Genomic DNA, 121,896 nt, shown 5'->3' with positions numbered 1-121,896 from the left:
TGAATTGACCCCTTTATCATTATGTGATGATCTCTGTCTCTTCTTACAATTTTTGTCTTGAAATATATTTTGTCTAATGTAAGGATAGCTACTCCTGCTCTTTTTTGGGTTTCCTTTGGCAGGGAATATATTTTTCTATCCCTTTATTTTCAGTCTATATGTGTCTTTAGAGGTAAAGTGTGTTTTTCATAGATAGCAGATAGTCGGGTCTTGTTTTTTGTTTCATCCATTCAGCCATTGTCTATCTCTTGATGGGAAAGTTCAGTTCATTTATATTCAGTCTTATTATTGATAATTAAGGGCTTACTCTTGACACTTAGTTATTTGTTTTCTGGTTGTTTTGTGGTCTTCTCTTCCTTCTTTCCTTCATTGCTGTGTTCCCTTTAGTAAAGGTGATTTTCTCTGGTGTTATGATTTCTTGATTTTTATTTTTTGTGTACTTGTTGTAGGTTTTTTAATTTGAGGTTGCCACGAGGCTTGCAAATGATATTTTATAACTGATTATTTTAAACTGATAACTACTTAACACTGATTGCATAAATAAACAAACAAGCAAAGAGAAAACTGATAAAACTCTATAACTTCATCCTCCCATGTTTTAACTTTTTGTTTTTTCTATTTATATTTTATTATACTATCTATTTCTTGAAAAGTTGTTGTAGTTTTTATTTTTGGTAGGTTCATCTCTTAGTCTTTCTACTCAAGATATATGTGGTTTAGATACCACAAATACAGTGTTATAATATTTTGTGTTTTTCTGTGTACTTACTATTACCAGTGAGTTTTGTCTCTTCAGATGATTTCTTATGACTCATTAACATCCTTTTCTTTTGGATTGAAGAACTCCCTGTAGCATTTTTCATAGGACAGGTCTGGTGTCAATGAAGTCCCTCAGCTTCTGTTTGTTTGGGAAAGTCTTTATTTCTCCTTCATGTTTTAAGAATATTTTATCTGGATAGTCTATTCTAGGATGAAAGTTTCTTTCCTTCAATACTTTAAATGTCATGCTACTCTCTCCTGGCCTGTAAGGTTTCCACTGAAAAGTTTGCTGCCAGGCATATTGGAGCTCCTTGGTATGTTAGTTGTTTATTTTCTCTTACTGCTTGTAGGATCCTTTCTTTATCCTTGACCTTTGGAAATGTATTACTTAATGCGTTGAGGTAATCTTCTTTGGGTTAAATCTGGTTGGTGTTCTAAAACTTTCTTGTACTTATATATTCCTATCTTTCTCTAGGTTTGGGAAGTTCTCTATTATTATTTCTTTGAATAAACTTTCTACCCTGATCTCTCTACTTCCTTTTTAAGACCTATAACTCTTAGATTTGCCCTTCTGAGGCTATTTTCTAGATTTTGCAGGTGTGTTTCACTCTTTTTTATTCTTTTTTTCTTTTATCTTCTCTTTGTATTTTCATATAGGCTGTCTTCAAGCTCACTAATTCTTTCTTCTGCTTGATCTTTTTGTTGTTGTTGAGAGACTCTGATGCATCCTTCAGTATGTCATTTGCATTTTTCAGCTCCAGAATTTCAGCTTCTTTTAAAATTATTTCGATCTCTTTGTTAAATTTATCTGATAGGATTCTGAAATCCTTCTCCATGTTACTTTGAATTTCTTTGAGCTTCCTCAAAACAGCTCATTTGACTTCTTTGCCTGAAATATCACATATCTCTGTCTCTTCAGGATTGGTCACTGGTGCCTTGTTTAGTTCATTTGGTGAGGTAATGTTTGCTTGGATGGTGTTGATGCTTGTGGACTTTGGAAATTGAAGGGATAGGTACTTATTGCAGTCTTTACTGTCTGGGCTTGTTTGTATGCATCCTGCTTAAGGAAGCTTGCCAAGTCTTTAAAGGGACTTAGGTATTGTGGTGTAAGTCTTTGGTCCCTGCAGCCATATCTTCATTAGGGGGCACTCCAAACCCAGTAATTCTGTGTCTCTTGTAGACACACAGAGTTACCGACTTGGTGGTCTTGGGTAAGATCTAAAAGAATTCCCTGGATTACTAGGCAGAGACTCTTGTTGTCTTCCCTTAATTTCCCCCAAACAAACAGAATCTCTCTCTCTGTGCTGAAATTCCTAGAGCTGAGTGAGGGTTGATACAAGTACCCCTGTTCCCACCACCATTGGAAATGTGCTGGGTCAGATCTGAAGCAAACAGCTCTGGGTTTTGCCCAAGACCCATGGTGACCATTCCTGGCGGCCACCTATGTTTACTCAAGGCCCTACGGCTTTACAATTAATAAGTGGCAAATGCAACCAGACTTATGTCCTTCCCTTCAGGGTGGCAAGTTCCTCACCCAATCCTGGGAGGGTCCAGAGATGCTATCCAGGAGCCAAGGGCTGGGATTGGGACCTTAGGAATCTACCTGGTACTCTATTCTACTGAAGCTGATGTGGTACCCAAGTTGCAAGACCAAATCTTTTTTACCCTTTCCTCCACTTTTCTCAAGTGGAGGAATTTTTTCCTGTGGCCTTCACCACCCCAGGCTGTGGCAAGTACTGCCTGGCTACCGCTGATGTTTAATTGCCAAGGGTTCTTCTGTCTGTCAGCCTGTGGTGAATGCTTCCAGGTCTGGGTCTCTCCCTTAAGGGCACTGGCTCCCCTCTGACCCAGGGAAGGTCCAGAAATACCATCCAGGAGCAAAGGCCTGGTATTAGGAACTCTAGAAGCCTGCTTGGTGCTCTACCCCAATGTGGCTGAGCTGGTGCCCAAGCTGCAAGACAAAGTCCCTTTACTCTTCCCTCTCCTTTCCTCAAGCAGAAAGAGTCTCTCCCTGTAGCCACCACAGCTGGGAATGTGCTGGGTCACACCTGAAGCCAGCATGTCTCTGAGTCTCACCCATGGCCCACAGTGAGTACTGCCTGGCTACCACTGCTGATTATTCAGGACCCAAGGCCTCTTTAGTCAGCAGGTGATAAATCCTGCTAGCACAGTGTCTTTCCCTTCTAGGCAGCAGGTTATCGTCTGGCCCAGGGTGTGTCTAGAAATGTCATCTGGTAGCTGAGACCTGGAATGGAAGCCTCAGCACTCTGCCCAGTGCCTTATCCTACTTTGACTGAACTAGTATCCAAGTTGCAAGACAAAGTCCTCTTTAGTCTCCCCTCTCCTCTCCTTAAGCAGAAGGAAGGAGTCTCTCCTGGAGCTGTAAGCTGCACTGCCTAAGGTTGGGGGAGGGGTGATGCAAGCACTCCCTTGGCTGCCTTAGCCAGTGTCTCACTGCCTGTGAGCCCTGCACAGCACTGTTGCTTGCCCAGGAATTGCAGTCCTTGTGGTGTAGACCGCCTTTCATATATTTAGGACCCCAGAGAACTTCAGCCTGTGGTGGTGGGGCTTGCTGGAACTCAGGTTCCTACCACTGGGATGGAGGATTCCCCCTGGGTAGGGCTGTTCTAAATGCTCCTTCTGTGAGCACTGGCTGAATTCTGCCCTGTGTTGCTTTCTTCTGTGACAGGGCAGCACTGAGTTCCGATGCAAAGTCCCACAATCACTGCACTCTCCCTCCCCCATGCACACAGATTGTCCACACCACGTGGTTGCTGCTGGTGGATGGGTGGTGTAGGCAATTCAAGACTGTCTTTTCTACCCTCTTCAGTGCCTCCTTCCTTAATATGTTAAAACCAGGTACTGTGATCACTTGCCTGATTTTTTGTTCCTATAAAGGTGTTTTTGTGTGGATAGTTGTTCAATTTTGTGTTACTGTTGTGCGTATAATTGGTGGAATCTTCTTTTTGACCATCTTGCTCTGCTTCCGCCTGAAGTACATGACGTTATGGTAACCATCGTCATATATAATGCACATAAGTGCTTTTACATTTTCCTTTTATGGTTTTCAGAGAGTCATAACTTGCAAACACAATTTTAAATTGTTTTTAAAAATTTGCAGTTGAGTAGAATTAGTCCTAAAATAATAAATACCCATCAATACAATTTTCTTTCTTTTTTTTTAACTCAAGATAATTTGCTGGAAGGTGAATGGTCTAAGTGCTTATTCAGTGTTTTTAGTTTGTCTGTGGAACACCTACATTAGGATCCCTTGGAAGCTTACTAAAATGAAGGTTCTTGGGTCCCACCCTCCATCATCTTGAATCAAAATCTGAGGGGAAACCTAGGAACTTGCTTTTTAAATAAGCTCTCCAGGTAATTTCTATGCACTTTCAAGTTTAAGAACTTTAGATCATACAACTTCTACATGATGTATAGTAACTGGATCTAGTTCTGGTTTTGACAAATAAGTTGCTGCCATTTCATTTTAAACTCATTGTGCCTCAACTTCCAATCTATAAATGTTTGATGTTTACATTTACTTTAAGTGGTACTCTGAACATTTATGGAGCATCTCACAACCCAAAACTTTCCACAAGTGCCAACTCTGCAATAACTAGTATCATATCCTCGGGAAAATAAAAATCTCTCTGGGCCCTTTACTTCATTTGCACAATAAACAAGGTTAGACTAGGATTTATCTATAAGGCCTTTTCCAAATGAAACGCACTAGAGCTCTGTGAAAAAGTTGTTTACAAATTACCAATTTCCAATGTTTTCCTTCCCAGCAGCACAATTCATAATAAAGCTGCATTAATAGTACATGAAATTACAGAGCCTAAATAGGAGGTGAGTTTAAAGCATTGTGTGACGCTTGAGCTCTAATAAAACTAACAAATGCTTGAAACAGTACTATATACCAATGATTTGCAGTTATTTGCACATTAAAATCACCTGGGGACCTTTTAGCTACTCCAGTGCCCAGGCCACACCCCAATTAGAGGTGCATCTCAGGCACAGTAATTATGAAGCTTTCTAGGTGATACCAATATGAAGCTAAGTTTTAGAACCACTACTATATATTGCTGCCAAAATTTAACATTACTAGACCTTTTCAACTACTTGTACTTAATATTAAGTACCTGAATGAAAGTACTTATTACATTTAAAAATCTATATTTTAACTGTAACAAAATCTGCATTTTAATGTTACCTTTAAAATTTATATTGAATATATCTACCTCTCTCAATATTATTTGTTACCTAGCTGGTCTCCTTGCTTTCACCTTTGCCTCCTACATTTGTAGAATACAGGTTTAACTTCTGTTCAGATACTCAAAATAATAGTGACTTAAAGAAAATAGAATTTTATTTTTTGTCTCATGTAACAGCCAAAACTGTGGTAAGCAGTGTGCAAAGCTGGTATGGCAGCTCCACAATGACAGGACCTCGGCTCCTAATAGCTGGTTGCTCTGCCATCCCTAGGGTGTTGCTCTTCTCTGCGTGATCCACAATGTCTCATGACTATGCTCACTTTATAGCTAGCAGGAAGTGGAGGGTGGACAGAAATAAAACATTCCCTCTTAACCTTTGAGGGAATGGCTCCAAAATTGTACATATCACATATGCTACATATCACATATGCTCACTCCCTTGGTCAGGACTTGGTCATAGGGCCTACTTAGCTACAAAGGAAGCAGAGCAAGGTATTCTTTATTTTAGGTAGCTTTGTTCCCAGATAAATATTGGGAGATCTATTACTATAGAAGAAGAGAACAGGTATTAGGGTACATCTATTATAGCAGTCTCTGCCAATCTCCTTATAATCCGTTCTCCTTCCAGCAGACAGTGACCATTCTAAAACAGGAATTGAATCATGGCATATACTAGCCACAAATCTTTCAGTGGCTTCCCAGTGCTTTAAAGATACAAACTTCTAAAGTCTTTGCCATAGCCTATAAGACGGCATAGTCTGTAAGAGCTCTTGTCTATTTGCCTGTCTCATCTTGTATCTCACTTTCTGCACTCCAGCCATATCAGTCCTTATTCAATTCTCAAACACACCTTTTGCTGCATGTCCTTTATACCTCAAGTTCACTTCATCAGGAAAAGCTTTCCTAGTGCCCCCCACTTTGTTAAAAAGCTCTAATATAAATCACATGTTTCCATTGACACATTTGTCTCACTTATTTGTGCAATTATTTGGATGTGTTTCTCCTCCATGAGACTTTTAAGTTCCATGAGAATAGGGGCCTTGTTTATTTTTGTTTGTATTGTATTGTGTTCCTAGTGCTAGCCCAGTGCTAGGCATGGAGTGGACACTCGAAGATTTGAATATAAGCTGCAATAATTTAGCTCATTATTTCATGAGCCCCAAGGCATAGAATTTATTGTGTAGTGATCTAATGTACTAATAGAAATTGTATTATTATTTAAACATTTTACTTTTTCTATTTTTTTAGATGCAGGTGTCTTACCATGTTGCCCAGGCTGGTCTCGAGCTCTTAAGCTCAAGCAATCCACTCGTCTTGGCCTCCCAAAGTGCTGGGATTACAGGCGTGAACCACCACACCCAGACTCAAACATTTTACTTTTTGCTCTAATTAGAGTTTAAAGAAATAGACTTTGGAATATAAGCTTGACCTTACCATTAAATTGTCTTTACTAATTTACATTAAGTCATTTAGTCTTTTTCTCTTTCAGTTCTCCATCTACAAAATAGATATTAAAACCTTGTTAGGGGCAACTTCTAGGTCTCAAGCTACTAGAAGTCAGGTACAATAACCTTAGAATAACATCAGAGTTACTTGAGTTCTTTTAGGGATATTGCTTGATTTTCACTGAAAATGTGCATATAATTTTTCAAAAAGCTAATATAGTTCAGATTTGTTTTGACAACAGTCTTTAAACCCATATGGAAGAATCATCTTGGCTCATTTAGTAAGTATATATTTAGGCCAGAAATATGAAGGAAACACATCAAATTCATTCAAAATGAGACAGGAGACCAAAAAGTTATTGCATTTTAACTTCTTTAATAATTCACTCAAAACTGTAACACAAGAGGAATCCACTGTTTAGTTAACATTTACACACAATTATAAAGAATAAAAGACTGAACACATTATGAACAAACTGCAGTATGTCTTTAGGTTCATAGGCTGCTCAACACATTTAAAGCGTATAGCAAATGAAGTCACAGAACTATAGGGCTACAAGGAAATCCCACAAGTTTATAGCTTAACTGGAATCAGATTTATCTTGATACAGAATAATCTATAAACTCATTTAATGGTCATTTTGTCTCATCTAACAAACCACACAGATGTCAACCACCGGGCCTTGCAAATGCAGAGTGGCCATTCACATTTAAAATGAAGTATTATAGACAACCAGAATAAAATCAATTCCCGTATTTACTATTTTCCATTTTCAATATGAGCATTTGAAATGTTAATATGAGATACAATTTCACTATTTAAACTCACATTACATATACTGAAACTACCAATGAGTACAGCAAGAATATAGACATACTGCGGCCTTTGACTTTAACATCAACACACTGGTTAAAATACTGAGAAATTCGAACCACACAAAGTCACAAAATGAAGTGGAAAAACCTTAAGACAATTTAATTTAGCACGCTTATTTTGCAGCTGAGCAAGCTAAGGACCAGGGGCAACTAGACCCTAATAATGTGTACTTTTGAAAATGATACAAACTACCTTGGTTGTAAGAAGTGCAGGTTGAACACTTTAGGAGAACAGTCTTCAAACTGGCAATTCAAAATTTCCCATTATATGTGAATAAAATTGGAAGGATGTTAAATGTCCATGGAAAGTTACTCTTGTAAGTTAGGATGCCTTATACTGAGGCTTTAGAATGAAAGTACACTTCACAAATGGAATAGTGAACATAAATTACTACAAGTCAAGATAATAGTCATACTAGTAAGGTAAGCAAGGTAAATTTCCTTATACACAAAAATTATTTTGATGACCTTTTTCAATAATGAATCTAAAATGAAGTGTTTTAAAAAGCTCCCTAAACACAAAACGAACATAGAACTGCTTAATAACTTTAGAGCTCATGTAATATTCTTGCTGAAAACAGTTACTGAAATTACCAGCAAAATGATGGAATATCTTTAAAGCAGTACACTCGTATAATCTGTAATAATTTCATTTGCTAACTTTTAAGAAGTATTCTCTGGACTATAAATCTTGTGCAAATAGACTTCCACTTTATTATTACCCAAATTACAGATATCCAAGATACCGACGATATGCACTCTATCCAGTTCAGTTGCTGCTTTTATAATATCACCTAAAAGTAAAAAGCAGATGGTAAGTACTGTAAAATAGTTAAATATTTACTTGACTTTAGTATCACATAAGCTGTTAATTTTTTCTTATAATATTAACACTGTGCCCCATCCTCTCCCTCTTCCCTCCAATTTATTACATGCATTTACCAAAATTATATGGCAACTTCTGCAGATAAAGGTGAACATATCAAACAGATACACCAAAACTGCCAAGGCATGAACTGGTATTCAAAAGCCACATTTAGTTTTTGCGTTTTTGTTTTGTTCTTGGTGGAGCAAAATAAATCCAGATATCTTCAAGGTCATTTATAAGGTTCCAAATAAATAGCTTATTGGTATACTTCAAAGGAATGCAAAGATAAAGTTTTCTATTTTGAAATTCAATTATCAATATTTTTGTAAAACTATAAGCCATAAAGCAAAACTGTATTTGCCTTATATATTTTACCGCATAAATATATGTATACATATGTGTATATGTGTAACTGATGCATCTTTTAAAGTGTATTTCCTTTAAAGTGGCTTTATTAATTAAAACTTATCTTTGGATACTCTTGAGAAACTCTGTGAAAAATGTATCAGGTCTCCAGTAAGACAATTCGCTTCTCAGAAAAAAAAAAAAAAAAATGGATCGGTGAGTGACATGGCAGAGTAACGAGTTCCAGGGCCCTGTCCTTCTATAAAGCATCTTATAAGCTGACAAAAACTCTTAGAATCAACTTTTGCAGAACTCCAGAATCTAGCCAAAAACTTAGAGCAACTAGGGAAAAATTAATAAAGAAATAAACTGCTACACGGTGGATAGAGTGTGCTGTGGTATTTTAAATTGCCTGCCTACCACTCCTCACTCCGCAGATAAGGGGCAGTCATGAAGATGGCTGCTTGCACTTCTGGTGCAGGTTGCTAGTACCAAAGGGAGCAATGCAGACCTCATTCTCAAAGATGCGGTCGTGTGTTCTCATCTTTACAGTAGCTCCCTCAAGGAAGATGCAAGGGTTTACTTTTGTTTTACCCAGTTTGGAGCATTCCCACAGCTGGGATGGCTTTTCTGGTGGTGGCATTGCTGAACGCATTTAAAGACAAAAATAGTAGCCAGTGCAGCTGGGCGGGTTATAAAGTTGGGACAAGCAAGAAGCAAACCAAAAAATCCTGGTCAGGGAGAAGCTGAGAAAAGATATATATGGTGGAAAGTGGGCTTTAAAAACTCCTTTGTACAACGGGTAATCAAGAAGGCCACATGCATACCCAGGGCAGACATATGGTCAGAAAAAGGCTGAGAAGACTCTAATCACTCATCTGTGGCTGACCTTCATGCTCTGAGCAAGCAGGAAGTGAAGGCTAAGGCAGAATTGTAAATGGCCTGGCTAAGTGTCGAAGGAGTGCCACCACTCCGGGTCAATTTACAAAAACTGGGAGAATATATTTTTTCTTTTTCATTTCTGGGCTCCAGGTGTTTAAGGAAACTGTCAAAACACTAGCTGACTACTGCTAAGATAATGCATCACAGACTTTAGTGGCTACGCATAAAAATACTTTATTTTCAATATAAGAAAATGAAAACAATTAGAGGTTAAGTAACAAGCAAAGTCACATGGTGATTCTTATCCAGACAAGCTGGCATGAAGGCATATGCTTTTAATCTTTTATGCTAGAGCTACATCTCTACAAAACTGTGCTAAAATATAGTAGTAGATCCAGGTTTTGTGGGACCCCAAGGGTATACTATTTGGGGGCACTTTTTAATGAAAAAATACAAAATACGTAAGAATGCCAAATGGGTTTTAGAAGGGATTTGTGCAAATTTAGGCTACATTAGCGTCACAGTAAATCCATCTCTGCTAGACTTATCAAAAGATCTAATTAATTATTTAAAATTGTGTAAGTTCACTAAATCATAATGATTACAACTGGTAGTACTATATAATTTTCTTTTGCCTTGAGTGGGGTGGACTTTAATCCAGATGCTTTGGAAAGATTTCAAGATCTTGAGATCTGATGCTAACAGATAATTCTAATTGTTATCATATTTTGACTTTTATGAACAATGACTTACTTCTATCCACAACATAAAATATAAATAAGTCTTCTGTTCAGCTGTTCAGGTAATTCTGCCTAGTTGTGTAATGCTTTGAACAAATGACAACTTCTCTATGCCTCGATTTGCTTATCTAGTACCTACATCATAGGGTATTTTGAGGATTAAATACACATAAAGCATTTAGAATGGTAGTTGACACATAGCAAACATTCAATTAAATATTAGCAGTGATAATCTTTACTTAAGGAAACCTATTATGAAATTAGGATAGTATTTATATCATAAAAATTCTTTAAAAAGGACTATAGATTTTACCTAATAAAACGAGCTACTCTTCGGTTCATTTTAAATTGCTAGAATTACAAAAATTATACATTTTTAGGAATCTTACAAATGCATAAGGTAAGTGTGACAAAGGCAACCCTATGTGTTCTCCACTCCATTTCCTCTCTTTGGTCACAGGAAAAAACAGTGTCCTGGCTTCCCTTGTAGCTAGGCTGGGATAATGTAACTTAGTTCTTGCAAATGAGAATGCAAGTAGAAGTAATGTGTCAATTCTGGTCCAGCATAATTAAAAGCCAGCATCTCCTTCATCTTTTTCTTCCTCTGCCTTGACGACCCTAGAAGCCATTTTTTCCTGCTTGGGCAGCAACAAGATGGAAGCAGACTGGATTCGTGAATTGCTGTTGGGAAGAGAGCTGATGACTGATTGCATCAGACTTGAGCAAGAAATAAACTTCTTGAGTTAAAGTGTCTGTGACTTTAGAGTTGCTTTGTAATTGAGCATAGTCCAATAGATATTGTAATACAGTGTGGTATTCCTGTCTCTGAAACTAATAAGGGAAACCTTGATTACCTAGAGAATAAAAAAATTGTTTTCTTAGATGTGTTAAAACATTTCCATATCATGCTGTACTTCCAAAATGATATCCTTGGACTTCAAAGTTAAAGATGACACCAAGTAGGATATCATATCAGTAATCAGTATTCAATAAATGACTTGGGATAAATGGCTATTTGGAAAAAAATATGAAGCTGGATCTCTATCTCACTCTTTTTTTTTTTTTTGAGATGGAGTCTCGTTCTGTTGCCAGGCTGGAGTGCAGTGGTGAGATCTCGGCTCACTGCAACCTCCACCTCCCGGGTTCAAGCGATTCTCCTCCCTCAGCCTCCTGACTAGCTGGGACTACAGGCGTGCACCACCACATCTGGCTAATTTTTGTATTTTTAGTAGAGATGGGGTTTCACCATGTTGGCCAGGATGGTCTCGATCTCTTGACCTCGTGATCCGCCCGCCTCGGCCTCCCAAAGTGCTGGGAGTACAGGCGTGAGCCACCGCGCCTAGCCAAAGATCCCTATCTCATTCTTTACACAAAAATAAATTCCAAATGGATTAAAATTTTAAGTTGTAAAGATGAAGCCATATCAACATCACCCAAATCAAATTCAGAAATGGGCAAAGCATTTGAGTAGATATTTCTCCAAAGAAGACATACGAATGGGCAGCAAGCACATGAAAAGATGCTTAACACATCATTAGTAATCAGGGAAAAACAAATCAAAACCACAATGAGATACCACTTCACATCCATTAGGATCGCTGTTGTTAAAACAACAACAACAACAAAACAAAACAGAAAACAAGTGCTGGTGAAGAAGTGGAGAAACTGGAATCCTCATGCATTGCTGGTGGGAATGTAAAATAGTGCAGCTGCTATGAAAAAGCTTGGCAGTTCCTCAAAAAGTGAAACATAGAATAACCATTTAATCCATAGAATAAGTGGAAATGGATACATACCCAATTCCACTACTGGGTATGTATCCAAAGGAAATGAAATCAAGTTGAGGGATTGGAGGCAGAGCAGGAGGGCGGAATAGAAGGCTCCACCAATTGTCTCCCACCCCTCCCCTGGCAAGGACATTAATTTAACAACTATCTACACACACACACACACACACACACACACACAAAACACCTTCATGTGAATCAAAAGTCGGGTGAGCACTCACAGTACCTGGTTTTAACTTCATATCACTGAAAGAGACACTGAAGAGGTAGAAAAAACACTCCTGAATCACCAATACCACCCCCCACCCCCCTGCAGCCATGGCAGGGTACAGAGAGCATTTCTGTGCCCTGGGGAGAGGGAGATCCAGCAATTGTGAGGCATTGAACTCAGTGCTGCCCTTGTTACAGCAGAAAGCAAAAGTGGACCAAATTCAGCTGATGCCTGCTCATGGATGGAGCATTGAAACCAGCACTAGCTAGAAAGGAATCACTAATCCCAGCAGTCCACAAGCCTCACCACCACGAGCTAAAGTGCTCTGAGGTCCTAAATAAACTGGAAAGGCAGTCTAGGCTACAAGGACTGCAGCTCCTAGGAGAGTCCTAGTGCTGAACTGAACTCAGAGAGAGTGTACCAGGGGCAGTGTGTGTGTTGGGGGTGGGGGGGGAGACACAACCTACTGAAACATCAGCCAGGGTGTCTAAGGAAGTGCTGGCATCACACCTCCCTTAATCCCAGGCTGCACAGCCCATGGCTCCCAAAGAGGCCCCTTCCTTCTGCTTGAGGAGAGGAGAGGGAAGAAATGGGCAAAGCATTTGAATAGATATTTCTCCAAAGAAGACACAGCAAGATAGGGCATAGCAGGATAGGGCACCAGTCAGAGTCGTGAAGACATCGTTTCGGGCCTTAGCTCCCAGATGTTATTTCTAGACACACTCTAGGCCAGGAGGGAACCCAGTGCCTTGAAGGAAAGGATCCAATCCTGGCAGTATTCATCACCTGCTAACTGAAGAGCCCTTGGGCCCTGAATAACCCGCAGTGATACCTCATGTACTATGTCAAGGATCTTGGGTGAGACTCTGAGACTGGCTGGCTTCAGGTAAGACTCAGCACATTCTCAGCTGTGGTGGCTTTGGGGTGAGACTCCATTTACTTGCGAAAAGCAGAGGGAAAAGTAAAGGGGACTTTGTCTTGCATGTTAGATACCAGCGCAGCCACAGGGAGGTAGAGCAACAAGTGGGCACTTGGGGTTCCCGATTCCAGGACTTGGCTCTTAGATGGTATTTCTGGACCTGCCCTGGGCCAGAGGGGAGCCCACTGCCCTGAAGGGTGAGTGCCAGGCCAGGCAGCATTCACCGCAAGCTGACTGAAGAGCCCATAGGTCTTAAGCAAACATTGGTGGAGGTCTGGCAGTGCTCCCCATAGGCCTGTGGTGCTGATAGCCATGGATGAGGTCCCTCCTGCCTTTGGAAAGGGAAGCAAAGAGGGGGAAGGACTGTGTATTGTTTGAAAGCCAGCTCACCTACAGTACAATACAATACCAGGTAGACGTCTAAGATTTTTGACTCTAGTCACTGGCTCCTGGATGGCACGTCTGGACCTGCTTGTGGACTGGAGGAACTAGCTGCACTGAAGGGAAGGTCACAGGCCTGTCTGGCTTTGCCACCGCCTGACTATAGAGCCCTAGGGCATAAGGCGAACATAGGTGGTAGCCAGAGAGTGTGGTTACAGCAGGCCTTGGGCCAGACTCAGAGTGGTGCTGGCTTCAGGTCTGACCCAGTGCAGTCATAGTGGTGGCTACAGGGCAGCTTGTGTCACTCTAGCCTCAGCCTCAAGTGGCTCAGAATAGAGAGAGAGAGAGAGAGAAAGTATCTTTGGGAGAAAGTAAGGGAAGAAAACAAGAGTTTCTTCCTGGTAGTTCAGAGAATTCTCCTGGATCTTGTCCAAGACCATCACTCAGCCATAGCCACAAAAAGGAATGAAAAACAGGCAAATTTCTAGAGACAGAAAGTGGAATAGCTGTTACCCAGGGATTGGGAGAGGGGAGAATGGGGAGTTACTGTTCAATGGGTGCAGAGTTTCTGTTTGGGATGATGAAAACGTTTTGGAAATGAATAGTGGTGATGGTTGCACAACATTGTAAATGTACTTAGTGTCATTGAATAGTACATATAAAATGGTTAAAATAGTAAATTTTGACCTGTATGTTTTATCGCAATAAAAATATATCAGTATATATGGGTGAAGCTCTAAAAGTGCTGGAAAAAGACAGTGAATTCAAAAAAATGTAGTCTTGACCTGAGTGATGCCTGAGTATGACATAAAACCAGCAGCTACAAGATAAAAAGTCTAGTGTATTTGAGTACATATGAGTAAAATTACTTAAACAACCAAAACAAACATCCCATTGAAACAATGTCAAACTGGGTAAAAGTCTTTGTAACACATGATAAAAGGTTAATTTCTTTAATATGCAAAGAGAACTTACAAATTATTAAGAAAAAATAGAGAAAAATGAAAGGTAAAACCAGCATAGAAAGTATATAGAAAGAAAAAGCATATAAATGGCCAGGAAATGTATTAAGATTTTAAAGCTCAGAAATTGATAAATGCAAATCAAAATAATAATATACATTTTTGCTTATCTATCCACCATAGATTAGTAAGACCAATAATATCTAGTTTTTACAAGGGCATGAGTAAAGTGGCACTCTTGCTTTTGGTTCTAGTGTAAATTAGCATAACCATTTTAGAGAACCATTTGACAGTATCTACCAAAGTTACATATCTCTTGTATAAATATGCCTTATGGAATACTATTTAGCCATAAAAAGAATGAAATTATGTCTTTTCCAGGAACATGGGTGGAACTGGAGGTCATTATCTTAAGTGAAACAAGTGTAAAGATTTTATTGACACACACACAACACATAATGGATATTCATGCAGTACTGTTTGTTAATAGCAAAAACATTTAGAAACAATCTAAATGTCTACCAGTAGGAGACTGGTCAAATAAATTTTGGCACATCCACACAGTGGAATACTTTGTAGTTATTAAAAAGAATGAGGTAGCTTTCTATATACTAATATGAAATATGTCAAAGACATACTGTCAAAGGGAAAAAGCTGGATATAGAACCATATGTTTACTAATTCCATTTTTGTGTATTTATTCGAGAAAGAGAGAGAGCAATAGAATACATACTTTCATAAGCAAAAATCATTTCTTAAAGAGTTCAAATAATACTGGTTATCTCCTGAGAATAGGTGAGTGAGTTGGTGGAAAGGGCTGGACCTGGGAAGGCAAGGAGGGGAGCTTTCATTTTTACCTGGTACCTTTGTGTACTATTTGAATTTTTAAATTATTAATGTGTATAGCTTTTGTAATAAAAAAGAAACTACTTTATAAAGAATGTTTGAAAGATGACACTAGTATTATACCATAAGACACTGCATTATATCATTTTGTAACTATTTTTATCTTTCAGTTGAGAATCATGAAAGGAAAGAAAAAGTTTGGAATCGGATCAGGTTTCAAAATCTAGCTTACTCATGCTAGTGAATCTCTCTGATTTTCAGTCTAGTTATCTACAAACAGGGGATAATAAGGTTCACTTTGTGAGATTCTTATTAGGATTAGTTGTACCATATAAAATGCCCAGGCACAGTGCTTGGTACAGAGTTAAATGAACACTATTATTAATATTATTATATTATACATATTATTATTAATGCTATGTCATGAAAAACATGGTATTCCTCTCAAAATGAACCACTTTGTTTGTGATTACCAATTAATTTGTCTTCCCTAGTGATTCTTGTCCTTCACATCTCAAATACTACCTGCGTTGTCAGAAGGGTACCAGGTATATTTCATATGACCATGTTAGTGACTACTGGAAGAATACTGGCACTAGCACCAAGCAGTTAGCTGAGAACACTGAACTGGTATTTTATATAAATAGTAGTGTAGACATACAGCAGAAGACATGTAACATAAGTGGATATTATATGAAACATGAGCATACATGAGTGCACAAATATTTAAGCTGCATGTTAGGGCACTAATTAAGAAATGTGAAATTACTGAAAGTCTAAGGAGCTCCAATGTAGAAAGTAATACGGCAAGTGTACATCATCTCTAAAATGGACTGTGGGAAAAATAAAAAAAAAAAATCATCTCTTATAAAATTAGGTACCCAAGTTCAATTTGCAGCAACTGTTACTGCCCCAAATTACTTTGTCATCAGGCACAGCTCATAAGACTTGTTCAAAAACAACATACACTCAAGAGTTTCATCAGCTTAGAAAGACCCACCACAAAATCCCAAGATAATAAGGCCTTTCTTAAAAGCCATTTTAAATGTAATATCCTGATAAGCTCAATGAAAACTGCTAGAAACTTTACCACATGATTAGGAATTAGAAATAACAGAAAAACGTGAATGGGGTAATTATAATTGGACAGATAATTTTATAGGTACATAGAAACAATTTAGAGTTCAGTATATTATGCAGCAACCTAAACAATTAGCTGGTTGAAGAGTTTCACTATTGGGAATACATATGCTCCTAGCAGTTCTCAAGAAATTTATTGCATAGCACTGGAATAACTAAACATTTATAAGAGAGAATAATTTTACTGTATTATACTATAGAGGTATTGTAATTTCAGGCAATTACAAGGTGAAAGGACAAATTGTGTCGCCTGAGAAAAAGGAAGAAAAGAGTAGAATTTGTACTGTTCCATGTGCATACCACTTATGTCTGATGAAATAATTATACTTGGAATTGTATTATAAGATAATATTCTTAATGCTTGCCTAGAGTAGAAACAGCTATTCAATTTATTTAAAACACATATTCTCATTTATAAGTCTTGGGGAACATTTACCAAATAACCCTTTAATTAAAACTACACTAAATTTTAAGGCTAAAACTGTTTACATAATAAAATCTTAAGGCTAGGGCTGTTTATAATTACTTTTTTTTTTTCTGAGTGAAAAGAACACTGAGATTGTTTTACCTGCAACCGCTCTTGGACCTGGCAATCGGTCATTTCCAGTTGTGTCCTGTGGATATGCACAGCTGTAATTCATGGAGGTCAACAGTGTGTCTATTTGAGATGTTCGAATATCTTCTGGACAATACATGGGTAGGAATGCAACATCAATTGCTATCTCATGGTTCAGACCTGTTAAAGAAAATTCATACATTATTAAAAGTTCAGTGGGTTAGCATGTGGTGCTGATGCCGAGTTTGCTGGTTTGATCCCAACATGTTCCAGATAGCTTTAGATCTGAAAAAACCTGTGTTTGAAAACTGGAGACTAAACTCCTAGTATTGCAATTTATGAATACATGGTATTTGTTGAAAGAGTAGACACTCCAGTGCAACTTTTCACCACTGCTGGAAATAACAGTTCAAAAGGTTTCCCCTACTGATGGAAGATTGGAATCTTACTATCCAAAGGACAGCATGGTCACATAAATGACATGTAGAGTGTTTCCTTGGTCATTTAGGACAGGTGCTATTCTGGAGCAGGGGAGTTTGGAGATGACTATTCGTTCCCTTATTGCCATCTGGACTCAAGGATATCTGACTAATGCAAGGTCAGGGATGATGTAGTAGCTAGATCTCATCTGTCCTCAAATATACAAGACAAGGTTCGCACACTCACCATCAGGGCCATAAAAGGTTGTGCTAGAAAAAGGGCTAAGAGGGAAGAACTAAAGTGAATCCTGACCTTTGGCTGTCATCTTTTTATGTGGGTCAATGTCAGTTGGGGTAGATAAAAAAGACTTCCTACAGGAAGAAAAGAATTCTAGCTATGTACTAAAGGATGAATAGCATTTAAATAAACAGAGAAGAGGGCATTTTAGGCATGGCAGGGAATAGCACAAGCCAAAGGTGTAGATCAGAGTAAAAAACCATCTTGGCTAGAGTAAGCGTAAACAAACACACAGAGCACAGCTTCAAAACTATGAATTCTATTTAGTGACCCAAATCAGAAACCTGAGAGTTATCCTTAACTCCTCCTTTTCGGCCTTTCCCAGATATTTAGTCAGCTAGATTCTACGACCTTAATATTTCTCTGATTCATCCCTTATAGTGATTCGTAAGTACTGAGTACGGGCCAATGATGGGTAACCAAATCCTTCTCGTTAAGCTGCAAATCAATCCAGAAATGCAAGTTCTTTGCTTTTTATGGGGAAATGACATTAAATCTCATATATTTAACTTAACATACAGCTAAAGGCCACTTAGCGCTTTCTAAGGATTACTAAAATTTGGTAGCCATAAATTGAAATAATCATGTTATCTAGAATTTTCCAAGAATTCTAATTCAGTATTATAAGAAGCATAGCCACGTCACAACTCCTAGCAATGCTGCAAGACTCATATGAATGTGCACATGCTGGTATCTTACATCCTTGATTCTAAGACTAAATTTAACTTAGATATATATCATTAATTTTATTTTTTAATAAAAAGAAAACACTGCATTAAATTTACCATTGACCGTTCCAACTTGCAAACAAAAAAGGAAGGATGCCTTAAAACTGAGAAACTATCAGAATTTGGAAATCCTGATATTTTCAAGAAAGTAGACATATTAGTGTGTTATTGATATTATTTTGAGTTGCTTTCTACATTATAAAATATTGGGAGTAGAGCTTCAGCATTATCAGTGAATTTTTTACTGAGCTGTTTGATTCAAACTAGAGTTCTGGTCGGGCGTGGTGGCTCATGCCTGTAATTCCAGCACTTTGGGAGGCCGAGGTGGGTGGATTGCTTGAGTCCAGGAGTTCGAGACCAGCCTGGGCAACATGGTGAAACCCTGTCTCTACCAAAAATACAATAATAAAAATAATAACTGAGTGTGGTGGTGTGTGCCTGTGGTCCCAGCTACTTGGGAGGCAGAGGTGGGAGGATTGCTTGAGCCCGGGAGGTGGAGGTTGCAGTGAGCCAAGATTGTACCACTGTACTCCAGCCTGGGCAACAGAGCGGTAACCTGTCTCAAAAACAAACAAACAAACAAACAAACAAACAAACAAACAAACAAACCACTAGAGTTCAAAGTACAAACGTTTAAGTCAATAGGCCTCAGGGCTTTTGTGCTTGCTGCCTCTGCGCCTAGAATGGTTTTTCCCCAGATAACTACATCTCCACCAAGTTTCTGAAATGTTCCTTTCTCCAGGAGACCTCTGCTATTTAAAATTTAACCCTTTCCTACTACAACACTTTCCAGCACCTGTTTTTCTTAGCACTTATCACCATCTCACTCTACAACAAGCTCTCATAGGGCAGGGTTTTTATCTGTTGTGTTCACTAATGTGACTTTAGCATTTAGAAGAGTGCTAGGCACACAGTAGCTGCCCAGTAAATATTTCTTAAATTGAGTAAATAAATACACATGTGTGCATTTTACCTATAATTTTTCAATAATAGAATTTAAGACATTTGTGCAAGAGCATTCAAATATAAGTTCATTCATATTCCCATTACCAAGAAATGAACACAAATATCCTGTACAAACCCCAAGAAAAATGGCTATGATGTAAGGAGAGCTGTTAAAATAATCTTTTCTAGATTTTTTTTGTCAAAGTATTTTTTGGAAAAATTTGTCATATGGTTTGTTCTTTTCCTTTACTGTAAAATGCATTTAAAAGATAATTTCAAATTTTAATAACATTAATTGTGACATCAAGGTAATTTAATATACTATAGATACGCTGAAATAATAAGGCTTTACTCATCTTTATATTTTCTTTTATTAAAGCAGCCAAGTAGACCAATATAATTCTTTCCCTCCTTGGTATTAGCCTGTGGGCTCAGGATCAATTATTTCTACCTCTGGGGTATGCTACCTTCCTTGCTGAAAGCCTATTTGAAACATTAGCTGAGTAGCACTGGGTTCCCTCAATGTTGATTCCCTTACCAATTAATGCTATTATTGGGGTTTATATCTTTTGACTTTTAAAAGACAAATAGGCAGCCTTCAGAGACTTGGAAAGGCTGGCTGGATTATGTTCCTAATTATCTAAGTCAAATGAAAATTGAGGAGATGACTTTTAAACTTTTTGATTGACTCATCAGATTTCATGGGTAACCAAATTAGTGTTAGTAGAGCCAATGATACACTATAACATCTGTAAGTTCAATTAAAACTTTTGAAAGGTGTGTTCTTATATTTAAGGTGAAAAATAATTCTTAAAATTGGGAAAGACTGACCAACAGATTTTACATTTTGTACTTGGGCTAAGGGTACTGAAAATCTAGTTCGTTACTTCATCTCAATATATTCTATTTCAAGTGTGTGATCTTACATGGTAGGCAATGAGCTGAGGTTTTAATGGTTATAATCTATTGATTTGAGGCAAGTGAGATGGCCCAGCAAGAATTTAAAGGCAAGAACCAGTGCTTCTAGGATAGGTTTCTGACATTGCCATGGTACCAAGCTGGTGGTTGCTGAGAGCCATTAGGACTGTGGGAAAGAAGGAAGACTAATAATTCTATTCAATGTTTTCAATAACAATTCACCCTTCCAGTCAGAGGTAATGACCAAGTAACAGGGTTGTGGTCCAAATAACATTTTTGGCTCCAAGAATAAGGCACTTCAAAATTACGAGGTCTTCTAGAGACTTGCAAGATATTGCAGAGGTATAATAAACCACTAGAAGATAGTATCACTAAATTAGACAATCTTCATGCTTGGAGAACCTTAAACATCATACAGATTTATCTGCCTGAATTGGTTTAGGCAGTCTCAACTAAGAACAGGGGTCTAGAACAGGGTAAACTATGACCGGGGAGTTGGGGGAGGGGGTGGAAATTCAGCCTGCCCCTGGTTTTGTACATTCCATGAGCTAAGAATAGCTTTCACATTTTTAAATAGTTAAAAAAATCAAAAGAACAATATTTTATGGTACATGAAAATATGAAATTCAAATTTTAGTGTACATAAAGTTTTTTTCAAACAGCCATGTGCATTCATTTGCATATTGTCAATGGTTGCTTTCACATTAATACAGCAGAGCTGAGTAGTTGCAAAAGAAATTGTATGGCCTATAAAACCTCAAACATTTACTACTTGGCCCTTTACTGACCAAGTGTGCCACCTTGTATAAGATACACTTAAAGTCATCTTTGAGTTTTGGGATTCTACCTTTCAACAAATAGCACAGTAATAAGAGATTTATTCCTCTTTTCTGAGTTTATTGCTCATGTCCATGCTTAAAATATATATGAACCATTTGTGTGGTCTTATAATACAACTTGGGTTCATACTTTTCTAAAAGATACGACAAATTTAGCACTGTCACATCCGATATTCAGCTCTCATTCTAAGTAGTACTTGAAGTATAGATGTAGATAGTACTTGAATGAATGAAGATATGAATATAGATAGTACTTGAAGTATAGACAATGTATACTTCAACTACTACTTAAAGCATAGTAGTTTTCAACCTTTAATCTACTCCTTTACACCTGATGGACAGGATGTGTTCTTGGCAGTGGCATTATCTCTGTGGCAATAAGTCGGTCTTATGAATGGAGTAGACTGAATGGGCTGCTTCTCTAGTGTGTATCAGAATTCTAAGAAGTATGAATAGGCCTCTTGTAGATGACTTTGATAAGCTACCCCCTCCCACCAAGACTGTTTGAGAATCACTGGATCCAGTACCATTTATCCCAGCCCTCTAGGTTTTATCCCTCCATTAAGTCAAACTATTAGAGCGTGAAGTACTTGGATTATATAATAATAAAGTGAAAATATATTCCTTTATAGAAATGCTTTATTAAGGTATGACTAATGATTATACTGATTAGGTATATTAAAATGTTGATGCACGAAGCAACTATCTGAAGATCATTTACATAACTTTTTTAAAAAACTACAGTTGAAGTTTCATACAGTTAATTCGGACTTGAATTTTGTTTGAGAGAAAAAATAGCAGGGTTCCTCTATGTAATTGTTTTCTCTGTAACAGATGATACGTTTAGAGAATCAGGAGATCTGATTTATAATCATGGCCCGGCTTTTACCTAGCCAAGGGTAAGACTAGAAGATATCCAAGGTTTTGTTTGGTTTTAAAATTAAATATCTCATCAGAAAAAAAAACAATAACAACTAAAAAAAAAAACCCTTCTCCCTTCCTGCCAGAAAGCACAGAAAATTATTGCCAATGGTAGAAATTTGGTTATTTGCAAGTACCTAGTAATACCTACTTTTGTGCTTCCTTTAAAATGTTCTGGTTTGTTTCATTCATAAATGGCTTATTTTCCACTGTATTTTAACTATGTAAACCATACTTGCAAAAATGTAGGATATAAAATTTATATAGAAACAGCATACTTCTAACATGGATTAAAGCTAGTGGGAGGAATGATGAAATTTCCTTCTTCACATTTGATTCCTGCTCTTAGCTGACTCATAGCCAAAGCTACACAAATTTATAATTACATGTAATACAGCTGAGAAGTCTTAGTCAAGCTGTTTTAATAGAGCACTAACATGTTAAAAGTAAGAAAAAAGTTCAAGTTCTATGTTTCTAGATGAACTCATCATTTCCATGGTTACCTTTTTAATTTTTAATTTTGTGGGTATATAAGTGTATATATTTATGGGGTACATGAGATATTTTGATATAGGCATGCAATATGTAAAAATCACATCAGGGTAAATGGGGTATCCATCTCCTCAAGCATTTATCCTTTGAGTTACAAATGATGCAATTATACTCTTTTAGTTATTTTAAAATGTACAATTAAATTATTATTGACCATAGTCACCTTATTCTGCTACAAAATTGTAGGTCTTACGCATTATTTCTAAATTTTTGTATCCATTATCCATGATTATTATTTTTTTGATGGATGGGAAATTTTGCTATAATTTTTGTTCCCTAGATACAAAACTAAAGTTGATGAACTACTTGAAGAGACCAAGTAATACATTCTAGTGAAAAAGCATTTGAAACTTAGGTCTGTGATTGTCTAATGGAGTCAGTGAGAATTCAGACTTTTCATAGATTACATACATACTCACATGTCTGTACATATTTATATGTGAGGAGGTAGGGAAGAGGGATTGGGAGAGAATAAAAGGGAAAAGAGAATCTTGATAAAGGTCAAGGCAATTCATCCAAGGACTGCAAATGTTAGCACCACGCTCTCACCAACTGAGCTAACCGGCCAAGATGTCCAGTACTACAAATGTAAAAATCCATGAACTACATTATTCGGTCATTAAGTTAATTTGCTAATAATTTTTTCCTCATTCCTTCATTTTAAGGTAATAAGACCTGGTACTAAGATCTTCCTGTGAAACACAAATGCATTGTTTTGCTTGACTCTGAGAGTCATTTTAACTAAGATTTTGTTTTAGAATTTTTTTGTGTGTAAATTTTTCATCTTTCCGAAACAAAAAAAAAATCTAAGTTTTAAAATGTTTTGACTTCTTTAAATTTCTGTAAGTTCCATAGCTACCTCTCAATTTTGAAAAACCTGGGTAAATCAGCTTATTTTCTCTTATCAGACAAGGGAAGTTTTTTCAATAACTTATTTCTAGTCAACCTCAGTTACTTGATTATTTTATTATCTTGAGGGTCTAAACAGACCTTTTTTTTTTTGTAGGGGCTTCTTTTGATTAGTATTCTTTCTTCTCTTTAACTTACACTTTACCCTTCAGTGGTTCCGATGAATGAAGAAGCAGAGAATATAGGCAAGAAAGTGGTGGCTAAGGGAGAACAGAAGCTGCCTTAGAAGCTGACTGATAGTCAGAAATGAGGAAAATTCCCTTAGTTCTCCCATTCTTCTCTCGCCAGATACCTTCCAAGGACTTGCCAATGTTTAGAAGCACACAATTAGAGCTTCATTTATTCCATAATTGGTGCTCCATTCCTTTTGTTGGAGCCAAACAAAAACTTCCCTTGGGCTTAATGTTTTTGTGGGAAGGGCTTAAATTTTTAAAGCGAAATAGTAGGTATATTTAAAATATGTTAAATTAATGATACGCAAAAAGAACAGTGAACTTACCTAGTATGGTTACTTCAAAATGTCCAAGGCTTCGGGCGCTCTTAAAATCATCAAGTTTTGGGGGCCTTCCTTCTGGTGGTACATATTTCGCAGGCTGAGAATTATACTGGTCACTAAGAAACTTTCTGTGTTCAAACATAAATTTCCGTGGAATACTTTCAGGATAAACACGGCTGTAGTGTAGGTGATCTATTAAGCCAAACTTTTTCTCTCTCCACAGCTGACTCTCCCACCTATCACTTATAGTTTTTCTGGCTTTCCCTTGCAGATTAGCATTTATATTTGCTCGACCTGTTAAAGACACAAGGAGATAGACACAATTGATCTATAAACTAATCAAATCAAGTCATTCACTGCAAAAAAAACCCCACACATTAATGAGGAAGAGTTTAAGTAACATTAAAAATCAAACCACTACCTACAAAATATAAAATGAATATACAAAAGAAAATTCTTATTAAAGTGAGGAACTAAATTCACTTTCAAAATAAACTTTTACCGTAAAATACTAAAGTGACATTGTTTTCTCTGTTGTTGGAATTATGTAGATTTGTAATTACCTTCTTTCTACTTTTTCTAAATGTTCTAAATGCTCTTAAACATATGTTCTTTTTATATTCAGTGACAAATTCAAATTAAATCAAATTCGTGATTAGAGATCACTCACTCTTGGTGGAAATTTGAGCCTAGAATAAACTTTTGTTAATCTCTGCTAAAAGTAAACTGAACAAATACAGTCTCCTTCTTCATTACTTCTCTCCTTCAGAGGGGCCATTTAGGGGTTGGGCATGGTGGCTCATCCCTGTAATCTCAGCATTTTTGGAGGCTGAGGCAGGAGGATAACTTGAAGCCAGGAGTTCAAGACCAGCCTAGTTAACATAGAGAGACCTGTCACTAAAAAACAAAACAAACAAACAAAAAAACACCAAAAAAAAAACCAAAACCAAAACGAAAAACAAAGGGGCCATTTATTTATTATATATGACACTCCTTTATGGAAAACAAAAAGGGAATGAAATTGAGATGAAAGACCCCCTCAATTTTTGTTGTTCTCTATCGTCAAATCAAATTATCATTTATGTATGATTAAAATCTAACACATTAAGTTTCTAATGCAGAATATAATTTATCCCTTATTGATATGGTTAGGCTTTGTATTCTTACCCAAAACTCATCTTGAGTTGTAATCCCCAGGTGTTGAGGGAGAGACCTAGTGAGAGGTGATTGGAACATGGGGGTGGTTCTCCCATGCTGTTCTCATAAAAATGAGATAGTTCCCATGAGATCTGATGGTTTTATAAGTGTTTGACATTTCTTCCTGCACACATTGTCTCTCTCGCCTGCCACCATATAAGACGTGCCTGGCATGATTGTAGGTTTCCTGAGGCCTCCCCAGCCGTGTGGAACTGTGAGCCAATTAAACCTCTTTTCTTCGTAAATTACCCAGTCTCAGGCAGTCATTTATAGCAGTGTGAGAACAGACTAATACAAGTATACATTATGACATTCGTTCATCCATTCAACAAACAATTACAGAACACCTATTATGTGCCAGACATTGTGTTAAGGAATTTGGTACAAGTAATATTTTGATTAAATAACGTACCATGGTAGAATCGGAAACACTGTAAAACCAGAAAAAAAATTGATTTTGGAACAACAGTTCTGCTAGCTGAGATAGGCTGACAGCTTAAGAGTTTTTACCAAAGTTGCTGACTTTCTTTCTTGCCTATGTCCTGGTATTCTTATCCTAGCATAAAAAACCTTGCTGAGGCAGAAGGTGGCTGCAATAGCAAGGTTTCAGTATGGTTAAAATACTACTTCTGATTATCAGACTTTATTACATATTCCCAGAGTACTTGCTTGGTTTCTTAAGCCTAGCTGGAGACTTATTAAAAATGTATTACAAGGTAAAGTATTAGTTTGAGTTGTAAGGGAAGATGAAGAAGTTGAACACATACTTCTTACCAGGAATTTAAAATATTGCAATACTACAAAAGAGTTTTTTAAACTAAAAATTCAGTTGATGAACACACAAATTCCTATAATAATGATTGATAACAAAAGGGATAAAAAACTTAGTCACACATGAAAAGATCAAAAGGAATAAATCAAAGCTGAGAAAAACAGTTAGTAGGACTAAATTGATGATTGGGAAATGACTTCATCTTTCGAATCTTCTAGAAATAAATCTCTTCTCAAACTAATAAAAGTACATAATCAGAACAACAATTAGTAGCTATTGCAATGATCTAACCCATATTAAACATTCCTGCTTGACTTATTTTAGAATACAGCATGCAAAAGAAAAAGTGATATGCTATTCTAATTTTTAAAAATTAAGTATTTACATCTACCTTATAGAAAACAATTATATGATTGACCTGTTTGGAAAAAGCCAGAATATTTTCTATGCATATTTTCTTATTTGAGTGTTAATATTAAGGACTGCCAAGGTACAAATGTTTATATGAAAAATTCCTCTAAAGAAACATGCTTTATTTTTTTATTTTAGTAACTGGGGACTACAATTACCTACCTCAATTATATCTTCATAATTAAGTAATACAAATCAGTATGAAATCAATACAGGAGACATTGGCAGTTATTGGTTGTGAATAGTAACAAATCAAAGACAATAAATAGAAAAGAGACAAAATATATCTAGAGCTCAGGTTTTTCTAAAAATAAGATGGAAAATCATGAACTAGTTTTTTTGAATATTAATAAAATTACTATATGAAACATGTTATATTTTAAGCTTAATGCATAGCTAAAATATAGGTTAATTACTTAGCAAAATTATATTTTTATATTTTACAATTATAATTTTCATTCTATTATTTCAATTATCTATTTTACTCTTATTTCTGGTGAGATTGGTTCAATGTTTTAATGAGGAACATTTACATTTAGGTCATAAGGTTAAAAAAAGAATGCAGTTCAAACGTATGTATGTAGGCATCGTGAATTTTTTTTTTTAAATCTACTCCAAGCATTTCATTACGTGGATAAGAGTGGTAGGTTGATAGAGGCAGGCTCACGCCTGTAATCCCAGCACTTTAGGAGCCTGAGGCAGGAGGACTGCTTGAGGCCAGGAGTTCAAGACCAGCTTAGGCAACATAGGTAGACCCTGTCTCTACAAAGTAATAATAATAATAATAGTAATAGTAATAAAATAAGCAGGCATTATGGCACACACCTATGGTTCCATCTACTTGGTAGCTGAGGTGGGAGGATTGCTTGAGCCTGGGAGGTCGAGGCTGCAGTGAGCCATGATCGTGCCAGTGCACTCCTGCCTGGGTGACAGAGCAAGACTCTGTCTCAAAAAAAAAAAATGTAATGGGGTGTATGGAGGCATGGGGGAGGGAAAGGAGCTATTTTCTTTGCCTCTCCTTCTTGCTAGCAAGTATATAACGGACTTTTTAAAGACTAGTGAAAGTCAGAGGCTACCTGTAATGCCTTGTGTTACTGTTAACTTTTCAAGTGTATGTCTGAGTTACTAGATATAAGCACAAACAAACCACACAAACATATTAATTGTGTATTCACAAAATGAATGACTTTTGAATTTACAAGCATCTAAAAAGCCAAAGTTATCATGAAACTACCTGGGAATACATTAGTGACCATGTTGACACATATAGATCTAATTCATTCATTAAAACTGCAATATAATATTACAGTATATTAATATGCCATATTTATAATCATCTGTTAATTAACATTTAGCTTTTAATTTTCTCTACTATAAATAATTTTCCAGTGAACATCTTGGAATGTGTCCTCCTATGTGGCCAAAGACATAAATGGAATTTCTAGGTCACAGAGTGTAACGCATTCCCAACAAATTAGGTATTGTCAAATTATTCTCAAATGGTGGTTGCAGCATATTTATTCTAAAAAAGGGGGGGAGGTGCATGAGTCTCTCCTTAATACAAATGCCTACTCCAGCTGGAATACTGAGTTTGTTAAAAAGAGACAAGGAGTAGGTAATTGAGGGATCCTTGACTCTTCTCATTTCTCTACTTTAAATTTTTATCAATATCCAGTTATAGTTGATTGTATCAGAAATCTACTTTTCTGATATAAGTGTAGACACTCAAGTTTTCTTTCGTATGGTATGTACTTTTCCATCTTTTTATATCATATATTTACATTTAAATTGGTTTTCTTTTAGATGGTATATGGTTGGGTCTTACTTTTGTATCCAATATGATAATCTCCACTTTTTACTTGGGGTATTTATGCTATTTATTTTAATATAAAGCCATACCTTGTTTTAATGCACTTTATTGTGCTTCACAGATATTGCATTTTTTTTGCAAATTGAAGGTCTGTGGGAACCCTGTGTTGAGCAAGTCTATTGGTGACATTTTTTAAACAGCATATGTTCATTTTGTGTCTCTGCGTCACGTTTTGGTAATTATCACAATATTTCAAACTTTTAAATTATTATATATATTATGGTGACCTGTGATTACTGATCTTTGATGCTACTATTGTAATTGTTTTGAGGCGCCACAAACCACACCCATATGAGATAGCAAACTTAATTGAAAAATACTGTGTGTGTTCTAACTGCCCCAATTACTGGCCATTTCCCTGTCTATCCTCTTTTCCTCAAGTCTTCCTACTCCCTAAGACAAAATAATATTGAAATTAGGCCAATGAATAACCTTATAATGTTTTCTAAGTGTTCAAGTGAAAGGAGAGTCACACATCTCTCATTTTAAATCAAAAGCTAGAAACAATTTAGTTTAGTGAGGAAGGCATGTCAAAAAACAAGATAGGCTGAAAACTAAGGCCTTCTGAGCCAAACAATTAGCCAAGTTGAGAGTGCAAAGTAAAAGTTCTTGAAGGAAAATAAAAGTGCTATTTTAGTGAACACATGAATGATAACAAACTGAAACAGTCTTATTGCTGATCTAGAGAAAGTTTTGGTGGTCTGAATAGAATATCATGCTAGCCACAACAATATTCCCTAAGGCCAAAGCCTAATTCCTAGCAAGGCCCTAACCTAACTCTCTTCAATTCTATGAGGGCTAAGATAAGTGAGGAAGCTGGAGAAGAAAAGTTGGAAGCTAGCAGAGATTGGTTCATGAGGTTTAAGAAAGAAGCTATCTCCATAACATAAAAGTGCAAGGTAAGGCAGCAAGTTCTGATGTAGAAGCTGCAAGTTATTCAGAAAATCCAGCTAAGATAACTGATGAAGGTGGCTACACTGAACAACAGATTTTCAATGGAGATAAAATAGCTTTGTATTGGAAGAAGATGCCATCTAAGACTTTCATAGTTAGAGAGGAAAAGTCAATGCCTGGCTTTAAATCTTCAACGGGCAGGCTGACTCTTTTCTTAGGGGCTAATGCAGCTGATGACTTTAAGTTGAAACCAATGCTCATTTACCATTCCAAAAATCTGGGGCCCTTAAGAATTATGCTAAATCTACTCTGCCTGCACTCTAGAAATGGAACAAAGCCTCAATGACAGCACATCTGTTTATAGTATGGTTTACTGAATATTTTAAGCCCACTATTGAGAACTACTGCTCAGATAAAAAGATTCCCCTCAAAATATTACTGCTTACTGACAATGCACCTGGTCACTCAGGAGCTCTGATGACCAGGAGCTCTGATGGAGTTGCATCAAGGAGTTCAATGTTGTTTTCGTGCCTGCAAACACAAAACCATTCAGAAGCCCATGGATCAAGGAGTAATTCTGACTTTCAAGTCTTAATTCTTAAGAAATGCATTCATAAGGCTATAGCTACCATAGCGATTCCTCTGATGGATCTGGGCAAAAGTGAAAACTGAAAACCTCCTGGAAATTTGAAAACCTTCTGGAAAGGATTCACCATTCTAGATGCCATTTAAAGTATTTGTGATTTATGGAAGGAGGCCAAAATATCAACATTAACAGGAGTTTAGAAGAAATTGATTCCAAACCCCATAGATGACTTTGAGGTGTTCAACACTTTAGGGTAGGAAGTAACTGCAGAAGTGGTGGAAATGGCAGGAGAACTAGAATTAGAAGTGGAGTCTGAAGATGTTACTAAATTGCTGCAATCTCATCATAAAACTTGAATGGACGAAGAGTTGCTTCTTACAAATGAACAAAGGTGGTTTTTTTGAGATTGAATCTATTCCTGGTGAAGATGTCGTGAACACTGTTAAAATGAAAATAAAGAATTTAGAATATTACATAAGCTTAGCATAATAGATAAAGTAGTGTCAATTTTTGAAAGGAGTGACTCCAATTTTGAAAGAAGTTCTACTGTGGGTAAAATGCTGTCAAACAGCATCACATGCTACAGAGAAATCTTTCCTGAAAGGAAAAGTCAACTGATGTGGCAAAATTTATTGCTGTCTTATTTTAAGAAACTGCCAAAGCCGATTCCTCAGAGATCTAGGACTAGAAATATCATTTGACCCAGCCATCCCATTTCTAGGTATATACCCAAAGGATTATAAATCATGCTGCTATAAAGACACATGCACATGTATGTTTATTGCGGCAGTATTCACAATAGCAAAGACTTGGAACCAACCCAAATGTCCATCAATGATAGACTGGATTAAGAAAATGTGGCACATATACACCATGGAATACTATGTAGCCATAAAAAAGGATGAGTTCATGTCCTTTGTAAGGACATGGATGAAGCTGGAAACCATCATTCTGAGCAAACTATCCCAAGGGCAGAAAACCAAACACCGCATGTTCTCACTCATAGGTGGGAATTGAACAATGAGAACACTTGGACACAGGGTGGGGAACATCAAGCACTGGGGCCTGTCATGGGGTGGGCGGTGGGGGAGGGATAGCATTAGGAGATATACCTAATGTAAGTGACAAGTTAATGGGTGCAGCACACCAACATGGCACATGAATACATATGTAACAAACCTGCACGTTGTGCACATGTACCCTAGAACTTAAAGTATAATAAAAAAAAGAAAACCTGAAAAAAAATAAAGCTAATAACAACTTAAAAAAAAAAGAAAAAGAAACTTCCACAGCCATCAGCATAAGGCAAGACCCTCCGCCAGCAAAAAGACTATGACTCACTGAAGGCTCAGATGATGGTTAGCATTTATTAGCAATACAGTATTTTTAATTAAGGTATGTACATTTTTGGATATAATGATATTGCATACTTAGAATGTAAACATAACTTTTATATGTACTGAAAAACCTAAAAATTTGTGTGATTTGCTCTACTGCAATTTTCACTTTATTCTAATGGTTTGGCACCAAACCCACAATATCTCTGAGGTATGCCTGCAATTAACCATGGAAGGACTTAAATTTGCTACTTTTCTATTGTTTCTCTTTGACTCATCTATTCCTTAGATCAGTTTTCTATTTTCCTGCCTTCTCTTGGATTGAATGTTTTAAAAAATAATCCCTTTGTAGATTCTGGATATTAGCCTTTTGTCAGATGGATACATTGCAAAAATTTTCTCCCATTCTGTAGGTTGCCTGTTCACTCTGATGATAGTTTCTTTTGCTGTGCAGAAGCTCTTTAGTTTAATTAGATCCCATTTGTCAATTTTGGCTTTTGTTGCCATTGCTTTTGGTGTTTTATTCCTAAGTCTTTGCCCATGCCTATGTCCTGAGTGATATTGCCTAGGTTTTTTTCTAGGGTTTTTATGGATTTAGGTCTTACGTTTAAGTCTAATCCATCTTGAGTTAATTTTTGTATAAGGTGTAAGGAAGGGGTCAGTTTATGTTTTCTGCACATGGCTAGCCAGTTTTCCCAACACCATTTATTAAATAGGGAATCCTTTCCCCATTGCTTGTTTTTGTCAGGTTTGTCAAAGATCAGATGGTTATAGATGTGTGGTGTTATTTCTGAGGCCTCTGTTCTGTTCCACTGGTCACTTAAACAAATTTACAAGAAAAAAAAATAAGGCCGGGCACGGTGGCTCACGCCTGTAATCCCAGCACTTTGGGAGGCCGAGGTGGGCGGATCACGAGGTCAGGAGATCGAGACCACGGTGAAACCCCATCTCTACTAAAAATACAAAAAATTAGCCGGGCGCAGTGGCGGGTGCCTGTAGTCCCAGCTACTCGGGAGGCTGAGGCAGGAGAATGGCGTGAACCCGGGAGGCGGAGCTTGCAGTGAGCCGAGATTGCACCACTGCACTCCAGCCTGGGCGACAGAGCGAGACTCCGTCTCAAAAAAAAAAAAAAAAAATAATAATAATAATAAACAACCCCATCAAGAAGGGGGTGAAGGATATGAACAGACACTTCTCAAAACAAGATATTTATGCAGCCAACAAACATATGAAAAAAAATCTCATCTTCACTGGTCATTAGAGAAATGCAAATCAAAACCACAATGAGATACCATCTCATGCCAGTTAGAATGGTGATCATTATAAAGTCAGGAAACAACAGATGCTGGAGAGGATGTGGAGAAATAGGAATGCTTTTACACTGTTGGTGGGAGTGTAAACTAGTTCAACCATTGTGGAAGACAGTTTGGTGATTCCTCAAGGATCTAGAACCAGAAATACCATTTGACCCAGCAATCCCATTACTGGGTATATACTCAAAGGATTATAAATTATTCTACTATAAAGACACATGCACACTTATGTTTATTGAGGCACTGTTCACAATAGCAAAGACTTGGAACCATTCCAAATGCCCATCAATGATAGACTGGATAAAGAAAATGTGGCACACATACACCATGGAATACTATGCAGCCATAAAAAAGGATGAGTTCATGTCCTTTTCAGGGACATGGATGAAGCTGGAAACCATCATTCTCAGCAAACTAACACAAGAACAGAAAACCAAACACTGCATGTTCTCACTAACAAGTGGGAGTTGAACAATGAGAACACATGGACACAGGGAGGAGAACATCACACACTGGGGCCTGTCGGCATGTTGGGGGCTAGGGGAGGGATAGTATTAGGAGAAATACCTAATGTAGACGATGGGTTGATGGGTGCAGCAAACCATCATGGCACATATATACCTATGTAACAAACCTGCACGTTCTGCAAATGTATCCCAGAACTTAAAAGTATAATAAAATAAAATAAATAAAATAAAATAAAAAATAATCCCATTAAGCCCTGCTATTGATTAGCTACACTTTTTTTTAGTGTTTCCTCCAAGGTCTACAATATACAACATTAACTTACTACAATCTACCTTCAAATGATGCTATGCATCTTCATGCATGTAGTGTTAAGAATTTTAGAACAGTGTATTTCCATATCCCCTCCAGTCATCATGCTATTTTTTCACAACACTTTACTTCTATATAAACTATAAACTCCACAATATATTTTTATTATTTCCAATCTAAAAGAAAAATGAGAAAATATATTTTATTTTACCCACCTATTTACTATTTCTAGTGCTTTATCTTCCTTTACTTAGATAAAAATTTCTATCAGGTGCTATACGTTTTCTGCCCGAAGAACTTCCTTTAATATTTTTCATTGTGTAGGTCTCGTGGTGATGAATTCTCTCAGCTTTTGCAGCTTTTGCAGCTTTTGTCTTTATTTTGCCTTTATTTTTAAAAGTTATAGTCACTGTGTACAGAATTCTAAGTTTACAGTTTTTTTTTTTTTTTTTTTTTTTGACTGAATCTCACTCTGTCACCCAGGCTAGAGTGCAGTGGTGCAATTTTGGCTCACTGCAACCTCTGCCTCCTGAATTCAAGCGATTCTCCTGCCTCAGCCTCCCAAGTCACTGGTAATACAGGCATGCTCCGTGATTACATGATTTCTTAAGAGACATCTGCTGTCATGCTTGTCTTTGCTCCTTGTGACTTATGTGTATTTTTTTCTTTTCTCTTTTGCTTCTTTTAAGATATCGTTTATCCTGGTTTTCAGTGGCGTGTGTGTGTGTGTGTGTGTGTGTGCATTTAATGATGTTTTTGTCTCCTTGTTCTATTATTTTAAGAGGAGTGCACCATGACTGTTATGTGCACCAACTGCTCTTAAAATCCACCAGGTTATTTACCTTTTTAAGATTATATTATATGTTATACACATTCATGATTGTTACTGTATTCTTAGTGGAATGTCCATTTATCATCCTATATATTCTATATCGTCCCTATTTATCTTTACTTATAGTTTTTACCTTAAATTCTATTTACTTCATATGAATATTGCTATACCACTTTTCTCTTGGTTAGTATATACCAGGTAAATATTTTGCCATTCCTTTATTTTCAACTTTTTATATAATTTTGCTTAAGTATGTCTCTCTCTTAAAAAAAAATTTCTTTTGAGATTGGTTCTCACTATGTTGCCCAGGCTGAAGTGCAGTGGCTATTCACAGACACAATCATAGCACACTACAGTCTCAAACTCCTGGGCTCAAGTGATCCTCCTGCCTCAGCTTCCTGAGTAGCTAGGACTATAGGTTCATGCCACTGCACCAGGCTTAAGTGTGTCTCTTATATGTAGGATGTAACTCGATTAATTTTTAAGATTGAAATACGAAAGTTTAATATGTTTACATTTATTGAAATTGTTGATAATTCAGAATTATCTCAGCTATATTATTTTGTGTTTTATCTTAAAAAAAAAAAAGAGAGAGACGGAGTCCCATTATGTTGCCCAGACTAGTCTTGAACTCCTGGCCTCAAGTAATCTTCCTGTCTCAGACTCCCCAAGTGCAGGAATCACAGACACAAGCCACCATGCCCAGCCCATGTTTTATCTTAATCATGCTTTTTCTTTGCTTTTTCCCCCTTTTTTCTACCTTTACTGCCCTGAAAAATTTTTCATAATTCCTCCCCTTTTTTTCTGTGCTGCTTCAGAAGTTACACATTCTATCCTATTCTTTCAGCTTGATCTTAAATTTTTTACTCACATGTTTAAATTTACAAAGCCTGCAGTATATAGATCTCTATTTTCCATAAAGATACAATGATCTTAGAATGCTTTAATTCTCGTCTTTCCATCCATTTCACCTTAAATAGTATTTTCATTCTACTTTGTTTCAAATCCCATGAAATAATTCGTTACCATAGTTATTAATTTCTACTGCATATATTTATTTATATTTACCAATATTTTACTAACTTCTTTGCTTACCATTGCTTCTTACATTCTGATATTTCCTTTTGGTTTGATTTTCCATCTCAGAATTCTTTAGTAATTCTTTCATTGAGACTCTACAAGTAATAACTCTTTTAGTCTCTGACTATCTGAAAATATCTTTATTTCACCGTCACTCTTGCTTGATTGTTTAGGTAGACATAAAATTCCAGGTTAGGAATTATCTCAACACTTTCAAGATATTTCACTGTCTAAAGCATTACTGTTTTTGGGAAATTTTTCCATCTAATTTTGTTTTCTTTGTTGATAAATCTGTCTTTTTTTTTATCTCTGGTAGTTTTAAGGATGTTTATCTTTGATGCTCTGCAGGTTCACTATCATGGTCTGTATGATTTATCACATATCATATGTCTAGATACAGATTATTTTTATTCTACTCAATTCACTGTGATCCTTCAATTTAATAATTCATTTTTATATATACACAATTTTGAAAAAATACCCTCTTCAAATACTGCTTCTTCCTAACTATCTCTGTTCTGTCCTCCTGAACCTTTATTAGATATAAATTGGACTTTCTCATCCTATTCACTATGTCTCTCAACTTGTATTTTACCTTTCTAAACTCTTTACCACTCTCTGGTGTGATTTCATCAGTATCTCCAAATACACTTAATTATTTCTTCATCTGCATTTATCTATTATTCTACTCATCCTCTACCGATAAGTGTGTGTGTGGATACCTTTTTCACATGTCAGTTCTTCATATTGATCTGTTTCCAACTTACTGACTTTTATTTATTCCTTTAACTTTTTAAACGTGTTTATTTTAGAGCTGGATGTGGTGGCTCACACCTGTAATCCCAGCACTTTGGGAGGCTGAGGCTGGAGGATCACTTGAGGCCAGGAGTTTGAGTTCAACCTGGGAAGCATAGTGAGACACTATCTCTATAAAAAATTATAAAAATAATAAACATATGTTTCAAAACCTCTTTCTGATTGGCCTAGTATTTCTAGTTCCTGGGGTATAAATTCTTCCATGTGTTACATCTGATCACATTGCCTTTCAGTAGTAGCTCATTTCCTTTGGAAGTTTGTAATTTTTAACCATGAATCCATTTTCTGTAGACATTGCTTTCCAAGGGAATCCCAAGCACCCTAGGTTACAAGAAACCTCCCTTTTAGGAAGTTTCACAACTGCCTTTGTCTAGACCTTAGGGTCTTGATTTCACTGATTTTGGATCAGATATTAGTGTTAACTCCTTAGTTCAGTAGCCTCACCATTTTAATCATGTGAACTGCAACCATACTTCCATGCTGCACAGGTCTGGGATTCCACTTTCTCTCAGATGACTTTTTCTTACCCATTGCCCAGGAGATACAGGAAGCTCTTTGATATCTCTCCACATTCATGGTCACAATTTTTCTGCCCTTCTGCAAACTTCCAACTTTATATTAGTTTTACTTCTTCACAAGTAGGAGGCCTGTGGTCTGGACTCTCCTTCTCATGTGGTTATTATACCTCAGCCCATGAAAATTAAGGTCTCTATCTAGTTCTGAGATGTCCATGAACACTTTCAGTTTTGGTTCCCACTCACTAGTAAATTTAAATTCCTTTTTTGTTTCTGGCACCTGGTGATTTTTCATTCTTGTTTAGAGCTTGATTAGATACTTATATTATAATGTTTTTCTTTTGTGGGTTTTCAATCGGCCAGATCTACCATAAGGCAATCCCTCCTTTTGCTACTGGTCTGTCAGGCTATTCTTGGATTTACTTCTTTCTGCAGCCTAAGACTCAATCCATTCTATCTTTCAATTTTAGTTAGCAAGTGAATGATTAACTTACATCTGAACAAGAGCTTTCTCCAAAACAGCATGGAATAGGGAGGAAAAGTTGAAATTAATTTCAAATAACCACTCCCTGTGAGATAAACAAAATGTGTCCATAAAGCTCGCACAGTGCCTGACACATAAATGCTCAATAAATGGCTGGTACTACTATTATATAATTGTGAGAAGTACCATATTATCTTCTGTAGGTAAAAGAGACGGGATAATCTTAGCAGATGCTAATATAGAAATCTGTATGAAGTTTAATCACCAAGCTGACAAGCTGAAGAATAGAATTTAATTGCTTTCCTGGATATTAAACAGAGAATCACAAAACCTGGGAACAATTATGGTTTTCTCCTTCATTTTTAGAATTTAGAGTCCAGGCAAGATCCATTGCCTGAGGAACATTTTTTTAATTCAAATTATGCTTAGCTGGGAAAAATAATCTTTTTCTCCATAAGTCCGCAAATTACATTTTTTACTGAAATCATCTAAAGTGCTCATTGAAACTTTTAGACAAAGTATTCAGCCTTATAGAGAATAATCAATCTAGAATATGACAGAAGAAATGAATAAAAATCTATTATTAACTAACCCACATAAATCTAATAGGTAAGGACAGATGTTTCTAAAAAGATTTAAAATGTTTAGAATGGACTTGTTCACAATGCCCCAATTTTATATCATGTAACAATCAACAAAAGTCATATTTAAATACTTTGGAAAGGTTCGTTGAGACATCAAATTTAACAAGGTAGTATTCAATAAAATGACAGTATCACTTTTGTCTAGGTGGAGGATGAAAACAAAATAACACCAAAAGCAAAGCAAGGAAATAAAGTGCTAAAAAGTCTAATCCAGAGAGATGATACCTGATAAGATCTGACTTAAACCAAACCACTCTATGGACACCCCACCAGAAAAAATTGTATTATGAAATCACTTCAGAAATGAGGCCAAAGTTCAAATCAGCCAACCCAATAGCAAAGAAAGAAGATATAATTTACTTTTAAGAGATATCCATATTTGTTGTCAATTAAAAATTAAACTTCCTACTTATTCTTCTATTAAAAATAGTACATTTGAAGAGATATACCATTACTAATGAAACAAACTGGTAAGTATAAGTTTGTTTAAAATTACTTTCACTTTTGGGATGATACCAAATTGATCAGTACACTTTTGACAGTGACCTAAGCTAATATTACTATATGGAAAGTATACATTCTAAGCATGTATTACTTGTGTTTAGTAATTAAATAGTAATCTTCATAGAATAATGTTTCATAAAGTTTTCATAAATAATAATAACAAATAGTAACATACGGTTGAAGATGCTTGGCATGCCTGGTTTAATTCCCTTTGTTTGTACAGAAGCTCCTGGTTGAGGTACAGCAACTCTATAAAGGATAAGAGTATAACCAATCATTATAAAAAGAGTCTCAAATGAAAAACAAATCAACTGGTTCTATTCAGAATTTATTTTAATTCAATAAATTTATAAAATATACAGGTTAAGTTTGTTGAATAATACATTAACATACACTAATAATTATGAAAAATATCCACATATAAAACAACTCAAATACTGCAATAGATTTAAATTTTAAGGATTATACTATAAAAGGGAGCATTAATTTTATTAAATATTAACTGAAGATAATATTTTTATTCTTTACGACAGAAATTTAAAATTTAGTGCATGCAGAGCAAACGAAATAATCAAAGTGAAGAGACAACCCACAGAATGGGAGAAAATATTTGCAAACTACTCATCTGACAAGGGATTAATAACCAGAATACACAAGGAGCTCAAACAAAACTGTAAAGGAAAAAAGCTAATAATTTGATGAAAAATGGGGAAAAGATTTGACATTTTTATGAGAAATGACATTTCTGTAACAGACATTTCTCAAAAAAAGACATATAAATGGCAAACAGGTATATGAAAAGGTGCTCAACATCACTGATCATCAGAGAAACCCAAATCAAAACTACAATGAGATATCATCTCACCCCAGTAAAAGTGGCTTAAATCCAAAAGACAGTCAAATAACAAAGGCTGACAAGAATGTGGAGAATGGGAAAACTCTGTATAATGTTGGTAGGAATGTAAATTAGTATATCCACTATGAAGACAGTTTGGAGGTTTCTACAAAAATTAAAAATTGAGCTACCATATAATCGAGCATCCCCCCTGCTTGGTATATACCCAAAAGAAAGAAAATCAGTATATCAAAGAGATAGCTGCACTTCCATGTTTGTTGCAGCAGCTTTTACAATAGCTAAGGTTTGGAAGCAACCTAAGAGTCCATCAACAGATGAATGGATAAAGAAAATGTGGTACATATACACAATGGAGTACTATTCAGGCATAAAATGAATAAGATCCTGTCATTTGCAATGACATGGATAGAACTGGAGATCATTGTGTTAAGTGGAAATAAGATAGGCAATAAAAGATAAACATTGCATGTTCTCACTTATTTGTGGGAGCTAAAAATTAAAACAACTGAACACATGGAGATAGAGAGTAGAAGAAGAATGGTTACCAGAGGCTGGGAAGGGGAGTGGGGGAGTTTGGGAGAGGTATGGATGGTTAATGGGTACAAAAATATAGAAAGAATGAATAAGACCTACTATTTGATAGCACAACAGGGTGACTATGGTCCATAATAACTTCACTGTACATTTTAAAATAACTAAAAGACTGTGTAATTTAATTGTAACACAAAGGATAAATGTTTGAGGGGATGGATACCCCATTCTCCATGATGTGATTATTATGCATTGTATGCCTGCATCAAAACATTTCATGAATGCACCTAACATATACTTACAAAAGTTAAAAATAAATAAGTAAAAATAAAATAAGTGCAATGGCCTAGTTTTTACGTTTTCTTTGTTCAAAAATTATGGGAAACAATCTGGCCTGCCTTTCCAATTTCATTTCATAGTTTTTTTATTAGTCCCATGGTGCTTTAAACCTTCATGCTTTTCTTTCTGCCTGGAACAATCCTACGTCCCCTTTCATTTGCCTGGTTAACTCTTACTCATCCTTCAGGATTTAGCCCCAGCATAATTTCCTACAAGAAGCTTCCCTTGATCTCTTGCCAAGGCTAACTGCCCCTTGTATATGCTATTACAGTACTGTGAATAAACTTCTATCATGGCATTCACCATATCATATTGAAATTACAGGTTTAAAAGTCTGTCTCTTCCACAAGACTTAGCTCTCTATGAAAGTATTAACTCATCTTTATCAGTTACATCTGCTATGACCCTATTTCCAAATAAGGTCATATTCAGAAGTCCTGAGGGTTAGGACTTCATCGTATGAATTTCGTGGGGACACAATTCAACCCATAAGTCTGCCCTCTGGTCCCACAAAATTCCTGTCCTTCTCATATGCAAAATAGGTTCACCCCATCACAACAGCTCCAAAAGTCTTATCCCATAGCAGCAAAATCCATTGATCTGTTGCTTATAAGAAACATACTTTACCTATAAAGATACATGTAAACTGAAAATAAAAGGATGGTAAAAGATATTCCATGTCAATGGAAACCAAAAAACCGTAGGAGTAGCTATCTTTATATCAGACAAAATCGATTTCGAGACAAAAACAAGAAGGAGTAGCTATCTTTATATCAGACAAAATCGATTTTGAGACAAAAACAATAAGAAGAGACAAAGAAGATCACTATATAATGATAAAGGAGTCAATCCAGCAAGACAATATAACAATTTAAAATATGTATGCACCCAACACTGGAGCACCCAGATACATAAACCAAATATTATTAGAGCTAAAGAGACAGATAGGCTGCAATACAATAATAGCTAGAGACTTCAACACCCCACTTTCAGCACTGGACAAATCTTCTAGACAGAAAATCAACAAAGAAATATTGGACTTAATCTGCACTGTAGATCAAATGGATCTAATAGATATTTACAGAACATGTAATCCAACAGCTGCAGAATACACATTCTTTTCCTCAGCACATGGATCATTCTCAAGGATAGATCATATGTTAGGTCACAAAACAAGTCTTAAAACATTCAAATAAACAAATAATATCTAGCACCTTTTCTATCCACAATGGAGTAAAACTAGAAATTAGTAACAAGAATGATTTTGGAAACTATACAAATACATAGAAATTAAACAGCATGTTCTTCAATTACCAATGTGTCAATGAAGAAATTAAGAAGAAAATTGAAAAATTTCTCGAAACAAATGAAAATAGAAACAAAACATAACAAAACCTAAGGGATACAGCAAAAGCAGTAGTAAGAGGGACGTTTACAGCGATAAGTGCCTCCAACAAAAAAGAAGAAAAACTTCAAATAAGCAACCTAATGATGCATCTTAAAGAATTAGAAAGGCAAGAGCAAAAGAAACCCAAATTAGTGGAAGAAAACAAGATCAGAGCATAAATAAATAAAATTGAAATGAGAAAATCAATACAAAAGATCAATGAAGCAAAAAGCTGCTTTCTTGAAAAGTAAAACAAAACTTGCATTTAGCCAGACCATGAAAAAAAGAGAGAAGATCCAAATAAATAAAATTAGAAATGAAAAAGGAGCTTTTACAACTGATACTGCAGAAATTCAAAGGTTCATTAGTGGCTACTATGTACAACCATATGACAATAAAATGGCAAATTTAGAAGAAATGAACAAATTCCTAGATACATACAACCTACCAAGATTGAACCAGGAAGAAATCCAAAACCTGAACAGACCAATAACAAGTAATGAGATGGAAGTTGTAACAAAAAGTCTCCCAGTAAAGAAAAGCCTGGGATCCAATGGCTACACTGATGAATTCTACCAAACATTTCAAGAAGAGCTAAGATCAATCCTACTCAAACTATTCAAAAAAATGGAGGAGGAAGGAATACTTCCAAACCCATTCTGCAAGGCCAGTATTACCCTTATAACAAAACCAGACAAAGACACATCCATAAAAGAAAACTACAGTTCAATATCTCTGAAGAATTTTGATACAAAAATCCTCAACAAAATACTAGCAAACCAAATTCAACAATATATTAGAATGATCTGTCATCATGACCAAGTGAGATTTATCCCTGGGATGCCAAGATGGTTCAACATATGCAAATCAATGTGATATACCATATCAACAGAATAAAGGATCAAAACCATACAATCATTTCAATTGATGTTGAAAAAACATTTGATAAAATTCAATATCCCTTCATGATAAAAACCCTCAAAAAGCTGTGGATAGAAGGAATGTACTTCAGCATAATAAAAAACATATATGAAGGACCCACAACTAGTATCATACTTAATGGGGAAAAACTGAAAGCCTTTCCTCAGATCTGGAAGACAACAAGGATGCACACTTTCACCCCTGTTATTCAGCATAGTACTGGAAGTCCTAGCTAAAGCAATCAGACAAGAGAAAGAAATAAAGGGCATCCAACTTGGAAAGGAAGAAGTCAAATAATCCTTGTTTGCAGAGGATATGATTTTATATTTGGAAAAACTTAAAGACTCCACAAGAAAACTATTAGAACTCGTAAACTCACTAAAGTTGCAGGATACAAAATCAACATACAAAAATCAGTAGCATTTCTCTATGCCAAAAGTGAAAAATGTGAAAAAGAAATAAAAAAGTAATCCCATTTACGACAGCCACACATAAAATTAAATACCTAGGAATGAACATAACCAAACAAGTGAAAGATGTCTATAATGAAAGCTATAAAACACTGATGAAAGAAATTGAAGAGGACATTCAAAAATGGAAAAATACTGTATGATCATGTATTGGAAGAATCAATTTATTACAATGTCTATACTGCCCAAAGCAATCTACATATTCAATGCAATCCCTGCCAAAATACCAATGACATTCTTCACAGAAATAGAAAAAACAATCCTAAAATTTAGATGGAACCACAAAAGAACCAGAATAGCCAAAGCTATCCTAATCAACATATGCAAATCAATGTGATATATCATATCAACAGATTAAAGGATCAAAACCATACGATCATTTCAATTGATCAACACACAAATCCACACACCTAAAGTGAACTCATTTTTAACAAAGGTGCCAAGAACATACACTGGGGTAAAGACAGTCTTTCCAATAAATGGTGCTGGGAAAACCGGATATCCATATTCAGAAAAATGAAACTATACCCCTATCTCTTGCCATATACAAAAATCAACTCAAAATGGATTAAAGACCTAAATCTAACACATCAAGATATGAAACTACTACAAGAAAACATTGGGCAAAATCTACAGGACATTCGTCTGGGCAAAAATTTCTTGAGTAATACCCCACAAGAACAGGCAACCAAAGCAAAAATGGACAAATAGAATGACATCAAGGTGAAAAGCTTCTGCACAGCAAAGGAAACAATCAACAAAGTGAAGAGACAACCCACAGAATGGGAGGAAATACTTGCAAACTACCCATCTGACAAGCGATTAATAACCAGAATATATAAGGAGCTCAAACAACTTATAGGAATAAATCTAATAATGCAATCAAAAATGGGCAAAAGATTTGAATAGACGTTTCTCAAAAGAAGATATATAAATGGCAAACAGGCACATGAAAAGGTGCTCAACATCACTGATTATCAGAGAAATGCAAATAAAAACCATACAATCGTTTCATTTGATGCTGAAAAAAAATTTGATAAAATTCAACATCCCTTCATGATAAAAACCCTCAAAAAGCCGTGGATAGATACCATTTTACCTCAGTTAAAACGGCTTAAATCCAAAATACAGGCAATAACAAATGCTGGTGATGATGTGGAGAAAAGGAACTCTGTACGTTGTTGGTGGGAATGTAAATTAGTACAACCACTATGGAGAACAGTTTGGAGGTTCCTCAAAGAAACTGAAAATTGAAATACAATGTGATCCAGCAATTCCACTGCTGGGTATACACCCAGGAGAAAGGAAATCAGTATACCAAAGAGATATCTGCACTCCTATGTTGCTGCAGCACTGTTTATAATAGCTAAGATTTGGAAGCAACCTACATGTCCATCAACAGATGAGTGGATAAAGAAAATGTGATACATATACCCAATGGAGTACTATTTAGCCATAAAAATGAGATCCAGTGATTTGCAACAACATGGATGGAACTGGAGATCATTATGTTAAGTGAAATAAGCCAAGCATAGAAAGATAAACATTCCATGTTCTCACCCATTTGTGGGATCTAAAAATCAAACAAGTGAACTCATAAAGGTAGAGTTTAGAAGGACGGTTACCAGAAGCTGGGAAGGGTAGCAGGGGGCTGCGGGGAAGTGAAGACGTTTAATGCGTACAAATAAATAGCTAGAAAGAATGAATAAGATCTACTACTTGATAGCACATCAGAGTGACTATAGTCCATAATAACTTAATTGTACATTTAAATGTAACTAAAAGAGTGTAATTTGATTGTAATACAAAGGATAAATGCTTGATGGGATGGATACCCCATTCTCCATGACATTCTTATTTCACATTGTATGCTTGTATCAAAACATATCATGTAACCCCATAAATATATATATATACCTACTAAATGTACCCACAAAAATTAAAAGTTAAACAATTTTAAAAAATAAATTAAAAATTTTACCTATTACTTATTCACAACCAAAAACTGCTGTGCACCTGGGCACACTCTAAAAGATTGGAATTTTTAAAATCTTAAAATCCAAAGTGATTCTGCACTCTGCTTTATGAGTGTTTGGGCTTTCCTGACACTTTAAAGAAACCAAAACTTCCAATCATGTACAATTCATAATGTATGAATGTTTTGTAGTAAAGACCCATGCTTAAACAACTGGTAAGCAAATGTAAGCTATAATGTTCTTGTTGTTCAAGAAAATGGAAGAATGACCTTGGGAGTGAGACTACCTCCTTGGTTTCAGAGGACAAGGGCTCCCTTTTCAACTCCAGAGGGTGGGTTCATTTCCTTGGTTCCAGAGTGTGGGGCCATCACCCAGGGTTGTAGAAGTGGGGATGCTACCCCAGTGAGCCCAGAGGACATAAGACTGTGGCGAAGAGAATAATTCTGAAGCCTTAAAATCTAATGCAATTTATTTGCCTTGCTAGGTTTTGGAGTTGCTTGTGACCCATGATCCCCCTTTTCTTTCCAATTTCTCTCTTGCAGAATGGGAGTGTCTATCCTATAGCTATTTCATCACTGTATTCTGGACAGACAACTTGTTTGATTTTATAGGTATACAGATGCAGAAGAATTTTGCCCCATGATAAATCACCCTGATCATGGATGGACGAATTACATCCATATGAGATTTAGATGAGATTTTGGATTAGAATTGATGCTGCTATGGGATAAGACTTTTGGGGATGTTGTGATGAGGTGAACCTATTTTGCATACGAGAAGGACAGGAATTTTGTGGGACCAGAGGGCAGACTTATGGGGTGAATTGTGTCCCCACAAAATTCATATGATGAAGTCCGAACCCTCAGGACTTCTGAATATGACCTTATTTGGAAATAGGGTCATAGCAGATGTTACTGATAAAGATGACGTCATACTGGATTAGGGTAGTCCCCTAATCCAGTATGACTGGTATCCTTATGAAAAAGGTGAAATTTGGACACAGACGTTACACAGAGAGAACTCCATGTGAATATGAAGGCAGAGATTGGGGTGATGCTTCTACAAGTTAAGGAATGCCAAAGAGTGCCAGCACACTAAGAGGCTAGGAGAGAGGCATTGAACAGATTCTCTCTCGCAGCCCTGAGGGAACCAATGCTGTTGACACCTTGATCTTGAACTCTATCCTCCAGAACTTTGAGACAACAAATTTCGGTGTTTAAGTCACTCAGTTGTGGTATTTTGTTATGGGGGCCCTAACAAATTAACACAGCTTCTACGATAATTGCTTATTTTACAGGTAGAGATAAAACAAAAGAAAAAATATACTTCACATATACTTAATACAAATGACTTACGGATTAGCGTGTGGGCCTTGAAGAATTCTTATTTTATTGCTCAGACTTAAATTTGTAGATGTAGTTTGGAAATACTGAGAATTCACAGGCTCATCATCTTGATGCCGTTTACCATTTCTTTCTTGAATTTCTACTCTAGCTGCTTGAGAGGTCGAGGGTCTGTTAGCATTCTAAAACCAATAATTTAGAGAAAACACTTTACGCTAATTCACAATTATTAATCTCATAAAAGACTACAATTTTAGCGTATTCATTTTTCATAATCAACAGTTCTGGCAAAACTTTTCAATCATAACAGTGCTTTTATGAAAATGATTGAATCTAATCCACCTGCTATTAAAATATTTTTTAAAAGGAAGACAAACAAAAGTCCTTCTTATACTACTATCTGAAAAGCTGGATTAAACACTTATTTCCATATAAATAGTAGTAGTCCTAGACACAGTGTTTAAAAAGATAAACTCGTGGGAAAAATTAACTTGTTTGTCTTGATTGCGCCAAGATTCCAGAACTGGCGTCTTCTATAATACTAAACTATTTATTCTAGAAGAGTTATAGAACCTGGGTAAGACTACTATGCCAGATACAGAGAAAACTTCCCATGAAAGCTTTCCTGTAGTACCGGCCTGGACAAAAGGTAGGAAATTAATATAGTCATAGATACCACCTAGAAATTTAAAACACCCACAATAGCCTCAAATTACACAGAATGCAAAAACAGGATACCAAGTTTTGAGGGCCTTGGGAAATGTCAAGAGGCTATAATCATTATTGGCCTAGTCTGCCCCCAAATAAATGACACAAAAAGGAAACAAACAAAAAAGTAAAAATATTAGGTTGGTGCAAAAGGAATTGCGGTTTTTGCCATTACTTTTATAGGCAAAACCCACAATGCCTTTTGCACCAACCTAATGTTTTCTCTTAGGCTTACATTATTAAGAGTCAATACACGTGAGTTCTGAATAAAATGTAAAAGGTACCAATTGCAATCATAATCACAGTGCTTTCAGAGAAATACTATTAATTCTCTGGCACCATACCCGAAGTGTTTCTGATGCTGAGGCACTTTCAGTCGCACTGCTATGGGGGATATACTTTATAGCAGTAATTATCCCCTGAATTGCAATGCGCTTTTGTTCCCTATACTGCAAGTCTTCAATCTCCTTCCTGACTTCACTTATAGCTGTCAAGAGCGACTCAACTGCAAAAAAGTCCAAGAAAATTGTAAGTTTTAAAGAACTGAAATGATAAAAATAAGAATTAGATTTGCAATGTAATTTCACAACACAAAATTATAAACTTACTACATTAACTGTGAGACACTGTGTTTATATCTGGCATCCTTTTATATAATTTTGTGAAATAGGCAAAATACTTTTATCAGTTAAATTTGAATACAGGCTTCCACTCTGTACCCCTCATTTGCAAAATAAATTTTGCATATTAAATGCAATTTACATATTATATTTCAAACTATAAAGTGTTGCCTAGCCACTGCATAGAAAAACACATTTTAATTATTTCAAACACTATTACATATTGCTAGCATTATGATGTATAAGAGGATGCCAATATTTAGATGATGATAGGTCCGCGTTTTAAAGTTTCTCTTTTTTCCCAAAACCATGCAATTATCTCATAGCTTTTTAAAAAAGAACATGCTTGTGCTAAACTTTTCAACTGTCATATATTAATTCTACTAAAAAGTATATTAATAGTAGGCTTCTCATCAGTACTTCAATTCCAAATTCAGCATCTCATTTATTTTGGCATCATTTCATATTTAAAGATAGCACTCAATTGTGTTAAACACAATATATATCATTCCACAAGAGTCGCATAATACGGTTGTCAGTCTCTGAGTATCAAGTTACCCAGTGTCTCCTTTAGATATCTTTAGTCTTTCTGTATAACATCATAGCAATTGAGATCTACACCAAGGTCAGATGTGATCTCAATGACATTAAATAAAGATATTTATAGGCTGAACATCCCTTCTCTGAAATACATTGGACCAGAATATTTCAGATTTCTGATTTTTTTTTATTTTGGAATATTTGTATTATACTTATCAGTTCAGCTTCCCTAATGCAAAATTCCAAAATCTGAACTGCTCCAATGAGTAGTTCTTTGAGTGTCACTTCAGTACTCAAGAAGTTTCAGGTTTTGGAACATTTCAGATTTCGGATTTTTGGATTAGGAATACTCAACCTATATCTCCAGTTGGTTATCATCTGTGTTTTCTCTTTTCTTCCAGTCTGATAAAAATCAAAGTATTAATCTTTAGACCACCATGCGAGATATAGGGAAAACTATATAGAAAATACGTGACATATATTTTTAGATCTGCATTAAGACAAAGCTATTATCGGTGAATGTTGCTAAACTTTAGTTCACTCCCATAAAAGAAAAGAATAAAGATGACTAATTGAAATAGCATAAGCCATACATATAAAATATAAACATATTTAGAAGGACTGGCAATTACATTAGTACCTTTAATAGAACTACTATACTTGGAAAATGTCTCTGGCACTGGTGGATAGGGGTAATATCCACCAATAACCATATTCTTCTGTTCCCCGGAATCAGACTTTGTTCTAATCCATTGAATAAAGTTTTTTACCTTGGCATCATACGTATACGGCTGGCCTCTATGACCTCCTCGCGGGAAGGGTAAATCATAAAAAATGAGAAATAAAAATGTCACTGTAACAATCTGTATGCATATTTTTGTGTAAAAATAGTTTACTATTAAAACAATCCCTCTTTTATCACCAAGAAAAAAACAGTCAAGTTTACTTATTCACTATGTATAATTATCCAAAGACAGTAAATAAATCCTAAGAAGGAAATCAGACACACTGTGTATTAGAGTTTAAGTGGACTAAACTGTAGCTAGCTATAGGATGCTAGAAATCACAGGAAGAAGAAAAACTAATAATTTGAATTTTTCTAACCATCCAAATGGTTGACATCTTCTGAAATAACCGATTTTTAAACTACGAATTAACCTGAAATTATGGCATCATGTATGAATGAAACTTCCTATGAATATGGCTCAGCATTTAAATTTATGTTCTTAAAGCATACTTAAAAGTGCCATATTCACATCTGATAGTATTTATAAAATAAGATATGCATTGACAAAGATGTATGTTACACCTTTCCTAGGACTCTTCTTTTAACAAATTTCTTAATTACCAACATGGTAACAATCTGGTAAACACCCCATTCCACACTATTTCCTCACTCTCTCATTTGGAAACGTTTTTCTTTAATGTTTTGATCCTATTATTGGAGGGAATAGGGAAAAACAATATACTTGCAGACAAGTAATGAGACCTCTCTTGTTATATAAATAAAACATAAGATCTTGGGGCTGAAATTCGACACTCATTTTTGTTTTCATTTAAAATTTTAAAATATTGTTAACAGAATCCATATTATGATACCAGGCCTAACCAGGTCTTCAATCTATCAAGCAATTTATGATTATCTACATTCTATGCCAAGCAGGAATTAAAGTTGACTGAAGGATATAAATGCAATTTTCCACTGAGTCACAAAATCATTGCCTCATTCGTAAGTAATCCATAAGCAACGTATTTCACAGGCCAAAAATTCTTTGCTAAAACACTCTTATAGTAATAAAGGAAGTCAAAATAAAGCTATCTTGTAGTTGAATGTTATTATGTAAAAGTTAATATGTACTGAAGGATTCTAGGGAAGATAAAATATATTTCTAATAATATACACAAAGAAATTACTCACCAGTAATAAACACTCCACTCTCATTTGTAGTGGTGAGGTAAAGCAGCTTAGGTACTTGATTGTCATTTCTGACAACTTTCAACTGTGTACACACAAAATATGCCACTAGAAAACAAAAACACTTATGAAATTACTTCTCCATTTCAAATAGGACATAACAAGATCAGCATCTAACACAGTGCTTCTCAAACTTTAATGCACAAAGAAATCACATGGTACCGATGTTAAAATGCGAATTCAGATTCAGTAGGTCTAGGGTGGGGCCTGAGATTCTGCATTTCTAATAATCTCCTAGGCAATTATTAGTGCTGCCAGTCCTGGGACCACACTAGGAACAACAAGGGTTTAACACTACTCTGCTTTTTGCGAGAGGCCCCTTTTTTTTAAGAAAGTACAACAGCCGCAACTAACTAAAGTCATTTGTTTGTTGCACAGATAAAGAGTGCAAGTCATTTTAACTGGGCACACAACTGAGTGTGAACAGTGATTTCCAACAGAGAAAAAAAAGCTTAGTTTCTCCATGATACTTTCACTGACCAACCCTAACTAACACTAAACTCTGAATTACTCTAACTCCTTCCACCAGATAGGGCTTATACATTATTGATTGGTATTTGCTTATGCAACTGTTTTTTATCTTTTATGTATTTATCTTAATTAGATTTTAAGGCCAATGGCAGGGCTTATATCATATGTTTATTTTCTTTTCACCTTGCTAACTTTATAGACTAAAAAGAATATCTAAAAATGAGAGTATAATGTCTTCAGATTTCAACTACTTTCAACAACTATCAATTGTTTTTACCTAACAGGCTATCTAATTATTATAGTTTCATTAATCCAACATTATTTTTTATTTTAACTCATTATATGTCAAAACACTTACGGTTTTACAAACTAGGAAATGAAGAAATAAATGTAAATTCTTATAATCACACAAAAGTAATTTCTCATTTGAGAATAAAAATTTCTCCAGAGCACAAGTGTACATTCATTTGCTACATCTCATATTTACTAAGTTCTTTATTCTGTAGCAATGAAAATGAAGAAAATCTGTTCAAATGCTAAGAATTATCTTAATTTATATTAAGAATTGTCTTAATTTTTCCGTTATTTCAAAAACTACAAACATATGAATACTAATGGCTAAAGGTGTTGATACAGGAATATTAAAGAAACCTCTAAAATATGTTAAGCCAGTAGATCTCATGTTACGTGTTCTTACAACAATAAAATAAATTTAGAAAAAAATAAAGAAACCTTTAATTCTAAATTCATGGCCACTAAAAATCTGAGAGTCAGATCTAACACTTCCTAGCTATACGAAATCCAGGAAATTACTTAACCCCTCTGGAAGTTTGCTTTCTCACCTGAAAATTTATAACAACATCAACTCTTCAAAAGGTAATTGAGAGTACAAAATGAGATAATATCTATAAGCATCTGGTACATGGTAAACACACAACATTACTTCCCCTTAGTTCTTCACTTTTCTTATGAAAAAAAAAAAGTCATACTACCAAAGAATTTTGGTATTATTCCTGAAGACTTTTGGCCATGCTCCCCTTCTTGGGCCTGAAGCCCCCTTAATACTCACCATTAATTTAATGATTTTTTCCTTCACTTTTGGTCAAAAGATAAAAACAAATTGTGACTGTTGTCAACTATTATACTAGAATAAATCTCACCAAGATCCGAATATACGTTTCTTAAAAGGATACATTTCACATTATCACAAGAAATACAATATGCGTGCTTGGCAAAGTTCCTGCGAGAAATCTTTACCCAAAATTCTTGTTAGCTTGTTGTTTAAAGTGGTTACAAACAAACAAAAAGGAAGCTGGCAATAAAACCCACCTAAATTGAGGCAATAGGATTATCACCAGAAGTCATCACTGCCAATTACTTATGCCCTAAAAGAAGTTATATCAGAGTTAATAGCCCACTCACCTTGGAAGTCCATGCCTTGGTTTGGCCAAAACTCTCTTTCTGTTCCATCCCCCATAAATTGGGGTGAGGTTTGGTTCTATTCAGATATATTTTTAAAATTTAATCTCACAAGCCTAGGGTGGAATCTAACAAAGCAGAGGTGTACAATACTGTTTTGTATAGAGAATAAAGGGGCAGCAGAACAGCCCTATATATAGTGTCTAGGTCTCTTGGTGTTCTACAATGTCTATCTTATTGCTGGTTAAAAAAGTAATAATAATAGATACAGGCCAGGTGCAGTGGCTCACGCCTGTAATCCCAGCACTTTGGGAGGCTGAGGTGGGCAGATCACCTGAGGTCGAGTTCGAGACTAGCCTGCCCAACATGGTGAAACCCCGTCTCTACTGAAAATATAAAAATTAGCCAGGCATGGTGGTGTGCTCCTGTAGTCCCAGCTACTCAGGAGGCTGAGGCAAGAGAATCATTTGAACCTGGGAGGTAGTGGTTGCAGTGAGTCAAGATCATGCACTGCACTCTAGCCTGGGCGACAGAGTGAGACCATCTCAAATATATATATATATATGTATATGTATACAGATAGATAGATAGATATATACACACACACACACACACACATATATGTAGTAAATATTGGGAGTTTCTTCAATGTTGGCCAAGCATTTAACACAGGTAGCAATTAGTGTTTATTCATGTAATTATTTGGAAAAAAATAAAATGTAATCCCCTAACTACAATAGCTTTATATTCTAAATTTAAATAAGGAAATATTCATTGAAACTGCTGAAAAGTATTATACTTCTTTCCTTATCATAATAGATCTGAAGACTAGCCTGTTACATGTAATATGTAATAGGAAAAACCTAAAATAATTTCAAATAAATAAAACTAGTGGAAAAAATACTTTTATATCTGAATGAATCCAGGGGAGAAAGTCAATGCCAAAGTAAGCCAAAGTAAAATATTGACCAGCCGGTATAAATAACACTACCAACTTACTTGAATAATTTAATATTCGACCGGAACCATACTTACCATTGTTATTATGTAATTACATAGTCCACCAATCTTCTACCAATTAATGCTATATAAGTCTTCGATGTCTTTAATGCGGTCTACTTAATCAATTTCCAAATGTATAAAAAGGGAATTGACTGCCTATGTTTTAGTCTTACTGAAATTTAAGGATTTTTTAATGTGTGGAATTTTTACAATGAGAATTGATAAGAGGATCTGTTTTCTGAAAAACTGGTTTCAATCCCAAGTTAATTCTGAACAGACAACCAACGGGTTGTTAATGTCTATAAAAAACGATATTAATATAGAAAAGATTTAAACATGCTGTCAGACTGCTTGAATTTGCCAACTCAATGTCACCCTACTTCTGTAAGTCAGTTTACTCTAATTTTTAAAGTTAATTCTCCTACTTCCAAACATAAAATAAAAATATTAAAAATCACTTACTTGGGTAAATATTTTCAAAGATTTCTGGCTGCGATGTTGAAAACAGTTCCACTATAAATGGTTGTTCTGAAGTACCGTCAGCAATGTGAATCCAGCGATATGACCAAAAATCTTCACGGTTTTCTATATGGATAGAATATTAAAATAAATGAAGGTAACTGTTATATACATATGAACACAAAATTATTCACTGAAATACCTTTTATGATTTTCAATTTTAAAAGCTTACCTTTCTTTTTTGACCGCTGGACCCTTCCTACAAAAACTAAAAGGCCAATAACATCACAGATGCAATTTTCTGGCATATCATCCAGTTCTGACCTAAAAAGGTAAAATCACTAAATTAATATTTTATTTTTAAACAGTGAAAAAGCATTCTACAATTATTATTTTGAAAATGTATATCTACATAATTGCTATAGCTTAATTCTGGGTAGATTTTGAGAAAATTATAATGCATTGTTTTTCAGTAACCAAGACTGAAGGTTAATATTTAAGACATTTTACAAGAAACTATTTTACCTTGTGGTAAATCGGTGATTTAGCTTTGGCAGTCTCCATTCTGGTTTCACCTGCTTTTCTGGAATGATAATTATATTTGTTGGGGGATCTCGAAGATTCAGGCAGATTTCTGAAAAATAAATATATTACTTTAATATGCTATTTAATACACACCAAAGAATATACATGAATATATATTAAAAAGCAAAATAGTAGACTGAACATTTTGAACCCACCACTAAACTCAAGAACTAGACTATTACCAGTGTTCTTCTACCTCCATTATCACATCCACTTATCTCTCCACCACAGTTTAAAAAGTTTAACCACACTTTGAGAACTTTGTGTTCTATCATTTCTTTAACTTAAAAAGGGTTTTATCACTTTGCCCAGACAAAATCCTATTTGGCTTTGTTTTTGAACTTCATATGAGTGAAATTATATTCTGCATTTTATGACTACTTTTTTCACTCAACATTATATTAATAAAATTCATCCATGTAGCTGCATGAAGCAGTTTTCTTGTCATTTCCACAGCTGAATAATGTTCCAGTGTGTTAATATACTACAATTTATTAACTAAAATTTTTTTATCCATTATTGTGTTAATGGACATCTGGATTATTTCCAGGTTTTCACTATTATACATAGGGTTGTTTAAAAAATTTTGTATATGTCTCCCTGTGCACACAGGCAACTGTTTTTCTAAGGTATTATATGTAGGTGCAAAAATGCTGGATTATGTGATATGTAAATGTTCAGCTCTATAGCATAATCCCTAATCATTTTAAGTAATGAGCCTATTTGTGTTTCTACCAGCAATGTGTAAAAATTCCCATTGATACACATCCTCTCCAAACCTTTGTATTGTCAACTTTCTTTCTTTTTCTTTTTCTTTCTTTTCTCTTTTTCTTTCTTTTCTTTTTTTCTTTCTTTCTCTTTCCTTCTTTCTTTCTTTCTTTCTTCTTTCTTTCTCTCTCTTTCTCTCTCTCTCTCTCTCCCTCCCTCCCTTCCTTCCTTTCTTCCTTCTTTCTTTTTTTTTTTTGACAGGGTCTTACTCTGTTGCCCAGGCTGGAGTGTAGTGGCACAATCATACAATCATGGCTCACTGCAGCCTTGAACTCCTGGGCTCAAGCAATCCTCCTGCCTTAGCCTCCTGAGTAGCTAGAATCATCATGTCCAGCTAATTTTTGTAATTTTTGGTAGAGATGGGGGGGTCTTACGTTGCCCAGGCTGATCTTGAACTCCTGGCCTCAAGGCTTCCTCCAGAATCAGCCTCCCAGAGCACTTAGGTCTCAGGCGTGAGCCACTGCACATGGTCAAATTTAGTACTTTTGGCCAATCTAGTGATATGACAATTTGTTGTGATCCTATTTTGTATTTCCCTTAGTACTAATCATATTGAACAACATTTCATATACTTATGGTTCATATATGCATTCTCTTCTGTGAAATGCCTTGGTCTTTTGCCCATTGTTCTATTGAATTGTTGAATTGTCTTTTAAAAATTTGCAAGAGTTGTTTATATGTTGGATATTAATTCTTCATTGATTATGTAGTGGCAAATACAATCTTTACCCAGTTTATTTATCTCTACTTATTTATTTAAGGCTTTCTTAATGTCTTCCAATAATGTGTCATAATCATCTCCACACAGGTCTTACACATCTTCTCTTACATTTATTTCTAGACATCTTATAGTTATTGTTGACAATGTCAATAATGTTTTCAAGTTATAATTTCTAACTCTTAATTATTGGAGTATACATAATCAGTTGACTTCTTTTGTAGCTTTGCTAATATCTTATTACTTTTAATTTTTATTTTTAAAAACTTTTATTTTAGGTTCAGGGGCATATGTGCAGGTTTGTTATATAGGTAAACTCATGTCACGGGGGTTTGTTGTACAGATTATTTTGTCACCCAGGTACTAAGCCTAGTACTCGATAGTTATTTTTTCTGATCCTCTCCCTCTTTCCACCCTCCACTTTCAAGTAGGCCACAGTGTGTGCTGTTCCCCTCTTTGTGTTCTCATCATTTAGCTCCTGCTTGTAAGTGAGAACATGTGGTATTTGGTTTTTTGTTCCTGCATTAGTTTGGTAAGGATAATAAATCCTATTTTTTTTAATACTTTGTGTTATTTTTTCTCTGTATAAAATTTAATTTGCGAGTAGTAACAGTCTTGCACTTTTCTTTAAAACCTTTATACCTTTAATTCATTTTGTCTTCTCACAATGGCTAGGACAGCCAGTACAACATTAAATAGAAATAGTAATAATAGGAGACATCCATTTTCCCCATTTTATAAAGGAATGTATCTAACTTTTACCCATTAAGAATTGTGTTTGCCGTTTGGTTTTGAATTTGTAAATACCCATTATTAGGTGTTTTTTTTTTTTTTTTTGTAGTTGTTGTTGGTATTGCTCTGTCGCTCAGGCTGGAATGCAGTGGTGCAATCACGGCTCATTGAAGCCTCAACCTCCTGGGCTCAAGCAATCCTTTCTCCTCAGCCTCCTGAGTAGCTAGGACTACAGGTGCATGCCACCAGAACTGGATAATTTTTTCTTTTTATTTGTAGAGACAGGGTCTTACTATGTTGCACAGGCTGGTCTCAAACTCCTGGCTTCAGGTGATCTTCCTGCCTTGGCCTCCCAAAGTGCTGGAATTACAGGCATGAGCCACCATGCTCAGCCCCCTTACTTAGTTTAAGGAAGGTTCCTTCTCTTGCTATTTTCTTTTTTAAATTAATGAATAGTTATAAAATTTTAATAAAAGCTTTTTGTGTATCTATTACAATGCTCATTATCTAATTTGTAAAAATGGTGGGTGACACAGATTTTTATATGTAAAACCAATTTTGCATCGCTGAGGAAAAATGCAACCTAGTCACAGTATGTGAACTTATTTTTTTTTTTTTACACATGATGCAGTTTGCCAATATTCCATTCAGAATATCCATATATATGTTTATATGTTAGTGGCTGAAGCTGACCTATAATTTTTCTCCTTCATATTATTCTTGTTTGGTTTTGATTATCACGGTTATATTGGCAGCAAAAAATGAGTTTGAGAATATACTTTCTAGTCTAGTCTCTGGAATAGGTTTAGAATGATATATTCCCTACATGTTTGGTAGAATTTCTCTATAATATGATGCTTGCCTGATATTTTCTTTGTGGGAAAAATTTAAACCTCTGATTCAATTCCTTTAATAGTTATAAAGCTATTTGGGCTTTTTTCTTCTTGGTTAGTTACATTTTTCTAAGAACTTTCTGTGTAGCAAACAAGGCTTAAACCAAGATGAAGATATTTTATTTCTATTTCTGCCTATTACTAGTCATGTGAAAGGAAATATTCACTTTACCTTTATGAGTTTCAGCCTATTCATATATAAGCAAGCAAAGTTTGTATTACATAATATTACCTTGCATCATAGTTTGCATATTCCGAAGTACTTTCATTGTCATAGTATCACTTAATTATATTCAAGGTCCCTTCCAGCTCTAAAATGCTAGGGTTCCGAATTAAAGAAATAGCCCCTGCCCGCCAAAATCAAAAATTCTTGTTGCTATCATCCAATCAATATGCATTATGTAATACAGTCTGAAACTCTCAAGATTTTAAAGGGTGTATTATTTGTGTATACCAGCTATGTACTATTTTGTAAAAGGTATACAGAATAATGTACAAAATTCAATATACAAAGCCATACTCATCCAGCAAATAATATATCCTTTGTTTTGCAATAGAATTTCCATCTTTATAGATTTCCATTTATTCAGTCTTTTAAAAAAATTACATTGGCTAGGCGCGGTGGCTCACGCCTGTATTACCAGCACTTTGGGAGACCGAGGCGGGTGGATCACTTGAGGTCAGGAGTTCAAGACCAGTCCGGCCAATATGGCAAAACCCTGTGTCTACTAAAAATACAAAAAGTAGCCTGGCATGGTGGTGGGCGCCTGTAATCCCAGCTACTCGGGCAGGAGAATCATTTGAACCCAGGAGGTGAAGGTTGCAGTGAGCCAAGTTTGCACCACGCCACTCCAGCCTGGGTGACATAGCAAGACTCCGTCTCAAAAAAAAAAAAAAATTCACACCTTAGTTCTAACTTGGAACTATGTGTGGAAATATGAAAAATAAACCAAGATAAATGACCCCAGTAGTTTTTCTTCCAATATGAACACCTAGAAGGCAGTGATGGTACCACAAATCCTTATTCCTTTACTGACCAACTCTCCTCCCACTATATACTGTTTCTCATTTATAATGCTCAGAACATTTAAACTCCACTGATATTTTTCCTAATCTCTGCTTAACACTTTCTCCCACGCAACACATTCTCCTACTTTACTGTCCATTCTTTCTTCAATTACATTTTTATTCATTTCCTTATCCTTTTTGTCTATTACATTTTTAATATGGTTTACTGTCATTAGTCTTTCATTTTACTCTAATTTGTTTATCTTACATAGCTGTCACCCCATTAGACTAATTTTTAAGAGTAGGACTGTATATTACTTACTTTTGCATCTCCTGTGCCTAACATGATTTACATAACTGCCTTTTTTTTTCTCTTTAAAAAATTACTAATCACCTTCCGGCCAGGTGCGGTGGCTCACACGTGTAATCCTAGCATTTTGAGAGGCCGAGGCAGGTAGATCATTTGAGGTCAGGAGTTCGAGTACAGCCTGGCCAACATGGTGAAACCCCGTCTCTACTAAAAAAACAAAAATTAGCTGGGCTTGATGGCGTGTGCCTGTAATCCCAGCTACTTGAGAGGCTGAGGCAGGAGAATCGCTGGAACCCAGGAGGTGGAGGTTGCAGTGAGCCGAGATTGCACAACTGCACTCCAGCCTGGGTGACAAAGTGAGACTCTGTCTCAAAAAATAAATAAATAAAAACAATAAAAAAGATAGTCACCTTTCTACTCTGTTTCTATGGGATCAGCTTTGTAGATTCCACTTATGAGTTAGATCTTACAGTATTTGTCTTTCTGTGCCTGGCTTATTTCAATTAGCATAATGTTCTCCAAGAATCTAAAAAAGTCAATCTCATAGAAAAAGAGAGTAGAAAGATGGTTACCAGAAGCTGGGGAGTGAGTGGGGAGGGATAGGGAAAAACGAGATGTTGATCAAAGGGTACAAAATTTCAGTCAGATTGCAGAAATGTCTTAGGGATCTATCGCATTGGATGGTGACTACAGTTAATAATAATGTATTATATATTTCAAAATTGCTAATAGATTCTTAATGTTCTTACCACAAAAAAGTGACAATTTGGTAAGGTGATGGATATGTTGATTGAATCTTTCTACAATGTATATACACAGATCAAAACATCACACTAGACCCCATAAATATATTTTATTATTATTTGTCAATTAAAAATAAAGAAAATGCTAGGATAAAAAGATCATTAGTCAGTTTCATGCAGGTAATGTTTAAAGATCATAAAACCATAGTTCCCAACCTTGACTGTACCTTTGGGATCAGCTGAGGAGATTTAAACCCGTAGCAATGCCTTGGTCCCATTCTCAGAGTAATTAAATCAGAATCTCTGAGGGTGGGGCACCAGTGGCTCTTTAAAGCTCCCCAAGTGATTTCAATATACAGCCAAAGTTGTAATCCACTTACACATGTAGGCTAGGCAAACTACAGGCTGCAGATGGCTGCAAGTTTTTGTAAATAAATATTTATTGGAATATTGCCATATCCATTCCTTTACATACATATGGCTGCCTTCAGTCTACAAAGGCAGAGCTGAGAAGCTGAAACAGAGACCATATGGCCTGCAAAGCCTAAAATATTTACTACTTGGCGCTTTACAGAAATAGTCTATTGCTTCCTAAAAAAAGAGGGCAAAAGTCCTGTTACTTATCAAAAATATAAGGAAGAAAGTAGAGACTGCTGCTAACATTAATAAGAAGTAATACTGTTTTAAAGACCAAAAGGTACATTTTAAATATATTATCACCAACGCTAACATTACTAAGAAGTAAAACTGTTTTAAAGACCAAAAGGTACATTTTAAATATATTATCACCAAGGCTATCATTTATAAAAATAATTTCTGTATCTGCAATTACTTACTTGAAAGCATAAATAATTTCTCATACCTTAGAGAGTTTCCATTATGAAAATCTGGTCCTATAATTCTATATAGCAGACGTAGCATGCTGTAAATCAGCGTCCTCTTGCCAACTTTTACTGTGTTTTCTTAGTCACAATAACTCTATCAGTTTAGTTCCTCACCTTTCTATAGCAAAAACTAATGAGGTAATAGACTGTGTGTACCAGACTACCTAGGTAATAACTTCTTCATCTAGCAAGATCTGACCAATGTCTGCAAAATGCTTAAGATTTTAATAAATAATCATATAAGGTTTTTGCAAATAAACACAAGTTTAAGAAAACAATGAACAACTGCTACCTTTATCTGAATATTCTCTAAGTAATTAAGCTTAATGGATTAGCTGGGGAATTTAGAATACACAGAAATTCAGGTTCAGAATAAAGGTATTATAAACCAAAAACAATATTTAAACTTAAGCAATGTAATCTACCATTATTACAAATGAAAGTGAAAAAATCACGATCATATCTAAAAACAATTATTTAATATATTAATCTTAATGGTCCAAAAATATTTGTGATGTCAATATACCAATACCAACTAGGAAAAGCCCTTTCAAGATTGCAGCAATTGGCAAAATTTGAATATTGACTATAGGTTAGGTATTAGTATTGTATCAATTTTAAATTTCCTGATTTTGGTAATTGTACTCAGATTACGTAATAGAATGCTCTTGTTATTAGAAAATATACGCTGAAATACTAATGAAGTGTTTAGGCTTAAAGGGGTATGTATGATGGCTGCCACTTTCTCTTACTGGATCACAAGGAATATATATACATACATATGTGTGTATGTGCGTGTGTGTGTAAAGATATGTATATGTATGAAGAGAGATATATAATGATAAAGCAAAGGTAAATGCTAGTAATTGTTGAATATGCGTAAAGGGTATATGGGAGTTCTCTATACCATTCTTTCAACTTTTATGTAAGTCTGAAATTATTTCAAAAAGTTAACAGAAGTTCTTTTTAGATAGCACCTACTAGTAAGTGCAAAATATATTCGTTATTAACTTAATATTATATGACCAAAAATAAAATAAAACAAAATAAGTACAACCCAAGTGGAGCTCATTCTTCAATCAACAATAAATGTCTCAGATAATTTTTCTTAATAAATAAAATAATAAATAGGTATATTTATTAGGTTATGTGATTGCTTGAAAATTTTATGGACAAATAAATTTAACGGTTTCATAGGTTCTAACAGCTTCAGTAATTTTTATGGTCTTTTTTCCTAATATGGTACGTTGCAAATTTATATAAACAAAACAGCGATAAGACAACAAATTCATTGAATACTTAACCCATTGTAGAAATTAGTTTGATCTGTGGATCCACGGGGACAGGCTGTATTCTGAATGGATAACTCTTTTTAACAGAATAGTCTTGAAGCAGAAGAACTAAACCAACCCGCAAACTTTTATACCACTCAGGACACAGGGCATTCCACATAATCACTGACACTGTGCCTGAACTGTCAGCAACTTCCAAAAAGGTCTAGAAAGAAAATGAGTAAAAGCACATACATATTTGTCACTTTTATCTATACAGATAATATATAGCATATTATTTGTGATCATTTAGAGTGATGGAAAATAACATCTAAATTTTAATTATTTATTAATAAAGATTCAGTTGTCAATTCTGCTAATATTGATCATCTAAAGATTAGAGATAGAGAAATGTATTGAGGTGGAAAGTATTTGGAGGTTTTCTCAGTATTAAAATACAGTGACAGACAACTTCAGTTCTGCCTAAAAGGCAGTCCGTAAAGTGTTTTCTAATTCTTAATTTCTTCTTAAATAATGATGTTATATTCTCAGACCCTTTCTCTAAATGATGAATATACATTTTGGGTAATTCATTCCTTTATTCATTAAACATTTACTGAATCCATATTCCAGACATTATGTTAGGCCCTGGAATGCAGAGATGAATCAAACATTGTACCTAATAATAATAGCTAAAATATATATAGGACTTGCTATGTGCCTGGAACATAGGTAAATCCTTTACTAATTCAATCCTCACATCAATCCTGTAAGGTAAGTACAATTAGTATCCATATTTTACAGATGAGTAAACTGAGGCTTTAAAAGGATAAATAATTTTCCCTACATCATAAAGGTAAGAAATGGTAAACAGAGCTGAAACTTGAATTCAGTTCATATGACCACAGGGCATGCACTCTTAAGCACTATTAGATACTTCTTCCCTACAGTCAGGGAGCGCACAGTAGAGTAAGATTAGCAAATCTATTAACAGGTATGTGTAACTGGGTTATGCATGCTCTGATAGACCTATGTAAGGGCATATAGTGGAGTCCTGAGTAGCATGTAGTTGATTCTCCCAGTGACTAGGCATATGGGTATACATGGAAAGACTTAAATCAGAGGTAAGCACTGAACTGAATCTTAAAGATGGCTTTGCCAATCTGATGAGAAGTGAGAGGAAGAGGATTCTAGGCAGAAGAAACAACGTGAGCAGAGGTATGAAAGGTAGAAAGCAATTGGTTACTGTTAGAAAATTCCAGGTAGGGCAATTTGGTTAGTATGAAGCATAGAGAGCTCAGGAAGAGATGAGACTGGAGAGGCAAGCAAGGGCGAAATGATGGAGGCACAAAGAGGTAGGAAGGCAACAAATAAGTGGAGTTAAAAAATCAGGGAGGAAAGTATTGCAACAATGAGAAGGCAAAAAACTATCGGGGAATGACTGAATAATTTATGATAGAATGTGCTAAAAATATTTAACTGTAAAGTATTATGGATGAAGAATTTTTAGTGATATGAGAAAATATTTAAGAAAATGTTAAATGACACAAAATTGTATGCACAATATGGTTCCCATTTTGTAAAATAATTTAATGTGATATATGACATACACACTCACATGAAATATATAATACATCTACATATGCACATATATGTGATATATATGATTAAATATCATAGATATGTGTATGTGTATATATATATGATATGCTTGTATATGTGTATATATGTGATTTACACACACACAAGAAAGGGAATAAAACACACCATGTTAACAGTGGCTCTCTCTGAGTGGTAAGATCTTCAAACAGCTTTCTACATTTTCCAAATTCCCTACAATAAGCATGTATAACTTTTATAATAAAAGTTTAATGAAACATCTAAAATAGTTCTTGATATCATGGGAAAGTACAATATAATATTAAGTAAGAAAAAAATAGAACACAAACATATCAAGAAAGTAGAGCTCATGAGCATTATATGGCACAGAGAGTCAAGACAATAGAGAAGTATCACACAGATTTGACAATTAGAGTTACTAGTGAATGATAATCTAAGGAAAAAAGCCAAGCTAATTGTGTTGAGAAATGGGAGGCAAGAAAGTAAAAACATCTCTTAGACTACTTCTTCAAGAAGCTTACCTGAAGAGAAAGATAGGGAATAGAAGAGTCATAGGCCAAAGGAGATTATTTTCTTTTCTTTTTTTAAATGGGAGACTAGAGTATGTTTATATATTGACGCAGAAAGCATAGGTGAGAAGAAAAGGTTGAAGGAAAATAAAAAGGTGGGAAGGAGACCACCTGGATCAGGGAAATAAAGGGCACGAATACAGAAATAATTTCTTTTTGTACAATAAATTATGCAGAAAAATACTTTATAATATACATTTATGTACATTTAAAAATTATTACATTGAACTTATGAGATGTTATTTAAACGAACAAGTTATCATACTATGGAGTCAGGTGTGTAAATTATAATTTATAACTTTTAAATTAACATATGGTATCTTATTACTTGTACCTGATATGGTTCAATCATCTTTTTATCAGGTTTTCCATAGTATCGCAGTTTCGATTTATGTAAGATCCTCACAAGCAATGCAGGAAAATTTCTTCTGTTAGTCCAGGTCATTTCAAGATGAGAAAGGGAAATTATTTTTGTATCTAGAATATAAAAAAGAGGAAAGAAATCCTGTTTAACATGTAATGGTAACTTCAAAGATCTATTTTTTTTAATTTATTTTTTTTATTATACTTTTAGGGTACATGTGCACATTGTGCAGGTTAGTTACATATGTATACATGTGCCATGCTGGTGCGCTGCACCCACTAACTCGTCATCTAGCATTAGGTATATCTCCCAATGCTATCCCTCCCCCCTCCCCCCACCCCACAACAGTCCCCAGAGTGTGATATTCCCCTTCCTGTGTCCATGTGCAAAGATCTATTTTAATGGTTAAAAATAGTAGCTTGATCATACCTAAAGTGACTCCTTCTTGCCAGCTAAACCTTGCCAGCTAAGTCTATATACCTCTCATAAACGACATTTGATCCCTAATATTAACAGCTGAAATATATATAGGGCTTACTATGTGCCTGGAACATAGGTAAACACCTATATTAACCAACACGTTGTCCCACCTAGAATGCCCTCCATCTTACCAAACCATTTAATAATGATCATACCTAAAGTGACTCCTTCTTGCCAGCTAAACCTTGCCAGCTAAGTCTATATACCTCTCATAAACGACATTTGATCCCTAATATTAACAGCTGAAATATATATAGGGCTTACTATGTGCCTGGAACATAGGTAAACACCTATATTAACCAACACGTTGTCCCACCTAGAATGCCCTCCATCTTACCAAACCATTTAATAACTTCCTGGAAAACCTGGATTTAAACTCACCTCCCTTAAGATATTTTGTGAAAAAAAAAAACTTCAATGTCATGGAATATTTTTCCCATTACTAAGCACTTATATATTTAATTTATAGAAATAGGCCAGGTGCAGTGGCTAATGCCTATAATCTCAGCACTTCAGGAGTGCGAGACCAGCAGCTTGCTTGTGCCGAGGAGTTTGAGACCAGCCTGGGCAACATGGCAAAACCCCCCATGTCTTTCCAAAAAGACAAAAATTAGCTGGGCATGGTGGCATGTGCCTATAGCTCCAGCTACTCAAGAGGCTGAAGTGGGAGGATCACCTGAGCCCAGGCAGCTGAGCTCACTGCAGCCAGGCTGCAGTGAACCATGATCACACCACTGCATTCTAGCCTGAGCAATTGAGAGCCTGTCTCAAAAAAAAAAAAAACATAGAATTGTTTTATTACACATTTTTGTATTGCTTTCACCTCAGTTTCATATGTATAAATTCTATCTCCCGCAAACATGACAGACATGGCCCTGTATCAGGACCTTTGCAATTGCTGTCTTCCCTTTAGACATCCAAGTGACTTTCTCCCTCCTCTCTTCAAGTTTTGCTCAAATATCACCTTCTCAGTGATATTATCCCTAACCATCCTATTAAAAACTGACTCCTTTACTTATCCTCCATTCCACTTTACTTTTCTACATTGCACTTACTATCTTCTCATATGCCATATAATTTACTTAGAAACGTTTTTATCTACAAGCTTGCTGGCAAGTTCAAAAACTGCTAAAAAGCTATTCATCAACTTAAAGAATTAATTTGTAATACTGATGTATTCTTTCTTGGATTAAGAGAGGTTCCACCTGCAATTGTCTCCACATTTTTCTCTCTCACAGCCCAGAGTTTCAACTGTTAAGACTTGAATTTGCATTAGTACCAGTATTTCTTTTGCTAAGGCTCCCTTCATTTCTAGCTTTGTTCAAATAATGTTTTACCTAGTCAACATTTTTGACACAAAAATCACACTTGTAATTTCTTTTTAATAAGGGATTAAGTGGTATTATATAATTATGTCTATACTATAAAACACACACACAATTTTTAGTATTAGGATACTCTGTAATTTTCCTTCCAGATTCTCCCAATAGATTACTATCCCAGGATCACAGGTCCTAACATTTGATCTGATATAATTAAGTGATTTCATTTTAACGTCAGATGAATCTCAGATCAGCTTTGAGTTGTCTGGGATGTACATGGAACATTCTTGATCAATAAAGGCACATAGAGCTCCTTTATTGTCTGGAATAAATTCAAGAGCTACATAGTTTTGTAAAACCAGAGTTCTAAGAGCCTCTGTTTCTGTTATAATTAGGTCCAGAGAGTTAGCTGTAATCAGACATCTTTCTGGTTAACATTTTTCCCAGTTAGGGTTTTTAACTCACAAACTTCATGGAATACACATTTTATCTCTCAAATCTAAAAAAGAATTAGAGGCTGTTTACAGACAATGAAGAATTTGTGTAAATTCATAGTAATAAATGTGTTCATTATCAAAAAAGAAATAATGAAAATAAACTGGTTATTCAATATGCAATAGAACAGTGATTCTCAAAATGTTTTGGTCTCAGGATCCCTATACATTCTTAAAAATTATTGAAGATCTTGAAGAGCTATTTTTTTTTCTTTTGTTGAGATGGAGTCTCACTCTGTTGCTCAGGCTGGAGTGCTGTGGTGTGATCTCAGCTCACTGCAACCTCCACCTCCCGGGTTCAAGTGATTCTCCTGCCTCTGCCTCCTGAGTAGCTGGGACTATAAGCATGTACCACAATGCCCGGCTAACTTTTGTATTTTTTAGTAGAGACGGGGTTTCACCATGTTGGCCAGGCTGGTCTCGAACTCCTGACCTCAAGTGATCTGCCTGCCTCAGCCTCCCAAAGTGCTGAGATTACAAGCGTGAGCCACCGTGCCCATCCTGAGCTTTTTACTGTACTATAAAGTAGACTAAGAATTTTTTAAATGATCAATTCATTAAAAATAGCAATAATAAACTAATATGTATAATTATAAATAACATATTTTTTTGAAAAATGACTATATTTTCCAAAACCAAAAAATAATGTAGTGAGAAGTGTGGCATTGTTTTGCATTTCTGCAAATCTTGTTAGTATCTAGCTTAATAAATGACAGGTGGATATTCATATCTTCTTTGATACTCAGTTTGCTTTCATGTCACACGTCATTTAGCCCCTGGAAAACTACACTGTACACTTGCGAGAGCATAAGAGTGAAAAAAGGTAAGTAAAGCCTTAGTATTGTGAAAATAGCTTTGACCTCATGAATCCTCTGAAAATGTCTTGGGGCACCACTAGAGGTCCCTGGACCATACCGTAAAAATCATAGCAGAAGAATAAATCTAAGGAATGCAGAAGGAATAAAAATTAAAGCTAAAAATAATGAATCAGAAAACACTATACCACAATAAAAAAAAGAATTGATAAATTCAATTCTCTGGAAAAATTAATAAAAAGGCAAATCTTTGGCAAGTCTAATCATGAAAAAGAAAACAAAAATGTAATACTCAGAATGTAAACAACTATACACACAAATAAAAATTGTTAAAAGATTATTATGTATGATTTTATATCAATAAATTTGAAAAGATCAGTGAAATAGATAATTTCTTAGAAAAATATGAATTACCACTATTGCCATAAGAAGCAAAAGAAAACCAAACTAGGTCCTTAACCGTGGAAGAAAATGAAAAAAGTTTATGAATGATGGCTTCCAAAACTGACAGCAGGTTCACATGGTTTTATAAGAAAATTCTAACAAATTTCAAAGAACAGCTCTTTCCCTGAGCTATAAATTGTCCCAGAGCCTAATAAAGTATAGAAATTGTACCACTTTGCTTTATAAACTTAGAACAATTCTGAAAAATTCCAACAGAAATAGTACAAGAAAGAAAACTACAAACCAAAAATCAGTTATGATGGCAAAAATCCTAAATACAATACTTATTTAGAAGCATGCACAAAGACAACTGTGCCATGATCAAGTGGAGTCCTAAATATCTTCTCTTATTCAGTAGGGGTATATTATATATTTTGAATAATTCTGGAGACAGAAACAGAAATGTAAGTTTAAATAATTTTGTTAAAACATTAATACATGTACCCCATATATATCTAAACCTACTATGTACCCATAAAATTTTTAAAAAAAAACATTCAGTAACAACTAGGAGACTAGGAGAATACAAATACAATGTATAATTTCCAAACTACTAGAAGAAAAAGAAAATTTTAATCCCGCAAAAGTAAAAAAAAAAAAATAAGGTGGCATATGGTAAACATAAAGTAGAATTTCAAGAACAGGTACAAACACCATTATTCACATTAAATTTAGATAAATTGATCTCTTAAAAGAAAAATAATTGGTTTGGATCAAAAGGCAGTCTTAGCTATATACTTTTTAAAAGAGACGACCCTAAAACAAAATGGAAATAAAGGGATGGACAAGCATACACTAAGGCCAGTGGTTCCCTTTTTTTATTTTTTGAGACAGGGTCTCACTCTTTTGGTCCAGGCTGGAGTGCAGCGGCATGATCAAGGCTCAGTGCAGCCTCAACCTCCCGGACTCAGGCTCCCCCCACTCCACCCCTGCACCAAGTAGCCGGGATTACAGGCACAAATTCATGCCTGGGCTAAGGTATTTTTATTAAAGATGGGGTTTCGCCATGTTGCCTCGGCTGGTCTAGGCTGGTCTGGACCTAGGCTGGTCTCAACATGGACTCTGAACTCAAGCAATCCGCTCGCCCTGGTCTCCCAAAATGCTAGGATTACAGGCATGAGCTACCGTGACCTGCTTGCCAGTGGTTCTCAAAGTGTGGTCTCTGTACCAATAGCATTGTTACCATCAGTGAACATGTTAGAAATGTAAATTCTAGGGCCCCACCCCAGACCTAATGAATCATACACTGGGAATGGTGGTCAGCAATCTGTATTTTGTTTTATTTCTGTGTTTTTGCATTACTGAATTACTGTAGTCATTTTTAAAATAATTACACTCCAGCCTAATGGCCTTTCTTTACTGTTTTCCGTCTTTCAAATCCATTAAAAAAAACGACAAAACTGATTTAAACAATCATGTTGGAAACTAGATGTTGTGATAACTTATTGTGCATCAATTCATTTTGATTATATACTTTCATGACTTTCATGTATTCTGTTTAGCTTTTTGGGGTCTTCTTTGCCATTTCAAGTGAGAATTTTACTGAGACGGTAATATCTTTAAACCCCTCTCTTTTATTTTCATGGCATGCAATTGGCATTTCTTTTTTGCTTCAACATTTGAAACATACTGCCTTAATAATTTCTTTAAGTTTTGGTGTATTCTTTATCTTTGCAACCTTTTCCAAATCTTTTTTTCTGCATAATTTTTTTTTCTCTGATTTTTGTAAGTGTAATTTGAACTTGTTAGTACCGGGATGCTTATTTGTCTCCAATTCCCATTGCTCATTTTTGCCCCATCCATTTTTTTGCAGTGTTTCTTGATATTATTTGTGAATTCTTAGAGTTAGGAAGCACTTAAGTTATTTTTCTGACTGGCACTCTTGAGGTGATATGCACGCCTACTCACATTTGAGTATCATTGTCCTAATATGCTACCAAAAAGACTGTGGAAGTGGCAAACATTACTATTAGGAAAAAAAAATTCAAGGCAAAAGGGACAAAGAGGCAAATTCCATATTGATAAAGTGTAAAACTCAACAATAATACATTAATCAGTTATGAAATTGCACACGTTATAGTAACATCTAAAGCAAAACCTTTTAGAAATATAAGGAGAAATAAATGCAACTATCATCATAGAGAGAAGCCAATATTCCTCTGAGAAATGGGCAAATAAAGTAGATTAAAAATAAGGATCTGGAATATGTGAATTACATTTTTAAAAACCTGGTATAATAATAAACTTTAAACCTAATAAATAAGCTTTTTCTGAACTTTCAGAGATTAAAGAAGCAAAAAAGAGCTGGGCACAGTGGCTCACGGCTGTAATCCCAGCACTTTGGGAAGCTGAGGTGGGTGGATCACCTGAGGTCAGGAGTTCGAGACCAGCCTGGCCAACATGGTGAAACCCCGTCTCTATTGAAAATACAAAAATTAGCCGGGTGTGGTGGTGTGTGCCTGTAGTCCCAGCTACTCAGGTGGCTGAAGCAGGAGAATCGCTGCTGGAGAACCCGGGAGGCGAAGGTTGCAGTGAGCCGAGATCACGCCAGTGATCCAGCCTGGGAAACAGAATGAGACTCTGTCAAAAAAAAAAACAAAAAAACAAAACAAAACAAAAAAAAAACCACACACACACAAAAAACAAAGAAATGCCAATTGCATGCCAAGAAAATAAAAGAGAGGGGTTTGAAGATATTACCATCTCTGTAAAATTATCACTTGAAATGGCAGAGAAGACCCCCAAAAGTGAAAATATCAGTGACATTTAGACTCCAAAAGGCTAAGTAGAATACAGGAAGGTAATGAAAGTATATAATCAAAATGAATTGATGCACATTAAGTTATCACAACATCTAGTTTCCAACATGGTTGTTTAAATCAGCTTTGTCATTTGTTTAATGGATTTGAAAGATGGAAAACACTAAAGAAAAACCATTGAGTTGGAGTGTAATTATTTCAAAAGTGATTACAATAATTCAATCATGCATAAATACAAAAATAAAACAAGATAAAATAAGAAAATATAAATAATGAGTAACAATAAAATCTCTATACTTCCAAACCTGGGGGATGCAGCCTAAGCAATATCCATGGGAAATTTCAGAATTTTAAATGCTTTTGGAAGAAATAAACAAGCAAATATATGAACCAAGCATTTAACTCAAGAGTAGTACAAGAAAAATATGAACAAAGGAAGTATGTAAAAGAAATTAAAGATAATAGCAGAAATTAAGTAGAAAACATCTCCTCATTATAGATTTTGTTATTAGTAAAACCAACTGTCTTAAAAAACACCAACAATAAGACTAATAAACTTCTGGCAAGGCTCACCATAAGAAAAGGTGAACACACAAACATGAGGATTGTGAAAAGAGTCATGATTGACAAGATAGGTCAAAAAACATAGATTACTACGTACAACTTTGAGATCTAGGTGAAATGAGATTTCCTAGTGAATTACCAACTCTCAGAAATGGGCTCTTGAAAAAGCATTATTGGTTTAATCACTTTTTCTAAAAGAAATTGAAAAAGAGGCATCCCCCCACAACCCCCAATCCCGGCCCAAGACAACAGGTTCAGATAGTTTTAGAGAGGAATTTTACTAAATCTTTAAGGAACATATAATTTCTGTAAGTACAGAAAGACGGGCAAGCTTTCCAACTCATTCCACTAGGCTAATATTAACGCCATATAAAAATTGCATTGAAAAAGTACTCTCCCTGCAAAAAACAAAAATAAAAACCAAATCTGTAGACCAAATTCACTTAAATAAACAGATGTAAAAATAATCGTGACCAAGTGGGAATTCAAAAGTGGCTCAACATTAGTAAAAACATCAATTTATTTCATTCATTCCTTTATTCAACAAATACTGAATGCCTACTATGTGCCAGTCATTGTTCTAGCTGTAAGATACGGCCCACAGAAATGAAAAAAAAAAAAAGAGTTGTGGATCTTATAAAAATGTAAGGGGGGAAAGAAAAACAGCTAAAGAAAATAATTTCAGAATGCTATGATTCTATAAAGATCATTTGCAGGGTGGTATAATAAGAATAAATGGGTGAGGAAATATTTATTTAAAAGGCACTTTTAAAATGTTTTTATTTGAGCTGAAACTGGAAGATGGGAAGAAACTTTCCAGAAAGAGGAAAAAGCAGGTGCAGGAAAAAGACTGGAGGTTTGAGGATCAAAAAGAAGGCTGGTTGCTAGAACAAAATGGTGGAGGAGAGGGGTTAGAGATTCGAGAGGTGAGTAAGGGATTCTGTAGGGCAGGGGTCAGCAAATTATACAGCCCACAAGCCAAATCCTGCCTGTTGCTTGTTTTTGTAAATGAAGTTCTATTGCAACACGGCCAGACCCATTCATTTACATACCGCTTGTGGCTGCTTTCCATATACAATGGCAAAAGTGAATGGTTGTGACAGAGATCATGTCTGGAAAGACAAAAAGATTTACTGTTTGGCTCTTTACTGAAAGTTCGCCATCCTCTGCAGTACGGCCTGCCTTCCAGACCCCGGTAGAGTTTGGGTTGCTGCCTAAATGCAATGGGAGCCACCTGAGAGATTTAGGCAGGAGGGTGTGGCACAGGCTAACTTCTATTTTTAAAAGCTATATTTGAGGTTACAATATGTGTTACCCTTCAGATAGGGTACTGACCAGGAGGAAGCATGAGGGAGACTTTTGGGGTAACAAGATACAGAAATGTTCTATATCTTAAAGGGAGGGGGGGTGATGGTTACACAGGTATATGTACGTGAAAATTTATCAAGCTGTATTTTTAAAACCTTTTTTTTTTACTGTGTACAAGGTAAACTTTAATGAAAAGTTTCAAAAGCACAAACGTGTGCCATAAACAAAGTTAAGAGAAAAAGAACAGAATGCAAGAAAATAATTTGCAGTATATAGCAGACAAAATTTTAATACCCATTAGCAAAGGAATCCTATAAATTAATTAGAAAAATGTCAAAAGATGTATTTAAAAATAGTAAGATATGGGGAAATGGGCACTCTCATATGTATGTTGGTAAATGTAAATTAGTACAACCTTTTCAGAAGATGATCTGTCTATATCCACAAAATTAAAAAAATTAAATACCTTTTAAGCCAGCAATTTCGCTAGAGGAAGCCGTTCAACAGCAATGCTTGAACATAGTAAACAAAAGTATGTGTACACTCTAATGATGCTTAGCATTGTATGTAATACTAAAACACTAATAAGTGCCTAAAACTACAAATTACCTATTCACATGGGCATGATTATAGAAATTATGGCACACCCATGCTATGGAATATTGTATGTACAGATGTACATGAAAGATGCCTGAGATGTGTTCAGTGGAAATAGCAAATCACACAATGCGACATTAATTCCTTTTTTAAAAAAAATACACAACAAACTGCTGACAATTTGAGATTTTTAGAAGAAAGGTGAAGGCACTAGGGAAGGTGAAAGAGGTCTTTCACTTCTCCCTAATATTTTATTATTAACAATTTGAAACATATAGCAAAACAATAAATTTTACAGTGAACATCAATATGCCTACTTCCTAGATTTTATCACTAACATTTTACTATACTTTGGTGGTATATTTCTAACACAATATACTTTTAAATATACAGATTGGGTTTTATTTTGGCATACAGACATTGCCTTTTGTATTATAAATATGGTTTTAATGAATGAATAGATATTACCACAAAATACATTTTACAAAGTATTAATCCCCTCAACTTTTCTCGTAGGGCACCAGTTTTTCATTTACATATTCAATTCTAAAAATTAAAGTGATCAACATTTAGAGTAGTAATGCACTATTGCCTTATTTCACACTTGAGATAAAATCACTCCATTTTTTCATCCCCGAAATAGCTATCTTGCTTTTTAAAATTTAGTTATTTAAAATATCCTTGCCTACATATTTCTATAACATCTTTTTTCCTTACAACTGGATGTGACTATAATTGCATGGTTTTTGAGCTAGTTATTCTTTTACTTTCAAGTTTGTTGCTCTTACACGTCACAGTAAGATTATCCATGATTTAGCATTGTGACAACATTGTAAAAGGGACTGAAAAGCAGTAATGTAGAAAATTATAGTCTTTCTCCTTCCAGTACTTTCTCTTATTTTATTTTTTGCATTTTATTTCTTTCCCCATTTCAAACGTGTTCATGCCTACAGTACTATCATTCCCCTTAATTTCATCTGTTAGAGAAAAAAAACGTATTTTAGAGCAGTTGCTGATGGCAAGCTAGTGTTTTCAAGCTAACTTCCTACTTCTGATACAGAAAAATTGAAGTTCCCAGATCAGTACTCTTTGTGGTGAGTAATAAGAAACAAGAAAATGAGAATGTCAAGGCTTCCCATAAAAATCACACAGTTAAAAGGTAATATTTACATAACTGTTACACGGCGTTTCAATCAATGTAAAGTATTAAGGAATACATCACGGAACATCCTTTTTGAATGAAGATTAAAACATGCAAACCCGCAAATTTTTACAACCTTTATGCTAAATTCAAATCTATAAGCTCTTCAACCGACACAACGTACTATTTCCACAACTGGATTGGGAATAAAACTAAGATTAATTCCACCACAATCAAACATGTAACGAACGTATGAGGAATACTGACTCCCACATCAGTACGTTTGCCAGACTGAATTTTAAGATGTAGTCAAACACACTTCCTGAATTGGCCACTTTTGCAATCAAAGAAACAAACAAACAAACAAAAAACACCAACAAAAACCACGGGCTGTGCAAATTTCATTGAGCATCCCTTGGTCATTTAAGAAAACTTGTCTACCTACCACTCCTGGCTTGTAATTAACAATACAAAAGCATTTTCATTTCCTTTCCCGTTCACGCAAGCTCCTGAAAACTATTTTTTTAAAACCCTCTGCCGTTCTTTCCAAACACTTACCGCTAAAGTTGTGTTCCTCAGGTTGCTTGTCTGTTAACCAGATATCTCCATAGGGATCTTCGTTATTCCACAGCGCCAGGTAATGACTCTTCCCGCCTCTTAAAGGCCTCTCTGGTTTCTCCTGGTGCGCTCTATTTCTGAAGGGAGTTTCTAAAGAAATACTGTCTGAAGTCTCCCCACAGTGGACGTTATCTATGCACAGGATCCCCTGGCCTATCCTTTTCTCATTGTAAAGACATGAGACCCTGGAAATTCTCATTTGAATGCCAACTTTAAGAATATTTTGATATACGAGAGAGTTCAAGCTGGGGTCCAGGTAGCACTTCTCCTGGTACACCCCATCTGAGATCGTCACATCATAGCAATAAAGGGGAGGCTTGGGCACCGTGTCGCGTGGCTCATCCTCTAACAGGTACCTCTGGACGGCCAGCACAGTTACAGGCACCACCTCCGAGGGGGTGACACACTGGCGAGGTGAGTCCATAATCTGCTCAAGAACCTTTTGGATCCAGGACCTGGGCCCTTGGGAACCAGCTCTTCGGATCACCCCTCCCGGGACCCCAGCCCGATTCCTCTCAGGGTTCGGCCAATCTAGCCCTGCATGTGAGGGACCAGCCTCAGGCTGTCCTGACTCACCAGACATTGTTGGATAACTGCGTACCCGCTTCACTCCCAAAAGCTAGTTTGCCCCGTCCAAAGCGGAGAGAAATAAAACCGCGCGCTTTGGCGACGATCGCTACTCTGCCCCTGCTGACAGGCAAGACTCCGCCCCGTAGCGAGGCTGCAAAGACTTTACGCGTGCGCGCGCCAGCTCTCCCACCCCGCCCCTCGCTCCGAGCGCTTCCGACTCGAGACACTGTTACTAGGCAGTCACACGCGCGAGTTACGTAGCAGGTCGTCCGACCTTGTGCCCGCCGGGTTGCCGTCTGGGGGAGGGATGACAGGGGAAGGGGAGGGGGAATCCGTGGTTGTCATGGTTCTCAAAGAGGGAGGGGGAGAGCGCTTGTGGTCCCCTGGAAAGGAGGATGCCTAGAGGCAAGGGAAAAGAGAAAGTGGCAAGAATCAGGGTGCAGAGTCAAAGCTCAGGGATTTGGGGGTTTGGGCTTTGGGCCAGGAACAGAAAGTAATTTAGAGCTGGTTAACATACGTTAATGTAATAACATGGGTTTCCTGTAGTATGAACAAAACCAGATAATTTATGCAGAGCCTCCAGGACAGACTCTAGCACAAAAAGTCCTCAATAAACATTAGCTGCTATTGCGATTAGCATTAGCATAATTATCTGTAGTGGCTCCCTGAGTGTAGGGTGGGTGAATTAGTGTTTAAGTGCAAATGAAAATAGAAAACTAGAACTGGCTTGTAAAGGGCTGCCTTTAGATTAGACTTCTTAAAATGCAGGTAGTTTTAATATAATACCTGGCCTAATATGCATCTAGGGTAGAGATTTCAGAAACTGTTTAATGTTTGTTTGTTTAATGCAAGGCATATATCAGGAACGAATGTAAAGTGAAAAAGCTGATAAGAATAGTAAAAATTAAGGATAAAATATTTAACAGATGTACTTAGATGTACCAGTATACATAGAAGGGAGTAATTGTTCTAAGAATACTTTTTAAGATGGTTATGAGCTGATTTTGTTTATACTAATTTCCTTTGGCTCTCTTATCATTCTTTAGTCACTATTTATGAAGTCTCTATATGAGGTAGGCACTGTTTTAGGCCACTGGGGATAACTGTAGTCAGGGTCCTTCCCTCAAGTTTCTTCTCATTGCTTGGGCTAAAGAGCCCTGCCGTTATTAATACTTAACTAATTTACTCATTCTATACAGATTTCTTGAGTGTCTGGTCTGGGCCGGGTATAGCCTTGCTAGGGATACCAAAAAACATAGTAAGGGGAAATAAAGTGGAGGGAACAGGAGTTAATATTTTATAAAAAGTATGATTACAGAAAGGTTCTCTAGTAAGAGACTGAACAGAACAGAGATGTGCAGGAAGTGAGGAAGTGAGCTATGTGGATATCTAGGGGAATGGCACTTGAATCAGAGAAAACAAGAAGAATAAATTCCATTAGACAGAAGCATACTTGATATTTTCAAGGAAATGCATAAGCCAATCAGCCGCAGTGGAGGGGCGAGGGGGAGAGTGGTAGGAGGTGAGGTCAGAGAGGTAGCAGGGTTTCTTCTGTTATGAGCAAAGGAGTGACATGACACTTAGTCTTGAACCCCACTTCCTTCATGATGCCTCCCCTCACCAATTCAGTCTAGGATAATCTTTCTCTTCTCTGTATCACCTTGTATCACTCATTTGATACTTATCATCTAATACTTGCAGTTAAAAAAAAACTTAATGTATGCGTAACTCAGAGTTTCTCAACATGGGCACTCTTGATTCTTTGGGCCAGAAAGTTTTTTGTTGTGGGCTGTCTTGTGCACTGTAGGATGCTTAGCAGCATCTCTGGCCTCTACCCATTAGATGCCTGTAGCACCTCCCCCTCTGGTTGTGAGAACCAGAAATATCTCCAGACATTGCCAAATGTCCCCTGGGGTAGCAAAGTCGCTACAAGTTGGAACATCCGATTATGATCTGCATTAACTAGATCTTAAACTTTTCGAAAGCAGAAACTGATTTGTTCTTTCACTACTGCTATGCATAAAAGGCACTCAAATATTTTAAATAAGTAAAACATATAATTCCCAGTGCCTCTCTACCAAAGGGAATATACAAGTGTGGCTTTCCATAAACAAACAAATGCGATATACAAAAATCCAAATTTACCAAACATAAAATAAGTTGCCTGAGTGTAGGTACTTTGTCATGTAAACTACAGAATCTCCAGTGGCAAAATAAGTATCTAGCATATAGTAGGTACTCAATAGTATTGTTGAATGAATAAATGAAATTATGGATTTGTATTGCATTTACTGTAGGGGTCATTAAATGTCGACTATCTCTGTTGTTTATCAAAGGAGAATGTGTTTGAAATATTTCAGATCTATTCCATCAGCAGCTCCTAAACTATATATGCTCAGTGAAATTTATGACTAATCGTATTGTCTCATCACATTCTGTGTCCTTCCAGCTAATTCATGAAAGATGGATACTGGCAGTGGTGCTTAGTATTTGGATAATTACTGGAATTGGGAAGAAATAGCACTAATGTTTAGTTTTACACTACTACTAACAACGATGTATGGTGACTGTGGGCACACATTTGGAGACTTATATTGCTCTACTGACAATCTGCTGATAGTGTGCAACTCCCCAAGAATTAATGTGCCTACTTGAGTAGTGGTCACACCTGTGAAAGTATGAATGCTCTCTGATTTGGCATTACTAAACACCTGTTTTAGGATCAATTTCACAATAATAGAAAAAGTAAAGGATATGACCTTCAAAGCCAGTAATGAGTATTATTAAGGTTATTGATCTTTTTCTCCTCTCAGATCTGGAAGGTTTATTACAGTGCCTTCCAGGGTTTAAAATGGTAAAAGTAGGCAAAACAGAATTTTATAAAATGGAATGTTCTAAGATATTCGAAACACCTTAAATACATTATGAAATGTATTTTGGTTGTCCACTAAATTTGGTGCAGCTATAAGCCACATTGATTTTCTTCATCTTTAAAATTGAACCAATAAAAGTAGTCATAGTTGTTGAAAAAAATAAGTTAGTTCATGTGGGCAAAGTGCTTAAAACAATACCTGGCGCATAGTAAGAGCTCAATAATTACTAGCTATTGTTACTATTATTCTAAAAGGAAGATAAAGACATAACATAAAATGATAGAATGCTAGAACTATAGGGAGCCATTAGATGCCCACAGTTCAGTGTTCTTCAGACTGTGGATTGTGAAACATTAATGAGGCTATGAAGTCAGTTTATTGGGTCACAACTAGCAATTAAAAATACGTAAAAATAACAGCACAGAAAATATCAGGGTACATCACACATAGTAAGGGTAAGAATTGCTTTGTAAAATTTTTGTGTTAGATTTGATGTATGTGTATGTGCATACTGGGTTGTGATGTAAACTGTATTTCTTACTATAGGTTTGGCCAAAATGTTTAAAAACAACTTCTATAGCTCAACTATCTTTTATTATAAATGAAGAAACTCAGGCCTAGAAAGGGGGATGAACATGAACAAGATAACAGTGTGATAAGTGGCAGAGCATAAGGCTTTCCATGATGTTAGGTAGGACAGATCCTGCATTATCTTCCAAACATATCAATTTTTTTGTTTGAAGAACCTTGTTTTTTTCTATCATCACATTCACTTAACAGTCCTTTCATTCATTTGCCTAGATAGGCAAATTAGCATAATTCTCCAGCCTTGGACATTGGAGGTACACATATAGGTTCATCAAATTCATAAGATTATGAGAGTGTGGGTGGAGTTGTGCGGGAGGAAGAAAAAGAAGTGGCATGACTAGTTGGTGCTAAAAGGATGTGGAGAGTTCGGCTGCTATCTCAAAGAGTATTTAGGTAAGCTCTCCAAACATCACCACGGTAACAAGAGAGGGCCTGAGGGTGGCTGCCTGGCAACGAGAGCACTACAACCTCCAGCGCAGTGCTGCCCTTTTCCAACATCTTTCCCTTTTAAGGCTGCTCTTGATGATTTTATTAACTAAATTGCTGCTATATACAAGGATAGATCTGTATAGCGTATAATACCCCATAGCTCATCGGAATCAAGGTTGCTCCTATGTTATCTTTCTATCAGATGTCGAATGAGGTTTGATTGATATATTTGAAGCACGTAAACAGAAGTCTTTAACACAGATTTACCATTAAAGTGGTTCTAGACTCCTTTTGCCCTTTAGTATCTCAAGCAAATGTTCATATTTGTTCCCTGCCTTTGCTCAACCTGAGCACATATTAAACATACTATGAATGGTTGATTGATGCTGTTCCCTTTTCCTTTCTTCCATCCAAATCCTACTTCTATTTTTAATAAAGACCTAAGCATGTTAGATTTTCTTCCGAGTCTTAATATTATATATCTGTAAGACACTTGGATTTTAGAATGTAGATTTGCTGTTTTCAGTTTATTAAGTCTTTATTTTCTCTGACTATTAGAGAAAGTGGGATTGCCAGTAAACTGCTGGGATTCTACAGATTAACTTAGTCCTTCTTATACTCACTTATCCTCATTTGTCATGATGTGTCTAGCACCCTTTAATGCTTATATTATTTCTTTCAAGATTTTGTTTGCTAAAATGTATGGCTAAAATTTGATAACATTTTGGAAATCTGAACTCCAGTGTCTACCCTGGGTTGCTGTACTTGAAATAGAACTGGACTGGAAGTTGGTTCAAAATAGACTATTTCTCTAAAGATGTCTTTATTAGTTTTTTTTTGTTTTTATACAACAGCCTTATTAAAATATAATTCACAGACCATACAATTTACCCATTTGAAGTGGAAAATTCAGTTGTTTGTAGTATATTTAAAGACTTGTGCAACCATGACCACAATCTAATTTTAGAACATTTTATTATCCTATAAAGGAACCCCATACACATTAGCAGCCATTTCCAATTCCAACTGGCCACTGGCAACTGCTAATCCAATTTCTGTCACTATGGATCTGCCTATTCCGGACATTTCATATAAATGGAAACATACATTGTACTTGACTTCTTTCACTTAGCATAATAATTTTAAGATTCATCCATGTTGTAGTATACTTCATTCCTTTTTATGACTGAATAATATTTCATTGTATGGATACACCACATTATGTTTATCCATTCGTCAGCTGATGGACATTTGGTGTGTTTCCACTTTTGGCTATTATGAATAAAACTGCTATGAATATTAGTGTATAAGATTTTGTGTGGACATATGTTTTCTAATCTCTTTCGTAGTTACCTAAGAGTGAAATTGCTGGCTCATACGACAAGTCTATGTTTAACTTTTTGAGGGACTGCCAAACTGTATGACAAAGGGTTGCATCATTTTACATTCCTACTGACAATGTATAATTTCCACTTTCCCACATTCTTGCCAACACTTGTTATTTTTCCTTTTTTATTATTATAGCCATCATTGTGGGTTTGAAGTGGAATATTTCGTCAAATATTGCAAATATATTCTCCTAGTCTGTAGCTTGTCTTTTTATCCTCTTAACAGTGTCTTTCACAGAGCAAAAGTTTTTCAGTTTTTAATTTTGATGAAGTCCAATTTATTAATATATATATTTTAATTTTTAATTTTTGTGGGTACATAGTAGGTGTATATATTTATATGGTACATAAGATGTTTTGATACAGGCATGGAATGCATAATAATCACATCAGGGTAAATGTGGTGTCCATCATCTCAAGCATTTATCCTTTCTGTTACAAACAATCCAATTATGCTCTTTTAGTTATTTTAAGATATACAATTAAATTATTATTAACTATATTCACTCTGTTGTGCTATCAAATACTAGATCTTGTTCATTCTTTTTTTGTTTTTTGTTGTTTGTTTGTTTGTTTTGAGACAAGGTCTCACTGTGTCGCCTAGTGTGGAATGCAGTGGAGCGATCTGGGCTCACTGCAACCTCCGCCTCCGGGGCTCAAGCTCTCCGCCTGCCTCAGCCTCCTGAGTAGCTGGGATTAAAGATGCATGCTGCTGTGCTGGCTAATTTTGTATTTTTAGTAGAACCTGGGTTTTGCCATGTTGCCCAGGCTGGTCTTGAACCCTGGGTTCAAGTGATCTGCCCACCTTGGCCTCCCAAAGAGCTGGGATTACAGGCGAGAGCCACCGTACCTGGCCCATTCTTTCTAACTATATTTTTGTATGCATTAATTATCACCATTTCCACCCAACCCCTTATTTGTGGGATCTAATATTTCCTTTTAGTATCAAGTCTGAGAACCCTTTGCCTTGCACTAAATTTCAAAAATAATCTCTGTTGTTTTTTTTTTCCTAGAAGTTGTATCCTTTTACATTTTACATTTAAGTCCATGGTCCATTTTGAGTTTGCTTTTGTATAAGATGGGAGACTTTGGTCAAGATTCATTTTCTTACCCATGGATGTCCAATTATTCCAGCACCATTTGCTGAAGACCAACCTTCCACCAATGAATTGCTTTTGCACCTTTGTCAAAAAATCAGTGGCCAGTTCTTTTGTGAGGATATTTCCAGGTTCTCAATTTTATTCCATTGATGTATGTGTATATCCCTCCAGAAATACCACACAGTCTTTATTATTGTAGGTGGTCAAGTCTTAAAATTAGATTTCTCCTTTCTCCTTTTATCAAATTTATTTTAGCTATTCAAATTTATTTACCTTTCTGTAAAAATTATAGACATATTTTGTCCATATCCACAAAAATCTTGGTAGGATTTTGATAGTAATGGCTTTAAACCTGTGTATAAATTTGGGGAGATTGACTATTTTATTACATTGAGCCTTTCAATGCATGAACTTTGTTTACTTGGATTTTCTTACCAGCATTTCATAGTTTTTAACATGTAAGTTTTGTGCGTGTATTGTGAGATTTACACCTATTTCAGTTCTTGAGCAATTGTAAATGATACTGTGTTTTAAATTTCAGTGTCCGTGTCTTCATTGTTAATATGTAGAAATAAATTGACTTTTGTATGCCGAAATTGTATCTTGCGAACTTGCTGAACTCGTGTATTAGTTCTAGAATTTTTTGGTACCTTCTTTGGCATATTTTACATAGACCACCATGTCATCTGCAAAAAGGGAAAATTTTATTTATTCCTTTGTGAATTGTATAACTCTTATTTCTTTTCTTGTTATGATGGTTAGGATCTCCAGTATAATGCTGAATAGCAGTACTGAGAGTGGACATCTTTACCTTGTTCCCAATCTTGGAAAGAAAGCATTCAGTCTTTCACCATTAAGCATGATGTTAACTGTATGGTTTTTGTAGATGCCCATTATCAAATTGAGATAGTTACCTTCTATTTTTATTTTGTTGTAATTTTATAAAGCATCATGAATGGATTTTAGATTTCACCAAATGCATTTTCTGCATCAATTGGTATGGTCATGTGATTTTTCTTATTTAGCTCATTGATATGGTGGATTACATTGGGTGACTTCTGAATATTGAACAAGTCTTGCATACCTAGAATACATTTTGCTTGGTCATGATGTATAATTATTTTTATACCTTGCTGAACTTGTGTGGCTAATATTTTGTTGAGAAGATTTATGTCTACATTTATGAAGAAAATTGGTCTGTACTTTTCTTTCTTTTTTTTTTTTCTTTTCTTTTTTTTTTTTTTTGAGACAGAGTTTCGCTCTTGTTGCTCAGGCTGGAGTGCAATGGCGCAATCTTGGCTCACTGCAACCTCCACCTCCCAGGTTCAAGGGATTCTCCTGCCTCAGCCTCCCAAGTAGCTGGAATTACAAGTGTCCGCCACCACACCCAGCTAATTTTTTGTATTTTTGGTAGAGACAGCGTTTCACCATGTTGGCCAGGCTACTCTTAAACTCCTGACCACAGGTGATCTGCCCGCCTTGGCCTCCCAAAGTGCTGGAATTACAGGCGTGAGTCACCATGCCTGGCCAATTTTCTTTTTTTGTACTGTCTGTCTGGTTTTTGTATTAGGGTAATAATGCCTTCATGAACTGAATTAAGCAATTCCACTCCTTTATTTTCTGGAAGAGATTATGTAGAATTGTTATCTAAAAAAAATTTGATAGAGGTCTCCAGTGAAACCATTGGAGCATGGAGATTTCTTTTTCAGGACCTGTTAAAAATTATAAATTCAACTTTCTCAGTAGATATAATAGGCAAATGGTGTAGTTGGTGTACATGAATTGAACCCAACGTACCTCTTAACTTACATTTTACCTCACAAGAGCAGAGTTTGTCCCACCAGTTTCAGCATGTAGTTGAAAGAATAGAGCAGAATGTACCATTGGCAGCAGGTGGAGATCACAGAAACCAGAGGATGAGGCTAAGCTGTGTGTGCTGAGATCATTACCCCAAAGTCATCAGTTTCATTATTCCTTCTGTGGGGAGGAGCAATTAAAGGGCGGGAGGAGAGGTCAAGAGTGTTAATCTAATGGGGGGGGGTTCTTCAGTAGAAAATATTAATTTAAGAGAAAGGTGGGATACCCCCCAAATAGCTACATGACAGCAAGATTTCAGAAGCAAACTATCTTAAAATGAGTGAACATACTTTAGAGAATTTTCTGCATCCTACATGTAACAGAAAAGGATATTATTACATTTTGTTAAAAAACAAAATTATTTTAAGTCCATTTTTAAAATTAAAAAAACATAACTCTAACAAGAAAAAAAATGTTCTAAGTAAAATAATAGAGGTATTTAGACTATTTTCAATATACATTAGCCTTAAGGATGCATATACCCTGATTACTGTGGATTGCATTCTCTTGGTTTGGATCCTGTTTGGTTATCCTCCTCCTGCTTCTCCTCTTCTTACTTCTTTTTTTTTTATACTTTAAGTTTTAGGGTACATGTGCACAATGTGCAGGTTAGTTACATATGTATACATGTGACATGCTGGTGCGCTGCACCCAATAACTCGTCATCTAGCATTAGGTATATCTCCCAATGCTATCCCTCCCCCCACCAACCCCACAGCAGTCCCCAGAGTGTGATGTTCCCCTTCCTGTGTCCATGTGTTCTCATTGTTCAATTCCCACCTATGAGTGAGAATATGCGGTGTTTGGTTTTTTGTTCTTGCGATAGTTTACTGAGAATGATGATTTCCAATTTCATCCATGTCCCTACAAAAGGACATGAACTCATCATTTTTTATGGCTGCATGGTATTCCATGGTGTATATGTGCCACATTTTCTTAATCCAGTCTATCATTGTTGGACATTTGGGTTGGTTCCAAGTCTTTGCTATTGTGAATAGTGCCGCAATAAACATACATGTGCATGTGTCTTTATAGCAGCATGATTTATAGTCCTTTGGGTATATACCCAGTAATGGGATGGCTGGGTCAAATGGTATTTCTAGTTCTAGATCCCTGAGGAAACCTAGGCATTACCATTCAGGACATAGGCACGGGCAAGGACTTCATGTCTAAAACACCAAAAACAATGGCAACAAAAGCCAAAACTGATAAATGGGATCTAATTAAACTAAAGAGCTTCTGCACAGCAAAAGTAACTACCATCAGAGTGAACAGGCAACCCACAAAATGGGAGACAATTTTCGCAACCTACTCATCTGACAAAGGGCTAATATCCAGAATCTACAATGAACTCAAACAAATTTACAAGAAAAAAACAAACAACCCCATCAAAAAGTGGGCAAAGGACATGAACAGACACTTCTCAAAAGAAGACATTTATGCAGCCAAAAAACACATGAAAAAATGCTCACCATCACTGGCCATCAGAGAAATGCAAATCTTCTTATTTCTTGATTTGACTCATCTGGTTCTTTGCCAGCTTCATTAGGATCTTGAACCTCTTCATCAGAGGCATCATTATCATCTGTGACACCTCTTGAGTGATGTCACATTGATCCTGGGAGTCATGGAAAAAGTGCTCCACTTTATCTGCAGCAAGGATAGTTTCAGCAGCATCATCTAGAGATCATCCCCCAAGAACTTCAAGGGGACAAAAGCAATTAAATAAAGAATCATTATATATGTGTTAGATTGGCAATAAAAAGGGCATGGACCAATAAACCGCCAGTGGGAATGTAAATTGTTTCAACTAGTGGTTAAATTGAACATATGCACACTCTGTGATCCACGAATTGTGTGTGTGTGTGTGTGTGTGTGTGTGTGTGTATCTCCAAGAATAGTGTTTGTCAAAGTGGAGGGTGATACTAACATTTCATGGGGAAATGATTTTTCCTTGTGCTGGAAAGTACCAGACATTTTAGGGTGTTTAACATCCCCGGTCCTAACCCTCTGAATGTCAGTTGTACTCCCCAATCACTGTGAAAATCAGCCTTTCCCAGGTGAGACCTACTGGCCAAAAGAAACCCAAATAGCTGCACTAATAGATGTGTAAAAGAATGTTCACAATAGCTCTTAACTGGAAATAGCCCAAATGTCCATAATGGAGAACTGAATAAATAAATTGTGGTGTAATCACACAACGGAATAACTTGTTGCCCTCATGAAATCGGCATACCAGCCCTCACTTGCCTATGGTCAGGCTTTACAATGCAAGAGCAAAATAATCTGTCTTATTCAGCTACCTTTCCAGTCTGTAAAAAAAATGCTAGTTTGAAAATTACTGTGATTTGGAAATGAGCCCTGTCCTTTAGTAGGGACCCTGCCAAAAAAATGTGGTATTGTAAAGAGATTTTGCCCCTTTAATCACCACACGAGATTATCTCCTAAAATGTATGAAACCCGTAGGGCTTACATATAATGCTGGTTGATGCAAGTTGATTATGATACAACATTCTGAATTGAGGCACTGATATTTTTGAAATGAAAGTGTGTGGTTGGCTTTTAGCTATATGATTTTTAAGGTGGACTACTATGTCTGAGCAACCCAGTCTCTGAATATCTGACCACCTTTGATGTAATTAAGTTGGTCAGACTCTGGATATCTGGTGGTCCTCCAGGTGATTGGATAGCTTAAATCTTGAATGTTTGCTAATTTTCATAAAAATCAGGACTTAGATGGCTTCATAAGATAGAAGGCCTAATGTTTTACTTTTTTAAACAGCCTGGAAACAATTCATATCACTAGTTTGTGTTGGCGCTATTATAACCTCTGACACATACTTTAAAATGTACTATTCCTTCTTTGACTAGACACAATTTTATGCATGGCTAGGTTTCTTTGGGAGTACCCTTAGGCTCTTGAAATAATTTTTTCCATCCTTCTCCTCTACCAGTGTACTTTATACTCTGAAGAATGTTGAGACATTTTAACTCATAATTTCTCTTTAGTTGAGAATCTTCCACTTTATTCCTCACTGGATCACAGGAGACAGGCATTGGCAACAACATATCTGTGTGTTTTATCCACAGTTTGCTTCTATTTTCACTACGAGAACTGGAAAGCTAACTTTTAATTCAACTAGTACAAATATGAATTCTTATCATTCCACGTACTAGTTGTTTCACCTTGTGTAAGTTACCTAAACTCTCTAGGCCTGTTTCCTCCTTTTAAAAGTGGAGTGGATCACCTACCTTACAAGGTTGTTATGAGGTTTTTGTTATGAGATTTGAATTATACTGTACCTAGAAGGTCTAGAACCTGGCCTGTTTGAAAGTTAACACTATTTACAGGGTTAAAATAGCTATTCCTAAAGAGCAATAGTCAGTAAAAAGATGTTTCATAATGTATACTACTCAGGCAGGAGAATGGCGTGAACCTGGGAGGTGGAGCTTGCAGTGAGCCGAGATCACGCCACTGCACTCCAGGCTGGGCGACAGAGTGAGACTCCATCTCAAAAATAAAATAATAAAATAAAATAAAATAAAATAAAATAAAATAAAATAAAATAAAAATAAAATAAAATAAAAATAAATAAAATAAAATAAAATAAAAATAAAATAAAATAAAATAAAAATAAAAATTATAGATCAAATTGCCAGAAAATTTTAAAAGAGTGATAATGGATTATTGTGAGGTAGCCATTTTGTCTCATCTCCAAGTGGTTGGACCTTAGTGAGGTGAGAGTAACAAGGAGAAGGACTTGTTAACCAAACTCTAGGGAAGGCACTTGGGCTGCTTATGGATATTTCATGCTTTTTCTCCTTTCATACTATGGACTGATCCAAACTCTAAACATCACGTTAAAGCCAGAAGCCATCTCTTTTCTTCCCTCCAGAGGTGCCTCTAAGGCAGAGATAAACCTCCAGAGGTGCCTCTAAGGCGAAGATATATTTTAGAATATAAAAATTATAGCTTGAAAATTATGCATCGAGTTTTTACTTTCAGCTAGGATGGAGCAGCTAATATCAAACTAGCTATACTATTGACAATAATTATAAATGCTTGACAAATATTTTACAAAGCTGTTTGAAGACACTAGAGACCAACCAAGGCAGATAGGACATGACAGGATAGGATATAGTGAAGGGAAAAACATTGAGATGAGTTTTGTATTTGCTGCTGCTTTCTCCCCTCGAAGAATTGCCCAATTCACAGAGTGTTTGATATAAAGGCCAAACAGAAAGCAGCAATTAGAGATTATAGCACTCTTACTGGGCCAGGAAGACCAAAACTGAAAGTCACACCTACCAAGTGGCTGGGACTCGAATGGCCAAGGTCCCTGGGGGAAAAAAAGGAGGCTGTCATGGACTGAATGTTTATGTTGCTGCCAAATTCATATATTGAAATCCTAACCCACAAAAAGATAATATTAGAAGACAGAGTGTTTGGCAGGTCATTAGTTCATGAAGGTGGAGCCCTCATGAATGGGAATAGTGGATTTGTAAGAGACATAAGAGAGATACTTTCTCTCTCCACTATGTGGAGATCTAAGAAGACGGCTGCCTGTAAACCAGAAAGAGGGCCTCCACTAGGACCTGACCATACTGGCACCTTGATTTTCTACTTCCCAGCCTCTAGCTCTTTGAGAAATAAATTTCTTTTTAAAGCCATCAAGCCTGTAACAATTTGTCATAGCAGCCTGAGCAGATTAAGACACAGCTAGAGAAGTGTGATCAACATTCTGCATGAAATTTCTCCTTGACTAGATCAGTAGAGAAAAAGATGGAAGGATACAGAAAAGAGAATAAGAAACATAGATAACATGATGAAAATGATACAGAAAAGAGAATAAGAAACATAGACAACATGATAAAAAGGTCTGACATATGTAGAATTGGAATCCGGTAAGAGAAGAGAGAGAAAAGAGGGCAAAAGCAATATATATATTTTTTCTTTTGAATTTTTTAAAACATTATTTTATTGTTTTTTTTTAAGTTCCGGGGTACATGTGCAGGATGTGCAGGTTTGTTACACAGGTAAACTCTTCACCTAGGTATTAAGCCCAGCATGCATTAGCTCTTTTCCCTAATGCTCTCCCCACACTGTCCTCCCCCGACAGACTCCAATGAGTGTTGTTCCCCTCCCTGTGTTCATGTGTTCTCATTGTTCAGATCCCACTTATAAGTGAGAACATGCGGTGTTTGGTTTTCTGTTCCTGCATTAGTTTGCTGAGGATAATGGCAAAAGCAATATTTAAACAAATACTTGCTGAGGATTTTCCACACATTGAGGAAGGCATCAAGCTACATGTTTGAAAGGCTATGTAACTGTGAAGGAGCATAATGACCCCAATTCAAAAAATCTGTGAATATGTTCTGTTACATAGCAAAAGGGATTTAAGGTTTCAGATGGAATTAAGGTTGTTAATTAGATGATTTTCAGATAAGGAGATTATCCTGGATTAGTTAAGATGTGCCCTTAAACATGGACAAGGAAGGTAGGAGTCTTGATTAGGGAAAGACATGGCATGAGAAGGATTTGATCAACCATTGCTGGCTTTAAAGAAGGAAGAAGGGGGCCATGAGTCAGGGAATGCAGGTGACCTCTAGAAGAAGGAAATGCTGATACTTATACCCAGCAAGAAAACTGGGAATTCAGTCATACAAGTGCAAAGTACTGAGTCCTGTTAGCAATCTGAATAAGCAAGGAAATGAATTTTCCCTTAGAGCCTACAGAAAGGAACTTATCTCGCTGATACCTTAATTTTACCCCAGTAGGACATTTTCTGGACTTCTGACCTATGAAATTGTAAGACAATACACTTGCATTGTTTCAAGTCACTAAATTTGTAGAAACTTGTTATGACAATAGAAAACTAATGTAGTAAGAAAGAAAACCAGACTTGGGTACATCAAAGTGAAGCTGATGGATATCAGAAACAAAGATAAAATTTTAAGAGTAACTAGACCTCAAAGGTCCATTATCGTTAAAGGGGCAACAATAAGCTTGACAAATAAATTTTTCAACAGGAACAGTGAAAGAAGACAATGTTGTGACATCTTCAAGTGCTGGAAAAAAATTAATGCCAACCAGTAAACATTCTTTCAAAATGAAAGTGAATCAAATGTGTTTTAAGATAAACAAAAATTGAGAGAATTTATAAGATGTGCACAAAAAGAAATACTAAAGGAAGTTATTTAGGCAAAAGGGAAGTGATTGTAGATGGAAGCAAAGCAATTCAAGAAGGAATAAAGAACACTAGAAAGGATTAATATGAGTAAATCATATGAATATTAGCTATTTAAAACAACAGCAATAATATCTTTTGGGGTTTAAAATATATGTGCAATTAAAATACATGATTACAGCACAAAAGGTAGGAGACTATAAATGGAGTTGAAGTGTTTTAAGGTTCTTACCTAATATGGGAAGTAGTAAAAGCACTATCTTAAGGTAGGTTTTATTTTTATTTATTTTTTAATTGAAATGTGACCATTTATTTTTTATTTTAAAAAATTTTAACTTTTAATTTAGATACATGGGGTACATAGTTTGTTACATGGGAATACTGTGTGATGCTGAGGTTTGAGGTATGGATCGCATCACCCAGGTAGTGAGCATAGTACCTGGTAGGTAGTTTTTCAGCCCATCCACCCTCCGCCCCCTAATAATCCGGTGTCTGTTGTTCCCATATTTATGTCCATGTGTGTTTAATATTTAACTTCTATTTTTGTTTTCTGTTCTTGCATTAATTCACTTAGGATTGTGGCTTCCAGCTCCAACCATGTTGCTGCCAAGGACATGCTTTCATTCTTTTATGGCTGTGTAGTATTCCATGGTGTATATGTACCACATTTTCTTTATCCAGTCTACCATTGGTGGGCACCTGGGTTGCTTCTATGTCTTTGCTCTTGTGAATAGTGCAATGATGAACATATGAGTGCATATGTATTTTTGATAGAATTATTTATTTTTCTTTGGGTATATACCCAGTAATCGGATTGCTGGGTCGAATGGTAGTTCTGTTTTAAGTTCTTTGAGAAATCGCCAGACTGCTTTCCACAGTGGCTGAACTAATTTACATTCCTACTAATGGTATATAAGTGTTCCCTATTCTCTGTAGCCTCAAGGTAGATTTTATTAAGCCAAGAAGGAATGGCGTAATTGTGGTAACTAAACTATTAATAAACAATATATCACAGACAAGGTATAGGAGTGTTAAAATGAAATAAAAAAACAACTTGATTAATTATAAAGAAGGGAATAAAGTTGAAAAGGGAATAAAGAAGAGAGAGCAAATAGAAAGCAAATAGTAAAATTGTAGATGGAAGCAAAGGAATTCAAGGAATCACATTAAATATGAATAGATTAAGTACTCCAACTAAAAAATGAAGATTGTCAGACTGGATAAAAATACTAATTACAACTATGTGCTGCTTATAAGAGACATACCTTAAATAAAACAGAATATTTGAAAGTAAAAGTATTAAAAAAAGATATACCATACAAACATGAACCAAAGTGAAGCTGCTGTATTTATAGTAATATCAGACAAATTAGACTTTAAGACAGGAAGCATTATGAGACATATTAGAGAGACATTTCACAATGATTAAAGGATCAATTTAACAAGTTTTTTAAAAAACTTAATTGGTATGCATATATGAAGTAGATCAAAAATACAAAAAGTGAAAACTGACAGAACTCTAAATATAAATATAAATATAAATAGATAAACCTATAAGCATGGTTGAAAATTTTAGCACCTCTCCTCCAGTAACTGGTAAAAAAGCAGATAAAGAAAAGTGTGGATGTGGAAGAATGGATAAGAAGACTAACAGGTAAGTCCTAGCTAATATATTTAGAACATTGCATGCAATAAATGTAGAATGCACATTCAAGTGTATGTAGGTTATTTATCAAAACTGACCATGTGCTGGGCCACAAAGCAAGTCTCAATAAATTTTGATTGGCTGAATTCACAGAATATGTTCTTTGTCTGCAGTGGAATTAAGCCAGAAATAATATCAAAAAGATGGTAGAAATCCCCAAATATTGGAAAATTAAGCAATATATTACTAAATAAAGCAAGTCAAAGAAGCACTCAAAATGGAAATTATAAAATATTTTGTGCTGAATTACAATAAAAATATGACATCACAACTTGTACTTAGAGCTTTAAACCTTATATGCATGTATTAGAAAAGAAGAAATGCAAAAATAATTATGTAAACACTCACATCAAAAGGGTTAAACAAACAACCAGTTAAATTCCAAGAAAGGAGAGAAATAATACGGGCTGAAACCAAAGAAATACAACAGAGACAATAAAGAAGATCAACAAAGCCAAAAGTTGGTTTTCTGAAAAGAATAATTAAGTTGATAAATCTGTATTAATATCAATGAAAAAAACTGAAGGCATAAACTATAACTATCAATAATGGAAAAGGGACATTAGTACAGAATCTATAAATATTGAAAAGATGAGATGATATAATGAACAACAAATCTGATGATTTGCATAAAATGCACAAATTACTTGAAATACATTTTACCAAAACTGATTTCAAGAAGATATACAAAATCCAAATAATCTCATAGACATTAATGAAATAGATTCCATAGTAAATATCATCCTGCAAAGAAAATACTGAATCCAGGTGCTTTCATAGTGAAACTCCCCAATATTTACGGGAAAAAATAATACTAATCTTACATAAACTCTTCCAGAAACTAGAAAAAGAGGGAGGAACACATTTCCATACTTGTTTTGTGATGCTGTTATAACCTTGATACTGAAAATCTATGAAGGACCTTATAAGAAAGGAAAACCATAGACCAATATCTCTTGTGAATATGGATGCAAAAATCTTACATAAAATATTAGCAAATTGAATCCAGGGATTTATAAGGTTAATATATCACAACCAAGTTGAATTTATTCCAGGAATGAAAGAACGGTTTAACATTTATAAAGCAATAATATAATTCATCACATTAACAGAAAAAAAAATATATGATTATTACAGAGGCAGAAAAAGCCTTTGATAAAACTCAACACTCGTTCATATGAAACAATTTTAGAAAACTAGGAATAGAAGGAAAGTTTCTTAATTTGATAAAGAGAATCTTTAAAAACTACAATACATCAATACATGACATATTAATGGTGAAATATTGAAAGCTTTCCTCCTGAGATCAGAAATAGACCTGCTTGTCTGCATCGCCATTTCTAATTACTGCATATTTTAGCTAGTAAAATAAGGTAAGAAAGATGAATGAACTTTACAAAGATTGTAAAGGAAGATGTAAATCTTTCCTTATTCACAGATGACATAATTATGTTTAGAAATTTCAAAAATATTTACAAATAACTTAGAAGTAATAAGTAAATTTTGCAAGTTTGCCAGATATAAGGTCAGTATACAAAAATTAATTGCATTTCTATATATTAGTAGAAAGCAGAAAATACAATAAAAAGCAATACCATTTGCACTAGTTTCAGAATAAACAAATATTGAGGATTAAAATTAGCAAAATATGTCCAAGATCTCTATACAGAAAACTTCAAAACATTGAAAGTAATTAACACAGACTTAAATAGAGAATTATACATTGATTGTGAATTGGAAGACTTTATATTTTAAAGATATTATTTTTTTCCTAATTTGATCTCTGATTCAAAATAATAATTCCAGTAGGGTTATTTTTCAAGGAAATTGACAAATGAATTCTAAATCTTAAATAGAATTGCAAATGTCAAGAGCAGCACTGAAAATATTGAAGAAAAACAAAGTTTAATGATTTACAGAAATCAAGATATTTTACACAGCCACAGTAGTTAAACCAATAAATTATTGTTATAAATATAGAAAAATGGCACAATGGACTAGAATAGTCTAAAAAGAGGACTATACATATTCTCTTTATGACAAAGAATTCATAACAATGCAGTGGGGGAAAGAATGGTCATTTTAATAGGTAGATCTTGATCGACTGGGTATCCAAATGGATCCAAAAGAAACTTTGCACCTATTTCAAACTGCATACGACATTTAATTCCAAATGAATTGTAGAGTAAATGTCAAAGGTGAAACAAATAAAAGTTACTGGATATAACATAGGAAAATGCCTTAATGGTCTTGATGTAGTCAAGCATTCCTTTAAAAAGACACAAAAAGCACTAACTCTAAACAAAAATAAAATAAATTCGACTTAATTAAAATCAATACACTATTGGAGTTAAAAGACAAGTCACAGAGTGGAAAAAAATATTTGTAATACTTATATCTGAGAAATGGCTTGTATTCAGAATACATACAGAACTATAAATCAATAAATAAAAAGCAACCCAATTGTTGTTTTAAAATGACAAGTCTTGAACAGCCAGATCAAAAACAGTATATCCAAATGGTCAAGGCAACAATAAAAAGGTGTTCGATTTTATTATCTGAGTAAATATAAATCAAAATCAGTATCTGGTAATACTATATATCCATCACAAATGCTAAATATTTTTTTAAAAAGCAAGCAGACAGGTGTCATCAATGATGTGGAATGTGAGAATTCTAATACATTGTTGGAGGGAATTTAATTGTTACAACTTCTTTGGAAAACTGATGGGCTGTATATCTTAGAGCTTATGGTGTTACCCAGCAATTCTAAGTATATAAGTACAATAGAAATGCCTATATATGTGTACCAAGAGAAATGCATGAGAACATTGATAGCAACATTATTGTAATAGACAAAACCAGTAAATAACCCAAATGTCCACCAACAACAGAATGAATAAATCGTGTTATATTCATAAAATGGGATTTTAGCAACAATGGAAAAGAGTAAACCGCAATTACAAATAACAAGGATACATTTCACAAAAAGAATATTGAGCAAAAGAAGCTAGATACAAAGAATATGCACATATTATTCCATTTATACAAAGTTTAAAAATAGTCAAAACTCATCTATGGTAATAAAAGTCAAAATAGTGGTTTATATCATAATGCCGGTGACTGAGCAGTATGGAGGAGGCTTCTGGGGTGCGGATGATGTTCTAGATCTGGATCTGGATGTTGGTTCCATGGGTGTGCTCATTTTGTAAAAAAGCAAAACAAACAAACAAAAAAACCCATCAAGCTGTTGGAAATACTCTTGCACATTTTTACTAAAATTTGACTACTATATTCCTTTGGAATATTGAAAATTGTACTTATGAAAAATTAAAATATACTTGTCATTGACCAAACAATTCCACTTCTGGGAATCTATCTGTGGTAGTCAGTGTTGTTTGTGTAATATTTCTGGTTTCTACTCTAGGTGTGTGGTAGGCTTGCTCTTCCCAGCTCCCTTGGATTTGGGTATTGCCATGGACTAGCTTTGGCCAATAAAATTTGAGTAGAAGTGACATATCCACAAACAAAATAGAAATGACCAATGATTAGGTAAACAAACAATAAACAAAACAATTAAGTAAATTCAAATATAAATAGTACTGAGAATTGAGTTTTTGCCTATTTGGATGTAAAAATTAGAAAAAGAACAAACACCATGTTGACAGTAGGGAAAGGAAACAGGCATTTTTGGGCCCCAGGTCACACAGTTGGGAAATAGGGAAGCTTAAATCAGAACGCAGGACTGTCTGTATCCATAGCTCTCTCCTTGGAAAGCATAGACATATGGGTATCAGCTGCTGACTAGAGTTAGTCATCTACACAGGTAGATGACAAGGAAAATACACCCAGGGTATTTGGTCAAGCAGAGACAGTGGATTTATGGGCTGCACTGTTTAGCCACGGAAAATTCCATTCTTAACTAAAGACAAGGATGTATGTGTATGTGTTCATATGTGACAGGTTGTGATGTGTAACACAATGAGATATGTCATTTTAAGCTTATTTTTTCTCTGATTATAATACTGTGACCCAAAGAGTGAGATGAAAAGAGAAACACACTCTAAGCAAGTCGGGCAACTCTTGACATCAAGTACCTATGCAGGACTCTGCTCTCCAGCTCCATGGAGAATTCCATTCTCATCGAAAGGTAAGTCACGTGTGTGTGTTTAACAAAATAGGATAACCCAGTTTCCGCTTCAATTTTTATTCTGATTTTATAAATGTCCCTTAAAAAATCTAATAAGATGCTGAAAATTATAAAGGAGGACATATGTATTATCAGTAATTTCTTCACCCAGAAACATTTGTTGTTAACATTTAGGTCTATAAACTTCCAGACTTTTATCCCGCTTGTTGTGAGTTGAATGTGTCCCCGCAAATGATATGCTGAAATCCTAATCTCTGTTACCTATGAATGTGATCTTATGTGAAAATCAGGTATTTGCAGATGTAATCAAGCTTAAGATGAGATCATACTGAATTAGGGTGGGCCCTAATCCAATAGTGGAAGAAGAGACAGAGATAGAGAGAAAGAGAGAAGAATGCTGTGGGAAGACACAGACGTATCGGGAGACGGCCATGTGAAGACTGAGGCAGGGTTTGGAGTCATGTATCTGCCAGCCAAGGACCAGCAACCACTAGAAGACAGAAGAGGCAAGAATTCTCCCCCTAGAGCCTTCAGAGAGAGCATGGACCTGCCAACACCTTGATTTTTGACTTCTAGCTTTCATAATTGTGAGAAAATAAATTTATCTTGTTTTAACCTACTTAGTTTGTGCTGTTTGGTTATGGCACTGCTAGGAAATTGATTCCTAAGGGTCCCACTATTCATACAATTTAAATAAACTATTTGAAAATCATTTAAAAAAACAGCATATTTGACAACCTTCCATGTCCATACTATCTACATCATTACTTTGTGAATCACTTGCAGAAGGAATGATTTCTTCAGAGCTTCAAAATTGTTTACTTATTTTACTTTTCTGACTACAAGGATAGTATATGTTTTAGATAAACAAATGGTAGGGAAAATCTGTAAAGTAAGATTCAGTTGCCCTATGACCCCACACCTAGGCTCCTTTCCAAGATATTCTCTATAAGCAGGTTTTTAAAATACGTTATTCCAGATTTGGTACCAAGAGAAATGTAACTGCCTTTTACTTTCGCTTACTGTCTCAATGAGAACTGCATATGTTTTACTGATGTACTCTATTAGCATAAGAATGCTTATTTGAAGCATTGTCTATAATGGCAAAATACCGGAAACTAATTGTATGTACACCAATAGCTGGATGCTTGAATAAATTGTGCTACATTCTTAATAGACTATTTTCTTCAGCAATTAAAGAAAGAATGAGTTATAGCTATATTAATTACTAGAAGGATATTCATGATGTATTGGTAAGTGAAATGTACACACAATATATTGAGAAAAGTGTACAATAATACACAGTAGGTTATCTGGAGTTTGGAGCTGAGGAAAGACAAGGTTTATGTGCATGTGAAATTTTATTTCTTTTTAAAGAAAGATCATTATATTATTCCATTCCATTTCTTGCAGTGAATGCATATTAATTTTATAATTCTGGAAGAACATTCGATTACAGAATGAAATATGCACAAATTTGAAAACCTTTTGTTTAATATGGATATATCATCAGTTGAAGAATATATTTGAAACATTATCATTTATGTTTTAAACTTATAATAAACACATTACATAAAAGTAGAAAAAATAACACATTGCATAAGCCCTTGGTATTTATGATCATAAACATAATAAATACATTTAATTTAGGAGTTCTCTTACAAAAACTTACTTGTGACACACACCTTCCTTCATCAAAAGGACCTAATCATCACTCAATAACATAAATTATAAAATTTTATTTATTCAAAAATCCTCATTGATGACAGATAAAGATAGGGTACAATTACTTATCAGGAGGTTTTGTAATAGCTTAGGGTACAATTACTTATCAGGAGGTTTTGTAATAGCATTTGCAGAAACCAAATAAAAGGATGTTACACAGAGCTCTTTTGAGAGGCTCTTCAGGGTCATTTACTTGTTCTTCCTGTGTGTTTCCTTTTCAGATTTCTATTTCAGCATGTAATTTTGAAGTAAGTCCTGATTATAGAAAATGGTCATTGTTCCACAAAATTTACGACATTTTAGCAAATAAAATAGCCTCTGTCACAGTAGTTTTCTTCCTGACAACACATTGCTATCATCACAGTCTTCACTTTAATTTACCATGGAGACTATAACAGTGTCAATATTTTTCCAGTCTGTTAAAGACTTAGTAAATGATTGAGAACTGTCATAATGTATATGTTACAAGTGGTGCTGCCATGATGTCTATAAGATTGTCTGAAGTAGCTTTCTCACTGGTCATGATCACAGCTTAGCGAGTCACAGTATTTTTCTGTACCACACATCGTTTCAAATAATTAATTAAATGTTTCTTGTGTGCCAGGAACTGTGTTAAGCATTGTGCAAGCATATTATTACTCACACTTTAAACCATGGCTCAGGGTTTAAACAATTTGTCACGTAGCAAATGGAAGAGCTAGGGCTAAAATTTAGTTTGTGACTCCAGGTGTACTCTTTAACTACAAGCTATACTACATCCAGTAGTATGTGAGGTATAAATACTGGAGTTCAACAAGTATCTGGTTCTCCTCCATTTAACGGGTGCTGGAAAGCTATAATTCCTAGCCCTTTTGTAATTAGTCAGAGTCATATAACTGGTTCTGGCCAAAGGTCTGTTAACAGAAATGATGTATTTAGTTTCCAGATTGCAACATTTAATTGATAATGTGAAACTCTCTTAGCATCTCTCTTTCCTAGTTGCAGCGGTGGAGGAGGCCCTGTGTTGAGATGCTGGAGCTTTAAATTTGAAGTAGCTTTATTACCTAGTCACCATCTTGAGGGCAGACACTCAGGAGAGTTGCCTCAATCCACAGTGTAATTTGTATGAGTCAGAAACATGCTTTTGTTGTGTTAAACCACTGAGATTATAGGACTGTTTGTTACCATAGCACAGCTTAGCCTATTCTGATTAATTCAGAAATTGATACTGAAAGTGGAGTATTTTAACAAATCCCTGAAACGTGACATTGGCTAAGTGGTTTTGTGGCAGGATTTTGCAGTGGCAAAAATTTGGTATAACTGTCACCTGCAATGAACACAACACATAAAATTAGAGAACTTGTAACTCTAGAAGAAAAAATTGTGAAACAAAAATGTTAGTAGAAAAGAACCTGGAAAACAAAATGTTAGTAGTGTTAATAGGAGTGATAGTAGTGCTTGTTGATTGCTGCTGGCTTTGATTGGCAAGACAGTACAAGAGTGAGGTGAGATCAGAAAGAATTAGCTGGTTTGCATGCACAAATAAAGGGGAATAGAGAGTACAGAAATTTCAAAGCTTGTATGTTTGAGAAAACCAACTGAGTTTCAACTTCAAACTGTAAAAAAGAAAAGATTTAGAGAGATTTTGGGAAAAAATTAGACTAACGGTGTGACACCCTATAAACCTTTTAGTTAAATAAAACTACTCGAGGCAAAGATTATCTTAAGCATATAGTCTTCCCATAGAAGACTAACAGTCTCGGGTTAATCCACATTGAAGGTAGAGGGAGATATGGGGGGCAAGAAAGCAAACAAATGAAAAAACGGGCTATAAATCTGAGAGCTTTGCCTGCAAAAGAATTCTTGGTGTGGTTATTCACACATGGAGCTGACTGAAACCAAGCCTATTAAGTTTTTGAGACAATTGAACTGTTAAATCATGAGCCTAAACTAAGAAAGCCTGTGACAAAGACTTAAAATAATCTTTGGGCTGCCATAATTAAAACAATTTAGGCCATCAGACACAATGTAGGCCATCAGACTTAAAACAATCCTTAGTCCATCAAAATTCTGTAGGCAAGAAGCAGGCTGAGAGAAATACATATCCCACAAGAGGACATATTCCATAATGCTCACTTTAGTTACAGCTGAGGAAGATAATGGAAAAGGAAGAACTTACCAAGAGGGTGAATCATGGGTCCACAGAGAACAATGAACAAGAAAACTGCTACAAAGAAAATAATCAAGACCTAATAAGTGAATATCTCTAACCTCCCTGGATGAGAGATATTCACAATGCCTGCTACAATTTGCCTCTGTGAATGAGAGTGTTCATCGTGGTTACTCCATCCTCGTTTCATCATTGCATATTGGGTGAGTGGGGGACAGATTACCTATCTTTTTAGTTTATAGGTCTCAGAACCAACGGGAATCACAACTTGACCTGATGGAGAGTATTGTAAATCACCTGGAGATTCTGGACTTTTAAATTGTGACTGAATGGAGTTTGTGGTGTCTTCCTTGGAGAAAAGGTGAGTGAGTTTTCCCTGTGGGAAGAATGAAGCAAATATTTTGTGGACTATGATAGAGATAACTGTGTTCAACAATATCTATTTCTCGTTTACTTCCTGGGCATATAGAATATCACACTTACCATCTCTTTTAGAGCCACATGACCAGTATGACATTCACTACTTGGCAGGAGCATTTAATTGCTTTTGTGTTGTCTCTTCCGTTTTTTGTGGCAAAAAGATGAGGTCTTGGTTTGAGATAGCAGTGCCAAAACTCGAAGCAGCTTAGCTTGTGAGTCACCAGTTGGAGAAGAACTGCCCTACAGAGCCAATTGAACATGCTGAGATTTTTGGGTTGTTTGTTACCAAGACCTGTTCTATTATTTTTGTCAATAGATATGAAACAATTGTTTTTTTAAAAAAATAAAAAATTAAGTATAAAAACAAATGGAAAAGATTGTTAAATATTTCCTAAACAACTTCTAACAATAGGTATCTCCTATGCTCTAGAAACTAACCCAGGCACACACAGAAACGTACACAGATATTCAATTATTCTTATAAAGTAGTATAACCTTAACACAAACCTGATAAAGATAACTCAGAAAAACAGACTAATTGCATTTATGAATAGAGGTACATAAACCCTTAATAAATGTAGCAAATATTGTGAATTAACCAACATAACCTCCATTCTACCCTTCTAATTATAGTTCAGGTTCTGATAGCAAATTAGTTTCTGTCAATTAGATAGACTTGTCTTATATTTGTAAGGTGGAAGTGAGATGGAGGACATCTTTCTGCTACTATTGCTGCTGGCAAGGTCAAGGATAAGAGAATGGCAGCTGTGGCTGGACTCAGTATTCCAGAGTCTGGTCACCAGTTTTATGAGTATGTAAAGGCAATTACAGAGGCCAGTTTAGCATCCTGTTGTTTAGTTCCTAGCTTCATGGGTGTAGGAAGTAGTTGTGGGTGGCAACAGTAGCGGCTTCCCTTGAATTTAATGATGCAGTGGCAGTGCCCTGATTTCCACCCTCTAGCTATTACAATAATTTTATAAGCACCTAAATTCCTTTATTAAGTTTCTTTCTTCTTGAACTATGTAGAGTGGCCTCTATTTCTACTTTGATTTGGTAGTATGTGTTCTTGAACTGCAGAGATTTGCATCAGCTCAGAATCGGTGTCCAGTGATACCCTTAATGTTTGGCTATTTCCCTTCTCCTGTGTACACTTGGCCCACTAAATAGTCACAGATTGATAGGCTAGGGGAAATATTTATTGTATATACTTATAGCAGTATTACAGGATCCTGCTTCCAGGGTAATTGGCCTTCCCTTCATTCAGTGGGCTCTGGGCTTTAAAATGGCCCAGGTTTGGGAACTGTGAAAGAGCCTGTGACTTTCTATTGTGGTGACCTAAGTCATGCCTCTGTTCACCAGACTTGAGTTAATTTTTTTTTTTTTGCTATGCAGACCAAATAGAAATTTAGTATGCTGCCCATCTATTTTAGTCTTAGAGTTACCATAATCAATTAGCCACTGCAAAAGGTCAGCAAAGGTTCTGTCACTTGTCCTCTACTGGTTCAGGATCCTATGATACCCACTGAAATTCAGAAGCCTATTTCTGTGGCAGCAGTTACCTAGCCTCCCAGAGTGCAGCCGCTATAGTGATATTATATACTTTCCTCTCCAATAATTTCTCAATTTTTGGTGAAGAAAGTGTCATTTGGGTCCTTTTGGGGGACATAGTTGGCAAGTTAGTGGGTTATACATGATAAACCCATGTCGCCATTCTTATCTTTCTAATTCTTTGGCTTACTTCCTCTACATTGTATCAAGGAATTTATGGTAACACCATTTAGTGGTGTACACCTTTGAGTACAGGTGTGGCAGGCACATCCAGCACTCCAAATCACAATTGCACAACCTTATCTCTGACTTGTCCTACATATGTCAGCCAGCCTCTGTCCTTGGCTACTCCAGTGTTTGCACAATGGGCCTGGGAGTGGAAAAGCCACAATGGTAAGAATGGAGACTATACATGGGCTGGAAAGCATGGACTACTCACGAAGGCCATCCAGCATCTTGATGGCAGGTTGATTACTTCAGACCTTCCTACCATGAAAAATGCAGTGATTTGTCCTTAACAGCATTGATACTTTCTCCATATATGGGTTTAGTTTCCTTTCCCTGCCCTCAATATTTCTGTTGGCATCATAATTTGAAGCTTACAAAATGCCTGATTTGTGACAGGGATACTCCATAACATTGTCTTAGATGAAAGGACCCATTTTACACTGAAGGAAGTGTGGCCATGTGCACCTAATCATAGGATCCACTGATCCTATAATTTAACATATAACTTAGCACCAGGTGATTGAATAAATCAATTGAATGGCCTGTTAATGGCTCAGCTAAGGCACCAGATAGAGGATAATACCTTGCAGAGTTGGAATACTGTCCTCCAGGATGAGGTATATGTACTCATATACTAATAACTGATATGCAGTGCTGTGTTTCTAATAACTAGACTCCATAGGTCTGGGAATTGATCAAATAACCTACTTATACAATTTGTGCTTTTTGTTTCTACATACTCAGGCTCTGCTAAATTAGAGGTTCTGCTTTTCAAGGAGAAATGCTTCCATCAGGGGGCACTTTAAGAGTTCTACCAAACCTGAAGCTACAATTACCTCTTGATCAGTTTCAGCTCCTCATTTTGGTGGACCAGGAGGCAAAGAAAGGAGTTACTCTGCTAGTAGAGATAATTGTGTCTGATTATCATTAGGATTAGGGTTGCTGCTACATAATGAAGGTAAGGGTCACAACATGTATGTAGAAAAATTGTTGTGTTGACTTGTAAAGAAAATAGTAATTTTAACATAACCGTTGAAATAAGAAAATAATTTATGATGAGATATTTAATAATCTCCCACTACATAACTACATATAGCTTCCACATACCATTCCATTTTTAACCAGTGATATATTCCTGGTGGATATCTTTCAACATTTGTCAGGACAAAATCCATGTGATACTGAAATATCTTGGTGTAAGGGTTGGTTTATTTTTTCATATAAAATATGTAACATATGCAGCTTATCAATATGTACATATTTACTTTCCAGATCACTTCATGAGCATCCATGCCAAAATAAATATGCATTTATTTATATTCAATTCAAGCTCTAAGCCTCAGGGAATGCATTATGGTGAGCATAAATGGGTGAAATTGACAATCTTTCTAAGTTCTTCTATTAGATCCTTCACTATAGGATTATATGGGGTTTCTAGAAGCTGAAAAACTTGCTAATATCCCATAGCCAAACCCTCATAGTTTTAATAATGGTATTGCAGATTATAAATATTTTGTTCCATGTTATCACTAATGTTTCTTATGAGTTCACTATTTTGAGCTTGTTCTAGGTACTGAGCTAGCCCTGCATACGAGGCTCGACTTGAAGTTGTCAAATAGCAAAATGATGATTTATGGTAACTGGAGCAACTTTGCTACTTGTTGATACAGTTGGACCTTGGTAACCCACTTGGACTTCAGAAAATTGAGAGAACTCTAGAATCTAAACATAGCCAAATGAAATAGTGTTAATCTTTACTAATGATAGTAACATTTTCAAGGTTAATATCTTGTATGTTTATAAGTAGTCTCTAATTTGGAAATAACTGGCATTAAAATTTTGCCTTGATAGCTGTAATAATGGACTTTTTTTTATTATACTTTAAATTCTAGGGTACATGTGCACAACGTGCAGATTTGTTACATAGGTATACAATTATAAATCATACTACTATATTGTTCCTATCTTTACACTTGTGTGTATTCAATGTTTAGCTCCCACTTATAAGTGAAAATATACAGTATTTGGTTTTCTGTTCTTGTGTTAGTTCACTTAGGGTAATGGCCTTCAGTTCCATCCATGTTGCTGCAGAGGACATGATTTTATTCTTTTTTATGGCTGTGTAGTATTCTATGGTGTATAGGTACCACATTATCTTTATCCAATCCACTGTTGATGGGCACCTGGGTTGATTCCATGTCTTTGTTATTGTGAATAGTGCTGCAATGAACATATGGGTACATGTGTCTTTGTGATAGAATGAATTATTTTCCTTTGGGTATGTACCCAGTAGTGGGATTGCTGGGTCGAATGATAGTTCTATTTTAAGTTGAGAAATCTCCAAACTGCTTTCCACAATTGCTGAACTAGTTTGTATTCCTACCAACAGCATGTTAGTGTTCCTTTTTGTCTACAGCCTTGCCAGGATCTGTTGTTTTTTGAATTTTTAATAATAGCAATTCTGACTGGTGGGAGATGGTGTCTTGTTGTGGTTTTGATTTGCATTTCTCTGATGATTAGTGATGTTGACCTTTTTTATATGATTGTTGGCCACTTGTGTGTCTTCTTTTGAGAAGTACCTGTTCATGTCCTTTGCCCATTTTTTAATTAGATTTTTTTTGGGTTTTGCTTGTTGATTTGTTTAACCTCCTAGTAGATTCTGGATTTTAGACTTCTGTCAGGCGCATAGTTTGCAAATATTTTCTCCCATTGTGTAGGCTGTCTGTTTACTTTGTTGACAATTTCTTTTGCTGTGCAGAAGCTCTTTAGTCTAATTAGGCCCCACTTGTCAATTTTTATTTTTGTTGCAATTGATTCTGGGGACTTAGCCACAAATTCTTTGCCAAGGCTTATGTTGAGAAGGGTACTTCCTAGGTTTTCTACTAGGATTTTTATAGTGTGAGGTCTTACATTTAAATCTTTAATCCATTTTGAGTTAATTTTAATTTATGGTGAGGACTAGGGGTCCAGTTTCATTCTTCTGCATATGGCTAGCCAGTTATCACCACCCAATTTATTGAATAGGGAGTCCTTTTCCCATGCTTGAAGTAATACAGTTTTAATGTATTGTTTATAATACAGCATTTAATAATTTCTCACTCCATAGCTTTCTATGCATATCCCATTTTACTCCTAGTATCAACTGCATGGGTATCATTCAAATACATTTGTCATATACAAATAAAAATACACACATATTAAGATTCCACTGAAATGCAAGATATGGGGTGGTTTATTTTGTTTTATTAATTTTGTCATACTAATTTATTTTCATATTTCATCATTAGAACATTCTTTGTCCATGACTATGAAACGAGTTACTCTTCAGAACACTTTATAGACAGCTACCCATGCCAATATGTATATATTGCTAGACAGATATGTAGATATATAGATATAGGTAGTTGATTTTAAAATGAACCTCTGGAAACCATAAATAATGACTTGCGGGGAGAATTAATTGCTGCTAGTTGGAATCTTGATTTTTTAATGTGAGATTCAAATTTATCTAATAGTATTTTATGTGTTCATTTTACTCCATTGTGCTCTTCATCATGTTTTTAGCCAATGCCATATTTTTTAAAAGCATGTATGACAGACCAACTGTGTACTATGGTGCCTGCTACTGCTAGTACTCCTTAGGAGACTCCTTTGATCAGTAAATATCTAGGGGGTTAAAAGTGGTAGTTCATGTTGAGCCTAACTAAATATTGCCTAGGTAGGCAAATATCAGTTGCAGTAACTGGAGCAACTTTGCTGCCAGTTGATATAATTGGTTCCTGGCAGCCTCATGTATTCCACTCAATCATTGGGTATTAAGCTTGGGTTATAGAATAATGACTTTTAAATATTTTAAAACTAGACTTTATTTTTAAGAGCAGTTTAAGATTTATAGAAAAATTTAGTGGAAGTTACAGAGGTTCTCCACACGTGTATAACCTCACCCATTATCAACATCCTCCACCAGAGTGGTACATCTGTTAAGTTGACAAATCTACATTAATGCATCATTATTGCCCAGAGCCCATAGTTTACATCAGGGCTCTCTCCATACATTCTATGGGCGTGGACAAATGTATAATGACATATATTTATCATTATAATATCATACAGAGTATTTTTACTGCCATAAAATTCCTGTGTACTCCTCCTATACACCCCTTTCTGTAGCTTAACACCTGGCAACCACTGATTTTTTACTGTCTCCATAGTTTTGCCTTATGTAGAACATCATATAAGTGAAATCATACAGTATGTAGCCTTTTCATATTGGCTTATTTCACTTACATATGAACTTAAGCTTCTTCCATGTCTTTTCATGGCTTCATAGCTCATTTCTTTTTAACATTGAATAATAATCCCTTGTCTGTATGTGTCACAGTTTGTCTTTTCACCTATTGAAAACCACCTTGGTTGCTTTCAAGTTTTGGCAACTATGAATAAACTGGCTATGAACATCCATGGGCAGGTTTTTGTGTGGACACAAGTTTTCAACTCCTTTGGATAAATACCAAGGAGCATGATTGCTGAATTGTATGCTAAGAGTATGTTGAGTTTTATAAGAAACTGCTAAACTGTTTTCCAAAGTGGCTAGACCATTTTGCATTCCTGCCAGCAATGTATGAAAGTTCCCATTGCTCCACATCCTCACCAGCATTTGGTGTTTCAGTGTTCTGGATTTTGGCCACACTAATAGGTATATGGTGACATTGCATTGTTGTTTTAATTGGGATTTTTAAATTGGGATAATATGTCATGGGGAGCAGCTTTTCATATACTTATTTCCATTTGTACAGCTTCTTTGGTGAGGTGTCTGTGTAAGTCTTTAGCCAACTTTTAAATTGGGCTGTTCATTTTCTTATTGTTGAGTTTTAAGGGTTCTTTGAATGTTTTGGAGAACAGCCTTTTCTCAGATGTCTTTTGCAAATATTTTTTCCCAGCCTCTGGCTTATTTTTCATTCTCTTGACAGTATCATTCACAGAGCAGAAATTTTTAATTTTAATACATTCTAGCTTATCAATTCTTTCTTTCTTGGATTGTATCTCTGGTTATGGAACAGTGGTGTTTAAATTTTTAAAAATTAAACTATTTTAAGAGCAGCTAAAGATTAACAGAAAAACTAAGTGGAAGGTACAGAAGATTCCCAAATACTCCCTTCCCCATACATGCATAACCTCCCTTATTATCAACATCTTTCACCAGAGTGGTACATTTGTTAAACTGACAAACTTACATTAATGCATCATTATTGCCCAGAGTCCACACTTTGCATTACAGCTCTCCAAATCGAAAAAGCCATTGCCAAACCTAAGGTTATCTTGATTTCGTCCTACACATTTTTAGGAATTTTATAGTTTTGCATTTTGTATTTAGCTCTGTGATCCATTTTGAGTTAGTTTTTGTGAAGGGTTTAAGGTCTGTGTCTGAATTTATTTATTTATTTATTTTGTATATGAGTATCCAGTTCTTCCAGCATTATTTGTTGAAAACCTTATCTTTTCTCCCTATATTTGTATTGCCTTTTCTCCTTTGTCAAAGATCAGTTTACTATTAATATATCTATGTGGGTCTATTTCTGGGCTCTCTATTCTGCTCCATTGGTCTGTTCATTTATTCTTCCACCAATACCACACTGTGTTGGTTGCTGCAGCTTTACAACAAGTCTTGAAGTTGGCTAGTGTCAGTTCTCCAACTTTGTTCTTCTCTTTTAATATTGTGTTGGCTACCTTGGATCTTTTGCTTCTCTCTATAAATGTTAGAATCAGTCTGTCAAAAAATACAGAATAACTTCCTAGAATCTTGACTGTGATTGCATTGAATCTGTAGATCAAGTTGGGAAAAACTGACATCATAACAATATTGAGTGTTCCTATCCATGAGCATAGAATATCACTCCATTTATTTAGTTCTTTAAATTCTTTTAATAGTTTTCCTCATATAGAAGTTATACATATTTTGTTAGTTTCATACCTAAGTATTTCATTTTGGGGGGTGCTAATATAAGTACTATTGTATTTTTAATTTCAAATTCCACTTGTTTATTGCTGGTATATAGGGAACTGATTTACTTTTGTATTATATATTAACCCTGTGCCTTGGAACTTCACTATAATTGCTTGTTAGTTCCAGGAGTTTTTTGTTGAGCATTTTGGGTTTTAACGATAGACAATAATGTCATCTATGAATATAGTTTTATTTCTTACTTCCCAATCAGCATATCATAATTTTCTTTTCTTGTCTTATTGCATTGGCTAGGGCTTCCAGTATGATGTTGACAAGGAGTGGTGAGAGGAGTTACCCTTGCCTTGTTCCTGAACTTAGTGGGAAACCTTCTAGTTTTTTACTATTAAGTATGATGTTAGCTGTAGGTTTCTGCAGATATTCTTTGTCAAGTTGAGAAAGTTCCTCTCTGTTCCTAGTTTAGTGAGAGTTTTTATCATGAAAAGCATTTGTCAAATGCTTTTACTGAGATTTTAGGGGGGGTGGAGCCAAGATGGCCGAATAGGAATACCTCCAGTCTACAGCTCCTAGCGTGAACGACGCAGAAGACCGGTAATTTCTGCATTTCCAACTGAGGTACCAGGTTCATCTCACTGGGGAGTGTCAGACAGTGGGTGCAGGACAGTGCGTGCAGCGCACTGAGCATGAGTCGAAGCAGCAGTGCACTGAGCGTGAGCCGGGAAGCACAAGGGGTCAGAGAATACCCTTTCCTAGTCAAAGAAAGGGGTGACAGATGGCACCTGGAAAATTGGGTCACTCCCACCCTAATACTGTGCTCTTCCAACGGTCTTAGGAAACGGCACACCAGGAGATTATATCCCACGCGTGGCTCAGAGGGTCCTATGCCCATGGAGCCTCACTCATTGCTAGCACAGCAGACTGAGATCAAACTGCAAGGCGGCAGCAAGGCTGGGGGATGGGTGTCCACCATTGCCGAGGCTTGAGTAGGTAAACAAAGAGGTCAGGAAGCTCGAACTGGGTGGAGCCCACCGCAGCTCAAGGAGGCCTGCCTCCCTCTGTAGACTCCACCTCTGGGGGCAGGACATAGCCGAACAAAAGGCAGCAACAACCTCTGCAGACTTAAATGTCCCTGTCTGACAGCTTTGAAAACAGTAGTCGTTCTCCCAGCACGCAACTGGAGATCTGAGAACAGACAGACTGCCTCCTCAAGTGGGTCCCTGACCCCCAAGTAGCCTAACTGGGAGGCACCCCTCAGTAGGGGCAAACTGACACTTCACACGGCCGGGTACTCCTCTGAGACAAAACTTCCAGAGGAACGATCAGGCAGCAACATTTGCTGTTCACCAATATCCGCTGTTCTGCAGCCTCCGCTGCTGATACCCAGGCAAACAGGGTCTGGAGTGGACCTCCAGCAAACTCCAACAGACCTGCAGCTGAGTGTCCTGACTGTTAGAAGGAAAACTAACAAACAGAAAGGACATCCACACCAAAATCCCCTCTGTTTGTTACCATCATCAAAGACCAAAGGAAGATAAAAACCACAAAGTTGGGGAAAAAACAGAGCAGAAAAACTAGAAACTCTAAAAATCAGAGCACCTCTCTTCCAAAGGAACGCAGCTCCTCATCAGCAATGGAACAAACCTGGACGGAGAATGACTTTGACGAGTTGAGAGAAGAAGGCTTCACATGATCAAACTACTCCGAGCTAAAGGAGGAAGATCGAACCCATGGCAAAGAAGTTAAAAACCTTGAAAAAAAATTAGACGAATGGCTAACTACAATAATCAATGCAGAGAAGTCCTTAAAGGACCTGTTGGAGCTGAAAACCAAGGCACAAGAAGTACGTGACAAATGCACAAGCCTCAGTAGCTGATTCAATCAACTGAAAGAAAGGGTATCAGTGATGGAAGATCAAATGAATGAAATGAAGCGAGAAGAGAAGTTTAGAGAAAAAAGAATAAAAAGAAATGAACAAAGCCTCCAAGAAATATGGGACTATGTGAAAAGACCAAATCTACGTCTGATTGGTGTACCTGAAAGTGACGGGGAGAATGGAATCAAGTTGGAAAACACTCTGCAGGATACTATCCAGGAGAACTTCCCCAATCTACCAAGGCAGGACAACATTCACATTCAGGAAATACAGAGAATGCCACAAAGATACTCCTTGAGAAGAGAAACTCCAAGACACATAATTGCCAGATTCACCAAAGTTGAAATGAAGGAAAAAATGTTAAGGGCAGCCAGAGAGAAAGGTCGGGTTACCCACAAAGGGAAGCCCATCAGACTAACAGCTGATCTCTTGGCAGAAACTCTACAAGCCAGAAGAGAGTGGGGGCCAATATTCAACATTCTTAAAGAAAAGAATTTTCAACCCAGAATTTCATATCCAGCTAAACTAAGCTTCATAAGTGAAGGAGAAATAAAATCCTTTACAGACAAGCAAATGCTGAGAGATTTTGTCACCACCAGGCCTGCCCTAAAAGAGCTCCTGAAGGAAGCACTAAACATGGAAAGGAACAACCAGTACCAGACACTGCAAAAACATGCCAAATTGTAAAGACCAGAGAGGCTAGGAAGAAACTGCATCAACTAAAGAGCAAAATAACCAGCTAACATCATAATGACAGTATCAAATTCACACATAACAATATTAACCTTAAATGTAAATGGGCTAAATGCTCCAATTAAAAGACCCAGACTGGCAAATTGGATAAAGAGTCAAGACCCATCAGTGTGCTGTATTCAGGAGACCCATCTCACATGCAGAGACACACATAGGCTCAAAATAAAGGGATGGAGGAATATTTACCAAGGAAATGGAAAACAAAAAAAGGCGGGGTTGCAATCCTAGTCTCTGATAAAACAGACTTTAAACCAACAAAGATCAAAAGAGACAAAGAAGGCCACTACATAATGGTAAAGGGATCAATTCAACAAGAAGAGCTAACTATCCTAAATATATATGCACTCAATACAGGAGCACCCAGATTCATAAAGCAAGTCCTTAGTGACCTACAAAGAGACTTCGACTTCCACACAATAATAACGGAAGACTTTAACACCCCACTGTCAACATTAGACAGATCAACGAGACAGAAAGTTAACAAGGATATCCAGGAATTGAACTCAGCTCTGTACCAAGCGGACCTAATAGACATCTACAGAACTCTCCACCCCAAGTCAACAGAATATACATTCTTTTCAGCACCACACCACATCTATTCCAAAATTCACCACACAGTTGGAAGTAACGCACTCCTCAGCAAATGTAAAAGAACAGAAATTATAACAAACTGTCTCTCAGACCACAGTGCAATCAAACTGGAACTCAGGATTAAGAAACTCACTCAAAACCACACAACTACATGGAATCTGAACAACCTGCTCCTGAATGACTACTGGGTACATAATGAAATGAAGGCAGAAATAAAGATGTTCTTTGAAACCAATGAGAACAAAGACACAACATACCAGAATCTCTGGGACATATTCAGAGCAGTGTGTAGAGGGAAATTTATAGCACTAAATGCCCACAAGAGAAAGCAGGAAAGATCTAAAATTGACACCCTAACATCACAATTAAAAAAACTAGAGAAGCAAGAGTAAACACATTCCAAAGGTAGCAGAAGGCAAGAAATAACTAAGATCAGAACAGAACTGAAGGAAATAGAGACACAAAAAATCCTTCAAAAAATCAATGAATCCAGGAGCTGGTTTTTTGAAAAGATCAACAAAATTGATAGACTGCTAGTAAGACTAATAAAGAAGAAAAGAGAGAAGAATCAAATAGATGCAATAAAAAATGATAAAGGGGATATCACCACCGATCCCACAGAAATACAAACTAACATCAGAGAATACTATAAACACCTCTATGCAAATAAACTAGAAAATCTAGAAGAAATGGATAAATTCCTCGACACATACACCCTCCCAAGACTAAACCAGGAAGAAGTTGAATCTCTGAATAGACCAATAACAGGCTCTGAAATTGAGGCAATAATTAATAGCTTACCAACCAAAAAAAGTCCAGGACCAGATGGATTCACAGCTGAATTCTACCAGAGGTACAAGGAGGACCTGATACCATTCCTTCTGAAACTATTCCAATCAATAAAAAAAGAGGGAATCCTCCCTAACTCATTTTACGAGGCCAGCATCATCCTGATACCAAAGCCGGGCAGAGACACAACCAAAAAAGAGAATTTTAGACCAATATCCCTGATGAACATCGATGCAAAAATCCTCAATAAGATATTGGCAAGCCAAATCCAGCAGCACATCAAAAAGCTTATCCACCATGATCAAGTGGGCTTCATCCCTGGGATGCAAGGCTGGTTCAACATATGCAAATCGATAAACGTAATCCAGCATATAAACAGAACAAATGACAAAAACCACATGATTATCTCAATAGATGCAGAAAAGGCCTTTGACAAAATTCAACAGCCCTTCATGCTAAAAACTCTCAATAAACTAGGTATTGATGGGATGTATCTCAAAATAATAAGAGCTATCTATGACAAACCCACAGCCAATATCATACTGAATGGGCAAAAACTGGAAGCATTCCCTTTGAAAATGGGCACAAGACAGGGATGCCCTTTCTCACCACTCCTATTCAACATAGTGTTGGAAGTTCTGGCCAGGGCAATCAGGCAGGAGAAGGCAATAAAGGGTATTCAATTAGGAAAATAGGAAGTCAAATTGTCCCTGTTTGCAGATGACATGATTGTATATCTAGAAAACCCCATGATCTCAGCCCAAAATCTCCTTAAGCTGATAGGCAACTTCAGCAAACTCTCAGGATACAAAATCAATGTGCAAAAATCACAAGCATTCCTATACACCAATAACAGACAGTGAGCCAAATCATGAGTGAACTCCCATTCACAGTTGCTTCAAAGAGAATAAAATACCTAGGAATCCAACTTACAAGGGACGTAGAGGACCTCTTCAAGGAGAACTACAAAGCACTTCTCAATGAAATAAAAGAGGACACAAACAAATGGAAGAACATTCCATGCTCATGGGTAGGAAGAATCAATATTGTGAAAATGGCCATACTGCCCAAGGTAATTTATAGATTCAATGCCATCCCCATCAAGCTACCAATGACTTTCTTCACAGAATTGAAAAAACTACTTTAAAGTTCATATGGAACCAAAAAAGAGCCTGCATTGCCAAGTCAATCCTAAGGCAAAAGAAAAAAGCTGGAGGCATCACACTACCTGACTTCAAACTATATTACAAGGCTACAGTAACCAAAACAGCATGGTACTGGCACCAAAACAGAGATATAGACCAATGGAGCAGAACAGAGGCCTCACAAATAATGCCGCATATCTACAACTATCTGATCTTTGACAAACCTGACAAAAACAAGCAATGGGGAAAGGATTTCCTATTTAATAAATGGTGCTGGGAAAACTGGCTAGCCATATGTAGAAAGCTGAAACTGGATCCCTTCCTTACACCTTATACAAAAATTAATTCAAGATGAATTAAAGACTTAAATGTTAGACCTAAAACCATAAAAACCCTAGAAGAAAACCTAGGCAATACCATTCAGGACATAGGCATGGGCAAGGACTTCATGTCTAAAACACCAAAAGCAATGGCAACAAAAGCCAAAATTGACAAATGGGATCTAATTAAACTAAAGAGCTTCTGCACAGCAAAAGAAACTACCATCAGAGTGAACAGGCAACCTACAGAATGGGAGAAAATTTTTGCAAGCTACTCATCTGACAAAGGGCTAATATCCAGAATCTACAGTGAACTCCAACAAATTTACAAGAAAAAAACAAACAGTTCCATCAACAAGTGGGCGAAGGATATGAACAGACACTTCTCAAAAGAAGACATTTATGCAGCCAAAAGACACATGAAAAAATGCTCATCATCACTGGCCATCAGAGAAATGCAAATCAAAACCACAATGAGATACCATCTCACACCAGTTAGAATGGCGATCATTAAAAAGTCAGGAAAAAACAGGTGCTGGAGAGGATGTGCAGAAATAGGAACACTTTTACCTGTTGGTGGGACTGTAAACTAGTTCAACCATTGTGGAAGTCAGTGTGGCGATTCCTCAGGGATCTAGAACTAGAAATACCATTTGACCCAGCCATCCCATTACTGGGTATATACCCAAAGGATTATAAAACATGCTGCTATAAGGACACATGCACACGTATGTTTATTGCGGCACTATTCACAATAGCAAAGACTTGGAACCAACCCAAATGTCCAACAATGATAGACTGGATTAAGAAAATGTGGCACATATACCCCATGGAATACTATGCAGCCATAAAAAGTTATGAGTTCATGTCCTTTGTAAGGACATGGATGAAGCTGGAAACCATCATTCTCAGCAAACTATCGCAAGGACAAAAAACCAAACACCGCATGTTCTCACCCATAGGTGGGAATTGAACAATGAGAACACATGGACACAAGAAGGGGAACATCACACATCGGGGCCTGTTGTGGGGTGAGGGGAGAGGGGAGGGATAGCATTAGGAGATATACCTAATATTAAATGATTAGTTAATGGGTGCAGCACACCAACATGGCACATGTATACATATGTAACAAACCTGCATGATGTGCTCATGTACCCTAAAACTTAAAGTATAATAAAAAAAAACAAATGCTTTTACTGCATCTATTGATATGATCATGTGATTTTTCTTCTTTGTCTTATTGATGTGATAGATTATATTGAATTGATTTTCAAATGTTGAACCAGCCTTGCATACCTGGGATAAATTCTACTTGGTGGTGGTGTATACATCTTTTTCACATTATTGGGTTTAATTGGCTAATATTTTGTTGAGGATTTTGCAGCAGTGTCTAAGAGAGATGTTGGTGTGAAGTCGTTTGCTTCGATTGTCTGTGTCTGCCTTAGTGTTAGGATGATGTTGGCTTTGTAGAATGAGTTAAGAAGTATGTCCCCTGCTTTTATCTTTTAAAGGAGATTATAAAGAATTGGTACAACTGTTCCTTAAATGTTTGGTAGAATTCTCTAGTGAGCCCATCTGAGCCTGGTGCTTTCTGTTTTAGATGGTTATTAATTATTGATTCAATTTCTTTAATCGATATAAGCCTATTCATATTGTCTATTTCTTCTTGTGTGAGTTTTGGCAGATTGTGTTTTTCAAGGAATTGACCCACTTCATCTGTTATCAAATTTGACCTATTTATCATTATGTTATGCCCATCTTTATCCCTGATAATTTTCTGTGGTCTAAAGTCAGCTCTATATGAAATTAACGTAGGTTCTTTTGTTTTCTTTTGATTAGTGTTGGTATGGTATATCTTTCTCCATCTATGTACTGTTAATCTATACGTATTTTTATATTAAAATGAGTTTCTTTTAGACTACATATAGTCTACAAGTGTCTTATTTCTTGGTCTACTCTTTCTTTTTTAAAAACCTTATATTTTAGGTTCAGAGGTACATGTGCAGGTTTGTTGTATAGATAAACACGTCATAGGGGTTTGTTGTAGAGATAATTTCATCACCCAGGTATTAAACCTAGTACCCAATAGTTATTTTTCCTGCTCCTCTCCCTTTGCCTACCCTCTACCCTCACGTAGGCCCCAATGTCTGTTGTTTCCCTCTTTGTGTCTACATGTTCTCATCTTTTAGCTCCCACTTATAAGTGAGAACATGCAGTATTTGGTTTTCTGTTCCTGTGTTAGTTTGCTAAGGATAATGGCCTCCAGCTCCATTCATGTTCCTGCAAAGAACATGATCTTGTTCTTTTAATTTCCGCACAGTATTCCATGGTGTATATGTACCACATTTTCTTTCCATTCCCCATTGCTTGTTTTTGTCAGCTTTGTTAAAGATCAGATGGTTGTAGGTGTGCAGCCTTATTTCTGGGTTCCGGTCTCTTTATTCTGTTCCATTAGTCTAGGTGTCTGTTTTTGTATCAGTATCATGCTGTTTTGGTTACTGTACCCCTGTGGTATAGCTGAAAGTCAGGTAACGTGATGCCTCCAGCGTTTTCTTTTCTTTTTTTTTTTCTTAGGATTGCCTTGGCTATTCAGGCTCTTTTTTGGTTCCATATGAATTTTAAAATAGTTTTTCTAGTTCTGTGAAGAATGTCATAGGTAGTTTGATAGGAATAGCATTGAATCTATAAATTACTTTCGGCAGTATGGCCATTTTAATGATATTGATTCTTCCTATCCCTGAGCATGGGACGTTTTTCCATGTTCTTGTGTTACCTCTGATTTCTTCATGCAGTGTTTTGTAGTTCTCCTTGCAGAGATCTTTCACCTCCCTGGTTAGCTGAATTCCTTGGTATTTTATTCTGTTTTTAGCATGAGATTCTTTTGTGAATGGGATTGCATTTCTGATATGGCTCTTGGCTTGACTGTTGTTGGTATAAAGGAATGCTAGTGATTTTGGTATGTTTATTTTGTATCCTGAAACTTTGCTGAAGTTTTTATCAACTTAAGGAGCTTTTGGGCCAAGACAATGGGGTTTTCTAGATACAGGATCATGTCGCCTACAAACAGGGATAGTTTGACTTCCTCTCTTTTTATCTGGATGCTCTTTATTTCTTTCTCTTGCCTGATTTCTCTGGCCAGGACTTCCAATACTGTGTTTAACAGGAGTAGTGAGAGATGGCATCCTTGCTTTGTGCCAGGTTTCAAGGGGAATTCTTCCAGCTTTTTCCCATTCGGTATGATGTTGGCTGTGGGTTTGCCATAGAAACCTCTTATTATTTTGAGGTATCTTCCTTCAATACCTAATTTATTGAGAGTTTTTAACATGAAGCAATGTTGAATTTTATCAAAAGCCTTTTCTGCATCTGTTGAGATAATCATGTGGTTTTTGTTTCTAGTTCTGTTTATGTGATGAATCACATCTATTGATTTGTATATGTTGAACTGACCCTGCACCCCAGGAATAAAGCTTACTTGATTATGGTGGGTAAGCTTTTTGATGCGCTGCTGAATTCAGTTTGTGTTGAGGATTTGTGCATCAACGTTCATCAAGGATATTGGCCTGAGGTTTTCTTTTTTTGTTGTGTCTCTGCCAGGTTTTGTCATCAGGATGATGCTGGCCTCATAGAATGAGATGGAGAGGGGTCCCTCCTCCTCAATTTCTTTCATTTTTTTTTTTTGCTTTTTTTATTATACTTTAAGTTTTAGGGTACATGTGCACAACCTGCAGGTTAGTTACATATGTATACATGTGCCGTGTTGGTGTGCTGCACCCAGTAACTTGTCATTTAACATTAGGTATATCTCCAAATACTATCCCTCCCCCCTCTCCCCACCCCACAACAGGCCCTGGTGTGTGATGTTCTCCTTCCTGTGTTCATGTGTTCTCATTGTTCAATTCCCAATTTCTTGGAATAGTTTCAGTAGGAATGGTACAAGCTCTTCTTTGTACATCCGGTAGAATTCGGATGTGAATCCTTCTGGTCCTGAACTTTTTTGTTGGTGAGCTATTTATTACTGATTCAGCTTCAGAGCTCATTATTGGTCTGTTCAGGGTTTAACTTTCTTCCTAAGTTTCAATCTTCAGAGGGTGTATGTATCCAGAAATTTATCCATTTCTTCTAAATCTTCTAGTTTGTGTGCATAGAGGGGTTCATAACATTCTCTGATGATCATTTGTATTTCTGTGAGGTGAGTGCTTATGTACCCTCTGCTGTTTCCAATTATCTTTATTTGGATCTTCTCTCTTTTCTTCTTTATTAGTCTAGCTAATGGTCTAACTTTTTTTTTTTTTCAAAAAATAAACTTCTGGAATTGTTGATCTTTTGGATGTTTCTCTGTGTCTCAATCTCCTTCAGTTCAGCTCTGATTTTGGTTATTTCTTGTCTTCTGCTAGCTTTGGGGTTGGTCTTCTCTTGCTTCTTTAGTTCTTTTAGTTGTAATATTAGGTTTTAATTTGGGATCTTTCTAACTTTTTAATGTGGGCATTTATTGCTTTAAATTTCCCTCTTAACACTGCTTTACCTGTGTCCCAGAGATTCTGGTATGTTACTATCTTTGTTCTCATTAATTTCAAAGAACTTCTTGATTTCTGCCTTAATGTCAGTATTTACCCAAAAGTCATTCAGAAACAGATTTTTTTATTTCCATGTTTTGAATGATTTTCTTAGACCTGAATTCTATTTTTATTGTGCTGTGGTCTGAGAGTGTAGTTGGTATGATTTTGGCTCTTTTGCATTTGCTGAGGATTGTTTCATATCCAATTGTACACAGAATTTTGTATGCCATGCGGCAATGAGAAGAATGTATATTCTGTCCTTTTGGGGGTACAGAGTTCTGTAAATGTCTATCATATCCATTTGGTCCAGTGTTGAGTTCAGGTCCTGAATATCTTTTTCAATTTTCTGCCTCAATGATCTCTCTAGTACTCTCAGTGGGTGATGAAGTTTCCTACTATTATTGTGTGGGAGTCTAAGTCTCTTTGAAGGTCTCTAAGAACTTGTCTTATGAATCTGGGCACTCCTGTGTTGGGTGCATATATATATATATATATATAGGATAGTTATGTCTTCTTGTTGAATTGAACCCTTTACTGTTATGTAATGACCTTTTTTGTCTTTTTTGATCTTTGTTGGTTTAAAGTCTGTTTTGTCTGAAGTTAGGATAGCAATCCCTGCTTTTTTCTGTTCTCCATTTGCTTGGTAGATTTTTCTCCATCCCTTCATTTTGAGCCAATATGTGTCATTGCATGTGAGATGGTTCTCTTGAAGACAGTATACCATTGGGTCTCGATTGTTTATCCAGCTTGCCACTCTGTGCCTTTTAATTGGGGCATATAGCATGTTTACCTTCAAGGTTAGTAGTGATATGTGTGGGTTTGATCCTGTTATCATGTCATTAGTTGATTATTTTGAAGACTTGTATGTGTGGTTGCTCTATAATATTACTGGTCTGTGTACTTAAGTGTGCTTTTGTAGCGGCTGATAGTACCCTTTTCTTTCCATAATTAGTGCTTCTTGCAGGAGCTTTTGTAAGGCAGGTCTGGTGGTAATGAATTCCCTCAGCATTTGATTGTCTGAAAAGGATCTTATTTCTCCCTCACTTATGAAGCTTGGTTTGGCCAGATATGAAATTCTTGGTTGGAATTTCTTTTCATTAAGAATGTTGTATATTAGTCCCCGGTCTCTTCTGGCTTGTAGGGTTTCTGCTGAGAGATCTGTGTTAGTCTGATGGACTTCGCTTTGTAGGTCACCTGTCCTTTCTCTCTAGCTGCCTTTATTTTTTTATTTTGACCTTGGAAAATCTGATGATTATATGTCTTGGGGATTATCTTCTTGGGAAATATCTTGTAGGGGTTCTCTGCATTTTCTTATATGAATGTTGCCCTGGCTAGCTAGGTTGGGGATGTTCTCATGGATGATATCCTGAAATATGTTTTCCAAATTGCTTCCTTTCTCCCCATCTCTTTCGGGGCCATCAATGAGTCACAGATTTGATCTCTTCACATAATCCCATAATTCTTGGCAGTTTTGCTTATTCCTTTTTAATCTTCATTCTTTATTCTTGTTCAACTGTTTTACTTCAGAAAGCTAGACTTCAAACTCTGAGATTTTTTTCCTCAGTTTGGTCTATTCTGCTGTTAATGCTTGCAATTGCATTATCAAATTTTTGTAGTGTGTTTTTAAGCTCTATCAGGTCAGTTACATTCTTTTCTATACTGGCTATTTTGTGTGTTAGTTCCTATATCATTTTATTGTAATTCTTAGCTTCCTTGGATTGAGCTTCAATGTTCTCCTGCATCTGAATGATCTTCATTCCTACCCATATTCTTAATTCTACTCCTGTCATTTCAGCTATCTCAGCCTAGTTAAGAACCTTTGGCCTGGTTAAGAACCCTTGCTAGCGAATTACTATGACAGTTTAGAGGAAAGAAATCACTCTGGCTCTTTGAGTTGTCAGTGTTCTTGCACTGGTTCTTTGTCATCTTTGTGAGCTAATGGTGCTTCAATCATTGAAGCTGCTCTCCTTTGGATGAGTATTTTTTCTTGTATCTTATTTGATGATCTTGGGGGTTTGATTGCAGTATTTCATGGACTCAGTCGACTGGCTTCTTTCTGGAAGATTTTAGGGGGCCAATGCTCAGCTCAGAACTCCTGGACTGCATGTTCTAACTCTGTCAGACTGGTACCAGACCCCAGCTTTGTTCTCTGGCTCCTCGAGAGTAGGAACCTGCTGCACTGGAGGGGCCAATTTGCTCCTGGACTGTTGGTCACAACACTCCAATGGGTGGTGCCAGCCAAAGCAATCTGTAGGGCAGTGGCAGTGGAATTCATCCTTGTTTGTATGTGTCAGCAGCAGCAGCAATGTGACATGGTGCATGCTCCTTGGCTCTTGCAGGGTGCTAGTGGGTGCTTGGTTGCTGACCTCCATGTGGGCATTTGCAGCAGTAGCAGTGGCAGCACAGCTTGGGGAGGCAGGTGATTTTCGCTGGTGATTGTGCATGCATTCACATTAGTGGTGTTGTTAGCATGGGAGCAGGGTGCTGGTGGGCATAGGACTGTGTGCACCCTCTATGCTCATTCATGCAGGCAGCAGTGGCCACTTAGGATGAGGGAGGATCCATTGTTCTCTGTGCCTTGTTTCTCAGTGGAGGTAGTGTTGGCACAGGGCAGGGCTCTGGCAGGGGCGAGGCTGGAAGGCTTCAGATGACAATGATGGTGTGGCCAGGAAGGGGGTACAGGGTGCAACCACTCTGGCAACAGTGGCACGGCAAGCTGCATATGCACATGCGCAGTGTCAGGGAAGGGAAGGCAAGGTCCAACTGTGTACACACTTGCTGGCAAAGTGATGTGGGGGGTGACTGTGGGTAAGCACATTCAGGTAAGATAGCACAGGGGAGGCTGCAGTAGGGGAAGGGCAGGGGTGGGCTGGTGCATGTCTGCAGAGGCCACTTTGCTGGAGCACTCTGCCAGTCAGGCACAGTCCACCAGTGGAGGAGCTGTAATCTAGGATCCCAGCAGGGTCTTGGGGGCTACACTGTAGGCAGACATGGCCAGGCTTGTGCCCCAACAGAGGCCAGCAGTCCAAGGTGTGCTCATGTTAGACTGGCACCATCTCATGGGCAAGAATGCCCTGCAGAATTCAGGACCAATAGTTCCCCTAGGGCTGAAGTCTGCTATGGGAGAAAGTTGAGCCTAGTCGGATGGGCATCTCTGGATGTGCTCTACTGCAGACGCTCTGGCATCGAACACTCTGGACTTTTGCACTGGCTGGAGTTCTGCCCCTATCATTTCTCTAACCAACTCTCCCTGCCAACTCAAGTGTCTGTGGTGGTCAAGGGTTCTGCCAGGATTCTCGAGGCCTGTGGCAAGAGTAGGTTTCTCCTTGCCTGTTCAACTCTCCCCTTCCACAAGAGTTGTTTGGGGCCAGGCATGAGGCCCTGTGCACAGTAGCCCCATGCAGCATTCCCAGCTTTCTCCCACTTCAGTCCAGCATTTGTGTCTTCCCTCCATTTGCTCCATTTTCCCTCTGAAAATCTGCTAGGAGTGTGCCAGTTTTCCTGATGTTCCAGTCTCTTAGTGGCCAGTGTTCCTCCTTGCTGTGTCTAGTCAGCCATTTTGGAGAGACTTAGAGAGATAAGGTTTCTGTAGTTCTTTAACATGGCATCCCTATACACATTCTGCTGAGCAGCATCCAGGCTTTGCCACTCCTCCAGAGAGAATTCTATGGCCACATCCCTGAAAGTCTACAGTCCCTGCAGGTCACAGGGTCACAGAGGCTAGACCTCTAGGAGCAGAAGACACAGAGCAGTGAAGATGAGACCTGGAGCTCTGGCTGCAGTGAGAAACCCATATACATTCTTAATGTAGTACTGAAGCTGGCAGTGTTTGGAATCAGATGCTTCACAAAATGCCATGCACATGGTAAATATTCAAATGCAGGAATTGCTGTTACTACTTCTACTATTGCTGCTGCTACTGCTACTCCTACTACTACTCCTGCCACTACTACTACTAGAGCTAGAAACTGCCGGAGGCAAGGTTGAACTCGTGTCTCCTGATTGAGCCCAGTTCTCTTTGTTCCCATTGCTGCTTTGCATATAATAAGTACATAGTTAATAGTGGACAGTGGAATATTTGATTCCACTCTCTTTGCCTCCTTCTGCATCCTCTTTTGGAGTCATGTGGCCAGGGGAGGGCATAGGGGATTTTAGTGAGCAAAAGAGGACTGGTTTTTCCCCCTGAGCAGACATACATGTGTGCAGCACCAGAAATCTAGTGTTGGAAGCTACCTTTGACATCATTTCCTCTGCAAATAACTTCTACAGCACCATTAGGAGGTTCACCCAGCTCTGCCTGTATTCACCTTTCTCCTTCAAAAGGCTGCCAGTCCCAGAACTGTTTAGCCCAGTAGTGAGAACTTTATTCTGGTGCCTTTTGGTGCTTTTGCCTTATTCTGCCTGATGAAAAGACAGTTTTTCTAGCAGGGACAGGGAGGCTTCCAGCTCTGACAATCCTCTTTCTCTTTTGTTTTACATGAGGGATCTGGCAGCCAAAGCAATCACCCAAATTTCCATGCTTATCACTTTTCACTCTGTTCCTTTTGGCCTTGGTTTAGGTATTGGCTTTGAAAATATCATTTTGCCGTTAATGCTGGGGTTAATGAGTAACTAAGTGTAGCTAGTTTTGCAATACAGAATATGTTATACAGATGAAAAGGTTTTTCTTTCTGAGACATGCAAATGGCTTCTTGGGCATGCTTTATAAGTACGTTTTTTTCTTTTTGGGAACTTTTAACATCTCTATCAGCAAGTCAGAGTTCCAAATCACTATGAGGTCTGAACTGCCAGCTCCAGGATCCAAGGCTTAAGTGTGACCATCTGATCATTGGCTTCCTACCTGTCTCAGCAACTTTTTACAGAAAGAGGACTATGGCTACAATATGGAGACTGGAAGAAGTGTGAAAGAAATGAAGATGAGATGGAGGAGATAGAAGACAATGTGGCCTGTTGGGAGTTGATGCAGTAGTTCAG

The 121,896-nt window shown here is 36.2% G+C and overlaps 1 protein-coding gene across 2 annotated transcripts; it reads right to left on the bottom strand.

Annotated features, from left to right (window-relative positions):
* Positions 1–6,777: 6,777 nt before the first annotated feature.
* RADX (RPA1 related single stranded DNA binding protein, X-linked) lies at positions 6,778–74,864 on the bottom strand. 2 transcript variants are annotated; one of them, XM_004064652.3, is made up of 14 exons: positions 73,953–74,864; positions 63,441–63,583; positions 60,951–61,143; positions 53,531–53,639; positions 53,238–53,329; positions 53,009–53,131; positions 49,598–49,702; positions 48,320–48,484; positions 46,864–47,024; positions 45,824–45,993; positions 38,164–38,237; positions 23,960–24,250; positions 16,944–17,111; positions 6,778–8,088 (listed from the first exon to the last, which is right to left on the bottom strand). In XM_004064652.3, the coding sequence occupies exons 1-14, from the start codon at positions 74,593–74,595 to the stop codon at positions 7,958–7,960; spliced, it is 2,568 nt and encodes an 855-aa protein (XP_004064700.1). In that variant the 5' UTR covers positions 74,596–74,864; the 3' UTR covers positions 6,778–7,957. The 2 variants fall into 2 exon arrangements, with proteins under 2 accessions (XP_004064700.1, XP_055231762.1); XM_055375787.2 differs by lacking the exon at positions 46,864–47,024 and having other exon boundaries at positions 48,450–48,484; positions 73,953–74,724.
* Between the last annotated feature and the right edge of the window lie 47,032 nt (positions 74,865–121,896).

This window comes from Gorilla gorilla, chromosome X, assembly GCF_029281585.2.
Source record: "Gorilla gorilla gorilla isolate KB3781 chromosome X, NHGRI_mGorGor1-v2.1_pri, whole genome shotgun sequence".
Classification (NCBI taxonomy): domain Eukaryota; kingdom Metazoa; phylum Chordata; class Mammalia; order Primates; family Hominidae; genus Gorilla; species Gorilla gorilla.
The sequence above is the reverse complement of the archived record's forward strand: the minus strand, read 5'-3'. Positions and strand labels throughout refer to the sequence as shown.

What these genes read in the sequence shown, in the direction of transcription:
- RADX (XM_004064652.3), bottom strand. Translation starts at nt 74,595, where the DNA reads ATGTCTGGTGAGTCAGGACAGCCTGAGGCTGGTCCCTCACATGCAGGG. An exon ending in GAGTGGAGTGTTTATTACTG is followed by an intron (nt 48,485 to 49,597) that starts GTGAGTAATTTC and finishes TCCCGCGAGGAG; the next exon opens with GTCATAGAGGCCAGCCGTAT. An exon ending in CATGCCAAGCATCTTCAACC is followed by an intron (nt 24,251 to 38,163) that starts GTATGTTACTAT and finishes TGTCTTTAACAG; the next exon opens with GTCGAGCAAATATAAATGCT.